Source organism: Chiloscyllium plagiosum, unplaced genomic scaffold (assembly GCF_037043375.1).
Source record: "Chiloscyllium plagiosum isolate Xiang-an unplaced genomic scaffold, Cpla_swu_hap1 HiC_scaffold_32, whole genome shotgun sequence".
NCBI classification, from domain to species: domain Eukaryota; kingdom Metazoa; phylum Chordata; class Chondrichthyes; order Orectolobiformes; family Hemiscylliidae; genus Chiloscyllium; species Chiloscyllium plagiosum.
In genome coordinates, this window is record NW_028270170.1 from 25,505,801 (window position 1) to 25,649,979 (window position 144,179).

General features: G+C 40.0%; 2 protein-coding genes and 1 long non-coding RNA gene across 6 annotated transcripts; 2 read left to right on the forward strand and 1 right to left on the reverse strand.

Moving 5' to 3' along the window:
• The first annotated feature begins 33,315 nt into the window (after positions 1–33,315).
• On the forward strand, positions 33,316–37,712 carry dlx3b (distal-less homeobox 3b). The gene is made up of 3 exons (XM_043675136.2): positions 33,316–33,856; positions 35,330–35,520; positions 36,490–37,712. The coding sequence occupies exons 1-3, from the start codon at positions 33,523–33,525 to the stop codon at positions 36,793–36,795; spliced, it is 831 nt and encodes a 276-aa protein (XP_043531071.1). The 5' UTR covers positions 33,316–33,522; the 3' UTR covers positions 36,796–37,712.
• Positions 37,713–42,305: 4,593 nt separating this feature from the next.
• On the forward strand, positions 42,306–111,135 carry LOC122539940 (uncharacterized). Of its 4 annotated transcripts, XR_015752503.1 has the most exons (7): positions 42,306–42,676; positions 44,428–44,520; positions 69,836–69,932; positions 74,023–74,109; positions 88,275–88,332; positions 91,028–91,162; positions 110,217–111,135. It is a non-coding gene; the product is annotated as an uncharacterized LOC122539940 (long non-coding RNA). The 4 variants fall into 4 exon arrangements; XR_015752501.1 differs by lacking the exon at positions 91,028–91,162 and having other exon boundaries at positions 42,323–42,676; positions 110,217–111,134; XR_015752502.1 differs by lacking the exons at positions 88,275–88,332; positions 91,028–91,162 and having other exon boundaries at positions 42,341–42,676; positions 110,217–111,133.
• Positions 44,987–52,338, reverse strand: LOC122539939 (homeobox protein DLX-6). Its single transcript, XM_043675138.2, has 3 exons — positions 51,719–52,338; positions 50,793–50,986; positions 44,987–47,548 (listed from the first exon to the last, which is right to left on the reverse strand). The coding sequence occupies exons 1-3, from the start codon at positions 52,017–52,019 to the stop codon at positions 47,297–47,299; spliced, it is 747 nt and encodes a 248-aa protein (XP_043531073.1). The 5' UTR covers positions 52,020–52,338; the 3' UTR covers positions 44,987–47,296.
• Positions 111,136–144,179: the final 33,044 nt, after the last annotated feature.

Below are 144,179 nucleotides of genomic sequence, written 5' to 3' on the forward strand. Positions count from 1 at the left end.
TGTTGACCATGAAACAGTAAATTGAGAAAAAAATGTAAATTTTTTAAAGGTATGTGAAACCCAGAGTTATTTTAAAATGCCTGAAAAGACATTTTGTTAAGAGTTCCCAACAATTGTAAAGAGATCTGTAGTGATTTTCTTGGATAAGAAGAAATACTATTCCATGTGACCTGGAAACAGTATCAACAAGAAGGAGATTAAGAAAACTACTATGCATCTAACAGGAACAAATGACTGTTGCAGACACAAAGGAAAGCCACAATCTAAAGAACTGGAGGGTGAAAACAATCAATGCACAGATGCAGATACAAAGAGAAAGCAGATATGGAAATGAGAACACAGAGAATTCTTGTAAGGAGAAGCAGCATATCATGCTCAGAATGGAATCAGGTTCTATTTGGCAAAAAAGAAAGGATTACAAATATTGTATAAGCTAGGTAAAGAGGTCTGAATCCTGGAAATCTGTATGAAATTTCAAATATTGAAGTGCTGGGTATTTTCTCAGAAGTAGCCAAACCAGTGTTGTTGACTCATCGGTTGAAAATGACGAACTTTGGAAAGTTACACCATCAAGGCTGCTGTGAAACTGTAGAAGCTGTTGTTGGACGACTCCTGACTAGCACTGCATGAATAAAGGACAACATGTTATGAAAATGTATGGCAAATTAGCACGGTATTTGAGCAGAAGCTTGTAGATCTGTAAGATATGCCTTTGTAGTATCGTCTATTTAAAGTTATCTCTTTCGTTTGTGTATCGTTCGCCTGTTAGTTTATAATTAATCTACCCTGGATCCAATTTATGTTAAAGAGAAAGTTATAGGAAATGAGATCTTGTTGTAATTTCTTCATTTGAGATTCATGCAATAAATTTGGTTATTTTGGTTAATGATTCCTCCAAAGGGATTGGAATAATAGACGTGCCTTGGAGTTGAAACCAGGTTAATAGTACTCCCATCTAATTTTAGTCAGAAAGACTTTCAGGTGAAATTTAAGCAGACACCCACCCTATTTGCTTGCTCAGGTGAATGTAAAAACTCACATGGCATAATTTCCAAGAAGAGCTGTGGAGTTACCTCCAGTCCCCTGGCTACTATTTACCATCAATGTTGCTAAAAATGTTCTTTGTGGGAGTTTTGTATTTGCAATTTTCTGCAACACTTCCTATCAACATGACTTTGCTTCAGGAGCATTTTGTTGCCTGTAAGATGCTTTGAAACATCTAGTGGTTGTGAAAAGTGCTTAAAATGCAAGACTTCCTGTATGAGAGTATACCTCTATTTATTCCACTAAACAGCCCATTGCAATGAGCTTTAACCTATACAAATATTCAATTTTCAACACCTTAACATATTTCATAAAGTACAAATATACATTAATTAAGTGGAAAATAATTTATTATGTCTTATCTAAGTTACCAGTCAACTTATACAAAGAAAACTTTGACTGCTGTGGAGCTTAGAGATAAGGAGCAAAATAATGTTAGCTATTTATTAAAAGTTGCATTGCATTCAGTCATTTCTCTACAGCAATGTATTGCTAAGCATTAGCTTAATCTGCCAGCTAGAGGACGATGCAAAAGTGGAATACTCTTTAAATTTTCAGAGAAGTGTTAGTTGGTGTTCAGAAGATTTCCCCAAGGGAATCTCAATTTCATTGGCAACAAGCCACCAACCAATTGAACAGACAGACAATCTGTTCAACACACTGACCCTTCTTAAGAATTCCACTTTAATTTCTGGAAAGAATTTGTAATGTTCAAAGGCTTTTTTTTTAGCACGAGCAACTATATAAAGATGATGGATGAGTTTCACAGTGTTTCTGGCACTGGGCCACATTAAGTACAGTTTTGTCCTTATTTTGACCTTTCCCACTACAAATTCAACTTGACTCATGCCAGACCCTTGAGCAGGTGAACAGACTGCAGGCTCCTGTAGTTTCTGGGCTTGTGCATTTTCGGTAATTAGAAATATGCAAATATCAGACTGCTAAAAGACTGAACACTCCACAGAATCTTTATTATGGAAAAGTCTTCCACTGGCATGGGCAAAAACATACAATTGTAAGCTGGCTTAAGTACAGGCTGTCACTGACTCCTCAACATTAGATATAATTTTATGGTAAGGGTTCATCTGTGGTGCCATCGTTTCTCATATTTCAACACCCTGGTTTATTAGAAATAACTACACCTTACAAAGGGAAAGAGGTAGTTGTCTGCGAAGTGTCTATGATATGCATGTTACATCAAGAAAATGGAGTGTTGAAGGATTACCAAAGAAAGAACAAATGAGAACAGTCACACAACCATTGATGAAAAGATGTAAATTCACCCTCCATGAGTTGCAATTGTTTGTATGATTTCTTCCTTTAGGTGAGAGCAAGGGGAGTAGTGAATGGGAATAGATGGGAAAGGGAGGAATGTACTGGCCTTTACAAGGGAAGGCTTTGGAAGGAAAGTAAACAATGGTACTGTTGTATGCAGGGATGGGGAAGAGTGTATTGAAGGGTGTTGTATCCCACATGAGGACAATGGTACCATCCTAAAATTGTGTAACGTATTACATTTCTTGGCTATCATTTGTCACTTTCACTTCACAAAGCAAATAAAGAATTGCTTAATTCTTCTGAAAAATGTATTTATTTCTTACCATAACTTTTAGTTCCTGCAGGACATGACAGGATTATTTGTGGTACAATGTCAACAAAATACTGAAAGCTCTATTTATGAAGGGCCAAAAACAAGTTTATCTGTTAAAATGAAGAGGCAAACAATTAAAAGGAAAATAACAAGTTAAATTTAACAGAATCAGTACTAGTTAAAAGTGCCCAAATAAGAATAATTCACATAAATGAAGAGAAAGAAACTAGAAAACAGATTGATTAATTTTAATACTGAGGTGGTAGTCTGTTTGGTACTGCTTATCAAAACCATTCCAAAATGTGCAAAGGGACAAATTAAATGAAATTGTTTTTGAGCTCCAAGACTGTCACTTTTGATATGAATTCTAGACATCTCACATGAATCAATTTGATTTGAGGGTGTGCTACAGCATTGAAGCATGCACATAGATTACAACAGCTTGTTTTATCTTGGCATCATGAGATCATTAAAAATGCTTCATCCAGTAGTGAATGTAGCTTTTTTTTACAAACCAGATACGACCAGCTGAAATTAATACCAAATGAAACTGGACTAAGGTTTAATGAGGTAAAAACAATGACTGCAGATGCTGGAAACCAGATTCTGGATCAGTGGTGCTGGAAGAGCACAGCAATTCAGGCAGCATCCGAGGACAGGCAAAATCGATGTTTCGGGCAAAAGCCCTTCATCAGGAATAAAGGCAGAGAGCCTGAAGTGTGGAGAGATAAGCTAGAGGAGGGTGGGGGTGGGGATAGAGTAGCATAGAGTACAATAGGTCAGTGGGGAAGGAGATGAAGGTGATAGGTCAGGGAGGAGAGGGTGGAGTGGATAGGTGGAAAAGGAGCTGGGCAGGTCGGACAAGTCCGGACAAGTCAGGGGATCGTGTTGCTGGAGGTTAGAAACTAGGATGAGGTGGGGGAAGGGGAAATGAGGAAACTGTTGAAATCCACATTGATGCCCTGGGGTTGAAGTGTTCCGAGGCGGAAGATGAGGCATTCTTCTTCCATGCGTCTGGTGGTGAGGGAGCGGCGGTGGAGGAGGCCCAGCACCTCCATATCCTCGGCAGAGTGGGAGGGGGAGTTGAAATGTTGAGCCACGGGGCGATTTGGTTGATTGGTGCGGGTGTCTCGGAGATGTTCCCTAAAGCGCTCTGCTAGGAGGCGCCCAGTCTCCCCAATGTAGAGGAGACCGCATCGGGAGCAACGGATACAATAAATGATATTAGTGGATGTGCAGGTAAAACTTTGATGGATGTGGAAGGCTCCTTTAGGGCCTTGGATGGAGGTGAGGGAGGTGGTGTGGGCACAGGTTTTACAGTTCCTGCGGTGGCAGGGGAAAGTGCCAGGATGGGTGGGTGGGTCGTAGGGGGGCGTGGACCTGACCAGGTAGTCACGGAGGGAACGGTCTTTGCGGAAGGCGGAGAGGGGTGGGGAGGGAAATATATCCCTGGTGGTGGGGTCTGTTTGGAGGTGGCGGAAATGTCGGCGGATGATTTGGTTTATGCAAAGGTTGGTAGGGTGGAAGGTGAGCACCAGGGGCGTTCGTCCTTGTTGCGGTTGGAGGGGTTGGGTCTGAGGGCGGAGGTGCGGGATGTGGACAAGATGCGTTGGAGGGCATCTTTAACCACGTGGGAAGGGAAATTGTGGTCTCTAAAGAAGGAGGCCATCTGGTGTGTTCTATGGTGGAACTGCTCCTCCTGGGAGCAGATACGGCGGAGGCGGAGGAATTGGGAATACGGGATGGCATTTTTGCAAGAGGTAGGGTGGGAAGAGGTGTAATCCAGGTAGCTGACAAGGGCCTCCAAGCCCTTCGTTTTTTCCTCTCCAGACGTTCCCAACAGTACCCCTCCACCGACACTCTCATTCGTTTGGCCGAACTGGTCCTCACCCTTAACAATTTCTCCTTTGAATCCTCCCACTTCCTCCAGACCAAAGGGGTAGCCATGGGCACACGTATGGGCCCCAGCTATGCATGTCTCTTTGTTGGCTACGTAGAGCAGTTGATCTTCCGTAATTACACCGGCACCACTCCCCACCTCTTCCTCCGCTACATTGATGACTGCATTGGCGCCATCTCATGCTCCCGCGAGGAGGTTGAGCAATTCATCAACTTCACCAACACATTCCACCCTGACCTTAAATTTACCTGGACCATCTCTGACACCTCCCTCCCCTTCCTGGACCTCTCCATCTCCATCAGTGACGACCGACTTGACACTGACATTTTCTACAAACCCACCGACTCCCACAGCTACCTGGATTACACCTCTTCCCACCCTACCTCTTGCAAAAATGCCATCCTGTATTCCCAATTCCTCCGCCTCCGCCGTATCTGCTCCCAGAAGGAGCAGTTCCACCACAGAACACACCAGATGGCCTCCTTCTTTAGAGACGGCAATTTCCCTTCCCACGTGGTTAAAGATGCCCTCCAACGCATCTCGTCCACATCCCGCACCTCCGCCCTCAGACCCAACCCCTCCAACCGCAACAAGGACAGAACGCCCCTGGTGCTCACCTTCCACCCTACCAACCTTTGCATAAACCAAATCATCCGCCGACATTTCCGCCACCTCCAAACAGACCCCACCACCAGGGATATATTTCCCTCCCCACCCCTCTCCGCCTTCCGCAAAGACCGTTCCCTCCGTGACTACCTGGTCAGGTCCACGCCCCCCTACGACCCACCCACCCATCCTGGCACTTTCCCCTGCCACCGCAGGAACTGTAAAACCTGTGCCCACACCACCTCCCTCACCTCCATCCAAGGCCCTAAAGGAGCCTTCCACATCCATCAAAGTTTTACCTGCACATCCACTAATATCATTTATTGTATCCGTTGCTCCCGATGCGGTCTCCTCTACATTGGGGAGACTGGGCGCCTCCTAGCAGAGCGCTTTAGGGAACATCTCCGAGACACCCGCACCAATCAACCAAATCGCCCCGTGGCTCAACATTTCAACTCCCCCTCCCACTCTGCCGAGGATATGGAGGTGCTGGGCCTCCTCCACCGCCGCTCCCTCACCACCAGACGCATGGAAGAAGAACGCCTCATCTTCCGCCTCGGAACACTTCAACCCCAGGGCATCAATGTGGATTTCAACAGTTTCCTCATTTCCCCTTCCCCCACCTCACCTAGTTTCTAACCTCCAGCAACACGATCCCCTGACTTGTCCGGACTTGTCCGACCTGCCCAGCTCCTTTTCCACCTATCCACTCCACCCTCTCCTCCCTGACCAATCACCTTCATCTCCTTCCCCACTGACCTATTGTACTCTATGCTACTCTATCCCCACCCCCACCCTCCTCTAGCTTATCTCTCCACGCTTCAGGCTCTCTGCCTTTATTCCTGATGAAGGGCTTTTGCCCGAAACGTCGATTTTGCCTGTCCTCGGATGCTGCCTGAATTGCTGTGCTCTTCCAGCACCACTGATCCAGAATAAGATTTAATGCTGACTGACAAGTGTGAGATATTGTATTATAGGCTATCTTTATTAACTAACACACCTGCTCGCTATATTCATTGATACGGGGTGCCCGTTCATTCATTTATAACCCTTTACTAACCCATTAATTACTATAACACAGTTTCATCCATTCATTCATAAAACTGCAGTTCTGTAGTATCCAAATTTAAACCATGATTTATGCATTCAGCATACAGAACAATACCATCCACATTTAGTCTCCACGAAACATTATAACATTAATCTGAAGTACCAGTTAAATACCTTTTAACTGGGCCATTATCCCTTTAAGAAACTAATTGACAAAACAGTGTTTGCATGAAGTCAACTGGGAAATAGCAAATAAATCTCACCATACAGCTGCAGTAATCAGTTTAATATCCTTTATCCTTTTATTACTATTTCTAACTTATTTAGAGCATGCAGGTCTAGTATTTTTACTAACATTTACTAATTTAAAAGACAAAAGAACTAACACCTCTAATTATGCAAGCAGATCAGACAGACATGCCATCAGAAGTAGCAGTTAGCTACTTGGTCTGATGACACTTGTAGGAATTCTGCTTCACCATTCAATGAAATCATGGCTGATCTAATAATTCTCAACACCTCTTTCCCATTTCCTCTACTCCCTTACTGATTAAAAATCTGACCACATCAGCCTTGAATATATTAAACATTCTCGCCTCTACAGCCTACTGTGGTAAATAATACCACGGATTGACTGCCTCCCAGTAAAAAGAAATTCTCCTCAGCTTTGTCTTAAGTAAGCAACTCCTTCCCTTCTTCTGAGATTACAGCTTCTGGTCCTAGAACCTCCTCACAAGCAGAAACAAACTCCCCCCATCTATACTGCCAAGCCCTTATTAATATTATATGTTTCAATAAGGGTTCCTCTCCTTATTCAAAACTCAACTAAGTGCAACTTACTGAACCTTTCTTTGTAACACAGTCCCTTCATACTTGGGTTAGGCAACTCTAACCCTATCACCGAGTGAACCTTTTCTTGATTTCTTCGGTAGTGATTGGAACCAGGTCTACCTCATTGAGTACAAGATCTTTGATTCGGGTTGTTAACCTGGGCCAATCAGGGAGCCCTGGCTGACGAATATAATCAGGGGATTTAGAATCTCCCCAGTTCAGGGGACTGACTCCGCTGGCTGACCACAGCTAGTGTACTGTACATTGGGAAATAAAAGATGATTTGGTGATGGGATACCAGTCTCTGTGCAGTTATTTCAGCCTATAGTGCCAGTATATCTTCCCTTGGATAAGGGATCCAAAACCGTTCACAATATTCCAGGTGCGGTGTGACTAGTGCCTTGTATAGTTTTAACATGGCCTCCCTACTCTCGTACTCCATTTTAAAAAAAATTAAATTAGGCCATCAGTCTGTTTGCTTTCCCTAATGCATGCTGAATTCGGAAGCTGGCTGTTAGTGATTCGTACGCAAAGACCCCTACATCATTCTGTGATACAGCTTTCTGTTTAAATAATATTCAGCTCTTCTTTATGTCAACTACTTGTTTAGTTCACAGATTCATGGAGCCCTGACTTACCAAATAACAGAGCAGAATGCTTTATTATTGGATAAGTGCTTGCTGAATGTTCCGACTGTTCTGGAGAATGCTGCTTTCAGAAAACTCTGAATGTCACAAATTGAAATTGGTGTGGATCACTTCAAACTGTTTGTATTGTCTGTGGTTTTTATTGTGGAATTTGGTATTGAATTCGAAGATTTCATCTACTTTCGCACAAAATTATGGCATGCAGAGAATTTTGCCAGGTACGGTGAGGCAGTCTTCCTTCAGGGATCTTAAATCAGATTGCAAGCTTCTGAAATTTGGGATTGTGGCAAAAGCAAAGCTCATTGGAACGTTGAATTGATTAATAGAATGTTATTAAGGTTTACAACTTTTAGGCCCATTATTAAACCTCCTTGGCCCTGCTTCCCCCTACCTCTCTCTCTCTCTCTTTCCCTAGTAGTCATTCAAAATAAAGATGACCCTTGCTCATGGCTTGAAGTAGAGGGAGGAGTCTTTTAACATGGAGAGACTGTTGTGATGCAGCTACCACATGGTTCAGGCTGACAAGAAATACTCCACCCTGCCTTAGGTGTATCTGGAGGGTTTAACATCAGGAGCTACTCTGATCCAGGCTCATGGAGAGTGTTCCATCATCTTCATGACTTCAACCAGCTTTTAAATCTTGTTCTTTATGGGCTGTGAGACTGAGATTGAGCATCAGGGGAAGTTAATACATAAAAGTGATGGGATTCATTCATAGTATCATTGAGAAAAACCTGAAAGAATTTGGGGTGGTATGGTGGCACAGTGGTTACCTCACAGCGCCAGAGACCTGGGTTCAATTCCCGCCTCGGGCAACTGTTTGTGTGGAGTTTGCACATTCTCCCCGTGTCTGCGTGGGTTTCCTCCAGGTGCTCCGGTTTCCTCCCACAGTCCAAAGACGTGCAGGTTAGGTGAATTGGCCACGCTAAATTGCCCGTAGTGTTAGGTGAAGGGGTAAATGTAGAGGAACGGGTCTGAGTGGGTTGCTCTTCGGAGGGTCAGTGTGGACTTGTTGGGCAGAAGGGCCTGTTTCCACACTGTAAGTAATCTAATCTAATCAGATGCTGTAAATCAGAAGCAAAAACAGAAATTGTTCGAAAAGGTCAGCAGGTCTGGCAGAGAAATCAGAGTTAACATTTCCTGTCCAGTGACTCTTCCTCAGAATTTTCTTTGGCAGACTCTTATGAATAAAGTGTGTGTTTTAAAATGTCCAAAGTCTCATGCTCACTCTTTCTGAGGTCTTGTTCTCTATTTTAGATCTAAACTTCCCTGCAGCTGACACTCTGTAGTTCTTCAGTTGTGCTTTTGCCTCTGTCCACTTCATTCCACAATGTCTGCAGAATCTTTACCTTAGGAACAATTTCCACATTGGATTGATCAAAATTTGGATTTTGCATTCGTAAGTCCATTCAAGTTTGAAATTCTTTTTGTTCTTCCTTCTAAGATTACAGAAGCTGAATGCTGTTACAAACATACTCCAACTTAGCAATGTTTCTTGCCTTTTACAACTGATGCAGTTGGGGACATCAAGGACATTCAACACATATCTATCCTCAGGTCCACCTTTTTAATAAACCTAATGAAGTCGCTTTTAAAATATCAACATTCTTTTATTTCAGATGCACATGCTTCCCCTGTGACTATGCTTAAAAGCTCAAGAGCAGTAACACAGTCATCCAAGTCTTTTTAAAGGAATGGAGTTAGGAAGAAAATTTACAGATGCATTGTATCTAATTGCAGCTGTCCTTCTAGGAGGAAAGATTTCTCTAATTCGGATGAAGCCTCTTGAGAGCACAAGTGATGTAACCACAGTTGTGATGTTTAACTGCCAGAAAATGACATTTTGTACATTCTGAAATATTTAGAATTATAGTTATTTAATGCCCACCTTATACAGTTGAAACATTTGTGAATTTAACAAATGCCATAAAACTATTACCATGGTTTAAAAATGTTACTACTGATTTAGATGAACAATTTCATAAGTTGTAAGGACAGTGTCTCTCATGTTTCTGTAATTTTAATTGTGGACTGAAATGGGAAAAGAACTGTTCTAAAGCCAACAGTTACTGAAGGATTACTGCACTTTTTTGAAAACGGGTGGCCTGATGATTCTAGTAGGCACTCCACATGGTTGTGGTCCAGGAATTGTTGCCAAAGGCCTTCTGCTTGCCAGCAACCATGTGATTGTTCCCATGGGCTTGTGAACAAGCTGGGGAAAAGCCATCAGATATCTATCCAAGATGAAGGACAGGAACAAATTGTAACTCTTAGAACTGTTTTTTAAGGTATTTTCAGTGTTGAAACTGATTTCCTTGAATTCTTGGAGCAGTAATTACAGCATTATAAGCTGTTACATTGTTTCGGCACTTTGGAAAATTTGGAACAATTGCAACATTTAAGAGGTATTTGGATGGGTATATGAATAGAAAGGGTTTGGAGGGATATGGGCCAGTGCTGGTGGGTGGGACGAGATTGGGTTGGGATACCTGGTCGGCATGGATGGGTTGGACGAAAGGTCTGTTTCCATGCTGTACATCTCTATAATTTATCATCATTATATCAATGTTCAGGCATTCTCTCCAACCCATTGTTGTGAGACAAACATTATCAAAAGGTATTCAGGCATTCAAGAAGATCTATCACCAGTTTTTCAAGGCAATGACGAATGGTAATACATGGAAGTCTTGGTAGTTTTGTCCTTATCCATTAAACATTTTTAGTTTAAAAATTGTAATGAATACTTGTGTGCAACCTAAAAAACTTGGCATAAACCAGTTCCCAATGGGAAATGGCTCTCACAGGAATTGTACCTCGGAAGTACACTGTCCATGTCATTATGGTCAAATTGAACAGGTTATGCAACTGAAATTTCCCACAATGATTCCATTCAAGTGCCTCTCCATCCTCAAAATCCCAGATCATTGCACTAGTTTCCAGTCATATTACTACTCAATATGGTGAATTTTCCAAAATGTTTTGAAAGTGATAGAATCATTTCTCACGATTTTCCAATATGCAGTAGTATTAGTTGGGGCATTACGGCATTGAAACTTAGTATTTTTAATCTCGTATTTTGCATTTACTTACTCTGTATGAAATATAACTAAATGGAAATTAGGAATATGCATACTGGTTACATTAACTAATTTGACCAAGAGTCTTTTGACTACTTCATAGCATTACCAATTTTGGAGTAAATTTATAATGACATAACTATTTTGTTGAAAAACGCATCCTTTGAGCAGTGTGTTGACTGTTGTATGGGCAATCCATAATGTTGCTCATTATGTCATATGAAGTCACTACTGTTACTCAGTATAAGGTGGATTAGCTACCATAATTATCTTTCAGGATATAAATTTTCAGGCCATGCTTGGTCCAGTGTGATTAAGGAAAATTAATTTGTAGCCTAATAAGAAGAGATTCTTGACTTAAACAAGATGTAGCTTATTTCATGATAACAATTATATATAAATTACACTAAAATGATAGATAAGGTTGCAGTGACTATGTGGAAGACGCAGATGGCATGTCTAACTGCTTTGAGATCCTGTGCTATTCTCCCACCAAATGGATATGACATAGAATTTGAATTCCTATTGTGTAGAAACAGGTCCTTCAGTCCAAAAGGTCCACACCAACCCTCCAAAGTATATCCTATCCAGACCTATTCCTCTACACTTGCCCCTGACTCATGTGCCTAACCTATACATCTCTGAACACTGCAGGCAATTTCGCACAGCAAATTCACCTATCCTGCACATTTTTGGATAGTGGAAGGAAATCGGAGCACCCAGACGAAACCCACACAGATACGGGAAGAGCGTGCAAACTTTGCGCAGTCACCCAAGACTGGGATTAAACCTAGGTCGCTGGTGCTGTGAGGCAGCAGTGCTAACCACTGAGCCACTGTGCTGCCCTGGCACATCTTTAGAGCGGCTGCTGCTTTCAGCGTTCCTCAGCATTAACCATTTCAAACTCTTGCTCCATTATGCAAAATCTGATCTGATATTTTTCACATAAAATTATTTCCCCAACTTCAGACAAGAGCCAGAATTGTGCAGTTTCCCTCATAGAGTAAGAAGAATCTGAGAGTTGGTGGATGAAAGTGTTTTAAGGGTTAATTTTGAACCAAATTCTAGCTTTTGCTTCAATTCATTAATTAACTAAAGATTATTCCTTAAATTACAAGAAATTCAGTGTTATTCCAGGCTTGCGACAAGAGTGTCCAAGCCCCCTGAGATTAGCTGTGGCTAGTTGAGTGGCTGGCTTAAACTGGTTTTAAGAAGCTTGTGTCAATTGTTTTTCACGGAGCATAAAAAGACATATTCCTCAGTGCAGCCTGAGTGCTGTTTTGGATGCACAGATATAAAGTGGGAGTTTAGCTAGTGAGAGAGTCAGACTAAGAGGGGAATGAAATTCTCCTTTTTTTTCTAACCATTGCAGCCTCCTCTAATTGGCTGTCACTTTGGTACAGGGTAAGAACCTGATTGGTGAATATCTGATAACTTATTCTAATTTATTTATTTTTATTTTGATTGTAATAAATCTCTTTTGAAGTTGCTGTATGGCAAGTCAGATTGGACAAGTGCAATGTACATCCTGCAGCATGTGGAAGTCGACATATCGACAAAAACACAACTGCAGGTAGTATACAAGGAGGAGCATCAAATTTATGAGGCATCTGGACCAGTTGTGGGACTTGTAGGACTTGTACAGGCTGGAAGCATTACACCTTTTTCGGACAAAGACCAATATCCTTTCAGGGAGATTTACTAGTGCTGTTTGGAGGGCTTGAGCTCACTTGTTAGGGTTTGGGAAGCTCAGGAGTAGCTCAGTTTGGAAGGAAGTAAAGTTGGCAAACAGGAAATAGAAAAGTGGTAAATGAATTCAGAAGGCAGGCAAAATGAATGAAAGCAAACATCAACTCAGCTTAGAATGTGGAATAATGTAAAAACAAGGTTAAAACAATTTATTTGAATGCACATAGCATTGTAACAAGGTAGATTATTTAAAAGTAAAGGAAAATTGGGACCATCTAATTGCCATTAAAGTAACATAGTGGCAAGATGACATAAAATATTCACTGAATATTCAAAAAAAGTCAATATTTAAAATGGTCAAAAAAACTATAGATGTTGGAATTCAAGGTAGACAAGCAGGAGACTAGGAGAACACAACAAGCCAGGAAACATCAGGAGGTGGAGTTTCAAGTGTAACCCTTCTTCAGTACTGGGAGTGGGTGTAAGGGGAGCTGCAGATAAAGGTGGTGATGGGGGCAGGGTGATGAAGTGGGGATAGGTAAAGACAGGTAGAGGGTATGACCTGATTGGACAATGGGAGCAATGAATCCAGTTGCTGGCTGAGAGGAGTGGAAGGGAGGGGAAGGGGCTGGGAAGGGTGTCGGGGGAAGGCAAAGGAGGTTATTTGAAATTGGAGAACTCAATGTTGAGTCCTCCGGGCTGTAGGCTGCCCAGGCAGAGGATGAGGTGTTGTCCTTTCAATTTGCAGTTTGGTATATTGTGGCAATGGAGGAGGCAAAGGATGGTCATGTTGGACAGGGAGTGGGAAGGGGAATTAAAATAGGTGGTGACTGGGAGGTCTGGTCGGCCCCTGCGGGCCTGGCTGAGATCCTCAGTGAACCATTCCTTCAGTTTATGTTTGGTCTCCCTAATGTGGAGTAGACCATATCGGAAGCACCTGATACAGTAAACTGGGTTGGAAAAGAGGCAGGGAAACCTCTCTCTGATCTTGAAGGACTGTTTAGGGCACTAGATGGAGGTAAGGGGAGTGGTGTACCGACAGGTTTTGCATCTTTTCCAGTTACAAGGGAAGGTATCTGGGGGTTTGGGGGGTTGGTGGGGAGAGTGGCACAAACAAAGGACTGTCGAAGGGAATGGTCTTTGTGGAAGGCAGAGCGGGGTGGGGAGGGGAAAATGTTCTTAGTGGTGGGGTCTGTTTAAGGATGATACATTGGATGTGGAGACTGGTGGGGTGGTAGGTGAAGTCAAGGTAGACTCTGTCTTTATTGCATTTGGAGGAGGGGTGGTTTAGAGCAGTGGAACGGGGAATGGAGATAGTGCGGTGGAGGGCTGTCTGAATGACATGGGGGAAAAAGCACCTTGTTCAAAATAGGTGGACATCTGGGATACTTGGGAGTGGAATGTCTCCTCGTCTGAGCATTTGCAGTGGAGGTGGAGGAATTAGGAAAACCAGATGGAGTTCTTGCAGAATATTGGATGGGAGCAGGTGAAGTCCAGGTAGTTGTGAGAGTATGTGGAGTTGTAGTAAACGTCTGTCTGGAGACTGTCGCCAGAGATGGAAATGAGGAAGTCAAGCATGGGGAGATAGGTGTCCCAGATGGACCAAGTGAATACGAGGGTGGGGTGCAGGTTGTGAGCAAAGTCGATGAAGAGTTGGGCACAGTGCCTATGTAGGTACTGAAGAGGGACTGTTCAACCTAGCTGACAAAGCCCCAGCTATGCTTTCCTCTTTCTGCCGTTACATCAATGACTGCATCAATGCAGCATCCTGCACCCAGACTGAATTGGAGCAGTTCATTGACTTCACTCACAACTTCCACCCGACCCTCATATTCACTTGGTCCATCTTGGACACCTCCCTCTCCTTTCTTGACCTCTCCATTTCTATCTCCAGTGACAGTCTCAAAGACTCTCACAACCATCTGGACTAACCTGTTGTTGTGTGATTTTTACCTATGGAAATTATGGATGCATTGGTGACCATCTTCCAAAGTTCAGAATATTTTTGAATGATTCCTGTAGATTGGAAGGTAACAAATGTCATCAATTATTTAAGAAGACAGGGAGAGAGAAAATGGGGAACTAAAGACCTGATAAGCTTGCATCAGTAATAAGAAAGATGCTAGCATATATCATATCATAGAGGAAGGAACAAATGAACACAAGAACATAATGTGCATAGTCAGCATGGATTTGTGAATGGGAAATCATGTTTGAGGGCATTTATAAGAGCAATAGTGGGGTGTCAGTTTGCAAAGTCCCCCACAAAGTTGGTTATCAATATTAAAACATATTGGATAGGAAATAATGTTCTATCATGCATTAAGGATTGCCAAAAAGCAGAAACAGTATGAATAAATGCATCATTACTACAATGGCAGGCTGTGACAAGTAAATATATAAAATTATAATACTTGATAGAAAACTTTCCATAAATCTAAAAGCAGCCAAAATGTCCAATTTTTGTTTGATCCATCTCTTCATAAAACATATCTCCTGTTCCTTAATCCCAATACCTTGATTGTCTTTCTGTTTCTCATTTTTTTTCTAAATTGCTTCCTATTTCTGTTTTAAAATTTCTAAAGCTCCTCAAAAGATTTTTCTTTAATGGAACTTTTCTTTAGCTTTCTTAATGGTGCCAAGATGGGCTTAACTTTTCCCTGAGCTTTTTAATCTTTCCTAAAATGGTCCTGATAATCTCCAGTATAACTTTCCCTTCTAATTTTGTTTTACACAATTCTTTTAACTCCTTTAACCTTTATTGTTTAATATTTCTCTCTAGGACTCTTTACATTATTTCCTTTAATTAATAATCTGTGTTTACTATTAGTTATTTCATCCTTTTTCTTCTTCTTCCCTCCTCACTACACCTCCACAGAGTCCTTTTCCATACATTCACAAAACTCTTACCCTTTCAAGAGGTAACTTTGCTGAATTTTCACAGGCATGCATTACCTTTTTAAGACAGTGAAGTGACAGCGTTGCCCTCTGATTTCAAAGTTTCTACCCACTGCGTCCAGGTGCTATTATTTCAATGTTTGAAAATTTGCTCATTGGGATATGGGCATCACTGGTTAAGCCAGCATTTATTTTCTGTTCTCAGTTGTCCAGAGGGCAGTTGAGACTCAGTCACACTGTTGTAGGCACATAGGCCATACCAAGCAAGTACAGCAGTTTGCCTTCCTTAAAGGAATTTACAACAATTGACAATAGTTACATTGTCACTACTTTAATTAAAAATTTCACAATCTGCCCATCTACCATGGTGGGATTCACCCATGTCCCCAGGACATGGACTGGCCTTCTTGATTAACAGTCCTGTGACATGGGTGGCTGTGGGGCACTAGTCTGTGAAGGTTCTCTACCACAATTCTGTAAGTGAAGGGTCATGGAGCCATTGAGATTTACAGCATAGAATTACGTCCTTCAACCTATTCCGTCCACGTTGGATATCAAGCACTTATCTACTTTACTCCCATCTTCCACCATTTGGCCTGTACCTTGTATACTAAGGCATTTTAAGTGTTCATCTAAAATCTTAAACATTGAGATGGTTCTCATCTTTATCAAACTTTCAGACAGTAGGCTTCAGATATCCACCACCCTCTGGATGAAAACAATTCTTCAATAAATCCCATCTAGCCTTCTTGACTCTTTTTAAAAATCTATGCCCCCAGCTACTGACCCCATTACTAACTGGAAAAGTTGCTTTCTATTTATGCGCCTCATTATTTTGTACACAAGCTTCAGGATTGATAGCTGCAGGGCTGAATCTGAGGTATACATTTTTCATTTCACTCATGTACTGATGGAAAGTGATCCCTGGCTCAAGTGTTCCTTATTTAGTATGATTGAATAGTGGGAGTCTCACCATTTGAGGTTCTTTGGCATCAAGTGGTGTCCTTTCCTTTTTTGGGATAGTAATCTAGAGTTTCAATATGTTGCCCCTAAAGTTCTTCTATCAAAATTGTAAGCTATTTCGATTAAGGATTTAAAAAGATCAAGCATGGGTCTTGCACTCTTGTGTATTATCGCACTGAAAAGGACTAGCATCTGTTTCATGTGGTTATAAACCATAAATTAAAAAGCAACACATTTTCTCAGGTGCTCTCATCTGTGGTATGAAGTTCAACTGTTATAGGATCTTGAAGGGAGTTTCTGTTTTCATTCCTTTCAAATTCACTGCAGACATTTTCATAATGCTGTGCATATTCAGACCACCCAGAACTAGAAATAAGACAGCAACTCTCTTGAAATGTTAACTTGTGCATGCAATGAGCTGCAGCCAAGTATTGTAGTAAGGAATTTGAAATTTTCATTCCTGTATCAATTGTCCAATTATGTAGGTTCCATTTAATTGGCACATTACTTTTTTCAAAGTTTTCTTTCCATGGCGAAGCATTCGCCAAGTGATCTACAAGATGAGGGCTGAATCGGCTGCAGTGGACTGGGAAAAGAGTTGAGCAGAAATAATGGTTGAGGAATAATGGCAGACATTTAAGAAAACAGCAAAGATATATTCCAGTGAGGAAGAAGGATTCCAGAAAGGGGATAAAGTGATTTTAGATAACTAAGGAAGTTAAGTATAATATCAAAGTGAAAGGAAAATCATACAATGTGGCAAAGATCAGTGACAAACCAAAGGATTGGCAAAGTATTAAAAGTTTTTAAAAATTGAGAGCGTAAATGGACTATGAGTAAGTAATTGCTAGCAAGTAATATAAAACAGACAGTAAGAGCTTCCTTAAATATATAAAAAGGAAAAGAGAGTCCAAAGGAAACATGGGTCCCTAAGGGAACAAGGCTGGGAAATTAATATTGAGAAACCAGGATTAAAGGTGAGTTGAATAAATGCATTAGTCTTCATGGTAGAGGACATGAATGGCGTTCCAAAAAATACCAAATAATCAAGAGGCACAGGGACTAATTGAAAACATGAGGTTAACCACTTTGGCATGAAGGATAGAGGAGCTGGATATTACTTAAATGGAGAAAGACTGCAAAAAGTCGCAGCACAGAGGGATTTGAGGGTTCTTGTGCATTAATCACAAAAAGCTAGCCTCCAAATTCGGAATGTAATAAGGAAGGAGAATGGACAATTGGCCTTTACTTCAAAGGGAGTATAAAAATATATCAGTTTTGCTAAAATTATACAAGGTTCTAGTCAGAGGATACCTGGGATACTGCAAACAGTTTTGGTTCCATTATCGAAGAAATGCTATGCTGGCATTGGAGCAAGCCTGAGAAGTTTGATTAGTGATTTTCTTGTGAGAAGAGGTTGAGTATGTTGGGCATGCATTTAGAAGAATGAACAAAGACCTTATTAAAACATAGAAGATTATCAGGGCGTATGACAGGGTAGATACGGAAAGATTGTTTCCCTTGTGGGAAAGTCTAGGATCAGAGTAAGCAGATGCCCACTTAAGACAGAGATAAAGAGGATTTTATTCTCAGAGGGTAGTCAATCCATGAAATTCTTTACCACAGAGGGCTGTAGAAGTTGGCTCATTAAGTATATTGATAGCTGAGATAGACAGGTTTTCAATCAGTAAGGGAATCAATGGTTATGGGAAAATGGCAGGAAAGTGGTGTTGAAGATTTTCAGGTCAGCCATGATCTCATTGAATGGCAGAGCAGGCTCAATGAGCTGAATAGTTTGATCCTGCTCTTACATCTTATGGTCTTAACCCACTCTTTCTTATTATCATTTAGCCCAGCGATAGTCAGGTTCAACATGGTTAACAGGAGATATTGAAATACTAGACCTAGTATTAGTCCAGAACTAGAGATACTGAGACACATTACGTACAGTAATACTAGGAATAGGATAAGAAATTGAAAAGAGAAGCACAAAATAGGTAATTCACTCCTTCAAATATGCAATGTCATTTATCATAATGATTGCTGATTTTCTTCCTCAACTCCCCTTTCTCTCATTAACCCCATCTCCTTCATCTTCAAAACTATATTGATTTCTGCATGTAACATACGTAACAATTAAATATTAATGGCCATTTGGACTAGGAAACTACAAAGGTGTATAACCATTTAGGAGAAGACATTTCTCTTCATAACAGTTCTACATTACCAACCCTTTATTATAAAACTGAGATCCCTTGATCGATACTGTTCAGTCAAGAGAAACTTTCAAGCATTTTAAGAATCATATATATTTCAATTATATCACCTCTCATTTTTATAATTTCTGAAATATATAGGTGCAATCTACTCAAAGGACAAACCTTCATTCCATGAACCAGACCAATGAAAGTGTACTACTTCTAAGACAAGTGTGTCCTTCCTCAAATAAGGAGACTAAAAATATGCACAGAACTGTAGCTATGGTCTCTATATAATTACAGGAAATGTAAAGTCACAGAGGAGCACTGGGCTGCTCTCACATTAGAGATTTCTGATGCTGGTTTTAACTTGAGGGTCACTTGGGGTGAGGGGAGAGGTTAAGAAAAAGGGTCCTTCATGGTAACCTAAGCCAATGCGGGAATTGAATCCACAATGTTGGCATCATTCTACATGACAAGAAGACCATCTTAGCATACCCCAACCTGCATAGGTATAATACAGTCTCTTCACTGTTTTCATTCAGTTCCAATAAGGTAAAAGCTCGGATGTCATTTGCGTTACTAATTGTTTGCTACACCTGCATTTTTACTTTCTACAATTGATGTTCAATGACACTGTGGGCCCTCTGAATTGATGAAACATGCTGTTGTCACAGTACACTGGTGTGGAGGGGGATTGAATGTCATAGTGAATGGGGGGGTGGGGGTGTTGCCAATCAAACAGGCTGCTCTGTCTTGTACATTGTCAGCTTCTCTAATGTTGGTGCGTCTGCACTCATTCAGCCAAATGTATGATATTCCTGAATTATGCCTTCTTGATAGTGGCAAGGCTTGGGAAAGTCAAAAGATCAGCTAGTGTGTTCCCAGCCTCTTACTGCCTTTGTAGCTGCAGTGATCTGGTAACATTTCTGTGAATGGATAGCATGCAAGATGTCAATGAAAGATGATTCAGTGAAGATAATATAGTTGATCATCAAGAAAGAGGGCTAAAGTCTCTTTTCTGAGAAATTTATTTACACTTGTATAGTGCTAACTTTACCTGCCACTACCAACATTTTGGTGTAATTAATTAATTGTTTAAATGTTTGTCATTGTTTGTTTACTTTTCTTACTTCTAATCTGGTTTCCCAATTTTTCTCAGCTAACTAGCCTCTTAGACCTAAATAATTTGATTTTCTCAGATTTAAGACTTTATTTTTAGTTTAAATAAATCACTCGAGCTTGAATAGCATCATATTATGATCACTTTTGTTGAGTGATGCCTTTCCTATAGAATTGTTAATTAACTTGTGTTTATTGGACAGGAGCACTGAGAAATGTTTCCCCTAACTAGAGAATGATGAACACTGGACCACAATCAGAGAATAAGAACCTCCATTTAATAGAAAATAATATTTTGTTTCTATCCTCTACAGACTAATAGCTTGTAAAAATATATCTGAATTTCAAGTAATTTATGTGAGGGATCACAAAATGAGATTTCATCGTTTAAGATTTTTATTGTAACAAACAAACTAAAACAGCATTGTCTAAATATTATTTTCAAGCATTTAAATCGTAAAATAAAGACAAGTTTCCCAATGTGACTAGCAATCCCACTCTAGAGTTATTTCAGTCTGTCCCTTCAGTGGAAAATCTGTTCCCCAGAGCCACTGTGAAAATATTCCCAGCTTCTGATGGCCTACTTTCCTTTTCCATTCCATGCTGGGTGACTTCTTGTCCCCAACTGACTTTTAATTCATTCACTGGATGAGGGCATTGCAGGCTAGGTCAGCATTTATTGCCAATCCCTAATTGCCAAGAGTCAACCACATTGCTTTGGGCTGGAGTCATGTGTAGGCCAGACAAGGATGGCAGTTTCCTTTCCTAAAGGATATTAGTGAACCAGATGGATTTTTAAACCAGCAATGCTTTGTCATCATTAGATGCTGATTCCAGATTATTTTTTTGAATTCAAATTCCACCATCTGCTGTGGTGGGGTTTGTATCTAAGTCCCCAGGGCCTCTGGATTAACAGTCCAGTGATAATACCACGAGGCCATTTCCTCCCCACGCTTCCACTGTGATGATTTACCTTGAGATTTGACTCTGCAGTGAAAGCTCGACGATTCTTCCCACCTCATTAATTCCTTATGGACTTGGTGTCTTCAATTTTCCTTTAACCTTCTGTCAATTCTTTTTATTTCTCCTTCAGACCACTGAAGACTGAGTCGTGTATGAGATTTAGGGATATCTTGAGAAACCTGCAACTTGATATTACATTTTTTTAATTGCCTTTCCTTCCTAAACTGAATCCCACAGCAGTGTGAATCATATGGGCCTGATAGCCAAGTACAAATGCTGATTAGCTATCTTCTGGACTCCCACCTGTACTGTATGAGACAACTGAGTAGATAGTTTAAAAGATAATGATTTATGAAACCTGACATTTATAATACCTCCATATGAGACCTGCAGATTAACAGCTTACCCATAGTCAACACAGGTTACATTTTCTTTTTACATTACATTACAGTGTGGAAACAGGCCCTTCGGCCCAACAAGTCCATACCGACCCGCCGAAGCGCAACCCACCCATACCCCCCTAAATTTACCCCTATACCTAACACTACGGGCAATTTAGCATGGCCAATTCACCTGACCTGCACATCTTTGGACTGTGGGAGGAAACTGGAGCACCCGGAGGAAACCCACGCAGACACGGGGAGAACGTGCAAACTCCACACAGTCAGTCGCCTGAGGCGGAAATTGAACCCGGGTCTCTGGCGCTGTGAGGCAACAGTGCTCACCACTGTGTTGTCACATTGTCTAGAAATGTGAATGTATTGCACCTTCTTCCCAGAAGATCAACCTAGTTCAAATTTTATGTTTAATAACACAAACTTGAACTTGGGCACAATACAAATTAGGTAACGTGATCTCTTCATTTATCCAATTTATCCAAAATGGAAATGAAAATCTGAAAGCATAGTCTTATTTCCTGTCTACGTATAACAGTTTGCAATAGCAAAACATACAGCCCAACTAATCTATGCTGGATATTATACTCAATAAGTGTGTCCTCTCTTTCATCTTCATTTCATCCTAGCTGTACCGATTTCATTTCCCCTTTCACCCCATGAGGACATCTAATATTCCTAAAATGTGGGAGGAAGTGAGGACTGCAGATACTGGAGAGTCAGAATTGAAAAGTGTGTCACTGGAAAAGCACAGCAGATCAGGCAGCATCTGAGGTGCAGAAGAGTTGAAATTTCAGGCATTAGTCCTGATGAAGAGCTCATGCCTGAAACGAAAACTCTCCTGCTCCTCAGATGCCGCCAGACCTGCTGTGCTTTTCCAGTGTCACACTCATTCTTAAAATGTGCCCAAGCTACTCACCCATTCTCCAAGGTAATGAGTTCTTAACTCCAAAAGGCTTTGTGGACATGAATTCCTTACTGGATCTATTAGCTATTATCTTAAAATATATATTGCCCTTAGTTTTCTTTTAACATCCTCATAATGGAAATATTTTCACCGCATTTGCTCTAATGAAACTTTTAATAATTTCAACGACCTCTATCAAGTCAGCCTTCAGCTTTTTTCTTCTAGTGAAGGAACCCCCTATTGATTCAGTCCAATGAGTACAGCACAAGGTTCAGGTGAAGCTTTCTGTGCTCTAAATTCTATGCGGCTCCATATATGCTAATTTACTTAATCTGTTCCCATATCCCTTCCTTATCTTCCATTTCATCAGTCAACTAATTTACTCTTATTTATTTATATAACTTCAACTTTGACCTCTAACCCTGGAAGTGAATTGCACAGCTTCATAACTTCCTGCCTATTGTTTGAAATATCCTCCATGTAATTTTATATTTGTGAGCCTTTTGTTCCTGCTCCCTCAAATACTGGAAACAATCAGTTTCCAATTACTAAGTCATTCTTTCAGGCGCTCATTTACACTCCCTTACTTGAAGGGTGTGCAACCATCTAAGAAGCAATAAAAGGAATTACTTGAAGCTTTTGCATATATTGTTTAGTGTCAGAAGTGTACCAGCAAAAAGTATTCACTCTCAAGCAAAAGATTGACCAGACGTCTCTGGTATTTGAACAGATTAAGCAGCATGGTTTTTGAACAATGGGTACAGGGAATGGAAATTGAGGCTGCTTATGAAAATCTTCATGTAGTAATTCTCCTTAGAGTTCAAATATTCCACAACTTTCTCAACCTATACTCAAGTACAGGAACATGAGAATGGCAGGGCTCAGACAGTGACCATTATGGCTGATGACCTTGCGTTAATACAAAGACTGAGAGGTGCAGTAGCCTGGGTCTAGAAATGTTCACAGATCAGTGAGAGATTAGGGAAAGATTAATACACTTCAGACAAGCTGGGTAGAAATGGAGAGTTGGACAGATAAAGTAGAATTGTCCCTAGTGTTTGGAATGCTTGTTCTGGACAGGGAACTACTATAAGAGCTTCCTGTGCTGGGCCATGAAAATATAAAATGGAGTATTTTTGAAAAAAATAAAAAGTTTATTGAAGCTTTTCATTTTGCATTCATCAGGACCATTTGCAAGAATGTCAATAAAGGGAAACCAACTTTATACAGTATAAGAAAAGAGTGTTGAATAGTTGGCAAGGGGACTCTGATTGGTAGAGGTGTGGCCATAGAAAATGTAGCAATTAATGCTGAATGACTGTTAATTACTAAAGTCCATTTAGATTTCAAAACAGGTAGGTTGATTCCGATATGTAAGGATATTGCTCTAAAAAATGAACCAAAGAGTGATGTTACCTATTTTATTGAGTTGAAACAGAAGCAGCGTGTGCATAATTCATTGCATTAGGAGTAATGTCCATCACTATTAGAATGAGGCCAAGTCAAAAAATAAATCTGCATTACTAATGTGGTATATGAATTTTCATGCCAGTGTGATGCCAGGTATGTAAGCTATACATTCCAAAGACTGGTGGATAGTATCAAATAACATGCCCCTTTAGTTGTCTGCTTTAAGCAAAATACTGACCTAACTAAACAGCAATTGCAAAACTCTCAACATTGTTTCCAACATTAGGTGCAATTATGCAATTGGACAATATTTTCGATATAATTCTGAGCCTGTGAAGAACTATACGAACAACCAATTTAGGATAGTCAGTCCAGCTTGCAATGTCGTGCACCTGTGTACTGGAAAACTCATACACTAACACACAAATAAAAAGAACATGTGTTGGATTCTTGTAAAAACCCAACTAGTTCACTAATATTCTTAAGAAAGAAGAACCTGCCACCCCATCCTGATATGGCCACTACATTAAACCCTTGCACCATGCAACATGGTTGACTTTTAATGACCCAGAGCAAATAGAAATGGCTAATAAATCTACCCTTGCATGCCATAGCCTATATTCTGAGAAAAGTACTGTTAAATGTAAGTTGTTTTAATCACTCGGTGTCCTTTACTTTGAGTGTTGTCATCTATTCTCCACCAACTTCTTTCTGGTCTAAACTTAGTGTGTGTTATTAATAAATGTAAAATGCTGATTGGAAAGCCAGGGATACATGTAATATCATCGGTTGGCATTGCACTTTGTCTGAATATTGATAAATAACGCAGTGAAATGTGCAAAATGCATGGTAGATCAATAGCTGAAAGAGTAAGATAACTTAAACTTTGGTTAGCACCATTTTCAGAAATACCCTAATACTCAAAGATATCAATATTTTGTTAAGAGAACAACAACTCTGCATAAGTTGTAAAATAATAATATGTCTTTCAAATATGGCAAACTCTACCTTTTGTCAGCACCAGGACATTTATTAAGGTGAAATTTAAACCAAGCTCCTTTGGTTCCACTTGCAATAGATTTTAATATCAAATATTTAATGTTCCTTTACCAGACCACTGTTAACAGCATAACATATTTAAATGAATAGTTATATGAGGATTCACAAAAGAAATTACATAGCCTCCTTATGTAAAGCATCCAGGCTATTCGCTTTCAAAGTGAACATTTTAATATGGTCTGTGCATTTTGGAAAAGGCATATTATTTTACTTTCATTGTTGAGAGCATTACATCCCAAGCTTCCAAAGAACCTAAAAGCAAACGTTTGCTGTTTCTTTGACCTATATATGGTGGATTTGAAAGCCTCTGAAAGCTGACTAAAAGGCTGAAGCACAGAAAGAGACTCATTGTTAAGGCTTAAAAAAAATCTACGCTCGCTTGTGCAAAGAAAATAATAAGATGTATTTTGCAGCAAGAAAATCTGCAATCTGCTGCACAAAATAAAGACCCGATCTGAAATGCTTTCTGCAGCAGACAATACTCTCCAGTCTCCTTATTCACACTGACTCAATATGGTGCCATTGGAGATCATAATTTAATGCTGGATTATACTACATCATCCTCCTATTGGATTCAAAATTGAATGATTTGTGTACACCATGTTAATGGGAATATAGCGTTCCTTTGGAACCTCCATTCTTGTTGATTTGCAACTTCTGGTTAGCTCTGTAGAAGCTCTCTCATCATAAGTCAGAATGAAATGGTTCTATCTCCACTCCAAGAGCAAATTTGAGGTTCACACTCCAAAAACAATGAGAAAGTGTTCGACCATCAGCGATAATGTCCATTCGGTAAAATGCCAAGCTGATGCCTATATGCCTGTTCAGGTGAACAAAACATGTTTCGGCGGTCTCAGCTGAACCAGACCAGAAGTGTAACTCTGCCGAGGTTTCTCTCTATAAACACCACCAAACAGAATAGCTAGTCATTCATGTCAGTGATTCTTGTGAAACTGTAATATGCATAAATTGGTGGCTATATTTATCTACAAAACAACAACAAGTCATTCATTTAAATTGAAAGCAACAAATGCTGGAGATCACATCGGATCAGACAGCATCCTACATTTATTTAAATTGAAGTTCTTAAGACATGCAAAGGATGTCAAAAATGTAACATGATTGGAAGTATTTTTCTTTGCAAATTCATAAAAAGTGAATAAAATATGTTCTAATCTGAAAAATAAGTTAAGAAATAAAATAATGTGTACATTTTAATTTAAGAAATCTCTCTCTAGAATGACCAAACAAATGTCCCACACTCATTGAGGAAGTGATTATTTTAACTTGCGTGAGTTTACCTGATTCATTGATTGCAGTTTAGTGCTGAAGAGCTGTTAGTTTTCACCGAATTGGAAAATGAAGCATAGAAAATTCCCAAGCCATCAGTTACACTGCAAGTCTATTTTGGAGCAAAGTTTAGGAGTCACCAACTCTTTGAAGAATACCATGAGCAACTTAAACACTGTTTAGTTCTTTTTAAATGACTAATGAAAAAAACATACAGTGAAGCTACTTTTTATTATGAATTCTTAGACAATGACAAGTTAATTATTTCAATATGGGCTTCATTTGGCTAAGAGTTGAGCAGGCTTATCTAAACCAGTCATATTATATGTTACTATGAGAGAGGGTTTGATCTTAACACATTTTGGATTAGTGTCATTTCAAAGGAATAGCTGATATGACTTGCAAGTTAACTTGACAAATCATTAAAGAATATATTTTTAAATGCTGAGAACCTTGGAGGAAATGCTTAACCACCAGTTGCTTATTTCTTGCCTAGAAAATTAGGGATCAGCAAATGAAAGTCAGTGGGGAGAGGGATAGCACTCTAACTACTCCATTAGAGTAGAGTAGAGAGCAGAGTATATTTTATTTGCCATTTCTACCATATACAACTGGTACAGTAAAAATGAGACCGTGTTTCTCCAGGACCAAGGATTCTACATGGGCAGCACAAACCACACAATCGTACACTACATAAAGTGCATAATAAGTGCAAATCACACAAGTTACGGTATATCGAAGAATGATAAATAATAAATATTTTTCTAGAGCAATTTGAAGTCATGCAAAGAATTTCAAATTGGCAAGATTCCATCATACTGTGTTAAGGAGCCTGATAGCTTAGGGGAAGAAACTGTTGCACAGTCTGGCTGTGACAGACTGAATGCTCTGGTATCTTCCACCAGATAGCAGGAGGGAGAAGAGTTTGAGTGAGGGGTGTGTGGGGTCTTCCACAATGCTCTTAGCCTTTCAGTTGCAGTGTGTGGTGTAAATGTCTGTAATGGAGGGAAGAGGATCCCGACGATCTTCTTGGCTGTCCTCACTATCCGTCGTAGTGTCTTACAATCCGAGACGGTGCAATTCCTGAACCAGGCAGTGATGCAGCAGCTCAGGGTACTCTCAATGAACCCTCCGTAGAATGTGGTGAGAATGGGGTGTGGGAGGTGGGCTTTCCTCAGCCTTAGGATCAGCTTTAGAATTTCCAGGAAGGTCTGTAAATAGGTGAGTAACACATCTGTTTAAAGAGGAAGGAGGGTGGGTGAATATGCAAAGCAGATGCTTTCAATATGAAGTGACTGCTTCCAATTTACATGTTCAAATATCCAGCATGTGTGAGGCTTTTAAGGTGCAGTGGCAGTATCCCTACTTCTGACTCAGGAGGCCTGGGTTCAAGTCCCACCTCCTCCAGAGGTGAGTACTAATATCTCTTAACAGCAGATTAGAAAATGTCTACACAGGTTGTGTGTCCCTCACTGCCTACCCATCTGTACCAGGCTTCAAGATGTGCAATCAAAAGCCTGAAAGAGAGGACAGGAAACTTTAATTCAGTTTTATCAAAGCCAGAAGAACCAAGTAGTATTCCATATGCTGCTGGTCTGTTTGGGACCCTTGCCAGAAACATCAGCCTGGTCTCATAGTCAAAGCTCCCACAGTTCTGCATGAGAGTCAGCCAATTTTCTCAGTTTTTTTCACAACTGACAAGCTATTAATAGACTTGGGGTTCAAACTAGATCAGGGCTAATGTGAAGTGGGTGCTCCAACAACTTTGAACCCATTTCAAGTGAAACCTAATGGACACCCCCTTTGCTTTTAAAGTTCCATGAGCAACTGACAACTGGGTACTTTACAGTGATTTATTTTATAAGATCTGAACACTGCTGTAATGGAAGCTGTGAATTCCATCAAACTCATAGGATTCCTGCTGCTGACAGAGTAGCCAGGAGCCACTTATCTAATTGCTCACCACCTCAGTCTCTACAGGTTAAATGGAGACAAGCGAGTGTGACAGGCAGATGGGGAAAAGTAATGGCTAATTCAAAACATATTTTCTAAGCATTCAACTTACATTTTAGAATACATTCAACGCTAAGTGAGTGAGATTCCTCCCATCAATACTTTATCAAAACTGTTGATGTTTTAAAAGGGATTACCCATTCCGTGTCTGTGGCAAAATGATTTTTAGCAAAATCACTGACAGGTGGAATTTTGCTTTTAAATTTATCTGAGGACGTTTCAGAATGATAGACTTTGATCTACTCATTTCAAAACAGTGAATGATTATGAAAACTGTCCTGTATAGAAATATATCCCTCACTGTTGATCTTAGATGGTCATTATTTGGATCAAAGAACAAATATGCCTCAGTCCTGGTAGAGTCATTAACAAGTTCTGAATCCAACTTGATCTTCGTTAAATCCAATGTGACTTAAATAATTCAGATAAAATCAAAAGTGGCTGAGATGATGCTAATATTGACTTGTTCTTATCAAATACTTTAATTCTCTGTTTTAATTAAGGGGTTAACTGAGTTAGAATGAGTGGGTTATAGACTGTGCAGGTTTCTTTGAACTAAATTAATTTTCCTTAAAGTACTGGACAAAATAATTTTATTGAAGCATGGAACACACTTGTTTAGTAGTGTGTTTTAAGAAGTTTGTAAAACTCTTGCACTATGGAAAACACAAAAGTCCTTGAATCCATTTAATTATCTTTTGTTAATAATAATTCATTATTTTATGCAAGTAAATTCTACAGTCAATTGTTCTCTAAACTGGATCCCATAAACAATGGCCTGCATTGTGTAGTGACTGGGGAGGAATGTTGATCAATTCTACTTCCTGTTCTTTTTATCAAACTTTAAGAGGCATTTATATTTGTAATAGGTGGGGGGAGATGCTGGTATTAGCACATGAACTGTAATTGGCATCTCCGACAGTACATTGTATATTTACTATTACATTATCAGCCTAGATTAAATGTTCAACTCTTAAAATGGTGCATAAACTCAGAATCTTCTGTCTTTATTGCAATAGTGGTTACTAGTTTAGCCAAATTGTAGTCACAGTGAAATTAAACTCATCTACACCAAGTTTCATTGACATTTCAGTGAGTGTTCTGGGATTACTCTGCATACTGTGTTGGTGTAAAAGCCCTAGGTTATACACCTCTGTGTATTGAAATGGCTTTGTAATATATGGAATTATGTGTACTATGAGTACCAGTCTCATTGGGGCAGTTAATTTTCTGGTAAGATCAAAAATATTAGAATTAAGCTTTTAAACTTGGCATTGAGTCAAACTTTGCTTATGATGTATTGCAGCAGGGGGAAAGCTCAATATGGTTCAACTCTTTCTTGGAGATGGTCTTAGACCCCTGCTAAGTGTATTTTGCATGACTACAAATCTAAATTCAGCCAAATTTCAAAGTGCTTCAAATCAGCGTTAAATGCTTATTCTGTGTGTCCATATAAATGCCTTTACTCCACTTCTAACTACATGAAAGTGAACAATTTCTCTGGAGAGATAAAACCTGAATATTAGAAACCTGCTATTAACAACAGAAAGGTCCAACATGAAAGAAAATTCTGCAGATGCTGGAAATGCAAGATAGCGTCAGAGAATATTGAAAATTCTCAACAGCTCTGGAAGCATCTTTCACAAAAGGTTATCAATCTGAAAAGTTAACATAAAGGATGTTGGATCTCATGGGAGAGTCTGGGAACAGTGGGTATCATCTTAGAATGAAGGGGTGCCAAGCTAAGACTGACAGGAGGAAGCATATCTTCTCTCAAAGGTTGAGACTGTTTGGAACTCTTTGCTATAGAGAGAGGGTAGAGTAGAGTCTTTGCATATATTTAAGGCTGAAATTGATTCTTGATCGAGGGTAACGGGGTAGGGCAGACAATTGCACATGGGGAATGTCAGAGCAGCATGATCCTATGAAAGGTGGAACAGGCTCAAGCGGATTAGCAGCCGTATCCTACTCCTGTTTCTAATGTAGTTTTTCTATAACTTTTTGCTCCTTTCGCCAGACCAACTAAGCTATAAGAAGTTGCATTCAGTCAGCTCCTGAATGATTCAGAAAGTGCGGATGATGGGTCAGTGCTTGAAATCTTGAGGTATCTGGATGTAGGTTTGCTCACTGAGCTGGAAGGTTCATTTTCAGAAGTTTCGTTACCTAGTATGTTGACAAAATGACAGCACAGCGAGCAAACCTACATCCAGAACCTCAACCTGAGCTACAAATCTTCTCAAAACTTGCTATCTTGAGGTGTCTTTAATTCTTCCAAATGGTGACCGGTCAAGTGGACTCTGTCAGCTGTTTCTGTTTTATCAATCACAGCATCTCAATCACTGTCCAATTGTTTGACTCTGTTGGTAACAATATTTCTGGGGTAAAAAAACAAGACTACTAGGCAGCACCTATGAATAGGAGAAAGTGAGGACTGCAGATGCTGGAGATCAGAGTCCACAGCGTGGTGCTGGAAAAGCACATCATGTCAGGCAGCACCCGAGGAGCAGGAGAATCGACGTTTCGGGCATAAGCCCTTCATCCGGAAGGGCTTATGCCCCGAAACGTCGATTCTCCTGCTCCTCGGATGCTGCCTGACCCGCTGTGCTTTTCCAGCAGCGCTTATAAATAAAAAAAAGTTACCGGTTCAGACTGATTTACCTCACTCGCTGCTAATTGGGCAGCTAAATATTCACAACTCCGTAAATAACTCAGCAGGTCTGGCAGCATCTGTGGAGAGAGAAACAGAGTTAATGTTCCCAATCCGGTATAATTTCTTCAGCACTGTTTTTCTCAACAGATTCTGTGTTTTCTTTCAACAACACTCGCAGCATTTTGTATGAAAACCGAAGTCAGTTTGCTTCGGTGAAGAATTATTGACGAAGACTTTGACAATTCTGCTCCTCACCAAAAAGAAAATGAAATAAAATTACATAGAATAAAAGAGGCAATGGCTGCTGAACTTCTACGTTGGCATCTAACAAAATATGTTAAATCCAAGCAGATCATTTCTGCACAGTTCTGACGAAGGGTCTGGAGGCGGAAATTCGATTTATCTCTCCACGAATGTTGCCAGACCTGCTGAATTTCTCCAGCAATTTCCGTTTTTGTTTCAGATAATTTCACAGACTTTGTTGACGTTAGAAATCACGAATGGTATCCTGAATAATGTTCCTTCCTTGGTCTGACTCACAGATTGTGTCACCTCTTCTTGTGTTCATGTATCACCATGTAGCAGATAGCGACGTTATTAAAGCTCATTGTACTGCAAGCGTGCATATGAGATTTGAAGGACCCATTGTTCTCAGGTTTGAATGAGCGTTACTCCCAGCTCACATCCTGGCACTGTCTAACAGTACCGTTCGCACTTTGAGGGTCACTTTTCAGGATATGCCAGGATTTAAAAAACCTCCTCATCCTATCTATCGAATCCTCACGGCAGGAAGACACAACCGTTGTCAACCTTTGAGTGTTCAATGGAGTGTGAAAGCTTCTGATGAAGGGTCACTGGGACTGGAACCATTAATTCTGTTTTCTCAGCAAAGATGCTGATAGAGCTGTTGAATTTCTTCAGCAGTGTCTACTTTTAGAATATAGAATGTGGTATAGTACAGGAACAGGCCCTTCGGTCAACCAGGTCTGTTTTGCTTCAGATCTCTCACAGCCTCAGGTTTTCTTTATGTTTTATTTTAAAGTTTAAAAGGTGATTTGTTAAGATATTTGATTAAGCCGCGTTCAGGTGCGTGAGGCTTTCTGTCTGATAGATGATAATGGTGGCAAGATTGCTTACCATGAACATTTGTTCCAGACAAATCAAAATTAACCGAAGCTAAACTTGGGAATAAGCGACTCACAGCTATGCTCCAAATACTGGACGGGGCCAAGTCTGTACGGAGGGAACACTAGGTGGCACCATTGTATATCAAATCTGCCAGTATTACTAATTATCAACTCAATCTCCCAGCGCCAGAAATATTCTTAGAACAGTCATTATTTGAAATATGAGGTGCATTTTAGCTTGTAGTGCAAACGTGTGATAGCGAAAGTGTGTAATTTCTCCGTTATTCAGTAGCATTTGCAAGGAACTGATCTCGGGAGTTGAAACAATGTAAACTAACTTTGCACGGTGTTTTCTATATGACTTTACCACTGCGTGATCTATAAGGAATAGGAACTCGGTTCAGTTTGTCTTGTATTTGATTATAATCCGCCTATAGCATGAAATATTGTTTTGAGATTCAGGGAGAATGCGAAATAGTTTGGGGGGGGGGGGGGTGCAGCTGAAAAGAGTAAAACCTGAGAAAGAAACCAAGTTCAATATCAGTTAGTGACGGAGTTCGCCCTCTTTCAGCTTCACGAACAGAGGCCGTGAAAATGTTTCCTGTTAGATATTCAGGAAGGGGGGTATACAAGCACCACCTTACATTAATGTAATGTTTGATGTGAAATATTACAAGATGTGGTCATTTGTAGGATCTGTCAGTCTGCATTAAGCACATCCCAAAATAACGAGCCGGTCCCTTCCCTCAAACTTTGTGCTAATCACTTGCAAAATTCCGCCGTTTGTTTTCTGCAAGTTTCTTTCCCTTCGTTCATTTTGGAGCCGAGTTATTTAAGTTCTCCTCAAAGCCCGCAAGCGAAGAGATCTTTCCGGGGAGCCTGGTCGATCCTGCGCATTGTTTATTTGCCTCGTTCTCCCGGTCGGTCAGGTAAACGTGGGCGGGGGAGGGAGGGGGTGGGGGGAGAGGGTCACCCTCTCGGTGTCTGGGTCCATGCGGCATAGCATGTTGGTGTCACTGCGTCCGCGGCATGTACAGTCCGGGACACCTCAGCTCGTTTACCTACCCCCCCACCGTGAGTCACTATGTCTGTCAGCGGTTTGCAGCTTGTTCGGACTCACTGTGGGAAGGGTGTTTCACAAAGTAAGAAAGGTGGAGACATTCTAGATGTGTGTGTTATATTTTACTCTCCGGCGTCTGAAACCATGGTAAAACCAGCAACACAGGTTAAACCACACCCAGTTCCCTGCAACTAAAACACTCAGTTGGGAGGCTGCAGGTAGCTTTGGAACTGTATATATTATTTTTAAAAAGTTGGTATACACGGTTTAAAAAGTTTATGGCTGTAGGTTAAAGGGTTTGGATATTTGTATGATCCAAGGCCGATATGTTGTATCAACCTTTCCTGTAAATTTTAGCTTATTTCAGCTTTCAGCACAAGTTTCAGTTACACGTAGCCATGACAATAAATGTGGCTCGAACAGGAACGAGCAGAACTCCTCTCGCCTCGCTGTCTGTTTTTTTTTCCTTGCAGGCTTTGATTTTTGTTAAAAAAAACTGTAGAATGTCAAGCCGGCGCTACCACACCATCTCGCCTCGCCCAAGTAGATCGGGTCTCACCCTATTTTGTCTCTCTCTCTCTCTGTGTGTGTGTGTAAGAAATCAAACCAGTTACAAACGGAGAAGTGCTAGTCGGGACTTGTTCCGAGTTCTGCTTAAATTCTTCAAGCCCCTCCAAATGAGTGCTTGGAGGGAGCATCTACACAAAAAAAAGGCAGACACTTTTAATAGTTGAGGAAGAGGGATAATAGACTTGGCTCCACAAATATGAGCGTGGGAAGTCTGAAAAACTTGGACTGCTTTTCTCGGCGACATCTGTGGAACCAATAAGCTTCCTGTATCCACCCTTCGGTTCCATATAATTAGAGGTTTAAGCACGCCGGGCTTGTGAGCTTCCATCAGTTTGGTTGGAGTTGCTGTAAGGATCTCATCTCCTTGGTGCACAGTGATGTGTGCATAGTTTGAGCTTTATTTTTTTTAAAAAAAGTATTTTTATTTTAAGAAAAAGAGAGAGAAACTGGTCGTTGGGAACAATGAGTGGAACCTATGAAAAAAAGCTGCCTGCCCTCCTCACAGACATGCAGAGTTCGATGGGATGTCACCCAGCGAAAGATTCTCCAACCCTCCCAGAATCAACGGCTACAGATGTTGGCTATTATAATACACAGTCCTGTCATCCTCAACACGACTACTACTCGACGTCAGCCTATTCTCAACCGGTGAACCACTATTCGTACCACCAATTTAATCTGAACAATATTCCGGGGCCTGGCTCTTATTCCCAAAAACCCGAGTATGTTTACAGCAATTCGTACCGTCAGTACAGCCATTTCAACAGGGATCCGCAACTATCGGCGGCCGAGAGAGGTAAGGTCTCTTGAAATTCCCAGTTGCGAAGACCATTCCAGTCGGACGCCAAGTGCAAACTAATTGCTGCATCGTCATATATAATGTCGCATTCCCTCATAGAAAGAGAGGTTTGCCTGTTTGCATGTTAGAGGGAGATTGTTAGTCTAGTCTTTGTGCGTGAATGTTTATGCCTGACGGAGTGTTACAGAAAGCGATAACATAATTTGTCAGACGCTATAAGGCTGGATGAGCTGACATGCCGTGCAGAGATACCTGCATCAGAATAGAGTATCTAACTTGACAGACAACACACACATTTTCACTTCACTATTCGAGGTCGGCTGACGCGGTTTAGATCGACAGTAAGGTGTTACCCAATGCTACAGTACACTTGGCTTTGTTAAGGCTTGTGTTGTAATCTTTGGAACCATCCGTGGTGACCAAAATGTTTTAAGGCGCGAAATAACTATAAGAATCTTAACCAGGCACACTTGACAATATCAACCAAGGAATGACAACCCAAACTATTTAAGGAAGTTAAGTTCTCGACTAAATTTAAAATATCACTTTAAATTGCTGCTCAGTGATACTAGGAGTTATTCAAAGTGCTCGCTTTGTAGACCTGATTAGCTCTTTACAGTAACATTTGAACCTAACAGGGTTGCGAGACCAGTAGGTGGACAGAAGTCCTGGGTTCGAGCTAGTGTTAAGACCAAGACTTGTTTTCAGCATTTGATGGGAACGAACTTGCTTTGTTCAGGCTCAGGCGCATTGCTGCTTTGCTAGTTTGTGAAACATCAATATAACAATCGTACATCGTGATTGGGAAAGTTGTGTTAATTTCTAGTCAGCTATAATGCATCTTGTCACAGTTCTAAAAGGGACAAATGCAGATTAGAAAATTAAAGCTGGCCACATCATTTCAAGTTGCACACAGTAAAGATTCTCCCCAGTCCACCTTTCTCATTTGGGCACTGGACATTGCTCTGTATGGGGATGTCTTCCTTAATCCTGCCATGATTTTATTTCTCTATTGGTACACTACAGATATAAAACATAAGTAAACAAAATTATGCTGTATATGAATGACGTGGAAAACATGAAAAGGGATTTCACTATTTAAATTAGATAATAATCCTTTGGGTTGTATCGTGTAATAATAATTAACAATAATAATAATTAGCAGTTTCTTCCCTCTTTCTCTAATTAGTATTATGCAAGGAATCATTGCCTGAACTAACAGAATGGCAAACTGAGCTTTAATAGTATCTTTCTGTTCAACAGTCAACTATTCAAGTTGCATTCTAATGTTCTAAAGAATTCTGCAACCCATTTGATATACTTTACATTTGCAATTTGGATGAGAAGGAAAAAGAACAATTTTGTTTTAGCCTTGTGTGAATTTTGAATTGCTGCATCTTTTTTTTTATGATGTGAAGTCTCAACTATTCTGTGAGACCATGTTTAACTTTTCTTTGGTGTGTGCTTAAGTTTCAGTGAAAGAAGAACCGGAGCCTGAAGTGCGAATTGTGAACGGGAAACCTAAAAAGATCCGCAAGCCCAGGACAATATACTCAAGTTTCCAGTTGGCAGCTCTGCAGAAACGCTTCCAAAAGGCACAGTATCTGGCGTTACCTGAGCGGGCAGAACTGGCAGCCTCTCTGGGACTTACGCAAACACAGGTAAACTCTATTCACAGTATCGGTGCACCCACTGCCTTTACATCAGTACCCTTGGGCTAAGGCTTAACCTGGGAGGGTGCAATAAGTATCTGGAGTGATTGCTCCACACCCGCTTTACTGCTGAGACAAGTCACCTTTCTTTCCACACTGGCTTATAAACAGGTATACTAGCAATATATACGATGTTACCTGAAATAGTGCATCACTTTCAAGTTTTCTCACTACACTGCTTTCTCCAAATATTTCTCACAGACAATCATTACCATGCTTTTGGTTTCATTGCCTTTTTGAGAATGCACCATGTAGCCAAATAAGTATTCACTTATTTATGAGATTTTACATTTTTCACTGTAGGTCTTGTTTCTTTTTCATTGATTGATCATTGCTGTCCTATTGCCACTGGAAAAGATAAAATGGTGTAATGGTGAAAGCTTTTACATAACAGTTTGCAAAGTAAATTTGTTATCAGACATTAATATAATATTATGTTTTTAAAATAGCAAATTTATTAAATTAGTGACAAAGAGGGAAAACATCTGGCATTGTGCCTACCTGCAATCATATATAGTTTTCTACATAATAAAAAATAAAAGGTATCAAGGCAACAGTATGAAAATATTTCAAACATATTTCAAAAACCTTAAAATGTGTTTTCCACATTTTCTCTCCATGTGTGTATACATACATGGAAGATTTGAATGAGGAGGGGTGTAGCATGAGATTGGATTAATACTGATTACAGAACAGAATCTATGTAGTAAAATGAACTTATTCTTTGAAAGATTGCAGGGATTAAATAAAAAGTACTAAAAACTGAAAACTGAAATAGAAGAAATGTCCTTTAGTCTAAGTGACCATAAAGAGGCAAATCTTTCCTGTTAAATATTTGCATGCTTTCTCTACTATGTTAAATAACAAAGACTTAACCACAAATTTCATTTTTTAAAATTTTCTTTCCCACCTACTCAGGTGAAAATCTGGTTTCAGAACAGAAGATCCAAGTTTAAGAAGTTATACAAAAATGGAGAGCTCACAATGGAGCACAGTCCTAACAACAGCGACTCGATGGCATGCAATTCACCACCTTCTCCAGCCGTTTGGGAGAGCCACAGTTCAACTAGGAACCCCATCCAACATCAAACCCCTCATAATTCATCTCAGAGCTACCTGGAAGACTTTAATCATTGGTACCCACCCCACCCCTCAGGCTCTCACTTATCAGCAACAAACTCACTGCACCAGCCACCACCTCAGAGTACTGGAGCAGTCTATTAAAACTTTTATTTTTACTTCAAAAACCTTGAAACATTTGAACTTTTGATCTCTTGCTGTTTTGGAAAATGACAACAACAACTTGCGTCTATATAGCTCCTTTTAGTGAGGGGGGGTGTGAGAAATATGCCAAAACTCTTCACAGATGTGTAAAAATAAATAAGTTATGTAGTGAATAAAACTCTACATCGATACTGCAGAAGAGCCAGGCTGTAAGTGAACTAAAAACATCAGGAAAATGGAATAAATTTCCAGCATGTACCCCCATTCATTTCTATAGTAAAACAAAGCAGTTTTGTACATAATACCAATAACTGTATATGAGGAACAAAATCGAGGTATTTTGTAACTCTGTCAGTTGTCAGATCTCCGCTGCACACTGAACTGTTATAATTTTCCCAATTTCAGTAACACACAATCTTTTGCATTCCTTTGCCTATGTTTTGTTATATTATTTAAGTTTTTTTTGGATCTATTGGAGTGGTTAAATTATTACTGCCTGTATAATATTAGAGAGTAGTGGCCAGTTTGTTTGATGTAGCAGATATATTGTATCCATTGAACGATGTCCAATGCAGTATGATTTAAAATATGGTATTCACTGTAAAATGGGAATTCAGTTTGCAATAGATCAAACGATGGAGTACAAACTGTGGACAAATAGCAGGAACTCTATTTATGATGCTCTATCAGGGTATCTTTTTCTAAAAGAAAGTGTACATAAAATTTTACACTCCAGCTATAAAGTAATAATTAAGAAAAACCTTGCGGGTAATTTTTAAGAATATATGTGACACTGGGAGGAACTCCTCAAAATCATGAAAATTTCATTGCAACTATTTGGCTTGTAAAGAATGTCCGAGAAGTACCAAGCTCTGTTTTAACTTACATTCTGTTTTGTAATAAATCTTTTAAATGCTTGTCTATGTCCTTGAGAATGTTAATAATAATAAAAAAAAGTCATCATTCCACAACTTGCTTTCATATTCTTTATTTAGGAAATAGAAATGATGACAACTTGAAATCTGTTGACAAGATGGCTTATTCTAAACTGCACTCCGTAATCACACTGTGGTCTCTTTTTTTCCCTGAGTCACCATTAAATAATTAAATATTCACGTTCCGCTAAAGTTGCTTTCTTAATCGGAGTACCATATCCGACGTTCCCCCCAGTTGTACAAATTCTAGAAGTTACAATATAACAGGATGGTGACCCTGGGTTACACCTGCATTCTACTAAGATTGAAAGGCTTGGAAATGTGACTAATAGATGGGTTATTTTACCGAAATGGCCCCTTTTCTCAAACAGGGCTGGATACAATGTCGGAATACAATGAAATATTAAAACATACATGAAAACCGACGAAAACTCCACGTAAGGGTAGCATATGGAAAGCAAATAGTTAAACGTACACCCATCTCCTGCTATTAAAGGCAGTTTGGTTTGAGGGCTGCGTGCAAAAGCTCTATAGGCGACAGCCAGGCAGACATTGTGGAGACACTGAGTTGCGTGGAGCAGGATTTTATTAGGCACGACTGCCAGAAAAAAAACTGCTCCATCGCCTGGGGTTAATATCGTGCTAGAGCTCACATACCAGCAAGTGCATCAAAGCTGTTGCAATTGCCAGGCTGACTACAACAGGAGCTGTCTGGTTTAACCCTATTCTTACCGAACTCAACAACCGAATGTAACAGAGGTCGGCATTTGCAATGAAAAGGATGCGTCTACCAGTGAAGGGGAACGGGAATAAAAGGGGATAGTTACTTGGAAGCGAACTTGGAGTGGAAAATATTTCCAGTGACAAAGTTCACCACTCATGCCTGTGCCTAGTGTATTGCAGCAGAACTAATATTTGGTTTGGATATATAGTGAGATAAATGTCACTATCCCCAGGTAGTTATCAATAATTCCCCATGCAAATTACGAATCCACATGTGACTTGAGGTCCAATGGTAGTAACTGCGCTGACATATTTTACTGCACAGCATCTTTAACAGGCTTACCGCTCAAGGTTCAGCCTCGCCGTAAAAAAAATAAAGCCAGGAGTATTTCTAATGTAGGACTAGGACATCAAATGCCATTGCTTTCAGTGCCAAAACGGTACATAGTTCAAAACTTGATAATGCATCTGCTTCTAACGCAGGCATTCTGTAGTGTGTATTTGTACTGTCCTTTCTGCACATAAGTAGATCCATAGGTGGTCCATTTCGTACAATTCCGTAGAATAGTTGCCCTGATTTCCCCATCTATGTGCCTGTGTATAAAGTGGACAGTTTATGGCTTATTCGAACTTAAAAGCGCACCGTACTATTTACAACAGCGAGCTTGTGAGTCAGGGTTATTTTTCTCTATTTGTGTACATAATACGAGTAATAACTAAGGCTGAGTAACAAGCACGCAGCGTTAGGAAATATCTTAGGTAGTAATTAAAACATGACGAAATCCTAAAAGCGGTCTCCTCGCCGTAATTGAAGGGAGTGTGTGTGTGTGTGTGTGTCATGTTGCAAAATATACAGCGTAGTGATAAATTGGGGGAAACTCAAAGTAAAGACAGATTCCAAACTTTGAGGAATACACTGGCTGCGTCGGGAGTACCAGAGACCGCAGATTTCACTGTGCTATCCATGACTCTGCCCTCTGTCACGTTAATATCTCCATCTATTCCGCCAAGTCGTACACAGAATCCCTCCAGGAAAGCCGATGTCACTGTTGAATGAATAGTTTCTGTTTCAGTCGGTAGCAACAGCTGTAAAAATCAAGTGGAAATCCATAGAGCAAAAGAATAAAATTGTTTCGCCAGACGCTATGCAAGGACTGCAGTTGTAGAGAATGTGACCAACATCAATTGCAGGCTGCAGTTAAAATACAATGATCAGTTATCAGTCATCATTATAAAGTACGCAGACAAATTGGTTGAAAATGATCGCTGATCACACTACATGTTGTTATGTAGCCCAGTAACTACATGCAGATATTGTGATGGACGTTGTGTACAGAATTCTAGCAAATGCACACATCTTGCCTAGTGAGGTACATGGAACACCTATGGGAACTGATCGAAGAAATTAACATCATTTTACGTTCATTTTATATCAATGCATCATCGCGCTATTTCTTTACTTTAAAGAAAATGTTCTTGCCCAGCTATGTGTAGAGACAGGGAGAACTCCAGCGAGACACTCTTGGTGACCAGTGACAGAATTTCGACAGATATCATCCCAGACGCTTGAGGTATACTCCCATTTTATTTCGGAAACTTCATAGTTCCCCCCACCCCGGCAATCTGCAAAAATGGCACAAACGCAAATGATGTTGTTCCCATAGCCATACAGGAAAGTATGTTGACATGCAGAACAATTTAACGGGTGGTGGTGAAGGGGGGGGGGGGGGGGGGGTTCCTTCGAGGAAACGGCAGAAAATTGTAACCCTCTGCACTTCCTAGGCCTTACAATTTGTGCAAAGTTAACCCAAAAGAAACTCCATCGACTCACATTGCGGCCAGGAAATTAAATGCTTTGTTTATTAGAAACAAAAACAGAGATTGCTGGAAAAGCTCTGCAGGCGTGGTAGCATCTGTGCAGAGAAATCAGAGTTACTGTTTCGGGTTCAGTGACCCTTTCTTAGAACTGCTTCCCTGATTCCTGCTTTTGGTTGTGATGTCCAGCAACCGCGGCTCTTTCGGCTGTGGTTTTGTTTACACCTTTCCTTAGGTCTCAGTTTCAGAAAGTAACACTTCCACCAAAGTTCGTATCCAAAGAACAGAAAATGCGTTCTTTAATTAATAAATGTTCCTCTAATTTCTATGAACTTTTTTCCTCGATTCGCGAAACACGAATTGTCAGTTGGTGTGGCGGTCACACCAATGCACCCCTGCCCGGATATTATAACTACTTAGCGCTCGAATTGCAAAATCAGCAAATGATTTTTTTGTTGCTTTTGAATATTATTCGATGGGTCAGGCAGTTGCAATCTGCTCACCTTACTTCATGGTGGAATTTTAGATGACTTTGCCTAAAAATTGGCATCTGAAGGGATAGACAATGTCCACAAAATAATACATATATGTTTTCTTCGAACAATATATAACAATCCATTTCTGCATTTAAATATGTCGAATATTAATTATGTTGCAAATACATTGGTTCAAATCACACTGACGGACCAGTGTGTAACTTCTTAGTGCTGCATTTCGTGCGAAAAATATTTGACAAACTGTTTTTACTGGCTCTAATTGATGATAACGAGTGTTGGAAGGAGGGAAAAATTGTTTAAAACTGACACACAAAAAAGGTGGAGGCTATCTAAATGCTGGCATTTTACGTGACACAGGTAGAGGGAGCAGTGGACTGCAGTCATCTCGGTGAGGATGACAAAGATAATGTTGTTTTCAGAAGAACGCTTTGCAGTACAAAGAGCAGCTCGTAAATACTTTGGTTAGAGCCATGATTTAAAAATAGCCCGCCCATTGACAGAGAGAAAGTGAAACTGGCGCGGGTGGGTTTCACTGGGGAGGGTGGTTGTCGGGGGTGAGATGGGGGAATGCATAATTGGAAAAAGGTTAAAGCTTCAATTTCATTGTCGCAAAATGTCCTTGATTTCAAATGTTGCACTTACAACATTTAGAATGTACGGTTAGAGTTGAAAGGAAGCAAGCAGTGTGTCCAATTTCGGCACGGGGTGTGCATGTTAAAAAAGAAATAGATGGCATATAACAGCATTCTGGAATCATTACATAACATGTAATGTAACATCGTCCCTAAGAGCAATAATTAAGTGTAACCCTTTCCGGCCTGAAAGGCACCATTTGCATTCAATAATATTCCTCAGCCTGGGAACTATGGAATCGTGATGAATCCCCTTGTATTGCTGTAGCGTTGATTCAATTAAAGCGAAGAATTGACAATCCCGAACCTGATGCCAGGATTCTGTGCAAGGCTGCCCACGGAAGGTTAAAACGAAACCCAGTCCCAACAGTTCTGTCAAGTGAACACGCTGTATGATCCGGGTCGAGAGCTCGAACTGCCGCCCCCTCCCGAGTCTGCAATCGGCGGAAAAGAAATACCGAGATCCGGCGAGGCGGATCACTAGTATACGCGATTTTAAACCCCCTGATCTTTAGACATCAAAGCGTGCAGCAGAATTTCATCTACATTGCCGGAGCCCGGTTTGACCTCACAACTCTTTGAACCGTTACAGCGGAAAGTATTTTAACAAAGCCCATTGAAAGATCCCTCACCTCACCTTAAAAAGACCACTTTCCAACCTCTCTCTTCACACAGAGAAAAGAGGGAATAAATGCCTAGTCTGATCTCGGCTCCTCACTGTGGACAAGCAGTATCCTTCCCAGATTTATTGGAGAATGTGTCCCAGCGCTCGTAATAATAAAAAAAATAATCCGAACTGTAATTATATCTGTACGATTTGTATTCATCAAACAGCCCCAAGTTCGTCAAAGAGAAGAGTAAATAATGAATTCAGTTCTCTGGAGTTCCTAAACCTTTCCAGTAATTATGCTGTTTGGAAGACTATACGTAGGCTGTCCAGATTGGACTGCTATTATTATAATCTCAAGCTTTGAAATTACCTATAATTTGCAAAGATGAGCAATTTCTCTATTCAACACATTTTATCCCATCTCTCGATGAGTAAACATGGCCAGTAATAAAGGCTAATTGAGCTGAGAATATAAAGAGGACGCTGATAGCAGAATTAATTCACACTTGGAGCTTTAACCAGAGCTAGCAGCACCGGCGTTGTTAGCTCCATTTCCTGCACTTTTTTTTACCGCATGCATTTCAGGGGAAGAAAATAAAAGAGGCTGACAAATTGCCATTCTGTTCAGGCTGCAAAATAATTTCCGAGTAAACACACCAGCCATAGCAGGTAAGCTCTCGCCTTCGTCTATGATTCTCGTATTCTCTTAAACAGGATATTTGCTTCAGTGGAGTTAAGAAATATACTGCCCTATGCATTGAAGGTGTTGCTACATAGAAGGGAGGAATGCTGAGATACCTAGCAATATCGCAAAGCAACATGTTAAGTTTCGATGTAGGAGACGGATGTGTGTTCTGCTCACCCCTGTGGTTGCATGTGGTATGTTTCTTTTGCCTCGAAGGCGTTCTTAACGTTTAGCAACCTGATTCGGTATGTTATTAGTCATGCATTTTTTTTTGTTTCGGTGGTCGACCCGTTAGGACAGAGAGTTTGCTGCAAACAACGGGCAGGATTATTTTTTCAAAGGACGTAACTGTTGTGTACGGGGGAGGCAATGGAGATTTGGGAAAAAAAATACTAAGAAGCTACCTCGATTACATCAGCCAAGATGCAAGTTTTGAAATAATTCCACACCCACTTATAATTCCCTTGTGTGCTCCATCACCCATTTACCCCAAAGGCATTGGGTGTAACGGGGCATAATCTGCCCCCTTCCCCTCCTTTTACCAAACTGGTTTGTTGATAGATTATTTGCTGAGTATTCCAGTACATGAAAATTACTTACAGGCCTGGTGGTGTCAATGGGTAGGCTAAGCTGAACTCACCAGGCAGGTCACTTAAAAATGTATGCTAATGTTTAAGAGGGATCACGGATAAGATTTAAAATATGTTAAGACCGAATATGTCAATAAAGTAAAAGGATGCGTTTTAGGTGATATTGTATCTGAAATAACAAAAGAGGGTGCACTTCAACATAGGAGAGAAAAAAACCAGAACCCCATGATCTTATCTTTCACTTGGCTTGTGACTTGATTATTCTGTATCTCAGCCATCAGTTTAGACCCAATGATACTGAATTCATTTTATCCTTGTATCTTTGTTCTCTGATTTTATTTTACTTTAATACCACCACTTGCAATTTCACAGGATATGAACTAACATGCCAGAACGGCTTCAGATTGCTTCCACTGGTCGGCACAACATCAAGGGCCGAAGGGCCTGTATTGCGCTGTAATGTTCTATATTCTGTTTAATGGAAGGGGGAGGGGGTTGTGGGGGAGTTACAATTTTTCCTACAAGGTAGTGAAAGTTAAGAGACAACAAAATTTCACTGGACTATTTAGCAGTTTACTATTAAATAATCTACAACGGCTGGGGCTGGTCCACATTGGTACGAACCAGCAATACAGAAGTGAACTATTGTCTCTTCGGTTCGCTAATTCTATAACGGATGTTGTCGCGCCATTTGTGATGCAGATTTCCTCGTTTGTTTTTTTTTGACTATCGATCCAATCCTACTTCTTTTGTGTATATATTCCTTTATCAGTATTTTGCTGATTACAATATACACCTGCAAGTAATTTAGGTAATAATAACTCAAATCTGGGCTGCCCAACTGCAACCGGTGCATCTGCCTGATTCGCGTTTTTTTCCCCCCACTCGGAATTGTTACATATTAAGCAGTGCATTTAGGCGACTGAAAATTGCTGGTAATTATCTTGATGGAAAGCGCTTTATTCAGGGAGCTACAGTCAAAATTGCTCTAATTACAGCCCTTTTCACACAAGCATAAAAAAAATCTTAAAATAGCAGAGAAGTGGGCTTTGCACACGGCTTCCAGTGCAGATGTTACGGGGGGAGGCTTGACATGCGAGCTATTATGCATTAAAATCTGTAAACACCACTATCTTGTCTTGTAGACTGACTTTGACAAAAAATTGGGAGAGCAAACCATGGATTTCAATACGTGTTGTAGTTTGTGAGACCTGACAAGTGGAGATCAGAGACACGTGGTAAGTAATGAGTTTCTTAATTGGGAATGTTAGATACAGGTGTATCTGTCAGACCGCCGAACGAGGAATATAGATTTATTCGCTTCCAGCATTTTCTTTCCCCCAGGAAAACGTCGAACACATTCTTCCAAGCCTGAGGGCTTAAAGGCCGCTAGCCCTGACTGGCAATCAGCACATATTATATCTTAATCGATCTCATTTGATAGGACGGATTTATCATTTACTTGGCTAATCAGGGATATACTGTAGCAGACTCTACCTCGTCACTCCGTTTAGAAATACATCCAAAAGGTATGATAGTGGATGTTTAGTAACATATCGGGGAGAGAGGCTAAAACACGGCCCTGGTACAAAAGGTGCTATTCCCCTGCAGTGAACATTGTTACTGAGAACAGAATTAGCACAGATTTTGGATCGGCCTCCGCTGACGTACTGCAGACATTGAAAGGCACACGCATTGCTGATTCGACGTTGGCACCATTTTATTACTTTAAGGAAGGAGGGGGTTAAAACAGCGGAAAACTAAATAACTGTCATCTAGGTGCATATATTGAAGGATTGATCAGGATGAATGGCAATGAAAATCAAGATAAAATATTAATGTCAAAAGTGCAACTGACGGTACATGTTGGGGCGTTGAGAATGTATACTGATCGTTGGTGATAACATCGACTGGCCACAGGGAGTACAAGATGATGTACAGCCGCCGGAATCATTTAACAGACAACACATATACTGCACATTGGAAAGACATGTTATTATCTACAATTATTCCTCATACGACAAGAACTAACTTTATTTTTCTCTCTCTGTTAGGACCTTTTTAATAGGACGTGCCCTTCTATAATAGAAAATAAATCTCCCCCATTACAACTATCTCATCCCAGGATGTATAATTAGTTTAAAGGGGAAAAGATGTCTCAGTTATTAACACATTAAGGTTTCAAAATCAAGAATCACAGACAAATTGCGATTTTTTTTTTGTTCAAACCAAATTTTCCACAATATCAAGGAATTCTTCTGTCAGTTGTGAGAAATACAGAGGCACGATCCTTGGTGACCACACTGAAAACCACAGGTTAATTTTAAAAGTCCAGGTTTTTTTTTTAATCATGAAGACAAGTAACAACATTTCCAGAAATGCACCAGTTCTTGGCGAATCCAAAATGTGGTCATGCAAAAAAAAAGTCACGTTTCCTCCACTTTTTAACATGGCCGCATACATTTTATATATTTATATATTTTAAATTGTATCGAGGTTCCTCTTTATGTTTGACCCCAAAGGAAATTGAAGCGAGAAACTGTGACGGGATGTGCAATGAATGGAATAGTTTGATCAATTACATGCAAACCTTGTGTCTTTCCTTTACACATAATTACAGTTAAATCCACAGTTAAGTCGGCATTGCTTTTTTTTTTAAAAAATGCTAACACGCTTCGGTTTCTATAATCCTGAGAAACGTACTATTAAATTGGGTAGCCATATTTATCCAAATTGGTTCGATTGATCGCGTTAACACGGGTTTCACTTAGAATAATGAGACATAATACATATGCACTATTTACAACTAATTAAACAATATATACACACGTAATGTTCCCTCGCTGTCTGCTCTCCAAGAAATCGTTTACCTTCATATTGCTTGCTTTTTAATGTCACAACATAGGCTGTATTTCAAATTTAAAAAAAAACACGTTCATTGTGAACAGCATTGTTTGCTGTTGAGAGACTAGAGGGATGGGCACAGAGTGCATGCACCCTGTTGAAAACCCTTTTGCAAACGGTGGGAACGAGTCAGCCCAGAGTTTTCCGCCTCCAGTTAGTTAACCCTTGAAAGATTTGAACATGGCTGAACTACTGCCCAAAGCAGTTCCACAAATTGGAGATCTCAATGGAAATAGGAGCTTAGAGTGGCCCAGTTCAATTATATACAGTGCATATCAAACGTTTACTGTCTTAAACAATACAGGAAACATTGGAAAGATAGAATATTTCCTCCAGGATCTTGAAAACGGTTATTGTTTGAGGTATTGATTTTTTTCCAGAAATTCAAGGGAATTTCTGATCAACAATCAAAGCCTGCACTGTTGAAATCCATCGCGAATTTCCAAACTTGCTGAACCATTCCGGTTTTGTGATTGTAAATGTGCATTTACCAAATTCACTTCACATTAAACAGATCTCCCAACCCTGAATATTCCTGCCGCATATTCTTCAATTAACCAGGTGTTCGCAGCTCGATCTGACTGAAGCCATATATGGCAAATGACACATTCATGCTTCAAGCTTGAATTACGGTAATTAAATAAAAATACACAAAAAAGAAAGCTGATATGGTACAAGCCCAAAGAAGGGATTGGATTAGTTTATCCGTAAACGCTTTGAAATACAGCCCATGCATTTGCCCAACTAAGAAGGATTTGCATCCTGGAGTAAAAAAAAAGTTTTATTTTGTCAAAACACTAAAATTGAGTTTAATAGAACAGATATAAAATCAGTTTTTTTTTGTAATTCACAACGTAGATTATAGATGCATCAAACTACTCCAATAGAATTACAAACATTCTACAGCTGTGTATTGCACTCATTAGAGGAGTTTGACTCTATATACTCATTGTATTTCTGGAACAAACCTGTTTAGATACGACTGAAAGCATATAGTCATTGTTATGTCGATTCAGTCGTCTTTTCTCGTCCATAAGACTACTTCAAATCATGTGACACTGTTTTGAGTGTTTTTAAGAAGTTTGTGGGAATGATGCTACTCTGGGTCAATCACATCATCTGGGGTCTTGGCATGGTGTCCTGGTGGGGCGGCGGGTACCATGACCCAAAACTGTTAATGTAGCTGTTCGGTGGCATAGTGGAGCCCTTATTTGGCATGGGAACGTCCCAGACTGGTGGGATATTGGGCGAACATGGAGACAAAGCAGCGGAGGTGGGCAGGTGGTCGCCTTCTTGCACATTGGAACTGTGTTTCATCAATTTCTTGTATTTGGAGCGCTTATTCTGAAACCAGATTTTCACCTGAAATTAAATGAAAAACAAACGCATCACATTTTACCGTACTGCGAAGCTAATGTGCTAACCCGGCGCTTTTGGGCTTTTGCCGAATGCAAGCCAGTCCAATGTTTTATTTAAAATCAATAAAAATCGATTGTCTACGTGTTTGTCCATTCACAAGTCATCTAGCCAAAACACCCCCAAAAGGACTCCCATTTAGCTTTTAATATGTTAAGGTTTTTTTTTGTAAAAACAAACTAGTTTCACGTTTGTTAATACTTATAAATGATTAATGTGTTATATACACAAGACTATAGCTACTGCAGCCGTTCCCAATGATCTTGTCAAACCATTGTTGCCCGAACATACAGACTGCTCTTAAAAAAAGGCCGTGAGTAAATAATTATCTACTCACATTTAGAAGCTCCAAAAGCAATTGAGCGCAATTGAGTACGGTATATGCATATTAAAGATTCAGATGACGTCGTTGTGAAAGGTTTCAATGGGAATGTACAAATAAAACACACGCTAACAGACTGCCCAGGCGGTTTTAAACGCAAATCAAGATGAGATGCCACTGTCCACTAAAGAGCAGTTTCTTTAAAAACCATTTAGGAATTTATATAACGTAGCTCAAGTAAAAGTAGGATCAAAAAGCTAGAGATTGACGGTAATAAGTCATAACGTCTGGTAATTTCAATTGCCCTACAGACCATAATAAAGACGAGCATTCACATTTTTTTTCGTAGAATTTGATTATAGATAATAATTTTTCATCTAAAAAAAGTGTTGCTTCCTTAGTAAAGATGTCACGGTTTAACTTGAAGTTAAAGGTATCTTTTTAGAGACAGAGCACCTGTGGCATTTTAGGAATTTGGCTCATGGCAATTTAATTTGCATTGAAAATCCCATGTCCTTGCTTATTACGAGGTTTTCAAGTCTTTTGCCAATGCAAAACGACTTGATGCAGACCCTAGTTCCTCAGGCAAGATTAAAGTGTAAAAAAAAAGCTATAGGAGACTACTGTCTGTTTTCCCCTTGCTCCAACACTTCAGGGAGAAGAAAGTGACACAAAAAAGTCAACAGATTAATGCAATATCTCTGAACATTTAATCAGCGTTACAAATCCACAAAAATTACAACTTTGGTTACAAATTATTTTATACTAATCTATCAAGCGTCCAATTATTAATTGTTTTAGCCCAAAAAATCGGTGCCTTCATGTAGGCCGTGGGATCTGTAGCTAATCTGCATTTTAAAAAGTATAGATTATTTGAACTTTCATTTTACGTAAACCGGATAAAGACGTTGTTTCTAAGATGTTCCAGTGTAGAACTACCTGGCGATTATATAGCGAGCATTTCTAGTTCAGACACAATCCAAATATCGAAGTGTCGCTCGCTAACACGTTACCTGCCTGCTTTAACTGCTCTACTGCTATTTGGGTAAATTGTCCACAGGACAACAACAACAACAAAAATCGAGCAGAGAACAAGCACCCAGAACAATTGCTCAGAATTTGGAGGGCGTCAGTTTTCTTATGTGTGTGCAAACTATCATTCCTTCAATTGTTCTAAATAAAGGGTTTTGAAAGTCCGCTAAATTTGTTGTAGCAATTTAAGAGCTAAAACAAAAGGCTGTCGCCAAATCCTTATGACATTTTAAAGAAATAATGCAGCAATAATTGAAACAAACACTTAGACAATTGAATCAAATAACATTCGTTTGGCAAGAAGGGACTGTAGCAATGCAGGTTAATTCTCCGCAAAATCTACATTTTCCGAGGTAAACTGCTTCCCCCCTCACTGAGACATGTATATTTTAACAATGTGGTGTTTGCGAGATTTTGTTCCATACATGTTTGAACTGTCTTTCCAATAATAGTTCTGGATAATTGTTTGTGGCCTGTCCAAACTGGAGAGGGTCGTCAAGCAAAGTACACTTTGACTGTGCGATTTACAGGAACAAACTGAAAACATCTGAAATACTGAAACTGCCGAATGCGGAAATAAATTAGTTTTGCTGCAGTAGGATGAATAACGTGAAGCAGAGGACTCTTTCAGTTTGTTTAGAAATTTCCTTTTACATATATACAGTTTGCTTTTTTTTAAAAAAAAATCCAATTAATAGCACCAGAAGAAAATTGGGAGGGGGTTGGTCTATGTGAAGCTGATCACTGTGGAAATTATCGTTGATACTTCAATTATGTATGGATAGCCTGTTGTATTTTTACAAGCCTGAAGGCAGCATGACACAATGGGCTGGTTTATTGAGGGTCTTTAAACAAGTGATGATTTTAGTTGTGTGGAGGAAGCAACGCGTCTTTTGTGAATCCCTGCAGTGTGGATTTATCTAATGCACTGGAATAAATTCGGAGAATTGGAAATGGTTATCTTTTCATCGCAGACGGCCATTTTGGATAGGTGAATGTAGCATTTTTAAAACCTGGGGAAGTGATAGTAAAAAGGAAGGCGCAGCAGTGATGTAGCCGCTGGAGAAGCACTATTCCGCCCTGAACTACCAATCACAAAACAAATGTTTCAAGTTCCTGGAGAATAGTTGTTAACATGCATCCCGTTTTATGAAAGAAAAACCTTTCGCGATAAAGTTGGCGCGTAAACGATGAGCGTTTTATTTTGCAACATCCCTCCCCACACAAAATAAAATCTGTGCCGTTGAAGCGACAGAGGCTTTTTACATAACACAGGATTTTCCAACGCCACACCCTCTAGAAATTAGACAAAAAACAGAATTTCTCTAAAACGGCATCGTGCACATACAGTGCTGTAATTAGATCCCGTGCCGTTTTGTTGAAAGTTGGGGGGGGGGGGGGGGGGGGGACACATGTTTCAGTCCACGCTACATCTTCTTGCATCTCTACCACACACATTGTCATTTAGTGAATCTGAGGTGGGAATTTCTGCACACATTCCAGCGCCCTTATAGCTTTAAATGTGTTCGGATCTCGGGTGAACCGTCCAAGGATTCCCAGCGAGCCTTGTTTATTGCTGTTTCTTTTTTAACATTTAGTTCATCACTCATAATTCTAATTGGACGAATTCCATCCCCTTTACCAACAGAGAGGGGTGAAAATGTTTCTTTACATTTGATCTGTGTTTGACAGACGGGGTTATGTTTGTACACGGATGGCCTGTTTGATTTTCCCCAATAACAAACAAGACAGTGCTTTAAAATAAATCAACAAAAAAAAAGAAAATGGACTTTTTACCCCTACAGAGGGGAGACTTGGTTCTGCCTAGTACCCTACCTGTGTCTGTGTGAGTCCCAGAGAAGCTGCTAATTCTGCTCTCTCTGGTAGTGCCAAATACTGTGTCTGTTGGAAGCGGTGATTCAGGGCTTGTAGTTGCAGACTCGAGTAAATGGTCCTTGGCTTTCTGATTTTTTTCCCTTTGCCGTTCAATCGTATTTCCCCGTTTTCGATTACAGTCGATTTCTCGTGCTCTTGGAGTGAAAGTGGAAAGAATGTAATTTTAGGGAATATCAGTTCTACAACACGATCTGCTCTCCACAACAACAACCACCCGCCTCTCAAAAAAAAGTATATCAAATTTACATGCCGTGAATGGATGATCCCATTAAAGACGGAAGTTTAACAATGCGAGTGATAACCGGAGAGAGAGAGAGAGAGAGAGAAAGAAAGTAATGCTTTGAACCGAAGTTAGGTGCTGGATGCGCTGCAGAAACTCAGTTCTGATGTCTGTGGCTTTCTCCCTCATTCGGAGCTGACTCTACCGCACACACAAAAGCAGCATTTGCGTGCGTTGTCTTCCAAGTCGGGAATATTTGCCCCGACCGCTCAATGTGATAATACACTTCTACAAAAAGCCTGGTCAAAGTGGATCTCTCGGCAAACAATAGATCATTTTAGCTGTAGCGCTGGTCCGTGAATGTGACTATTTGGACAGGGAACAGGAGAGTTGTACACAGCTTCTGATTTCCCAGCATTAGTTCTGTCCACTTGCGATTGTCTATTTAAAGACCGCAATTACTTTTCGTTTAATGAACATAATAAATAATTTCATCAGCGAGGCCTCTCAAATCTCGGCAGCGCACTCTCTCCAAAAAGGCTTTGAGTTGCAGCGTGGCGACAGAAACCACAGGGGAAAGCGATCGGACACACTGCTTTCTTTACTCAGTAAGTTTGAAGTCGGTGGCCGGAGCCCGCGTCCTTACCTGAGTCCTCTAACCTGGTGTGGCCCAAAGTGCTGCTGTTCTGGTAGGGCATGTACGGATTGGGTGCGTGGTTGCTAACTGAGCTCGGGTACGGGTAACCCAGCGATCTGCCGTAGGAAGAGGCGCCGGAATAGGAGCCATCGTGTTGGGAGTGTCCGCTGGAGTGCAGGCCGTGCACCGGGTAGTGTCCATGGGACATGCCAGGGGATGACTGCTGAGCGGGATGACCAAACTCCAGAAAGGCCGACTTGGATGAGTCTGGTGCTAGCAGACCGTCAGCCATCGCGGTCATAGTCATCATTAACGAGGAAGTGCACGGGACTGACTAGGAATTACCAGCGTGCAGGAAATTGACAAGGAATTGACGCGCCACATGAAACTGACCCAGGGGCCGCTCGCCAAAACCAAATCCAGGCGTCTTCCCCCTCGATTTTCCCGAGCAGAGGCGAATTTCCCGCTTGACGGCTGAGTCGAAAAAAAAAACAGGGGTTTAAGTTGAGAGAATTCCCCGTGAAATTCAGGAAAACTTCTGGATTTGCATGGCTGCTTCATGCATATGGATCTGATATGCCAACGTATCCAATTGGCTGTCTCCTGCCGTGTGATTGGACGACGGGCGTATTACATCACCTCGCCGGCGGCGATCCTAATTAACTTTAATTAGGACTCGGTTAATGAGAGCGCTCCAGCTTCAGCAACTAGCAGCCCCGTCCGTCCCAGATAACCGACAGTCTCTCTCTCTCTCTCTCACACACACACACAAACATGCGAGGAAATTGTCCTGTGCGCGGCAGCCACTATGTATCCTTTGGGTGGGGAGCTGAGTTTGGGGTGGTGGGTGGGGGAGGGAGGTGAACATAGAGGGGTGGTGTTGGTGGGTGTGGGTGGTGACAGAACCTGATAAACAAACAAACTCCCCAGCCGCCAACAGATGCGTAGCTCAGGAACCGCGACTCGAGGTTGAGTTTGAAACAAAGTGAGCAGGGCGCAGTAAAACAAGGAATGTTTTTTTGGGGGGGGGGAGGTGTGGGTGGTTGGGAAGCAGAGACTGGAGGTGGGAATACAACAGTAGATAGGAAAACCGTGTAGATGCCGCCACGTTCTGAAAGTTTATGTTTCAAATACAACATAACTGCAACCTAACTAGAGAGGCAGGATGCTTTCTTTTTAAAAAATGGATGAAAATGATCTCGAAACAAAGTGTACCGCCGTGATGGCAATGGCATTTATTTGTAGCTGTGGGTTCCTTCGGCCTCTAGTCTATCTGTTCCATCACGTTATAAAAAAACTTCAGGGTAGGAGGAAAAGGAGCAAAGAAGTTGCATTTTTAAAGTGCAATTTAGGACAAATACCTTACATATTGTCCCTTAATTATACCTGGTCTCTTCCGCTATCTGTTAATCAATGCACCGATGTAAATGACATTCTCATGTGATACCCACTTCAACTATAAATATCTTTAGTCCTGTCGCAAAGCGGCGAATTGTCTGGCGCTGTCACTGCCGTCCTTGCAGCCTCGTGTCTCGGCCACACCAGGTATTTGTCCCGTCAGAGTCAAAGCTCGCAATGATCATTTGATTCAATCTTGGTGAATGTAGGTGGGACAAGTTCCCGGAACTTCGTTTTAACAAGTGAAGATCGTTTACTAATTTCTGTACATTGTTCTTGTCCTCTCTCCTCTCTGTCACCGCTACGTTCAGTTCGCTTCTGGCGTATCATTAAATTAACGGGTGATTTGCGGATCACTGCTCGGATGTATTTTTTGGATCAATTTGATTATAACTAGCTGTCAAGGTGACGACGGGTTGGGGTAGGTTTGTATATGTATATATGTGTGTGTGTGTAGAGAGAGACAATTTTCAACGACTTTTGCACAGAGGGTGAACGAATTGTCAAAGAGTTATTGGGGAAAAAAACAAATAAAACTTTTTTTTAGACAGACGTGTCTGTGGGAGATGATGAGAAGGGATGTGACAGTTTCGGCTGACGGCTGAGAAATGCGTGAAAGCGCTACCTGAGCTTCCGCCTCACCTACCGGAGGTTTCAAAGATGCTGGAAAGCATGTGGAGGGCCTGAGCTTTTATTTGTTTGCTCCTTGGAACGGAACACGCGAGAAAGAAATCCGATCTTCCGACGGTCTGGGAACTGTACAAAAAGAAACGTTCAACCGATCTTTAAGAGATCCAAAAAAAAAGTCCGCTGCTGAATTCCATTTATTTGTCGGCTTTTTTTTTACAAAAAAAAGTCTGAAAAGAAAACAATGCGACATCGAATTACTGATTCCCAAACTGTTTGGTAAATACAATCGGAGAACCCCCATCCTCTTGAAAATCTAGTATCTACCGACACGTGGCCCATTTAAATAACTGTCATATCTCTTTCCCAACTCAGCATTAAACGTTGGAGATTGGGGTGGAGGTAACCATGATAAAGCTTGAAGCTAAACTTCAAGATTCTAAGTTATTCTTTCCTAATAATTTGAGATTTTTTTTTAAGTCTTAAGGGCAGATGCAGGCAATGCACCCACAGAGGGCTTCCCGTTACGATTAAAATCCTCGTTTTCCCCTGTTCAAATATCGGCTGGTTTTGCCGAAATCTCAAGCATGTAGCGGTCTGTGGAGGTGAATGTTGACAAGGGGTCTATGAACCGAAACCTTTCCCTGTCGCCTCCCCCACCTCCCCACCCACTCCTCGACCATCTTGTCTTGAAGCGTGTTGCCTTTATATGTATACTTTGTTCCAGTACTGTTTTTAAATGGCTTTTTTTTAAATAAAAGAACTCTGCGGGGTGTAGTCAGTATTTAACTTTTTTTTTGCCTTCTAACGGCCCGTAATTACTGCCGATCTGTGCAGCATGAATAAGCCCTCATTGTAAAACTCCCGGCCCGTTCGCTCCGTTTGCTTTCTCCCGCTGAGCAGATGATTTGCAGCTTTCCAAATGCACCAAGAACGGGCATTCAAAGCCAGGCAGAGAAAAGATTCTCACTCACAAAAGAGAGAAGCGGGCTATTAAATAGTTAATTATATAACAGGTGCAACCAGTCTGCGGAAATTGGGGGTAATTTTCGCGATTTTGCTTGCTTTTATTTTAAAAAAATTAAATATAAGGCTTTTAACTCATCAGTTCGAGGCGAATTGCGAAGACTGGAATATTATTCCAAATTGGAAGCTAATTGATTGGGAAACACGAATTATAAATATACCATCATTTCGGTGTTCTGAGCAAGAGTCATACTAGACTCGAAATGTACCTGCTGAATTTCTCCAGGATTTTCTGCATTTTGTTATAATATCAGTAGCGTGAAGACCAGCGACATTTTTAGCTTAAGTACAATAGGATGCGGGGAATTTGCAATGGTGTTGCTCTGTGAATTAAAATGCAGCAAAGACTGTGTGTTGAGAAGAAACTGTTAACTTGCCTAAACAGTACATCGATGTTCTTTGGGGCAAGGCTTGGACTTGTTCGTTTAGAGCCCGTTCATAAATGCATTTGGAGTTAGACACTTTGCTACTTTGTATGTACCACGCGTCACCTTCTAAACCAGTCTACGCAAAGGTTCAGGAGTCTTAGTTAAATGTTAGCACTTAACAAGTGCATTGCGGAGCCTCTGATATTCCTGTTTGAGTTCCCATCTGGAGGTGTGTGATCTGCGGTTGCACATGTTTAATCCGGGGGGGGGGGGGGGGGGAGGATGTGGAGGGGTGTATTTCCAATTAATGTTGCAATACTCAGCAGGTCTGGTCGCACTCCGTGGAGAGGGAAACCGGGTTCATGTTTAAAGTTTACGACTTGTCTTTGGTACGGTTCACCAGAGATGCCACAGCAAACCTACCCAGCCTTTTCATCATTTTCCCCTGATTTTATTTCAGATTTCCAGCAACCCCAGTATTTTGCCTTTGTGTATGTTGAATCCGGGGTTCAAGTAAGCACTGTTGTGTTGCATTTCAATGGATTGGAAGAATTAGTAATTTAGACTGAACAACCGCCAGCAAATTTTAAACTGATGGAAAAATCGGCGACAGTTATTCTGATAGGGGAATAGAGTTCACTTAGCAAAACAGGCACAGGCAGTTATCTGGAAGGTCTTAACCCAACCCTTACGTTTGTAATTTTCATGCATACAACTTGAGAAATGGTACTCCTCACCTTTTGCCATTCCACCGTGCACAAACCCATGTTATTCTGCCTTCAAAGAAGTTCGGTGTATTTCACACGTTGCAACATTCCCTAAAACCTGTTTGGTTTACACAAGTTGTGAAAATTCCTATACCTCCGTTGTACCCAGATGCTGTCTGTGATCCACTCGTGTCCTGACGATAAGGAACAAGTTTCCAAATAATGAATAGTGTTGTGTAAACACGTCGTCCAAAGACTGTGGAAGTAAAGGTGTGTATCCATCAGCTATTTTAGGAGCTTTGCGAAAAGTTCATTATTGGAATTTAAAGAAAAACAAATTGTTGAACTCTGTCCAGTTTTGGCAAAACAAAATCTGTTCACTTAAAGAGCTAAAAAAAAAACAGATAGCAAAACTCTACTGCTCTAACCCACCTCACAACTACAGTCTGGACGGAGTTCTTGATCATCATGGAGGGACCTTTTCAAATAGGAAGTAATTCCTACTGAACAGTTATGTTCTTTGCATTGAGAATTTATTTGTTTCAGCCAACACTCGAGTTACGGCATTGCAGCTTTTGCCTAAGATTATTAGACTGAATACCCCTCTGCACAGTCTAAAGCACCAAATGCAGAAATAAATATGATAATTAAGCCATTTCCTTACGCGTGCCCTTCAAAAAGCGACATAAGCAACAACTCTCCTGCTCGTTGTGCACGTGTGATGGAATAGAATGATGTTGGGAGTCTAATGTTGAATTGATTCTAAAATCCATTTCTGATACAAAATTAAACTAGCTGCAATTATTAGGCTTAATTTTGAACCATGTAGAATGGTTCCACTTTATTTTTGGCTTTCTTGTCGTTTTAAATACAAAACCCGTGTTCAGGTAAAAGCAAACGAATATTATGGAAACAATTGATTCTATCCAAATTAAACATACATTGGGGGTGTTTATATATAAAAACAGACATTTTCTTTGTTTAGTTGTTGGACAATATCTACATCTAGCAGAAGAAAGGCATAATTTTGGCGACTAACTACGAGCTTATTAAGATATAAATAAAACAGAATTCCAGGTCCCCTTAAAAAGAAGTCCAGTCCCTGAATACTGTAACTTGAAGAACGCAACAAAGTTTGAAACGAGAATTGAATGGCGAAAAGTGTTCACGGGGCCTGTAAACTCAGTGATAATAAAATAAGTATATTCCAGAAAGGTCAGCTTTTACTTTAAGAGCTGTTCTGGCAGAAGTCAGGGTGAGAGTTTTTTTTGAAAAGGCAAACCAATAGGAAAAGTTAATATCGCTGGACTTGGTAACAATTGCTGCAAGTGCCTCTCACGAATAAGACTCGCTAATGGCAAGTCAGTAGCACACCCTAACTTGGAGATACATGTACAATCGCTCGCAAACTTGGTTTGAAAGCAGCGTTGTGGGGACGATTAAGTCACACTTGCTGATCTACGCCGACTGCTTTTAACCAAGTTATCAAGTCGGCATTTCAATCTAACTTTAACACACATCTGCGTTATAGTGAAGAACATGTAATCAAGTCGGATAACACAGATGCTTTCAGCAAGGAATGAGACCAGAACAAATACATGGAATAACATTCAAGAATTCCCCACATACATGCTTTTCCAAAACAAATGCAAATTCACATTACAGCATGAAAGCAAAAGATAAAGGCAATGTTTTCTTACTAGAAGTTAAAACACATTCCACTTGTATTTACTTGTGTATTTGCCTTTTAAAAAAAAGAATAAATACTTAGGCTTGCAAAGCATAAGTTTTAAACGCAAATCGTGCAGGGCAAAACGTAAATCATTTGGTGACAATTCAAAGTGGTTGTCATAACACGGTGAAGCACCGAGAAAAGGAAAGGTACCCTCTTTTAAGAGCTATAATTATGGATAAAGCAAGAACAAAGGCGAGCCCTGGAGCCATGCATTGGAGGTTGAGGCTTCAATGTGCAGTAATAGAAGGAGAGAAGCTTTAATAACTAGACATGGGAACGTCAGAGCAGACATCCAGGCGTCTCAACACCCCCACTGCACGACTTCGAAACGAATTAATACGTTTTAAAAACAAGACCAACAAGCATGGTGTGAGATGGGCATAAATAATAAATGCCCCATTCAGATCCACTGAAGAAAACTGGATATTGTTATTGGACAAGAGCGGGTTCTCAAAATTCACAAAACCAGATACTGCTCTTTAATCAAGATAAATATGGTTTCTATTGCCAGAGTCAAGTTAAAGTGGGCAACCTTGGCTTAAGGAAAATTACTGAGTTTAACTATAATGACACAGGGGGAAAATGCAGAGCAGCCGCTTTCTTCTAACTGTAAACGTTTCTTCCGTGTTTGGCTTTGTAGCAGTGCACTCCTTAGGCAGTGTACGTTTGAGCTGTGTTGCCTACAAAGAACACAACACGAACTAACACGAAAACAGGACTTTACGGATGCCCATCTACCTCGACAAAGTTACGCGTTTGCCGCAAATAATTAAGTTGTCTCAAAACTAAATCTTGGTTAAAGATTGTCGCTTTTAGTTGCTTGCACTTTATCGATAATACTTTACAACTAAATGAGCTTACCATTTAAATCTATCAAATGGGAATGATAACGTGGGTCAATTGCACACATGGACAAAACTCACCAACTGCTCATTGTAAAATGCAGACTTTAATTTTTGTAAACCTAAAACCGCAAACATCCGTTAGAATGAGTTCCCACGGCGTTTTTAAAAGCTCTGGACGTATGCATTGCCAAATCTAATAACTGGACACTGGGCTTCTAAGACACGGTGGGCAGACTGTTTAAAATGAACGAATGCTGCGCACACAGATTTATCTAAAATGTCGATTTTCTACAGTTGAAGGAGGAATGGGAGACTGACTTGTGCAGGTGACCGGCCCAGTCACTTGACTGGCCAGCTAAAAGACAAAGTAGAAGCCAAAGGCTTAAACTGGTTTGGGTGGCAATGTTTGTTCATCACAGAATCACATCCGAAACCATTGGGGACTTTTCTCTCGAGTATAGCGGAAAACACAAATTGGAATTTGACAAATAGAATCCAATTATTCGAATCATTAGCCTAGTCTTCGCTTGTAAACGAAACAACAAATTTAATTAGAGTTCTTATTGGTGATTTGGGACGGTGAATTGCTGTCAGTTTTCAATTGGCATCACTTAGTTCAGCGGAGTTTTAACACCAGCAGAATAGAAACTGTCCCGGTCTGACGATTCCACACAACCACCGATTGGTGAACTTGCAAGTCGCTGGTTTTTGGGGGGAGTGCAGGGAGGAGGGGAATTGGCGGATTGGGAAGTGGGGAGGGGGGGGGGGGAGGGGGAGTGGGTGGTGGAGAAGTGGGATTGGGAGACATGTGGATCCGGGTGCACTTTTCAAATTAATTCCCTCCCAATTCTCCATCTCTGATGCTTCGAATTTCGCCAGTGTTTCTCAGCTACAATTAACATTTTCTGATGGGCACAAAAATGACTATAATCGCGACTGGATCGGTTTGAGCTCTTTCTCAGCAGTAAACAGAGAGCAGCTGCACTTCCAATGATTAAAACATTTACGAAGCTCTTCAAAATTCAATTGGCATAACGCTCCCCATCTTGTGAGACAGGTTTGGCCTGCGCTGGTTCGCAATTCATTAAAAAAATGCGCCGAGATGGATGCACAGATAATCGCTTTGTTACATCTCCGCACAGAACCTATGTACAGAGTCACAACTAAGCTGTTTAACATCAGATTGCGTTACTGTCTCATCACTTGAGTTTTCTGTTGGTAATTTCGTCACACCAAATTTTAAAACCTTAATTTGTGTTTTTAATTACACCGAACACGAGCCGTACACCAAAAGACCACAAACATTGCTGTTCAGCAAATCATATTATTATTTAATGTTTAATTTTCTACTTCAAATAACGGAGCGCTCACAATGGTTTTGTTAACCTTAACGTATTATTAACATTAATGTATTGTTCACCTCCTAATCAGCACTTTTGATCTGCAGTTTACAAATAACAGCCCATAAGCAAACATATAATCAAATTCGCGTTCCAATTCGTGCAAAAGGATCTAAACACAACAGAGCGTCCTCTGCTAAATGAGCGCGCTCTCGCGCCTCTTCGCAAATAAAAATGAACATGTTTGCGTTCCGCTGCTGACTTTGGAAAGTCAGTGCTCTGTCTATTCCACTTGTGGTACTGGAGAGTGGCCAACTATCACATAACCACGAGATGTGTTTAAGCTTGCAGGTTTGGAAAGAATTTGCAGCAAGCTAAGTGAGGACAGGAAGGGCAGTAATCCTGCGGTTGTTCATTCACCACCATTTCCACCCCCACTCCAATCCCTGGTTTCAGAACCACTCCGCTCCCGCCATTTATCGCTTGAGGAGGTGAAATGACCCAGTCGCCTTGACAGCTGCATAAGTGGCCGAGAAGATCGGCGATTCAAACCGAATTCGCGGGAGAAAGGCCCGGGTACACTCACTGCTGTGACCAATGTGAATTAATTCATATGCCATGACCAACAAGTAGTCGATCCTAATTAATGCTGGAGTCAGCTCTTGCGTGCTCTGCAATTAAATGTTAACTTTTCAACATATTGCTCTTGATACCTTTCATACACTCATCCTCTCCTCCAATATAATTCTGTTCATAAATTGGATGGGGTGTATCATTAAGTAAGTGGAAGTGCCATTAATATAAGGGGCAGATCAGAACACTGTATAGGTTGTGCTTTCTTACTACTGAATGGCGTTCAGCCTCTCTCTCATTGTTTAAGGTCCCAATCATTTTCCGTCTTTGTTGGTCTTCAATGATTTTAGAAACCTTTCTTTTTTTCAAAAAAGCATAATTAAATCTCACGTACACTTGTGACAATCGCTGACTGGTCGTTAGTGTACGGGATTGGTGCCACTTCCATCATCTGTAATCTCAACATGAGGTAAAAATGGCTTAAATGGGTTAGTTACAGTTGGTGATCACAGATAAGTCTTCGCTGGTTCAATTATTTATTGTAAAATGCTCCGTCAGTTCGATGGCCTAACTATGTCTATGTCGATCCCGCTGCAGACGGATTATAACCAGTGTAACTGGTGATTTATTTTTGGAAATGGGCACGTAATGTGATCAATAAACATTTAAAAAATGTGGTTCTTTGATGAATTACGTACAGTGCAAATGGGAACATGAATATAGGAAAGCAATCAAGTTCACCAAAATCTTGTGCATAACAGAATCGGCCAAAATAATAAAAAAACTTTGATCAGTATAATAAAGCACAAAAAAGCTATCTAGACTCGAACGCGCAATTAGAGGTCAAGTTGGGCCCTCCTTTCAATGTTTTTGCACCTCTCGGTGACTCTGGAAAGAAAGGGGGAGCAGATTAATTGTGCCAATTCGGAAAGAAATATTTTCGCACACGTCTGTTCTGGTCCGCAGTTCAGTCGATATAATAAGGGGGAGCCTATTTAAGTCAAGGTCCCTGCCACAGACAAACAAGCAAAACCAGCACGAAATGTACATTCACTGTGTTAACGTTGGATGATTGATGAGTATCCCTCCTCGGCCGGGCTGCTTATTTTTGTAGGATCAAGTGTAGCACTTGCACCTCCCAAAATAATGGAACACATCGGTCCATTTTCATTTTGTAACCTACACACAACTAAACACAATATTTCAACTTCAGATTCCCGCCTCCGAATAATTGCCTGGTGAGTTTACTCCACCTGCCTGGTTTCATGTTCTTTACTTGTTGGCATCTTGTTTTTACATAACTGACCACCCTGTCCCGTATTTATTTCGCATGTCATTTATTACTCTTAGGAGAGAAAACATGCGGCGCTACGATCCCGAAATTAGTAGCTGGTCAGTGGTAAATCAGAACCAGCAATTGGGTTTTTGTTCGTTCATTTTCTGCTCTCAGTGATTGGACAGAGATTTGACTGACCTTAGATTTGTGACCAATTCTTGATAGATTATTACCAACTATATTATTCTGCATGTGGGAAGAGAGTCTTCTACATTTAGGGAGATTATCGAATAATGCAAACTTGCCCACAGAACTGCGCATAACAGAAAATCAGCGGGGCATGATAAATGTTACAATTAGATACAATGAATAACACAGGTTCCACTAATCTATGAAGACTCTCCTGGAAGATCCCCCCAAAAAAATGGCCCATTTCATATATTTGGTTCCTCTTAGCAGTTTCTCTTCTAACATCACATGCAAATGTTCTCGAGCAGTAATGTTCAACAGTCAGCTATTCAGGCAATTATATAGTTGGAGGATGGTACTCTTGTAGTGAGATAGTAGTGTCCCTCTTTCAATGCTTGCGTCCCATTGTTGAACTAGCAGGTCGTGCTCAAGTCCGATCCTGCTTCAAAGGTGCGTATTAACATCTCTGAACAGGGTGACTAGGAAAATATCTATAGTTGCAGGATGCCGCCATTTAGTGAGAATTAGCCCCACACTGCTCCTCCTTTGAGTCCATCAGTTCTTATAACATACAATTCACATCCCTTCCAAGCCAAATGGAAATACACAAGATTCCTTTTGTCAACCATTAACCGATCTTTTACATTTCTAAACAAAAGCTATGCTGCAGACTGCCTGTTGTAGAAAGTCAGTAGCCACATAAAATCCATAAGGCAGGAAAATAATCCACTTTGTGATTAAACCTTTTTAAATCCAGGAAAATCTCAGTTCCAAGATATGAAATTGATGATATTTTAATCATTAACTGCTAACTGAACCCAATGTGCTGATTCTTTGAACTTGAAAAGGCATTCTTTTATTAATCCATCTGTACTATATAGCGCACCATGATTTATTTTAATCTGTTCCCTTAATTATTCCTCAGGGAATAAAAGCTTTTGAACAAAAATATTCACACAGAAGATTCCTGCTATTTTGACTTTGAGTAAATACTTTGGCTTTTTTTTAGCTTATTTAATTTTTTCCAAGCAAGTTTTATTTTCACACCAGTTGCACGTATTTTACATGAAACGCAATTAATAACCAGGTGTATTATTAATAAAGTCAGATTTGCTCATGTTCTCTGAAGATTGCTACAGATTATTTTAGTTGTGTAAAAAGATGTTAATTTATAAATTTATACAATGTCTTGTTTTTCTCCTGCAGTAAGGGATCAAATTAGTATTTGAGTTGATTCACGTGGATTATAAACTCAGCTGGGCATGTAATGACTGAGTAAGATTAAAACTTTGAATACTTTGCTACAAAGAGAATGATGACAATTACAAAAAGGTGAAATGACTTAGTAATTGATTAGATTCCCCACATAATAGAAACACGCTCTTCAGCCCAATAAGTCCACACTGCCCCTCTGAAGAGTAACCCACCCAGATCCATTCCCCAACCCTATACTTACCTTTGACTAATGCATCTAACACTATGGGCAATTTAGCATAGTCAATTCATCTGATCTGCACATCTTTGGATTGTGGAAGGAAAATGGAGCACACAGAGGAAACCCACACAGACATGGGAGAATGTACAAACTCCACACAGACTGTCACCCAAGCTGGGAAGCGAACACAGGTCCCTAGCACTGTGAGGCAGCAGTGCTAACAACTGAGCCACAGTGCTGCCCCTATTCAAGCAATATAAACCACAAATGTGAAACTTGAGAACTTTGATCACTCAACTTAGATGTAACATCATTTTAGTATTCTGTTAATATATTATGAAGTTTGAAAACTGTTTTGCTTGCTTTTGAGACCTCTTTTTGTGCAGTATTTTGTGATGATACCCCCTGTAGTAGCTTCATGCCTTTGGCCTAATCACTGCAAGCTCATAGGAGAACTTACAATTTATTACTAGGAGAAACAGACAGAGCTACATTGGTTCATATGAATAGTAGTTTTTATTAAAATGATATGTTGGACCTGTTAGCCAATTAAAAACAAAGAAAATTTTTGATAATCAAAAATCATAATGAACATCACTTTCAATGATACAGTTACTGCTCAGTTGCTCAGATGATCTTGCAAAGGGTCACAAAAGATTGCAACTTAATTGCAGAGGCAGGTCATGATCTGATGGGGTGTGCAGTGATGTGAAACCTCCTTTAGACTGGACATTAAATGAAGTCTAGCTTCAGTGTAGTGTCAAGCTGAGTATCAAAATTTTTTATTGGTGAACTGAGAATCTTCTCAAATGGTTTTGTTTTTACTTCGAATTGCTTTGAGAATCTGGAACCATCCTAACCTTGAGTTTATTCACTACCCACTTTCTGCAAGTTTTAAAATAGATCTCCCTAATTCATTTCAGATATACAGAATTGCCAAACAAAAATCTTCTTTGGGTCAGCATTTGTCTTTAACCGTTCTTCTGACACCAAGAACAGAAGTTGTATTCAATCAAACAAGCATTCTCATAGAGTCATTGAGGTCCACAACATTAAAAAAAAACATTGGCCCATAGAAGTCATGAAGTCAGCAGAGGTTTCAGAGACCATGGACAGTCAAGGGATTTGAATGATAGCAGTTTGATCATTGTGATTTAGTAAATATCTGTATTTAGCTTGAAATTCAGTAAAAAAAAGAAATTTTTAAACACAGGACTTTGCACTGGACACTGTACTTTGGAAAGGATGTGAAGGTATTAGAAATATGGCAGAGAAAATTTATGAGAATAACACCAGAGAATTTCATTCTGGTAGATGGATTGGAGAAGGTGGAACTGTTCTCACTGGAGAAAAAATTTGAGGGAATTTAAGTGACATATTTCAAATCCAAGGAGTCTATTCTATATAGATAGGGAGAAAAGTTCCCTTTGATGCAGATCTAGAAACAGAGGACATCAATTTAAAACATTTTTACAATTCATCAATCCTTGTCACTGGCTAGGCCAACAATTTTTGATCATCCCTAATTGGTCTGTAGAAAGTGGTAAGCTGCCTTCCTGAACCATTGCAGTCCAGAGGAAGGGCAGGAGAGCACAATGACAATGTTGTTAGGAAGGGTTTCCAGGATTTCTATTCAATGATAAAGACTGTTTAGCAACATAGTTTCAAGTCAGGTTGGTGCGTGGCTTGGAGGGCAAGTTGCAAAGGTGGTGTTTGCATGTACCTGATGCCCTTGACCCTTTGGTTGTAGGGTTCATCAGTTATGGAATTTGAGAAATCTTGGTGAATTGGTGTAATGTATCTTGTTGATGTTGCAGACTGCTACACTGAGTGTTAGTGATGACGGAGTGAATAATAAAATGTGTTGAACAGGATGCCAACCAAATGAACTGCTTTGTTCTATATAGTTTTGGGCTTCCTGAATGTTATTGGAGATGCACTCATCCAGACAAGTGGGGGATATTCCATAGCAATCCCGGCTTCTACCTTGTAGATATGGTGAGGATTGGCAAAAGACACAGTAACATGAGGAAAACATGTTTTAAGCAGCGCGTGATTAGAACCTGGAATGTACTTTTTGGAGTGTAGCTATGGCAAATTTATCAAGGCCACCAAAAAGAATTAATTAATAACCTTAGTAGAAAACAATTGCAGGGCTACAGGAAAAAGGTGGGAAAGTGAGACAAATTCATATGCACTTGAGGAGAGCCACACAGACAGGAGGTGCTGAATTTTCTCCTAATTATAAAGACCATTTTTATGGAATTTTTGATTAGAATGGGAAAATGAGCAGTTTTAAAGTCAAAGATCTTTGAAGGATTGCAGCGCATTTTTAAATTGACCCTCACTGTTAGTGATGTTTTCATAGCTGCTGGTTCAAACAGTAGGCAAATCCAAGCTACAGATCAACTGGCACCAGGGGCTGTGTATTTGTGAAGATTTGGATGGAAACAAATAGCTGGGTCACCTGCGAATAGGTGTCCAGTTGTCAATGAAAAAGACCTTGTATCGGCCATCACTGATGTGATGAGTTCCTAGCTACACAGACAGCTTGTGAATATGAATGTACAAGGCTGAAGCCATCAGATTTTTGGAAGGGAAGGAGCTTTTTCTGTTCTGCAGTAAAAAAAGTATCTTAAGCCTAATGATAACCAATTAATTTTCCTCTGGATGTGGGTTCGGTCCCTGAGCTGGAAGGTTCGTTTTCAGACATTTCATCACCATACTAGGTAACATCTTCAGTGAGCCTCCAGATGAAGCACTGGTGGTGTAGCCCACTTTTTATTTATGTGTTTGGGTTTCCTTGGGTTGGTGATGTCATTTCCTGTGCTGTTATTTCTTATGGTGATGTCATTTCCTGTTCTTTTTCTCAGGGGGTAGTAAATGGGATCCAAGTCAATGTGTTTGTTGATAGAATTCTATTTGGAATGCCATGTTTCTAGGAATTCTTGTGCATGTCTATGTTTGGCTTGTCTAAGGATGGATAAGTTGTGTCAGTTGAAGCGTTGTCCTTCCTCATCCGTATGTAAGGATACGAGTGAGAGTGGGTCATGTCTTTTTGTGGCTAGTTCATGTTCATGTACAGTATCCTGGTGGCTAGTTTTCCACTTGTTTGTCTAATGTAGTGTTTGTTACAGTTCTTGCAAGGTATTTTGTAAATGACATTAATTTTGCTTGTTGTCTGCTTAGGGTCATTCAAGTTTATTAGCTGCTGTTTTAGTGTGTTGATGGGTTTGTGGGCTACCATGATGCCAAGGATTCTGAGTAGTCTGGCAGTCATTTCTGAGATATCTTTGATGTAGGGGAGAATGGCTAAGGTTTCTGGATGTGTTTTGTTTGCTTGTTTGGGTTTGTTGCTGAGAAATCGGTGGACTGTATTCATTGGGTACCCGTTCTTTTTGAATACACTGTATAAGTGATTTTCCTCTGCTCTTCGTAGTTCGTTTGTGCTGCAATATGTGGTGGCTCACTGAAATAATGTTCTAATGCAGCTTTGTTTGTGGATGTTGGGATGATTGCATCTGTAGCTCAAATGTAGTCTATTTGTGCTATTTTCCTGGTTTGACGCTGGTTTGAAGTTCCCCATTGATTGTTCGCTCTACTGCAACATCTAGGAATGGCAGTTTGTTGTTGTTTTTCCTCCTTAGTTCAAACTGGAACTCTATCAACAAACACACTATACTTGGATCCCATTTACCACACCCCGAGAAAAAGAACAGAAAATGACGTCACCATAAGAAATAACATCACCACAGGAAATGACATCACCAACTCAAGGAAACCCAAACACATAAATAGAAAATGGGTTACACCACCAGTGCTTCATCTGGACGCTCACTGATGATGGTACCTAGTATGGTAATGAAATGTCTGAGAACGAACCTTCCAGCTCAGTGAGCAAACCTACATCCAGAACCTCAACCTGAGCTACAAAACTTCTCAAAACTTGCCAATTGTCCTCTCACCAATTGCAGTTGGGATTGATTTTTAATTAATTAGTTGGAGATCTTTATCAATGTGAACTGGTCATCTATTCTCACGAAACAAAGTGAACGTACCTGAAAAAGGAAGATTGGGAAGTAGCATTCTGCTCAGCAAAAGGATCATCTCAGTAAACCCTGTGGACAGAGACTACTAAACTATCTTTCCAATCTTTCTCTCCCCTCCATGACATCCATGTGTAAGTAGAGAGGGGATTTTATGAGGGAGTTAGAGTTTTATCCAGTGGACTCATATGTTGATGGTTCATAAGTTATTATCTGCAGTTTGAATCTACTTATTTGTAATAAAAGGTAATTCTCATTTAAGTACAGAAACCTGGTCCATGTTTTCTGTCAACCTAGATCTAAAAGACAGATAAATTGGGGAATTCTTTATAATTTAAATCTTTTGTGATGAGTCTGGAAATAGCAAGGTTTGATTTCCAGAACACTACTCCAATGAAGCATGACATAATCTGTAACCAATCTATGATTCTCTGACATTATCAGGTAAAACTAGAAATTGATGTAGAAGATGCATCTTCACTTTCTGAAGAAGTCAAGTTCAACTCAATCTCTCTACAGATGCTGCCTTACCTGCTAAGAGTTTTCAGTGAATTCCGTTTTGATTTTAGCTTTCCAGCAGTGTTTTACTTTCACAGTTTTGGAGTGAAGTATATATACATGTACAAATTAGCAAGTAGTAAATTAATTTTTAAAATTGAGATTCTTTTTAAGATCAATTTTTGACAAGTACATAAATATTATGAATTTAAGGTCAGCAGCAAATACTTAAGAAGTGGTTAGCATTTCATATAGTTTTGTAAGACACAACCTAGTACCTGTTAATAACCAATGAGATAAATGGCCTAGCAAGTATTTCCTTTGGAAATGTTTTAGCCTTCACATCAGTGGTTAAGGCTCCATTATAAACATTATAAAATCCTTTTTGTGCACGTAAGATGGCATCACTTAATGTTTCTTTCAGGATGCTTAGTTAAAATTATTTTAACATTAACCAAATATTTAGAGTCTGCATCGATTGTATTTATTGTAATACATACTATAAATAAATTGATGACTTCTAATTTTTATTCAGCTACATTACGTTACTAAGGCAAAAAGGAATTAATGTATCTATTATAATACATTAAAAATATGCTTTTAAACAAAATAACACAAATTAACTACATTGCAAATAAACACATTTATGACATTCCTAAGGAAGCACAATCAAATTTGTGATCGAGTTTCACATCTTAGTTATCGGCTAATATTCTGCTCTTGACAAATCTTGTCAATATCCTTCTGTTTACCACAATTATTGATTATTCAAAGTTTCTTTCCCCACAGTGTGAAATGGCCTTCCAGATCCTTTGGGAAGATATAGCAATTGAAAGGATACTCTTTCCTGTCCTAGATTACATTTGCATGACATACTACTAAACATTCCAAATTTCTGCAAAAATCCTCTCTAAAAATCATAAATCAGATAAATTACTTTTTCTCAGTTTTTGTTTTAACTTATGGCAACTAGTAATGGATGTATTGGCAACTATTTTAGGGTTCACTTGTTCACTTGTAAAATTATGTACAAAAGAATTTCTGTGATGGATCCTCAAGTTTTCGAATCTGTAAGAAAGCTTTCTTAGCAAATAAAGAATACAATTAAATCAAATTACTTAATTATTTCATAGCATATCCATCCAGAATTGAAATGGCATTGCAAGTGTATCTGTTCAGCTGTGGTATAGGTGAAGGCAAACGTTAGAATTCTTTCCTTGACACTATATCCTAGAAATGTATATTGTTCTGTTTATTTGATATTAATCCAACATAAGAGAAAATGACTAGTGATTATAGACACATTCACCATAGTTACCTCAATCACAGGACCCAAAAAAGTTGAACTGTGTTACTGAAATTTCTGAGTGTAACACTTTTATATTTTAAAAACACATTCTTATTGCTTTTCCTAAACACTGCCATTTTTGTACAAATATTTGTTCATTGAACAACTTCATATCTCATCAAAAATGATAGCATTAATATTATGAAAAATGGTACAGTTGACAACTTTCATGTAAGAATACAATCTACTTTGCATCACAAAGAACATTAAACAGTATAGCAAGAACTAAAGTCATTAAAGGAATGAACAGACATTAATTTTTCTCTTGTAATATTTTAACACCAGAAATAGCAATAAGTCTGTTAGGATAATAGCATACAGTTTTTTTCTCTCACTGAAATTAGTCAACTTAATCAAACCCTAGGCTATTAAAACATGAAATAACCACCAGAGATAAAACATTTTAATTGTCCAGTCATTATTTTATTGAAAATAATGTTGGTATTTATCAAAACAGAGATGGCAAATACATTTACATCATGTGAAAAGATGAATGCCGTTGGATTCATAATCACAAATCCTCTCAGGTGGGGGCGGGGAGGGGGGGGGGGTGCAATCAGCAATTTTGACATTTTTATCCATGTACGATTTCACAGATATTGTGCAATGATGAATTCCATCAGGAGTTATCTATTCTTTAGATTTCTATGGTGCTAACTGTTTTCTGAATGTTTTTACTTTGTATAACCAAAGACTGTTTTGTCTACATTCCCAGAACAGATCAACCCATTTAAATGAACACATGACCTTTAATGGAACTGAGCTTTCTAATCCTTCACTGACCTGCAGAGGACCGTTGTGGCACAAACCAGGTAATCTAACACGGTAAAGCAGGGAATTACACTCCCTTGAAGCCAAAGACGTCCCTGGGTCCTCCTGTCCACCAAACACCAATTTGAATCAGACAGTTTGTTTAGGGCATATAGAGCCAGATCAACCTGTGTGAAAAAATCTCTTTGCAGGTAGTCCACGACTGCACACTCAATTAAAAGGTTTGTTTTGTAATAATAATTAGGAAAGATATGTTTGCAAAGACAAATTCATGAAATCAGACAGGCAATAATCTCAAGTCAAGCTGACCATAGAATGGGGAATAGAGTCAGACAACACGGAAACAGATCCTTCAGTCCAACTCATGTACGGTGACCTGATATCCTAATCTGACCTAGTCCCCTTTGCCAGCATTTGCCCCATATCCCTCTAAACCCTTCCTATTCATGTACCCATCCAGATGCTTTTTTTATGCTGTAATTTTGCCCACCTCCACCACCTCATCCAGCAGCTCGCTCCATACTCGGACTACCCTCTGCATGAAATATTTACATCCCTCTCACCGTAAACCTAGTTTTGGACCCCCCATCCTAGGAAAAAGACTCATCCAAGTGGTACAATGCTGACTCTAGAAGTAATATCCTGAATTTAATATTTAGATCTCACATTGCATATATATTCAAGTAATGGTTGATCTTGCGTATAAGACAACCCTGACGTTTAGCCAAAAAAAAAACAAACTCTTTCTGTTTACCAATTGCTTGGTCCTGGAGTCAAACTCATCCTGCTGCAAATATACTCATTCATAGAATCATACAACAAGACATCATTGAATGCAACAGTTCAGCTCCTTGTATCTGTACATGTCAACATGTGCAGTCAAGGCTACCACCTCACCTACATGTGCTGCACTCTTACCAATTTTGCCCTCCAATTGACAAATTAGCAACAAGAAAGAATGGCAGATGTACAAAATAAGCAAAATAAAGTTGTTGAGATTGCAAGGCAGACAAATAATTGTGCAGCATCTAGAGAATTCTGATTGCAGGAAGCACATCTGAGGGGCCTAAGAATAAATCTGTGAAGAGAAGAAAACCTAGCAATATGGGCAGCAGTTGTCAAATGAAGTTGTAAGATAGATATCCAAGAAAATTGCCAGAATGGTCTGCCAGATCATTACTACCTAAAATATCCATATTTTTGCCCTGAAAGAAGCAAATAGATTAGGCACTGCAGATTTCAAGAAATAATTTTGCATGATCACATTTGACCAAAACTTTGCATAATTTGAAGTAAAAATTCAATAATAAAAATACTTGTTGGCTTATTTTACATTAATTTTGTGAATAGGTTTGGCAGGAGCAAACTCTGATCTGGCAACTTTGCAACAGTGATGGGAGAGGGTGAATTTCTACCCTTGAAAATATTACATGTAAAGTCAAGCCCTACATCTTGGTAAAATGTCAGTCATAGAAATTCGATCATGACATGAGTATATATTATCTAACAAGAGTTTGGTGTTCTGAAACATGCAGAATTATGCTGAACTTACGAAAGTAAACACTTTCATTCCATTGTCATTTGTGTGTTACAGGATAGTCCAGTTCTCGATTTCTCATTTTGAACATATTGCACCGCCTTTGTGTGTGAGAGTGGGCACTAACCAATTGAGAATCATTGACTCCTGATCTTCTTAGCTCATTGTTCCATAAAACTAAAGTTGTTTCATCCTGTCAGAAGAAATATTTGCATTTATTTAACACTTGAAATTGCAATTTTATATTGCTAACTTACATATTGGGCCCACTGCATCTAAAATACAACAGCACAATAATAATAAATTATTGATTAAACCAATGGTTAAAATCAAACACGAACAGAAATTGCTGGAATAACATGACAAGTCTGGCAGCATCTGCGGAGAGGAAGCTGATTTGCAGGATCTGTAGTTCTTTATTTTTCTTTACTCGAGCTGCACATGTAATTTGTTATTTCTTGGCTTTTACCTCGGATTTTAAATCCATTGAAGGCTGATGGTTAAAGAGAATGAATGTGAAATAAGTATGGGCAGCCTTAATGCATTTCTTGGTACAAAAGGGAATGCAATGTTTTAAAAAAATAATAATTCTCACCCAAAATTTGAACATTGTGGTTTCAACTTGCAAGTGAGATGGCACAAAATAGGTTGCTTGGGAACTGGAAGATGTCACATTGGTGCACTTAGCAACATTCTTCTAATGTTGAAACAAATGGATGTTATTAGAACATAGTACATGCTTTACCTTACATAACAGTAGGGCAGTACCTGGTACTAACCCCTCGAGCTTGAAACAGAAGAATTCCATTTCTCAACATGAACATTTCTCAGTTCAATCAGCATAAATGTTTTTAAAACAAGTTCTGATCAAAGTAAGTTAAGAAGTTAAATTTTCTGATGAAGCTTGCTGGAACTAAACAGGGAACCATTGGAAACTGAATACTATCTGTTTAGAAAATAAATAATTGAATTTATCTCTCAAAACTTCAGGATTCTCCAAACAGTTTTATGGCCCATCACATACTTTTCAAGTTTAGTGACTTTCTCCATTTCAGGTAAATGCAACAGCCAACAAGTACAATGCACATTTCCGCAAACACTGGTGAAATCAACACCACACCACTCGATTTTAGTGAAACTAGTTGAATGAAAAACATCAGCAAGGATACCAGGGAGAAACAACTGATTTTCTTCAGAAAGTCCCAAGGGGTTTTTGTTTCTCCATTGGCGGTAAAGCAGAGCCCCCAGTCTAATGGCACCTCCCTCAGTAATACACTGGCGGATCAGCCAAAATCTAAAGATTCCATTTGTGGAATAGAGCTTGAACCCTAAACCTCTGAACCTCAAAATCAATGAGGATGCTACTACTAAAACATAGGTGACACCCCCACCAACCACCTCACCGCCCTTTGGCTGAACACTTCAATTCCCATCCCACTCCACCAAGGACATGCAGGGTGTGGGTCTCCTCCACCCCAACCACCCAATGTTTGGAGGAAGAACACCTCACCTTCCGCCTTGGGACCCTGCAACCCATGGGGCATCAATGTGGACTTCACCAGTTTCCTCATTTCCCCTCTCCCCACCTTATCCCAGTCCCAAGCCTCCAACTCAGCACCGCGCTCTTGACCTGTCCACCGTCTTTCCCATCCATCTGCTCCACCCTCCTCTCCAACTTATCACCTTCTCCTCCACCTTCATCTACTTATTACATTCTCAACTACGTTTCCCCCAGCTCCCCCGCACCTGCCCCCAATCCCATTTATCTCTCAGCCCCCTGGCCCACAAGCCTCATTTGTGAAGGGCTTATACTGAAACGTCAATTCTCCTGCTCCTCAGGTGCTGCCTGACTTCCTGTGCTTTTCTAACACCGCACTCTTAAAAGCTTATGTTACAATGCAATATACATTATACATAAAAGAACAGTGGCAAATTTATATAAATAAATGTATCTAGATATTGTAACCAGTTTTGCAATAGGAAAGCACATACATTAAGAAACAGAACACAGGTATCCATTTAGCAGATCTCTGCACAAAGTCAAAATAAAAGCACTGTCTCTTTCACATTTTTTTAATATTGAAATAGCAACTTTTTTTAGGATAAGAACACTGAAGTGAAAAAAAGTTAACAAACCTTAAAAAAAATCATTATTTGTATTCTTGCAAATTAAATTATTATCAACTATGTCACTGATAATTTTCTTCGGGGAACAATCTAACAGTGTGTAAAGTCAAATTTTGGATGGATGCATTCCAAGAAATTTCATATCAGCAACCTTCAAAAGATCTGTTATTTTAGCCCAAAATTCCTGCAAAGATCTTAAAAGAGTCTGCAGAGGCGATTTTTTTATTTGGCATGGAAAATGGTGGAAGGGGCATCCCATTATCAGATAAATGTGTCAGCCTGCTTGATTAACTATGCTTAGCTACTCTGTACAACAATACAGGGACGCAGAGTCTATATTCTGATAGAAGTCAATATATTTTTAATCTCCTGGGTTATGATGTACTCTAACTCTTTTGATCTTGGTGGAAGGATGGGAGAGGCATTTCCTGAAGTATGTTATCCATTTTTCTGTCCTTTCTTTCCAGGTACAATAAACTCATCGTTTTGCTGTATGAAGGATACTAGTGACAGCTTTCAAAGATTAAAGTTCAAAATGCAGTAAAACACTCATGGCAAGTCCTAAATTATAAAGTTATATTTACACTTATATATATATATATTATGAACAAATAAGTAATTGCTCGCAATTTCCACTCATGTCAATCTAGCAAGTAATCTATTGCCACTTTCTCTTCCATCATGTTAAAATATATATCTTATTTTAATAGTAAATTACTCTGCATACCTTACATTTTCAAAATAAAACATTCTGATTGCAATATTTGTTTTGTTGTATTTAATAAATTATAGAATAAGAAACCCAACAAGCATATTGAAAATCTATATTAATCTGAAATGTATATATGGTCACAATCATTTTTATCACACACCAAAAGTTAACTTCTTAAGCACCTCTGCGCCTTTTGTATATTGAAATGCAAATTTGAGTATAAATTGAATTGTGACTGTGGATTAAAAAGGCAGTTGTTCTGTACTTGATATAATCACTTTTTAAGCATATCTTCATACATGGGTCTTTTCCTTTTGGGGAACAGTGGGGAGATGGCAGAAGGATTCCATGGCTGATTATCAGTCAATTAAACCACATCATGAATTCGACTTCCATGGCCAACAGGTCCTGGCAGGAACTTGAACCTGAAGCTTCCAGGCTAAAGATAGGGACACTGCAACTGCATCATTGGCTATAAACCATCAATTGCTAGTCGTGACCATGTTCATTGGACCAGCTGGATCTTGTAAACTGTGAGATCTCTGTTTGGGTAGTTAACCTGGGCCAATCAGGAACCCCTGACTGGCTAAGATAAACAGGAGATTATTTTCAACTCTATTTCGATTTAATCTCTACTCTCCCTTTCACTTTTTTGATCACACGGCATTGCCCTTTGATGAGAAGGGCATTACATGTCATTGGCCACTCGGGGGTTTCCTTTCTTCCTGGTGGTGGGAATTGAATAAAGATTTGTTCACCTGTTGCCCTTCACTGTGTCTCACACCTGCACACACACAACATAGGTGCTGGGGAGAAAAGAAAAAGAAAAAACACAAACAGGGGATACGTTCGTGGCCGGGTGTCCAAAACAAAATAAGAATAAAGAAAAAAGATATATAAACAGAAGATTTGGAACCTTCTCAGTTCAGGAAACTGACTCTGAGCTGGCTGTTCATAGCCAGTGCATTATGTGCAAGTAAATAAAAGGTGATTTGGTGACAGGATACTGGCCTCTGTGCAGTTATTTCAGGTATGTTCCTGGCCTTTCTGTTAGATCGGCAGCATTGTGCAAATGGTAAATATATTTCAGACAAAATAAAAATCTATTGACTAAGTTAGAAAAGTTGACAGTTTCAAATTAAAAGTACAGATGAAATATGAATCCTTAATTCTATTTTCTAATTTTAAAACTGCTTCAAAGACCAAAAGAAGAGAGTATTTGAATGAGCCTTGAAGTATATTTCCACATTCATAGAGTTCTATTTCATTCCAGTGACCTACATATGTGGTTGAACTCAATTAAACAAAGTCAAGCAGATATTGCCTCTATTATAGCTCAGCATTTCATGTTATAAGTGTGTATTTCTGTGTAAGTAATGAAGCATAAAATGTCTTGTGAGGAAAGTTCGGTTTGAGGGTACATGTCATGGTGGGCCTTTGGCTTAATTTCAATGAAAAAATTGAGTTTTCTAATAACAATATGTAGACTCGCTGTCAACATTTATTTGAAGCCTGGGTCAATGTGATACTATAATTGTCTATCAGGCAAGTGTGGGAGAGGGTTGACCATTTGTTGGATTTAGTAGCTTTGTGGGAGTGGGGAGGAAAAGATGGCTCAGTCAGGTGGTTGGCTGGAGTGAGAGTGGTAAGGGAATTAATAGTTGGAGTATTGGTTTGGCAGTAGCCTTTCATTGTGGGTTTGAGAAGAAAGCTTTGTTCCACATTCAGTTAGAAATATTGATATTTCTTTGAAAATCTTTGATTATAGCTTGAAAGCTTTTTGATGGTCAAGTTTTAGATAGGCCTGTTCTTCTACTTGGCAGGTCCTTCAGGGTGAACCAATTTTATAGTGAGGCTCACAAAAGTGTTAGGCCCTTAATTACAAAGGGTCGGATGCCTGTTTCAAGAAAAAGAGTTGGTGTTGATCTATTTCTAGCTTTTCACAACATGGCTAATGGAGAACTTCCTACTCATAATCAATCCACTTGAATTTCCTGCTGCTAGAGAGGCAGGAAGCCAGTTAGAGCTTGAATAAAAGGTGCTGCATGGTCAAATTTCTCGTCGTCCAAGGAATCTTTGTCTAATTTGATGTTGCAATTATAATTTAAAAAAAATATGTTGTTTGCCAGCAGGATACTCTTCTTCATTTAGCCAGCAAATGATTCTCTTGCTTGTTGCAATAGCAAATGTGCAAATATTGTCTGAGAATTTAATTAAAATGATTTTGGCCTGATATGGATTTGTTTTTTAACAATCAAAATAACGAGATGTTAGTTGTCCAATGAAGCTAGCGTTTATAATTCCAGACAGAGTTTGCATATTTGTCTATCCCACACACATAAATAAAGACAACATAAATTCTTTTCAGAAATAAGTCAATAGAAACCAGTTTTAATTTAGTAAGCAATGCTTCTTGCGTTTATCCACTTGCAAAGCATATGTACCCAAAGGACAGAACATGCTGTTTCTAGACACTGATTAACAGAAACTAGTTGAAATTTGTCAAATTTTGGCCCAGATAACTCTTTAATGGAAAGACATCAAATGTAAAAATATTATAATTTGCAGCATGGGTCCATTACACTTCTCTGTATTCTTTGTATAATTATCTACTTATTCAGTTAACAGCAGCAATTAGGAGAAGATTTTAAACTAGATTGATTTTCAGTCAATGGAAAATTTTGCATATCAGATATTCACTTAGCAAGAGTATTGCAGTCAACTGAACTTAAACCATACTGTTACATTAGAATTTCTTCCACATGTAATAATATATTCAGAGCTTCATGATTACTGTACTTTATTATTCATGGCATTTAAATCAAAACATTGCTTGGCCCATAACCAACTAAATCACTGAAACAAGCATTAAGCAAAATCTGACATAGTGTATTACATCTGAAAGTTTGGCTGAGTCTCGTTTCTCCTGGTTCAGGAGCTTGTTGATTATTGGCTACATACTTGAACCAATGCCAGAACCAATTCCTACAACAGTGCCTTCTGGTTGATATATACCTGACAATCTTTTCTATTTACTAAACCTGTAGCCCTGACACAATGCCAAGGACACCCGCATATAAGTGTTTAAATTCTTTACCTGAAATTCCTCCATCCTCTATTTTGTCCCAGGGTTCAGGCAATTTATTTTAAATAGGCTAACTCTCTACTATAACAGTAGAGAAAATTCTGTGACAAGAATCAAACCTCCATACTGCATGGGGTAGGTTCAAGCATCTAAAAAAAACAATCTATGAAAATGGCTCCCTCCACCTTTCAAATGTTTGCTAATTATGAGTAAATATTTACACTGAAGCAGATTGTTCAGTATTTGCGGTCATCGTTCAAGTTAGTGTCGAGTTCAAATTGAAGAAATTAAGAGTAAAAGGATCTCTTATTAAATCGAGAACAAGATAATCGCCTTTCATGGAAAATATGGACTTGAATTTCTTATCTGTTACTTCAAGTGAGGGACAAGTGAGGTGCTAAACTCAACAATTCCTGGTCATTTGAGAAAACCCCTTTTGTACCAAAATGTAAAGCATTAACATTGAGCAAATGCGCAGTATATTGAGGAAATATCTCTTTGAAGTATTTGAAGGAATAGAGCCCCTGAATTTCTAAAGTATGTCCCAGCAAGTTGCTCTGTTCTAAATAGTATATTAAAGAAAAAACCACCACATTAAGTAGATGTGTGCAGTTGGTGTGAGTCCAACAACATTACCTAAAAGTTGAGAACAAAAAAAAATGACAGATTTTACTGGTATTATTGCAGAAAAATTCTTGATCATGGGGTACAAGAACTATGCACATGATAGTGATTACAATTCAGAGGTATTTCATTGGCTGTAAAGTGTTTTGGAATATCTGGGTTGATCAATGATGCTATACAAATGCAAGGCCTTTCTTTCTGCGATTGACATTTAACTATAAAAGAATCCAGGCTACACCACAACTATGTTAAACTTCTCCTTTAGTTTTATTGGCACAAGAGTTACCCAGAAAAGCTGGGAAGCGATTCAAATCCAAATAACTAGAACTGTATCTGACCATTAATCCCACAGTGAAATAATGGTTTGGCTCTGTTTGGGAAGAAGCAATAAAAACCCAGCTCATATCATTTCTTACATCTTCATAAAAATGACATCACTTGCAAGATCTACAGCTGCAATCATTAAAGTTTCCATTGATTTCATCTTGCTTGCAGATGACAATTTTTATGATTCCATCTCAGACATGATAAAATATGACCAAATGTCACTGATGGCATCTTCAAGAATACAAAAAGGCGGAGGAATTGGTTCCTTTTGTATAAAGTGCTTCCTTTTCTTTTTTTTTAAAGACAAGACAGTCTTCATGTTGTTTTTTTAAATATGAACGTTTTCTTCGTGCTCTGATTGCACACCACATGAGAATTTATTTTCACTTACATTTTGGATGCATTCAGAGGAACATATACTTTCTGAGGATGCACACATTACAACTGGTCTACATCTGTGGGGTTAGAACACAACTGCAAAAGGTTGGTGGATTACTTGTTAATCAAATAATTGACATGTAAATTGTATCAATAAAATGTTTTGGCAGCGGGTCATCCAGTCATGTTAACATCCACAGAAATATTGTAAGCAGTTTGCATCATTGACAAGAACTTGCTGATTCTTACAGGTGGCAGGAGGAAAAGGCTACAACATTTTTTTAGGTACAAGTGAATTCCATAAATGGTACAGCATCTAGAAAATACGGGAAGTGTTAACAAGTAAAGTATCTCTGATACCTATGGGAAGGCAAGAAAACAGGTAGGGAGTGTTGCCGAGGAGGGTAAAGTTCAGAAATCCAGAGGAATTAAATGTCTTGTTTAGTGATAGAGTCTCACGGTCATTTTAAATGTAGTGCAATTGAATTTAGTTTCCAATTTAATTCAGTCAATCAAATTGACCAACTGGCCAACTTCCAAACAGGAAAGCCAGTGGTAGGAGGCCTCATTTCCTTTAGATAAATGCTGGCTGGAAAGATCCCTTCTGTTCAGGTGGTTTGCCAAATGCAAAATCTGACAGATTGAACGTTGCCAAGTTCATAATGAGAGAGTCTAAACGCTGACACTAATTGGGAATATAAATGGGAAAATGTGAATGAACTGGAATTCCTCCAACTGGGAAAGTGTGGCTGAAGGGTGGTGTGGTTGTGTCACAGCTCAGCAATTGTTCTCACCAAATTTGTTCTGCCTGTGAATCCTCAGCTAGTTGTATTTTATGGGTTTGAATAAATACATATATATATCTTGTTCTGTCGCCCCAGAATCAATGGTTATGTAACATCAGCCCTTTGTAAGGAAGTACCACATTTCAATACTAGCTCAGAGATTCAGGCCTTAGAAAGTATTAATAATAATAATGTGAGACGCAAATGGGGAAATCACAGACTCAAAGGCTCAATTAGGAAGGAATGTTGATAAACATAAATCCGAGATATTCATTTGCTAACGTGAGTATTCATCTAATTGTGATTTCATGATACGTTAAATTATTATTCTGAAAGGGTTAATATTGGAGAATGCCTGAAGCTCCACCCAACCTGATCTCTTCTTTGCATCTCTGCAAAGGTGCAGTATAGTTTGAGATCCTGATGGAGACAGGTGTCATCATTGGCTAGTTAGGCATAACTAAGATGATCAAGAGACAATGTAACTTGCATCAATTGCTGTCATGCAATAAACCATAATGATAAGACAAATATCTCTTCTCATTAAGACTCAATTGCGTTTTATCCTCTATCACTGTGAATCAGAGCCAGTATAGAAAGAAGATTGGTGCCAACACTCTACCACAACTATTAGGTGGTGGTTAGTTCCACAGTGCATAAAGTATGATCATCAATACTCAACTTCATTGCTGAAATACTAGACAATAAAAATGGTCAGTCTTTTGGACCTAGGAGGAAAAAAAGGTCAGAAGAAAAGTGAATTTATAACTTGAAATACCTTACGGCTGTCAGAATACTCAAACAGTCAGCACTGCAAGAGTTTGAACAGACAAGCAGTCAGCAGAACTCATGGGAGAGATAACACTCCAGACTAAAACATTCACTTCAGACCTGGTAAAAAGTACAGGACAAGCAGTGTGAGCTAATGAGAACTTAAAAAATTGGTCACACATGGTAGTCAGAGTTCTTAGAGTAAAGGAATCTGTAGGGACATTCCTGATTTGGGGTTTAGCTGGGAAGTAATGTTTTTGGAGCTTTGTGCATAAAGTTAAACTCCCTCTTAAGCACAGGAATGAAACAGTAATGGTGCAAAGGACCTAGCCAGAAAAATGTGAAGTCAAAGAAGCAGAACTTGCTGTTTACAATGAGTGTTGCTGGTATAGCAAGTGTGTAGAATGAGGTGTGGCTAGAGTAGCAATGTTAAGGACCATGGTGTTAACTTGTACTGAGGCAATAACACTGAAAATGTCAGGAGAAAGATTTAAAGTGACAAAAGGACAACTTAAAAGATACAGAAGGCAATAATTAGAAAACTCCAATGACATATCAAGAATGGAACATTAATAATTCAAAACAATATTTTAATGTAAGAGTAATATAATCTGCAATCATAAAACTTTATTGAAATGTTACAGAAGCATGGTGTTTTAGGCTGTAAAGAAAGCCCAGGAGAATGTCCATTTTGCTTACAAAGAATCTGAAACCTTTATAATGGCGACAAAAGGGAGGAAAACCACCATTTGTGTCACACAAGACAGGAAGCCATCATTTTGACTGCAAAAGGTAGGCAGTCACACAATAAACAGTACAGAGCTACCTCATTGTTATTTCACAGCATTTGAAGCTTTAATAGAAGAAAATGATCCAATATTGTCTATGCACAATTTTGATTAATTTAATGGAATATTGATAAAACATATAATCCAAACAAGAAAAAGTGATGCAGTATTGCTATCTTGCAGTTTCAAAGCTTGTAAAATGAAAGGAAATATGTAAAAGCATTGGTAGTAAAGCAACAAAGAGATGACAAAACATTGACTTCCTGCAGGATTTATTGCTGTGAGGCCAGAATACACCAGCTGGAGGCTGGAAGACAGCAGGCCAGGCAGCATCAGGAGGTGGAGAATTCGACATTTTGGGTGTAACTCTTCTTCAGGACTGGGAGTGGGTGTAGGGGGAGCTGCAGATAAAGGGTGTCGGGGTGGGGGGCAGGATGATGAGGTGGGGATAAGTGAAGACAGGTAGAGGGTACGACCTGGTTAGTCAATGGGAAGGATGAGTCCGGTTGGTAGCTGGGAGCAGTGGAAGGGAGGGAGTGGGGCTGGGAAGGGAGTCAAGTGATGGGAAGGGAGGTTATTTGAAATTGAAGAATTCAATGTTGAGTCCTCCAGCCTGTAGCCTGCCCAGGCAGAAGATCCTCCAATTTGCAGTGGGTTCATTGTGGCAATGGAGGAGGCCCAAAAATACCAAATGCATTCCTAAGAAAAATTATTGATTCAATTGACTTAAGTTTGACAGAACTTGTTTATTTCAATTGATAACTTAGTAAGCATTATACGGAGCAAGTAACTGTCTAATAAGCTTGAATACTGTAACTAAAAATACAAAAGTTACAAGCTACAGAAATGAAACTATATGTTTCAGATACCTTTAGTCTTGATTGTTATGCTATGGAACAGAACCCTGTGACTGGCAGTCAGTTTCACTGAAAGAATTGGATGAAGTGAGGATCATTGCAGAGAAGCAGAAGGACCAATGGCAGACCTGAATGAGATACAGAATTGCAAAAACTATGTTCCTTCCCAATATCGAGTGCCAATATCCAGGACAGCACTTGGGGGCTGGGAGAGGAACTTGTAGGGGAAGGATCAATTGTCATGGTTCTTGCAGGTACCAACGAGATAGTGCTACTCATAGATAGCACTAGGAAACAGGTTCTGCTGAGCAGCTCAGAGCTAAATTGAAAAGCAGATCCAAAAAGGGAACTAAGTCTGGATTACTATCCAGGCTATGTCAAGTTGGCATAGGGTAAATAAGGTTAGAGAGGTAAATGTGTGGCTCAAAGATTGATGCGGGTGAAATGTGTTCCATTTCCTTTGCATTGACTTCATTTGAACCATGTTGGAACCAGTGACCTGTTGATTTATAACTATGATATGGATTTGAACCACCTGGGTGAGGTTGGGGTCAACTGAGTTGAAGTTTAAAGAATCAAAAAGAAATGAGTGTAGAAGTGCCACTACCTCCCTTTTTTAATTGTCTGTAGGCCATGACTGTGAAAGACATACACAGACAGGCCCCCATGAATTTTTGAAAAGAGAACTGTATTTATAGTACTTAACCCAATCTGACTGAAGTTCACACTTCCACAAATAGATTACAGCATGAAAGATAGATTAAGGAATTTCAAGTCCAATAAAGTCATAGCCATTTATGGATCTTGAGGGTTGGTGACTTAAGACCATAATACCATAAGAAATAGGTGTGGAAGTAAGGCCATTCAGCCCATTGAGTTCACTCCACCATTCAATCATGGCTGATGGGCATTTCAACGCCACTTACCTGCACACTCCCCGCATCCCTTAATTCTTTGCAAGATTAAGAATTTATCAATCTCTGCCTTGAAGACATTTAATGTCCCGGCCTCCACTGCAGTCCGTGACAGTGAATTGCACAGGCCCACCACTCTCTGGCTGAAGAAATTCCATTCTAAATTGACCCACTCTAATTCTAAGGCTGTGCCCATGAGTCCTAGTATTGCCGCCTGATGGAAACAATTTCCCAGCATCCATCCTTTCTAAGCCATGCATTATCTTGTAGGTTTCTATTAGATTTCCCCTCAACCTTTAGAACTCGAAAGAATACAATCCCAGGATCCTCAGCCATTCATTAAATGTTAGACCTACCATTCCAGGGATCATCCGTGTGAATCTTCACTGGACATGCTCCAGTGCCAGTATGTCCTTCCTGAGGTGTGGGGCTCAAAACTGGACACAGTATTCTAAATGGGACCTAACCAGAGCTTTATAAAGTCTTAGTAGCACCTCACTGCTTTTACATTCCAACCCTATTGAAATAAATGACAACATTACATTTGCTTTCTTAACCACGGACTCAACCTGCAAGTCAAACTTTAGAGAATCCTGTACTAACACTCCCAGATTCTTTTGTACTTTGGCTTCATGAATTTTCTCACTGTTCATAAAATAGTCCATGCCTGTGTTCTTTTTTCCAAAGTGCAAGACCTCACATTTGCTCACATTGAATTTCATCAGCCATTCTTGGACTATTCTCCTAAACTGTCTAAATCAGTGAGTGTATGTGTGTGGCATCAGACTGAACTCAGTGGTCTTTCTGGGTTTGACGCGACATAGTGAAAATATTAATGTGTTATTTCTCTCTCCTTCCAGTGACAGCAACTGCTAAGTTGATTAATTACATTCTTTGCTTACAGCTCATAGGTAATCAAATCAGCAGATAGACAAGTGCCAAATGTGTAGAACTGGGTGAAGAGTGAGAGACAGAGAGTGAGATGTACAAGGAGATCTTGCTTGTTTTGTATTGAATTCTTCCTGCTTTGGTCTACAGGCAATTCAGCTGTTTGAACACCCAAATGGATTGTCACATGACCCTCACTCACTAACTGCCCAAGGACATAAACATAGTCATCACTAGTGGATTCCACTTACTTGATTTACATGACTGGATTTCTTATTGGCTCATTCCTTTACTTGCTAAGATCCCATGGCAATTAATCCTTCCCATTAGGTCCCATTGTCCACATTATATCACTGATGCCAAAGGGTCTGAATAGTCTGACATCATGGTAGCCCACAAATCTACCAACACATTGAAACAGCTACTGATGAATCTAAAAGACCCTATACCAACAATCAGCAAAACAAACGTAATTTACAAAACATTTTGCAAGAACTGTAACAAACACCACATCGGACAATAGGCAGAAAGCTAGCCACCTGGAGACACAAACACCAACTAGTCACCCACTACCACTAGCATGCATACAGACAGACGAAGAAAGGCACCACTTTGACTGGGACAACACATCCATCCTAGGACTAACTAAATAGAGACACGTACGAGAATTCCTGGAGCCTGGCAGTCAAACTGGAACTCCATCAATCAACACATCGATTTGGACCCCATTTACCAACCTCTGAGAAAAACAACAGGAAATGATATCACACTTTCAGAGACCAAGACACAAAAATAGAAAGCAGGACAGAACAGCAGCACTTCACCGGAGGCTCACTGATTTTCATAGCATGGTGACAAAACAACTGAAAACAAACCTGCCAGCTCAGCAAGCAAACTTACAACTTGAACCTCAAACTGACCTACAAATCTTAAATCACAGTTGTAGTGCCTGTTTGAGTCCAATTGGGCTTCAGCTGTTAGGTGTTTTTACATGGTTACATCATTAATTTCACATATCCAACGGTCTGTCAGCATCTCATTAAGGGTTAAAACAATGTCTCACCCCTCTGCTAATCATCCTAACCTAGTCAAAAATCCTGATATAGATTCCTTGGTTCTCAATTTGCTGAGTTAAACTAATAGCATTTCAGAATTAGAGGAGGTTTGGGGTCATAATCTTCCTTAACTAAATCCATTCACTCTTGGAAGACTTTTGTATCTGATCCCTCAGGGAAACTTAGGTTCTAATAACTGAAAACGGTCCAGATCCACAAGCTGTCAGGAGAATTACTCATTGCTTTGCTTCTGTCCCAATGTCATTTGCCTGGAAAAAGTAAAGCATGCTTACTGGCAGGACAGTAGGATTGAAGGAGCCAAGCTTCCGAAATAATGGCATGATGCCAGAAATGATTACCCTAACTCAAAGATAACTTTGACGAGCGAATTTCTTCAGGATTGTGCTTATCTCCCATTGCTACTGAAGTAACTCCAGAGGCTGGTATCCTGTCACCAGGTCTTCCTTTATTTGCACATTAAGAGCTGGTTCTGAAAAGCTGGATCAGTGTCAAGACTTTCCAAGTGAAGATGATGTCTGACACTCTTGCTTTTTTTCCTCAGGAAGAGGCTCCTGTTTATTTTTTTTTCCTGGTTATATATATATTTTCTTATTTTTATTTTTATTTTTCTCTCCCCCCCCCCCCCCCCCCACACTACTGCCTAACTGCGGTAGTGCTTATTTTTTCCCCAGCACCCATGGTGTGTGTGTGCAGCTGTGAGACACAGTGAGAGACACAAAGTGCACAAATCTTTATTCAATTTTCACCACCACGTAGATAGGAAAACACCCGGGTGGCCAGTGAGAAGCACTGCCCTTCACATCAAAGGGCAGTGCTGTGTGATCAAAGACACTCTTGCTTTTATTTGTCAGTTTGGGCTTCCTGATTGGACCAGATTAACAGCCCCAATCAAAGTACTCTTATTCTATGATGTCTGCCTGGCTGACCTTGTTACAATCACTACAGTCTGCAGATCTTCCAGTGTGATCCTGTCCATAGGACAGGTGACTAACAGTTTTTGTTTGCCAGTTCATCAACTATGGAACCTTTGCCAGCCATGTTGCAAGTTCTCAGCTCTATATGTCTGGAAGTCTTCTCACCAATACAGGGTGGCATCAACTGCATACTCGTCATAATTTGAACAGTCTCAGAGGAACCAGGAATATTTGTTAACTGTTATTCAATGTAGAACTAGCCATGAAACAAGTTTGAGCTGGCACGCATGAGTTCTTAGTTAGCTACCATGATGGTTTGTTTTGCAGTAGTTCATGTTCTTCGATCTCTTTAGATCTGGAAGGAAACATAAGTACTGTGAACAAAGTGACAAAGGATCTCCACTATAAGCTTATCTCATGGCACCCATTAGAAATTTAGTAACTGAAGCCTTGCAGTACATGCCATAATGAATGCCTAAAGACTGTGACTGGATATTTAGCCATTAATTATGGTGTGATTGACTGGGCCCTTGTCATGCTGAAAACATTTCAGGAAACGGGACAGATTCAGAGTTGTCCTTAAGCCTGTGACCAGTAGCGTGCCACAAGGATTGGTGCTGGGTCCACTACTTTTCATCATTTATATAAATGATTTGGATGTGAGTATAAGAATTATAGTTAGTAAATTTGCAGATGACACCAAAATTGGATGTGCACTGGACAGCGAAGAAAGTTACTTCTGATTACAATGGGATCTTGATCAGATGGGCAAATGGGCTGAGGAGTGGCAGATGGAGTTTAATTTTGATAAATGCGAGGTGCTTTTTTTGGGAAAGCAAATCTTAGCATGACTCATACACTTAATGGTAAGGTGCGAGGGAGTGTTGCTGAACAAAGAGACCTTGGAATGTAGGCTCATAGCTCCTTGAAAGTAGAGTCACAGATAGATAGGGTAGTGAAGAAGGCGTTTGGTATGTTTTCCTTTATTGGTCAGAGTATTGAGCACAGGGGTTGGGAGGTCATGTTGTGGCTGTACAGGACATTGGTCAGGCCACTTTTGGAATATTGTGTGCAATTCTGGTCTCCTTCTTATTGGAAGGAAGTCGTGAAACTTGAAAGGGTTCAGAGAAGATTTACAAGGATGTCACCAGGGTTGGAGGATTTGAGTTATAAGGAGAGGTTGAATAGGCTGGGATGATTTTTCCTGGAGTGTTGGAGGTTGAGGGGTGACCTTAGGGAGGTTTTAAAGTCATGAGGGGCATGGATAGGGTGAATAGTCAAAGTCTTTTCCTTAGGATAAGGGAAACCAACACTAGAGGGCATAGGTTTAGGGTAAGAAGGGAAAGATATAAAAGAGACCTGAGGGGCAATATTTTCATGCAGAGGGTGGTCTGTGTATGGAATGGACTGCCAGAGGAAGTGGCAGAGGCTGGTACAATTACAACATTTAAAAGGCATCTGGATGGGTACATGAATGTGAAGGGTTTAGAGGGATATGGGCCAAATGGTGGTAAATCGGACTGGATTAGATTGGGATATCTGGTTGGCATGGACACATTGGACAAAAGGGTCTGTTTCCATGCTGTACATCTCAATGACTCTATGACAGTAAATATTCACCAGCCAGACACTTCAGATTGATTGTGGGTTGTATTGTGCAGTAGTGAGACATTGACCTAGATGCAAAGAGATGAGATCTTTTCAATTGATCAAAGGGAGTTAGTTACGAATGGTGGGTAGGCTGACAACTGCAGTGTCTACCCACCCAATGTATTACTGTGCTATTGGAGTGAGCTTAGCAGTGAGTGGAAATACAGTGGACTGGACAACTGTCCTATTTTATGGCTGCCTTTCCACCAAACACCTACTTGATAGAGGCACATAAAACCACTCATGATTTCAGAAGAGGTAGAGGCAGCCTTCTCCAATAATAGCTCAGAATATTCTTTGGCTTTCGAATCCATGGGAATTCTGCCAATGATATGCTATCCACAGTTTGGCATGGGTAGGGTTAGACATAGCAACACAAAGGCAACTAACTGACAGGCAGGCTGTGGGTGAGAAGATTTTTTTTGATATGGCCCAGCTTCACACTTCAGTGCCACCATTGTGTTGAAAATTATTTTGATGCAGGTCTGTGTGATGCCATCAGACAAAGGCTAATGCATGTGCCAATATATTTCAGGTGGCAGACATGTTGCACTATAGTCACAGAGTCATAGACATGCACAGTACAGAAACAGGCCCTGTGATCCAACATGCCGACCAGATGTCCTAACCTAACCTAGTCCTATTTACAGCACTTGGCCCATATCCCTCTCAACCCTTCCTATTCATATGCCCAACCAGTTGCCTTTCACATGTTGTAACTGTACCAGCCTGCATCACTTCCTCCGACATTTCACATAATTGAAATGCATGACTGCCTATGACACTGACCATTCTGTCAATGAGAGAAGGTAACATCCCAGTGGCCTACAATATCTCCCACCTCATGCTTGGTGTGCTCTCTTCCAATCGCTCCATAGCAAAAGCCTGTCAGTGTACTGTAGTTTGTCTGGGGCTGCTCAACGATTCTGATTATTATCCCAACTTTTCAGGTACAAGATCTATGTCCAGCTGAGCAGAGATTGGAGAGGATTCTACCCAGTGATGCAGGTACTACTGGTGTCAGCATTCACTCTTGTTGACTTTGTCATAATGGTGATGAAGTGTGAATAATTGATTTTTGAATCCCATTATCTGATTGAGAGACCTGGGACTTTCATGGACCAAAATGCTTTTGGAAAGGAACACACACTAATGTAAGATGATCACAGCAGTCAGAGTTAGCTAAATTTTGTGAAGTTAACATGGAATAAACGAAATCATCCGACGTCAAATTAACATTTTTATTAAAAGACACAAACTAGATCAGACATGATGAAACCCTCATCTCCAGTTTTGATGTACACTTGCATGTTAAGTTTCACATGTTGGAGATGAACGACATCACCTACAATATCAAGTTTAGAAACAATAACTCAGATATTCTCATGGTCAGATTGTCATTGTAATAGTGAAGGATGGAGTTGTACAGAATCACAACGTTATAGTGCCATACAGTCCATCACATCTGCACCAGCTCTTCAAGTAAGAATCATCACTGACTACCAGTCTTGTGCTCTCCCTCCATGGTCCTGCAATGTTATTTTTATCCAAATTTTTATCCAGTATGCTCTTGAATACTTCAATTGAACCTGTCTTCATGACACTTACCTATATACTCTCACCTACCATTTGCATTTCTTGCAGAAATCATTTAAATCTGTGCCCTCTGGTTTTTGATGCCTTTAGAAATCCAGACCATTTATTTTCTTGAAAACCTGTATCAGATTTCCTCTTAGCATTTTTCTCTCCAAGGAGAACAGTCCCAACTTCTTCAATCTCATAACTGAATTTCTTATCTCTGGAATCATTTTTGCAAATTGCTTCTGTATTGTTATGAATGCATTTATATTCTTTGTATCACTTAGCACCCAAAACTGTACACAATACTTCAGCTGAGGTTTAAAAAGTAACTTACACAAGTTCAATATCACTTTGTTGCTCTTGTATACCATGCCCCTTTATTAAAGTCATAAGTATTGTATGCTTCATTAATTGCTCTCTTCACCTACTCTGCTACCTTTAGTGATCTATGCCAATATACATCCAAATCCATCTGTCTCTGCACTTCTTTTAAAATTGTACCTGCTATTTTGCAATATCTTTCAATGCTCTTGCTACCAAACTTCAGTACCTTACACTTCTAAACACTGAACTCCATCTGTCCACTCCACCAACTTGTCTATGTCCTTTAGAAGGTCTACAGTTTCTCTTCACAGTTTGCAATTCTCCCAAGTCACTGGACCCAAAACATTAACTTTGATTTCTCCACAGGTGTTACCAGATTTTCCAGCAATTTCAGTTTTAGCTTCTGATTGAAAAAAAACCTCAGTGCACCAAGAATGGTGGCACAGCGGTTAGCACTGCTGCCTCACAGCACCAGGGTCCCAGGTTTGATCCCAGCCTCGGGCGACTGTCTGTGTGGAATTTGCACATTCTCCCCGTGTGAGTTTCCTCCTACAGTCCAAAGATGTGCAGGTCAGGTGAATTGTCCATAGTGCTAGGTGCATTAGTCAGAGGGAAATGGTTCTGGGTGGGTTGCTCTTCGGAGGGTTGGTTGGGCCAAAGGTCCTGTTTTCGCACTGTAGGTAATCTAATCTAAAAAGACAATTAAATATTTCCTACTGATGTGGATTTCAGTCATCAATTAAACAATCATGGTCTTGGGTTAAAACTGTTTACCTTAATAAAACTCTAAAGATGGAAAACTGTACCTTCCTTTTCATTTCCTTTTGTACTTGACACCATCCCTTTGTATCTACATGTAGGCTTGATGTTGTATCTTTATTCTTTTTCTTGGAGTTAGTAGATAATAGAATTACTCTTCCTTTCACTGTGATGGCTCCTTACTAATAAAAATGACATTAGCTAACTACATTTTAATTAGCAGGAGGGTTAATCTTGTGCTAAAAAGAATATAAATCTTCTTCCAGCTAACTGGCGAACTTGAAAGGAGGGAGCCAATTCACCCCTCATGAATCAGTAGTAAGTTGTGAAAGTATGAGTCACCAGGTGGAAAATCAAATACCCCTGAGGAAGGTTTTATCTCAGTGTGAATATCTGAGTATTTCTGAAACATTGAGACATTGCTGCTTCAAAAGGACTATGCTTCTTTGAGGACTTGTCTCTGCCACAACTTATTACTCTACACTATGCATGAAAGCCATCTGGGAGATAACAGACATGACTCATCATTGGCACAGTGAGAATGTTGCAAGTTATGATATAGATGAATGTGTTTTCTTTGATGATGTGGCATTTATTAAAGTTTGTGGCTACTGCCTCCATCTTCCACAGCCAAGACATCTGATCTTCTGTGCTTCCTCCTCTGCAATTGTTAATCTGTGATCTGTGGGAGATTTCTTCATTCTTTCCCCCTCTCTGATATTCTGTGCATTTTATGCCATTTGCTTATCTGACAGATTAAGTGTCATTGGTGAGGATACTATAATGGAGAGGAATGGCATAACAAATGGAAGACAGTAAGTAAACATGGAGCTGATTAGATGGGGATGTGAGAAAAAAGGTAGATGGATGCACCTGTAAGTAAAAGGATGAGAGAAGCAATGGAGTGGTGTAGTTGTTAGAAGATAGGGTGAGAGGATGGGAGATGTGTACAGCAGGATGTAAGTATATGTATTATGGTATTGACATTTCTTTCCCATTTTGGGTAAATAAAATGTAATATTTCTCCATTTGAATCCAGGAATGTGAGTCCATACTTCTGCTGTGAACCTCCTCTGCAATCTTCAACCAGGCTTTTCTGGTCTCAGTTGTAGAAGTTGTCTCCCTGCTTCTCAGGAAAAGCACGTTCCTCGGCCTCCTCAGCAACATATCCAAGGTGGCATTTGTGAAGTACAGTGCATCCTAGGCTCATCTTAACCACACAGAACCACTTCCAGTTGGCTGATAGTCAAATCCAGCTGTTTCATTTTGCATGTTAAGGTTGTTTCTATAAATACCAGAATAGGGCCTGCATCAAGTGAGCCCACATTGTGTATGCTTCAATTGGTTTTATGCAAAACTCAGAAGCAAAATGATAGCTGAGTCAAAAACCACTGACAGACGCACTTAATATATTTCTGGGATTTCCATACATTGTCAAATCCTGTCCCTGAGTGCCTTGCCATACTGTGCCCGTTTTATTTGCACATTAACTCCCATCTTATTGTTTCAAGTCACTTAAAGCATGCTTTATTTCTGCCTCAGTTATGTACATTATTTGGCATTCTTTCTTAAAGTTTAGAGGGGCTCCATATATGCACTAAAAGTTCTATTCAGTCGTTCATACCTGCAAATAATCAACATTTGCAATTGTTAAGATGTACACTTGAGGAGGTATACGCAAAAATCAAAGAGTGACTGGGCATAAATATTGCAATGAAAAGCTTTGTGAACAAAAAAAAAGACATTGCTACATTTACAGAACAACATTGAGTGTAACCTGCAATGCCTCATATTCTGGCATTGCTACACATCTCAAACACTTATTATTCCAGTTGTTATTGCATGTAGGTCCTCTACAGCATACTGGAATGAAACAATGAAAGAAAAATCATGGGCACAAAGTTGAACTAGAATGGCAGAAACTGCTCTGATTATATCAAAGGACTTATTTTGATATCGTGAAGAAATTAATATTTCCATTTTACTGCAGATTATCAGCTACCAGAAATATCTTACTGTTTGAACTGCATCATGGTCTGTGACAAAAGTCAGCTGCTGGCTAATGAGGGATAGCTGGAGCCTGTCACTTACTGTCAACAGTCTGATTCAGCAACTATAATGTACATCGGATGCTGGCTAATTACATGACCAGTCTCTCCTGGTGCACAGATGGACAGTCGTGGCTTAAATACCAGTTCTACAGAAGAGATCTAATATTTGATCATTGTACTATAGAAAACAAAGAGCATAGCTGACAGTCTACACCCAAAATACCAACATAATTCTAAATGTTGATGTGCTTAATTCCTATTTTCAGTACTTACTTTATCCCCTTCTTATCAGTGTGGAGGATGCTTTAATGCAACCACCACTGTGGTTATTTTCCAGTATATGCCATATGGAACACATGCAGCAGTGTTCAAAACTCCAGATCACCACTGAATGAATTGAGTGAAATCATTCCAATTTATCTTCTGTAACGATCCATTACATTAATTTCTCTGACAGGTGCATATTCTAATAATTTAACATATCATCGACTTGCAGAAGTGTAGACAGGTTGTAATATTGTCAAAATTTGTAACAGTTTTGCCGATTCAGTACATGTCTTAACAAAGTTTTGAGCTTGTTGGTGGAAAGGCATTCAATGAATTGCATCCCAGACAGAATAAGCTGTTAAAGATATGCTAGTTGTAGTGTTAAGTTAAATAACTGAAGTCATTGACTAATTAAGTACATAGAACATTTATAAAGAGACATTCTCACCACCATTTCCCTAGCCAAATTTTAATTTAAATTTTGTAAGCTTAATCTGTGAGTTAAACTTATTTAAATCATTGTTTAAGAGGTTGACACTTTTAAATATGGTTTGATTTGGTTTTAACTGAGTTTATTCAAAATAGTATAAGATGTGGTTTGGTAGCTAAAATACAAGCATATATAATCCTGCATTCTGTGAATAAACCTCTTCTCAACAAAAATATTACCGTCTAATTCCCTACTTCAGTAACTGGCCTGAGACTAGATTATGTGTTGCTGGAAAAGCGCAGCAGGTCAGGCAGCATCTGAAGAAGGGCTTATGCCCAAAACGTCGATTCTCCTGCTCCTTGGATGCTGCCTGACCTGCTGCACTTTTCCAGCAACACATTTTTCAGCTCTGATCTCCAGCATCTGCAGTCCTCACTTTCTCCTGAGACTAGATTATCATGGGTTTCTCTGATCTCACCTGCTGCAGGATTTCTGGCAGTCAGAAGGATGACTGAAATGGTCCCATGGCCATTACAGGTGGTGTGACAGAGATACTGTCCCCACTGTACTGGTAGGCAACTTAAAGAATCATATAAACTCCAAACAAATCAAACAAGTCATTCATCAAAACCTCAGCTAAGACTAAGTCCTCCAGTAGATAAGGAAAACTAAAGGAGGTGATATCAATTAGATCAGCAACTGTACAGGACATTGGTTAGGCCACCTTTGGAACATTGTGTGCAATTCTGGCCTCCCTGCTATTGGAAAAATGCTATTAAATTTGGAAGAGTTCAGAAAAGACTTACAAGGATGTTTCCAGGGTTGGAGAGTTTGAACAATAGGGAGAGGTTGAACAAGCTGGGACTGTTTTTTTCCCTGATTGTCGGAGGCTGAGGGTTGACCTAATAGAGGTTTATAAAATCACGAGGGGCATGGATCGAGAAAATGGACAAAATTTTTCCCTTGGGGTAGGAAAAGTCCAGAACTGGAGGGCATAGGTTTAGGGTGAGGGGGGAAAGATTTAAAAGGGACCTAAAGGGTACCTTTTTCACAGAAAGGATGGTGCATGTATGGAATGAGCTGCCAGAGGAAGTGATGGAGACTGGTAGAATTACAATATCTAAAAGACATCTGGATGGGTACATGAACAGAAAGGGTTTAGAGGGATACGGGCCAATTGCTGGCAAATACAATGAAATTAATTTAGGATATCTGGTTGGCATGGATGAGTTGGACTGAAGGGTCTGTTTCCATGCTGTATATCTCTACGACACTATCATTTGTTGTTTCTGGGGTCATTCCCACCATTATATCAGACCAAACCTAATCTACACCTTATGGACCTGTGAAATGGTAGGATCAGGTGCAAATGGAAGGGAAATGGATGAAGGATGGAAATTGGAGAAATAGCTTGATGAAGCAGCAGTAAGCCTCCCTTGCCTAAATTTGCCTCTTTGTCTGGCGCTAACCAATATCTTACTGGTTGGGAAAGTGAAGAAAAGTCTTCACCTAAGGGTTGAGTTACACATTAATTAAGTTATGGAATGGTGTTCCTTTCTCCTTCAACATTAAAATTTGTGTGTAACCAGGGGTTTAGCAAAGGAAAATTATTAGAGATCACAAAAAAGTAGTGGGAAGTGAAACTCCAGTTGACAGCAGAAACAAAAACCTGGATGTTCGTAGATAAAAGCATTTCATCCAGAGTAACATGTAAATGATTTATTCAGCTGCTTATCATCAATTTTCTGTAGAAATTTTCCTGAAAGACACGGTAAGCTTTTGGAAATGTTTGCCTTTGGTTCTTTGCAGTTTAGATTAAAATGCAGACTGGAAGGAAGGAGCCTACATATCTCATTGAATGTGACATTAAAGTTTTACTACTGAATTATTAAACCGATTGATAATGTGAAACAATTCAACATTTTCCTAATTTGTAACAACAGTTACAAAAAGCATGGTTATAAGAATTCAAAAGGATTTAACTGATTTCAGCATTGGATCTGGTTTTGAAAAGCAGTATAAATCAAGTGTTAAAACTCTTCTCAGACTCAATTGACTTGACATTCCTGTTGCAAAGTGGAAATGGACCTTTAATAATTCACCCAATAAACACAGACTTTTCAGTATCTTTCTAAAATTCATTAAAACAAGATACAAGTACTGCTGACGTTAACTGCAGTCGTTCCACATTTGACTTAAGCACTATCATCTTCACTCAATAATATTGTTTCTTATAAGGGTATGAAGTACTTGATCACAGATTTCACTCCAAACAAGTATACTTGTATTTCCAGAGCACGTGTGCTGTATGATTTGGATTGCAGCAGGTCAGGATGGAATAGTGGAGATGTGGATGGATGAATATTTCTAAATTCTTTGATTAATTTTGGGATCAGAGTCATTTTGCAGTACTATTCCCCTGGAGTTCAAAGGCCAATTAAAATTCACATCAAGTACCTTATAAACGTCGATGGGCATAGAGAATCCGATGGATAATTAATCCTTTTCTTCCTGTGAGTTTAGTTCTCTTTTCTAAACATGGTAGACAAATAATGCAATATACGGTACAAGTATCATTTCGGAACATAAAAGATTTTCAACTGCTATTCTTTTTTGAGTGAAATTCTACTTTTTCAGTGATGCTGTCACATAATATCTTTCCTCAACAACTTATTTTGCCAGATCATGTACCATTCAATAGCCTTTTACTACTGAGAAGAATGAGTATAGACGTTTGGAGGTCATGTTGCAGCTGTACAGGACATTAGTTAGGCCACTGTTGGAATATTCTGTGCAGTTCTGGTCTTCCAGCTTTAGAAAGGATATTTTTAGATTACTTATAGTGTGGAAACAGGCCCTTCGATCCAACAAGTCCACACTGACTCTCCGAAGAGCAACCTACCCAGACCCATTCCCCTCCACCTAATACTACGGGCAATTTAGCATGGCCAATTCACCTAACCTGCACATTTTTGGACTATGGGAGAAAACTGGAGCACCCGGAGGAAACCCACGCAGACACGGGGAGAATGTGCAAACTCCACACAGACATTTGCCTGAGGTGGGAATTGAACCCAGGTCTCTGGTGCTGTGAGGCAGCAGTGCTAACCACTGTGCCACTATGAAACTTGAAAAGATGCAGAAAAGATCTACAAGGATGTTGCCAGTGTTAGAGGGTTTACATTATAAGGAGAGGCTGAATAGACTGTTTTCCCTGGCGTGTCGGAGGCTGAGGGGTGACCTTATAGAAGTTTACAAAATCATGAGGGGCATGGATAGGATAAATAGACAAAGTCTTTTCTCTGGAGCGGGGGAGTCCAAAATTAGAGGGTATAGGTTTAAGGCGAAAGGGGAAAGATTTAAAAGGAATCAAAGGGGCAACGTTTTCATGCCAAGGGTGGTACGTGTATGGAATGAACTGCCATAGGAAGTGGTGGGGGCTGGTACAATTGCAGCATTTAAAAGGCATCTGGATGGGAATATGAATGGGAAGGGTTTAGAGGAATAAGGAATATGGGCCAAAAGCTGGCAATGGGAACCTAATTTATTTAGGATACCTTCTCAGAATGGATAAGTTAGAACAACACATCTGTTTCCATACTGCATATCTGTAAGACACAAAGAGCTGACTGTTTTGAAAGGTTAAGTCCCTTAGTAAAAGAGGTGATCTGAAGCATACAGAAAGAATGAATACATGACATTGCTATAACAAACTTACTAAATCAACTGTATATTTAGGTATTACCACAATGTGTAATGCAAACTCAAGGTTTGAATGTAAAACTTATTCATGAAAATGAATTGTGACCAACAGAAGGTCTGAAAAAAGTAGTAAAATCTGTGAGAGTTTTATGTAGAATACCAAGAGGGTTTTGATTCATCGAGAGCAAAGGACATTCATTAACATTTGGTTGATTGCCACATTCTACGTAACAAATTGCTCAAGGGCCACACTCACAGATTCAGAATTAGACAACACCATGTGTTTATTTTTAACAGCAACATGTGGAACACATACTTGAGCACAAAATACTGACAAAAATCCAAAAGTACCAAATTGTGTTGACCGTTTTTAATTAACATTGGATACCATTTGTTTAACTGATTTTCTACTGTAGATTGCTGACATTTATTTCTAAAAGCTGGCTGTCTCATGGTTGGCTGCAGATCAGTGATTCAATTCTCATCCAATCTGTTTCAATGAATTTTCTTCAGCCATATGTTCAGAAAGTCAACTGGAGATTTGACAAACATAAACTCTAAGCAGCAACAGCCTAAGAAGACTTCTGGATCACTGATTATTCTTTTCAATGTCGGCCACAATCAGATGTGCCTGAGTGTATCATCACTTTCAAGTACTGTAGGTTCAAGTTCGTGGCACTTCTTGGTAGAATCAAAATGTTATATTGAATATTAATATATTCAATACTAATTGAGCCATGGTTTAGTAGAGTCATAGAGCCATAGAGATGTATGGCATGGAAACAGACCCTTCGGTCCAACCCGTCCATGCCGACCAGATATCCCAACCCAATCTAGTCCCACCTGCCAGCACCAGGCCATATCCCTCCAAACCCTTCCTATTCATATACCCATCCAAATGCCTCTTAAATGTTGCAATTGTACCAGCCTCCACCACATCCTCTGGCAGCTCATCCCATACATGTACCACCCTCTGTGTGAAAACGTTGCCCCTTAGGTCTCTTTTATATCTTTCCCCTCTCAACCTAAACCTATGCCCTCTTGTTCTGGACTCCCCGACCCCAGGGAAAAGACTTTGTCTATTTAACCTATCCATGCCCCTCATAATTTTGTAAACCTCTATAAGGTTACCCCTCAGCCTCTGACGCTCCAGAGAAAACAGCCCCAGCCTGTTCTGCCTCTCCCTGTAGCTCAGATCCTCCAACCCTGGCAACATCCTTGTAAATCTTTTCTGAACCCTTTCAAGTTTCATAACATCTTTCTGATAGGAAGGAGACCAGAATTGCACGCAATATTCCAACTGTGGCCTAACCAATGTCCTGTACAGCCGTAACATGACCTCTCAACTCCTGTACTCAATACTCTGACCAATAAAGGAAAGCATACCAAACACCTTCTTCACTATCCTATCTATCTGCGACTTCACTTTCAAGGGCTATGAACCTGCACTCCAAGGTCTCTTTGTTCAGCAACACTCCCTAGGACCTTACCATTAAGTGTATAAGTCCTGCTAAGATTTGCTTTTCCAAAATGCAGCACCTCGCATTTATCTGAATTAAACTCTATCTGCCCATTGGCCCATCTGGTCAAGATCCTGTTGTAATCTGAGGTAACCCTCTTCACTGTCCACGACACCTCCAATTTTGGTGTCATCTGCAAACTTACTAACTGCACCTCTTATGCTCGATTCCAAATCATTTATGTAAATGACAAAGCGTAGAGGGCCAAGCATCAATTCTTGTGGCACTCCACTGGTCACGGGCCTCCAGTCTGAAAAACAACCCTCCACCACCACCCTCTGTCCTCTACCTTTGAGCCAGTTCTGTATCCAAATGGCTAGTTCTCCCTGTATTCCGTGAGATCTAACCTTGCTAATCAGTCTCCCATGGGGAACCTTGTCGAACGCCTTACTGAAGTCCATATAGATCACATCTACCGCTCTGCCCTCATCAATCCTCTTTGTTACTTCTTCAAAAAATTCAATCAAGTTTGTGAGACATGATTTCCCACGCACAAAGCCATGTTGACTATCCCTAATCAGTCCTTGCCTTTCCAAATGCATGTACATCCTGTCCCTCAGGATTCCCTCCAACAACTTGCCCATCACCGAGGTCAGGCCCACTGGTCTATAGTTCCCTGGCTTATCTTTACTGCCCTTCTTAAACATTGGCACCACGTTAGCCAACCTCCAGTCTTCCGGCACCTCACCTGTGACTATCAATGATACAAATATCTCAGCAAGAGGCCCAGCAATCACTTCTCTAGCTTCCCACAGATTTCGCGTCAGGTCCTGGGGATTTATCCACTTTTAAACGTTTCAAGACATCCAGCACTTCCTCCTCTGTAATCTGGACATTTACTTTACTTTGATATTGTTTTTTCTTTAGTCATACTTGTTCATTCTTTCTTATTCCTTTAGGCTACATTAGTATATGTGACAAAATCCGCCCTGGTGTCAGATCTTGTGGTCATGTTCAATAGAAATATCTAAGAAATCTTGAGTAGATTCATTGTCACCAATCCCTCTTATTGTTATGACTATAAATTGCTCATATCCAATGGGAAAGAATGCCCCACTGGATGCCCCCACTGGAGGGGCTCAATCTTGATAAACAGACTAATTTTCTTAAATAATACATAATAACTAGTTACATCATGTTTGAGTTACATGATACCAACTTCTGACATGTCAGACTAGACTTCAGAGTACCTACACTACTGTTAGTTACATGAATCATTAGAATAGGATAACTGGAACCAAAAACTCCTCTCAGGAACAATTCATTATATCCAAGTGGACGGGGTTTATCTAATGAGTTACTTAACCCATTTAAGTGCCAACTTCTTTGTACAATACATTTAAGCAATCTGGCTATTGCCCCATGCTTTTCTCATACTGTTACTTGCTAATATTGTGTTCAACAAATTTGCACAAAACTATATAAGCTTGCTTCTCCAATTGTCTGCGAGGCAATGAGAATGGCAGGAACTTTTTGTCAATCATGTTTTGTGAATGATATGCAGATTTACCTCACCTTCAAAAAAGAATGATAACTGCATAGCTGGGCTAAATCTGATGGATTTTCCAACCAAAATATATGCCACTCCTATGTTATTTCAACACAGTCCGATTTGTGCAAGCGCTTGTCTTTAGTAGACACGTTTTACATTTATTTTGTTCGCATTTGTATTTTCCACAGATTCAATGGAATGATTATTGAGCTGCGTTTTCCCATTTTTGGGCTGAGTTGTTTTTGGAGTTTCAGCAGTGTCCTTTTAGTGCTCACAGTGATGTTTCTTACACTATCTTTTGCTCCTCATCTCATTAATTATACAATTGATCTGTATGGCATCCTTCTCTGCAATCATATGGCAGAAGAGGGGAAATTCCCATTCCTGCTGGGACCTTCTGGCATACAAGCCACTGGAATAGTATTTACTTCAGGTGCTGCAAGCCAGAAACTACCTCTCACATTGTCATCTTAGGAAACCGAAACATTTCAAAGAGAAGCTGCCATCCCACTTTTTAGGTAGGGACTGGGGTGTCCCACTGGATGGGATGATCAAGAAGAAGGCTATCCTCCACCTGGCAGGTGATGAGAGCAAACATAGCATGTAGTAGCCCAGGCCTGTACTGTCTCCACGGTCAGATGGAATGTGCAGCTCTACAAGGTGAGGTGCCAGAAGACTGGAGGTTGGCTAACGTGGTGCCACTGTTTAAGAAAGGTGGTAAGGACAGGCCAGGGAACTATAGACCAATGAGCCTGATCTCGGTAGTGGGCAAGTTGTTGGACGGAATCCTGAGGGACAGGATGTACATGTATTTGGAAAGGCAAAGACTGATTAGGGATAGTCAACCTGGCTTTGTGCGTGGGAAATCATGTCTCACAAACTTGATTGAGTTTTTTGAAGAAGTAACAAGGAGGACTGATGTTATCTATATGGACTTCAGTAAGGCGTTTGACAAGGTTCCCGATGAGACACTGATTAGCAAGGTTAGATCTCATGGAATACAGGGAGAACTAGCCATTTGGATACAGAACTGGCTCAAAGATAGAAGACAGAAAGTGGTGGTGAAGGGTTGTTTTCAGACTGGAGACCTGTGACCAGTGGAGTGCCACAAGGCTCGGTGCTGGGTCCTCTACCTTTTGTCATTTACATAAATGATTTGGATTCGAGCATAAGAATTACAGTTAGTAAGTTTGCAGATGACACCAAAATTGGAAGTGTAGTGGACAGCAAAAAGGGTTACCTCAGATTACAACAGGATCTTGACCAATCAGCCAATGGGCTGAGAAGTGGAGCAGATGGAGTTTAATTCAGATAAATGCGAGGTGCTGCATTTTGGGAAAGCAAATCTCAGCAGGACTTATACACTTAATGGTAAGGTCCTAGGGAGTGTTGCTGAACAAAGAGACCTTGGAGGGCAAGTTCATAGTTCCTTGAAAGTGGAGTCACAGGTAGATAGGACAGTGAAGAAGGCGCTTGGTATGCTTTCCATTATTGGTCAGAGTATTGAGTACAGGAGTCGAGAGATCATGTTGTGCCTGTACAGGACATTGGTCAGGCCACTTTTGGAATATTGCGTGCAATTCTGGTCTCCTTCCTATCAGAAAGATATTGTGAAACTTGAAAGGGTTCATAAAAGGTTGACAAGGATGTTGCCAGGGCTGGAGGATTTGAGCTATGGGGAGAGGCAGAACAGGCTAGGGCTGTTTTTCCTGGAGCGCCGAAGGCTGTGAGGTGACCTTATAGAGGTTTACAAAATTATGAGGGGCATGGATACGGTAAATAGGCAAAGTCTTTTCCCTGGGTTCGGGGAGTCCAGAACTAGAGGGCATAGATTTAGGGTAAGTGGGGAAAGATCTAAAAGAGACGTGGCAACATTTTCACACAGAGGGTGGTATGTGTATGGAATGAGCTACCAGAGGAAGTGGTGGAAGCTGGTACAATTGCAACATTTAAGAGGCATCTGGATGGGTATATGAATAGGAAGGGTTTGGAGGGATATGGGCTGGGTGCTGGCAGGTGGGACTAGATTGGGCTGGGATATCTGGTTGGCATGGATGGGTTGGACTGAAGGATCTGTTTCCATGCTTTACATCTCTATGACTATATGTACCACCACCTTCTCTTTTTTTACCTCACACACTGTCTACCTCTGTCAATTCACAGAAACATCACAAATGCTTCTGGATTACCAGCATGCAGCATTTCCATTCCATGACTCTCACTCACCTCCACAACCATTGACCCTTCCTGCCCTCTTTTTAAAAATCTATTTGCAAAGTGAGTGAGTGCTCAGAAATGAAGCTAATAACTTTAAGTTGCATCCTGGCTCAATGTATGAGATGGCTGTGAATCAAGTACTAAAAGGTGAAGATGCATTTGGAGTTTGTCTGAGATCAGCCATGAGAATGTGAGACTAATGGCTTGCTGATGCTAACATCAGCGGATGAAGAATGAGAAAGGAACATTGTCCATGGACCATTCAAGGACATATATTGGTGAAGGGACATTAAAATGCAGACCTGTAGAAACAAGTAGCACCCACCAGGTAACCAAGTCAGCCCTTGTCACCATCTAGTTTCTTGGGAGAGGAGGTGAGAATTGCAAGCTGCTGAGAAATAAGGTAAGTTTAGCCAATAATGACAAAGATTACCATTATTAGTGGAGATAACTCCACAGAGGCCGGTATCCCATCACCAAGTCACCCTTTACTTACACATGAATGGTCCTTGACTACAATATTGTCTCATACAAAGCCAGGTTCCAGAGTATCAGTATTAATATTTCTATGTCAGCCAGGGCTCCCTGATTGGACCAGATTAACACTCCAAATCAGGGAGATCATATTCTACGTGGTCTAGCTGGCTGGCGTAGTTACAATCATGATATTAGTGAAATTCAGAAATTGCTGTTTAAACTTTAAGAGAAAAATTGGAACTCTTTTTCTCAATGTCATGATTCAGAGTTTTCCAATCTTGCCATGTTTTGCCACATTTCTTGCCACTCTGCATTCCCCATCCAAGTATTGGGAACATTTCACCCATTCATTCTTCATTCAAAAATCTTGAGGAACTGGAGGAAGGTACAACCAAGTCTGTGAAATCAGAACTTTTAAAAATAAAATTGGGATGATGGAAAGTAAAAAGTTTAATAAATGAAATGTGTGAAACTAGGCCTGCTAGAGTCAAATACTAGCAAAAGTCAGACTGCTGAATTATAACAGTACAGTAACACATTGCAGTGAGATAACTATCAAACCTAGAGTGCCTATTCAATTAATGACCTTTTTACTAGTGAGATATAGCTACATATTATTTACAAAAAAAGAAAAAAACAACAACTTCTTGAATAACTAGAATTTCCATTCCATTTTTTGAATCCATCAATTTTCTCTATAGCTTGTACTGCCTGTTAGTCTCATACAATGATGACCTTGCTAATGAGATTGTCTGAATTCTCAGTTTACATTTATTTTCTTTATGTTGATTGAAGCCACATTATTCAATTGTCTGAAACAAAAATATTGTGGATCCCATTTAATGAAAAAAATTGGCCAAGTTTCAATTTCGGGGAGTTTCTTGGAGAGTTTCACTCCCTGACTTGGAACGAGTTATTTCTCACGACTGTCCGCTGCTCACCTCATTATGCGTGTACGACATCTCTGACACCACGCTTTCTTGAAATTATTAATGACGGAAACAGTTACCAGTGCTGGGACCTACTGGGATTCCCATTGTGATGCCATATTTAAATCTCAACTCTAAACCAGCTCAATCACTGTCAGCCAGAATTAGTCCTTCACAGTACAAACACTGGTAAGGGAAATTAAAATGAAGAGCTTTGGAGAGTCCACGAATTGTACAGATGACACTTCATTGGAAATAGAAGCCCACCTTTGTAAATATATTGTTACTTTACATCATCACTTGTCTAACTAACTGTCGTAGTAACTGCAACAACAAGAATCAAACAACATACTTAGTGGCATACCACATAACAACCCTGTCCAAAGCCTTTGCCCCCAGTGTAGCATCACATGTTCGAAAATTTTCAAACAGTTAGAACAGAACATAACAGCACAGTACAGGCCTTTCGGCCCTCGATGTTTTGCCGACCTGTGAAATTTATCTGATGCCCATCTAACCTACGCCATTCCATTATTATCCATATGTCCAATGCCCATTTAAATGGTCTTAATGTCGGTGAGTCTACTACTGTTGCAGGCAGGCAGTTCTACGCCCCTACTATTCTGAGAAAATAAACTACCCTGATATCTGCCCTAAATCTATCACCCCTCAATTTAAAGCTATGTCCCCTCATGTTAGCCTTCACCATCTGAGGAAAAAGGCTCTCACTGTCCACCCTATCTAACCCTCTGATCATCTTATAAGTCTCGATTAAGTCAACCTTCTTCTCTCCAGTGAAAACAGCCTTAGACTTTCCTCATAAGGCCTTCCTTCCATATCAGACAATATCCTAGTAAATCTCCTCTGAACCCTTTCCAAAGCTTCCACATCCTTCCTATAATGCGGTGACCAGAACTGCACGCAATACTCCAGGTGGGGCTTTACCAGTGTCTTGTACAGCTGAAGCATGATGTTGTGCCTCTGAAACTCAATCCCCCCATCAATAAACACCAACACATCATATGCCTTCTTAACAACCCTATCAACTTGAGTTAAACATATTACTTTTTTAATGAATAGAAGAGAAAGAGAAGGGAAAAAAATAAAGCGATAAAACCCACAATTGGTTCTGGAAATAAGCAGTGTCTGTTTTCCTTTTGAGCAGCAGTAGATTTACAGTCAATGAGTGATCACTTCATCCACTTCAGATCTATTGGAATTGGATATCAATTAAGTCCTGACTGCTTTGTTGTGCCACATACTGTAATACTCTATCATGGTGGAAGTGATATATGTCCTTTTTAATGCCCTGATTTTCCTTGTCAGAACACTGCTGCCTCTCTGTCAGTTCATCAGCATCCATCATATCTGTCCTTTGCTCCATTTGTGCAGAACACAGTATGTAAAGATTATATGGTACACTGATCCTAGACTTCCAAATGTTCCTGTATACATCTTTCAATTCATTATCCCTGAGCCCTTGGCCACTAGTGCTGCACCAGCCCCCCCCCCCCACCCCTGGTTGATGTTGACTGATGGCCACCTCAGCCCCGCCATGGCCCCGTCTGTCACAGTAACTCTCCAATGTCCTCTGATGCATTATTGTCTCCACGTGTATTTTTGTCCCCCTGCAACTCAGCATGCTGCCTTCAGTCCCCACAACTAACTTCCCTACCGCAATAATGGCCCCTGAACAACTTGGAAAGGTCGGCCTGACTGATAGACAATAGACAATAGGTGCAGGAGTAGGCCATTCAGCCCTTCTAGCCTGCACTGCCATTCAATATGATCATGGCTGATCATTCCTAATCAGTATCCTCTTCCTGCCTTATCTCCATAACCCTTGATTCCACTATCTTTGAGAGCTCTATCCAACTCTTTCTTAAATGAATTCAGAGACTGGGCCTCCACTGCCCTCTGGGGCAGAGCATTCCACACAGCCACCACTCTCTGGGTGAAGAAGTTTCTCCTCATCTCTGTCCTAAATGGTCTACCCCATATTTTTAAGCTGTGTCCTCTGGTTCAGCACTCACCCATCAGCGGATACATGTTTCCTGCTGCCAGAGTGTCCAATCATTTCATAATCTTATATGTCTCAATCAGATCCTCTCTCAGTCTTCTAAACTCAAGGGTATACAAGGGTATATATTGATGTGTAACTGTACCCCTGATTTATCTCTATACAGCTAATAAAAGCAAATTACTGCGGATGATGGAATCTGAAACCAAAAGAGAAAATGCTGGAAAATCTCAGCAGGTCTGGCAGCATCTGTAAGGAGAGAAAAGAGCTGATGTTTCGAGTCAAAGCTTTGACAAAGGGTCAGTTAGACTCAAAACGTCAGCTCTTTTCTCTCTTACAGATGCTGCCAGACCTGCTGAGATTTTCCAGCATTTTCTCTTTTGTTATCTCTATACAGCTCCCTGACTGACGACTACTAATCCTGGGACTTGCTGCACCAGACCTGCAGGACTGACCATGATGTAACCCCTGGAAGGTATTGATATGAGATTCCTGGCCCTGACTGCCAGTGTCCAAGCCCTGAGATCAGACACTGTCATTAGCTAACTGTTGTGGGAACATCCTGACTGACAACACCCCTTTATTTAACTGAAAATTACTTCAGTAATTTTCGGGTTTGAGACACGGTCATTTGTTGAGGAACATGTAGTGTGTTTACCATGTCAACTGCCAGCACATGCTGAAGGTGTGAGATTGATGTAGCAAGGTGCCATACAGCACCTTTGCCAGCATCTTTATTGGTCACTGCTGACAAAAAAGTCTTTTGTCTGCACTAACTGGCAAGTTATAAGTACTGTGAGACTTCAAATTCTGAATGAGGTAGCTACATGCAAAATGCAAGGTAAGGCGAGGCAGAGATGCTGTAAGCATGCAAGGAGATACTCAGATTCAGAGATGTGTAATGCTGATGTGGGGAGACAGTGCATGTCTGATGACACAGGATGCAAGCATGTCCTGAAATGTTGTGGGCTATTGGCTAAGCTGGAGGCTTGAAGAATGAAGTAGTGAGCTGGAGGACCAACAGGTATCTGCTCTGACTTTCACATCAGGAATTGTCAACATCTGGCTTCTCTCCACTGTATTAGAGAGTAGGAAACTGCACATACCTGAGGCAAGAATAGGTAATGAAGAAATGTCAATACATGCAAATGTATTGTCAAGATTCCCGTCTCCTTGTTCAAACCTTGGGTGCAAAACCAAATTTTATTTCTCGATGTCAATAATCTCATTTTTATGACCTCACCATACTTTTTCAAATGACTTGTTCCTGCTTATCTCATTCAGATGCTAAGAATATTCCACCCATGCTTCTTGATTTGGCTTCTGGGCCATTACTCATGCACCTCCTGGTTAGAGGTTTTGCACTTAATACTAAAGATTAATTGCATCTGATCAGGGATATATTTCGATTCACAAACATAACTGCTGCATAATAATGAACACTCCTCCCTAAAGAACGATCCTGTTAATTGAATTCTGTTATTTGAGAAGGAACACAACAATTCTTAATAAAATTACTGATTTTTCTTTTGTTTAAAAATCTTCAGATCATTAAATATACTTTCTTAAATTTGATTAAAAAACTAATGGGAATTCAGTCTACTGCATGTTGCTAAAAAAACCTTTGAATTTCTTTTTTTTGCCTTTTTGTCCTGAATGATTTACCTAGTAATTAAAAAAAAAAGAGACTCATGGTAGGGCTATGCACATTCCAATAAATCACATTTTAGATGAATCAAGAAAATTGAATATGCACTTAAAATATTAAGATGTAAACATTTCAGGTAAAGATAAACAAAGACACATTTTAATTTTACTAGTGAAATGTTTGTGATTTTCACCAAATATACAAACCTGTTTGAACAACTAAATGTATCAACATACTAACCAAAATTTATGTCCAGGTAGAGTCATAGCGATGTACAGCACGGAAATAGACCCTTGGGTCCAACTTGCCCACGTCGAGCAGATATTCCAAATTTAGTCCCACCTGTCAACACCCGGCCTGCATCACTTCAAACTCTTCCTATTCATATACCTATCCAGATGCCTTTTAAATGTTGCAATTGTCCCAGTCTTCACCACTTCATCTAGCAGCTCATTCCATACACGCACCACCCTCTGCATGAAAATGTTGCCCCTTAGGTCTCTTTTATATCTTGCCCCTCTCACTCTAAACCTCTAGTTCTGGACTTCTCCATCCCAGGGAAAATACTTTGTCTATTTATCCTATCCATGCCCCTCATGATTTTATAAACCTCTGTAATGTCACCCTTCAGCCTCTGATGCTCCAGGGAAATCAGCCCCTGCCTATTCAGCCTCTCCCTATAGCTAAAATCCTTGTAAATCTTTTCTGAACCCTTTCAAGTTTCACAACATCCTTCCAATAGGAAGAAGACCCGAATTGTACACAATATTCCAAAAGTGGTCTAACCAATGTCATGCACAGCTGCAACATGACCTCCCAACTCCTATAAAGGAAAGCATACTAATCGCCTTCTCCACTATCCTATCGACCTGCAACTCTACTTTCAAGTGCTATGAACCTGCACTCTAAGGTCTCTTTGTTCAGCCACAGTCCCTCGGACCTTACCATTGTGTTAGGCTTTTGGTTATAACCTGTTTGGTCATTCTATAGTTTCAAAGAATCTGGATCAATCCACATCATAGAATGTGTTTGAGAATCAAAGATACATTTGCAATCTAGCACTTGATCGCATGAGAGTTGTGGTTGGTTCCTGTGAGCTTAGTCAGAGATTTAAAAAATATAATTCCTTTGCAATGCCATTTGTAATAATGAATCAAAATTATGCTAATAAAAATTTGCTTCATCTCAGTTTTTTATATATGTTTTATTTCTGACATCCATTGTTGGCTTTCTTCAAGGGAAGATAGTTTACTGACTAACAATTAGAGTTTCCTTTCTAATGATTGCTTTAGAATGTTCTGTGGCATGATTGATTGATTTATCAATGTGCTATTTTGTAGAGGAGAAGAAAGCTGGATTTCTTGAATCTATAGTGCTATGAGTATCTGATCTCTGCAGTGTAATGGAGGACAGGCAGTGGGAGGGAACATGAGAGTGAGTCAACCTGGCAACACAGAATATTCTTGAAATGAGTACAGAGCAGCAGAAGCAGAAAGTAGGACACTATAGCATGCTTTGTCTTGTTTCATGGAAGGAGGAAGTGTCAATAAGATTGGAAGAAGTAAAGACCATTTCAAAACTGACAAACAGAAAATAAGTCTGACTTTTGCCAAGTGCGTTGGAATCAGATTCTTACACTTCTTCATCACTCTATTGCTGATCTCAACTTGCCCTCTCCAGATTCCAATTTATTTGGATTGAATAACACTACTTCTTGGGGCGGCATGGTGGCACAGTGGTTAGCACTGCTGCCTTACAGTGCCAGAGACCCGGGTTCAATTCCTGCCTCAGGCGACTGACTGTGTGGAGTTTGCACATTCTCCCCGTGTCTGCGTGGGTTTCCTCCGGGTGCTCCGGCTTCCTCCCACAGTCACAAAGATGTGCAGGTCAGGTGAATTGGCCATGCTAAATTGCCCGTAGTGTTAGGTAAGGGGTAAATGTAGGGGTATGGGTGGGTTGCGCTTCAGCGGGTCGGTATGGACTTGTTGGGCCGAAGGGCCTGTTTCCACACTGTAAGTAATCTAATTTAATCTACTTGTTCCAATTACCTATTTTAGATGTAAGCAAATCAACTCAATCTTACTGTTGTTTATGGATTTTACATACACTAGTATTTACTCTAATAGTTATTTTACTAGATTAGAATATGGAAAATAAAACAAAACAAATACTGAGAACCAAAGTAAAATGATATATTCTTATGTACAAAATAAATTTCTGGTGTGAAGTAGCAGCTAAAGAGTAATCCCAAATTCACTTTACTAATTGAATTATTAACATTGAAAGATTTCAAAAGGAAATCCAAATGTTAATTCACTCTAATGCCTAATCTTCACCTTCATGTGAATCTAGTTTTAGTTCACTTGCATTTCACCCCAAAGCTTTTTACCTTCCTTGTACCTGGCATGAATTGCATGATTGGAGTCATAAAGAAAAAGAAAACAATATATACTTAATTTAAAAAAATGTATCACATGCTATATATCAAAATATTCTGGAATTTTTCACTATGCTCCTCTTGTTAACCTTATGTAACAAGTTATATCAAAATAGCATATCTTAGTATATATTGCATATTTACATGCTAACGTGCATATCTAATATACTTTGACAGCTCTCATGTGTTCCCTTTCCCCTTTTGTACTGTCAAAACCAGATCAGGTTTCCTCCCATTCAGTGATTCAGCACCACCCTCCTCCTACCCTATCGACCAAAGAACAAATGGGATTTTTAACTTTTGTAAAACATTTTTTCAGCTTCCTCAAGTTGCAATGCTTGGTTTCTGTCCAAACAATCAACTCTTCATACAACTATGTTTGTACTTATGCATCAATACAAGATGCTTAACAAACTGTTGGGAAGTGAGAGGGATTAATTTACAGATATGATGGTTTATTTTACCACCACTCTCATTATATTTGAAAAAGACTATGCCATAAATCAGGTAACTTACCATCACCTCCTATTCCCCTGAATTTATTTTACAGTTCATGTTGACTCCAGTTTAATTTGTGGAATGACTAGATTTTATAATAATTGAGATAGCACATTAGCCATATACAAAATACAAGAGTTTATGAATGGATATCTTTTTGATGGATATCTCAAATTTTACTTTGACCTTTCCTACTGGTAAGAATCAATAGCTAATATTGAACAAACCTTGACATATATTATGAACTTCAATTTAACAATAGCATATATGGAATACAGTACATTGACAAATATAAACAATAGAGAAAAGTAAAATACAAACACAACAACATGGGATAACTTAACGTTCCTGGTTCAATTGTACAGCTAGAACCTCAATAAGAGTAGTGATTAAAAACAGGTTTAATGTTCAAATACTTGCTTAAGTTGCAAAATATTGAGATTATTTCAAAAGCAAAATGTCATGCCTTTTCTTTTTATTTCAAAGTCAAAATGATTTGGAGTCTTCCAGAGATTAATACTGCTCTCTATTTACAATTAGTTTCCCAGCGGACACTTGGACCCAGAAGAAAGCCAACAGCCTGAGGCAAGATTGTTACCTGAGACACTCAAACTTATTCAAAAGACTATACCTGATGGTTACTCAACAACAGGAGGTCGGTGATGGATCAATAATGATTTCTGTTCGAGCAATCAATTCTTCAGATTCAAGAGAAGATTATTCCAGTCAGTAAATAGTGAAGTGCATAAGTTTGAAATGCAGCCAATTAAGCTCTCCTTCATTATACAAAAAGTGCACTGAAGCTGACATAAGACTACAGTTAAATGAACTCTCATTGTATTTTACACATGCAAAGTAGAATGAAGAATGTGCCTATTCAAACTGTACGGGATGTTAATTCAGATTTCCTGATTTGCAACCACACTTAGTTTGGTAGAATGAACATAAAAAAATGATCCCACAGATATGTTTGCAACCACAAGCATTGCACATTGTTAGAAAGCCTACATTTAAAAATCACAATTATATTGCTTTGTGGGAACCGAGAACTGTAGTTTTAATTCAATCCATGGAATAAACTTTTTAGAGTTTCAATATGCATGTGCTTCTAATTTTATCAACATTCTACAAACATCTGAGCTCACAATGGTGCTTTGTAACTCTAGAGTAAATCCAGACTGGAGTAAATGCTACTGGAGTCTACAGGCTCAGCCCCAGAAAAAACATACTGTTCCTATAATTGTGGCCGGCTTTAGAGTGAATTTGGAATTGTATAAATGGGGGAGCTGGAGTGATTCTGAAACAAACTTGAATAGTAGACGCCTCATGCAGGCATAAAGGATGCCAATGTAGTAACACTACCGCACGATTGTCTCTAGTGCTTATGTGGAATTCACCTTTGAGCTTATTATCACTACAGTTATCTGCAGCATAAAACTGTTTGGCCCTAGAACATGGGGTAAATGGGAGAGTTGATCTAAACTTTAAACCAAAAATAAAAATTACGGAACAATTACCACAATTACTGCGTTCAAAGCTTTTATTTGCACAAATTCTAGGATATTACTTGAAGTTAAATACAGGATGGCAACTGATTGGTTACCAAACATTACTGCCCATGATGTGAATGAGCACACATTGCACGAGGATGATCTTGACTTTATATGTGGTGCCTTCACAATCACATAGCCTCAGTGTTCTCAGCAAATCATGAAGAAGAATATTCACTATGATGGGGTATAGAAAGTTACTGGCACATTGGGAACTATTCAAGAATGAGACAGATATTTCAAGAGAGAAAACTATGTCACTTTGAGTAGTGGGGTGTTTAAATGACTGCATTATGCCATTTCAGGGGATATGAGTTCAGATCTAACCACAGATATCTGTCAAATTAAGTTCAATAATTTTGTGAAATGGAATCAAGAAAAAGTGGCTGTGAATGTGCTGAACTGTTATCAGTGCTCAATTGATACATTCATCAGCTTCAATGCCACTTCCACCATTATCCTAACTCTTATCTTGTCTGATTTACAAATGACTCCAAATTTACACTATATAACTTTACTCTATTATAATTGAATAACCTGCTAAACCATAAAAAACAAAGACCAAGCAAGTCTGCAACCATTTTTGAAGACAATGACAGTTTGATGATTATTGTAGCCTTAATGCTCATGTTCCAAGGAAACAAATTTGAGGGTCAATAAACAAAATTTAATCTACAAACAAAAAAACCCCTCCTAAATAAATTAAGTAGATTTTGTAAATGCAGCATTGTGATATTTTTGTAGTACTTGGAAAAAATTTTTCCACATAATTGATTTCCACAGGGTTGGTAGGTTTTGCTAACATTATTTTTATACTGCTCAAATTCCTAACATGACAAGCGCAAACAGGTGTGAAGTTCAATGAGGCCTACCTCGATGTCAGGAACATCTCACTTCATCTTCTCTGTGTCTGTTTCTTGCAAGGCAGCTGTGACTTGCCAGTTAAGGGGGGTACTTCATGTTAATCGCTTTATGAAGAGCTCAACCTGCAACATTAATATTCAGCTTCCTATGTGCGCAAATGTACCGAACAAGCTAAATGTAGAGAATGCATGACATGGAAGTCAGAACAGGTACTTGTTGACCTCAGCTCACTGCTACTTCCAAAGGACCTCAATGTTGGACTGTGGGCATGAAAATCACAGGGTTCATTCTATGGGCACCAGCCACACATATCCTATGTCTGCAAACATTGGCATCCAGCATGTGCCAGCTTCTAAGGACTTTCATAGCACATTTCAAGTCCACTTATAGTACATTTTTGCACTTCAGTGGTGCACCTGGGCTGCAAAGCAACTATCATTGCAATGTAACAGCAAGGACACTGTGCACTCAAGACATGCACTCAGACCAGGCTGCTCCTCTGGCCTTAGCATCTCTTAGTCTAAGACTACATGGAAGCTAAAAGCATCCCTGCCTTGACTTGTGTTTAAGCATGTTTGCCCCTCAGCCAGAGATACCATCCTCATATTTCTTCTGTCTTGCTTTGTCATCTGAGGAGACACAAAAGCAGAAAGCTTGTCGACAGGCCTCAGTCAATTCAAAGGAGCTAGCCTTTGTTCATGGGGTCCCAATACAGTATGTCAAGGGCAGCTTTCAATATCAGTCCAGGTCTTGGGTTTGATCAGTCTGCCACTAGGGACTGTCAGTGCCAAAATGTTCTCCACATAAGAATGGAGCCCACCTCTCTATCTCAACTCACTCTGTCCTACTGTGGGCTGCTTTCCTCCTGCAATGGAGAGGCAAATATTAAAGGCAATGAAAGTGGGGTGTATAGCTGTTACTTCTAGTGTAGGTATAGAGGTATCCCAAATGGAAAAATAGGCAATACAGAGGACCTGCAGGCTTAGTGCTGTCAGGGTTGATAAGGGCAAAGGGGTGAGGGAGTGCAGATAATAGTGACAGTTGTAAAGCTTGAGCCTTGGTTGGAGATGGGTGCAGTAATAGAGATAGAGTGAGCATGACATTTTGACGAGAATATGGTGACACGCTGGTGGGGTGAAGAGGTTCATTGACTTTCTTTCTACATTGTGCATTGCTTTAGAGAGCTGGCACTGTGTTGAATCAAATGGCAACCTCGAACAGGTTGGCTTTGGTTGCTGTCATGGCCTTCAATGTTGGTCCGAGAGGAAGAGGAGGTCTATATCTCCACTGCCCATCCATTCAGCAGGACATCCAGGTCCCTGCCCCAAAGCAAGGTGCCAATTTTTCCCTGTGTACCATGTCCAGGGCAAACGTCAGGAACTGTGCAGAGTAGCTCTGGACTGAAAGTGTTGACTGGGTACACAATGCGCTTTAAAAAATGCCAAGGGCACAAGGGATGCTAGTCAGTTAGAGGATATCCAGTGAGTTGTTCCCATGAACAGCATATGGATAAGACTGCTGGAACTGGACATGAGGGACACAATTGAGGCAGGGCAGGTAGTTTGAGGCAAGTTTGGCAAGGTGGGATGAGAATTCCCACTAAGTCACGCAGCGAGAAACCTGTCAAAAAACGTAACACATTTTGCACTTAGTCAAAAAAATTTAAGGTTCAGTCTAGGGTTGTATCCAAAGTGGGTAAACCATAGTAACTTCTTTTTAAAAAATTCTGGATGCAAGAGTAACTCAATACTTGTCGACATTAAATATTAAATAAACAATTTAATGTATATTTTCATCAATTCATACTCATACCTCATGAAAAGCAATCATATATCATTGTAATAAATACACTGTAATGGCAATACTCAGATTTTGAATACTTTCCCTCTTTTCAGCACTGCTTAAGTAGCCTCAAGTTTTCTTGCTGTACAGATCAATACATTTCAAAAAAAAAACATAGCCTGTCAGGTTTTACTTGCCTGCAGATAAAATTACAGAAGCTATATAACACGTTCCTTGTTTCTCCGTTGCTAGACACAGCATGTAAATACTGTAGAGGAAGGTGTAATGTTTTTTCTGGCAAACCACTTTGGCCCCTGTGACAACATTGGTTATTCCTCGCTTCCATCCACTTTATTTTAAATGTCATTCTGAAGAAAACTGCAAAGCTTTGATTTAGATTAATATTTGTGGTTCATGCAGTTTGCCAAAATAATTCCCCTCACTTACATATGCTTACCATTGAGAACACATTTTTGTTTTACTGTAGAGTTTGGCCTCAGTTTGAATGCTCACTTATCAAGACAATGAAAATAAAAATGTGTTATATTTCGTGAAAGTTGAGATGGGGAGCTTTGTTATGCTTTTGAAAGGAGGAGCTAGAAGTTATGCTGAAAATGCATAAACAATGCTTGATTCACTGTTTCAGTGCTGTTTTCCCCAGGACACATACATCCAAACAGACAAATATACAATAGAAACATGCCTATACAAATATATATGTTTCAGAGTTTCTTCCAGAATTTTCGTGAGAGTTGAGGTTTGGTACCAACTTGAAAAATTTTTGGTCATTGATTAATTCTTCTTTGATTTTCCAGCTAATTTTATTGACAACGAGAGGCCAGAAGCTAAAAGGTTTAAAATTGATAAATTTAGAATTAGTGGGTACATGATAACAGGCTTTAGAGTTAAAAGCCTGTAGATTATAGGAATCAAGAATACTGAGGCATTCTACAGTTTAAAATCGTTTCACCCAACTACTTAAAGTCATTTAATATTTAGCACAGAAACCCAGCATAAGTGCAGCAAAACATACTCAGTGTAACATGTTTCCCTCTATTACCCCAAAAACTATACCTCAGAATTACTTGATTTGTTCTGTCATCCCAAGATGGTGAGAAGTGCTGTTTAAGTGTAAGTTCTTGCTTTCTTTCTATGTATAATATGCAGTAAAAGAACATCAGACCACTCATTCGTGTCAGCTTGGGTATAGGTTTGGTTTGGAGTAACTAACATCAGCATTCCATTATTTATTTCCAAACCTTTCTAAGGGAAACTGATTCTATGATGCATTACTATGCCAATATTTGGAGCATCAACTGTGAAGGCCATTATATGAACATTATGATGAGAAACCCCCAGTGTCATAGATCATTGTTCTTTATTAGCAACAGTCTGTGCATTCAATGTTAAAAACCAAATATAACAATAATCAAAGGAAATAGATACATAATGCATGTTATATTTTCCAATGTAACAGTGAAATAACTGCACAGAGGCTGGGTTCCACTACCAAGTCACCTTTATTTACTAGTGTACTGGTACGCATGATTTGAACCAGCCAGTTATCAAAACTGAGGAGGTTCTAATCTCCTGTTTATATCTTTTCTTGTAACTGAGGTTGATTCAAATTTCCTGATTGGTTCAGGTTAACAGCCCCAATCAATAACCTCATAGTCAATGAGGTCTAGCTGGTCTCAGTCACTACAAACAGCTAACTAGAGAATAGATTAGTTAATTTCTAGGTGCATTCACATTGCAAATGTCGCAATCAAAATTTTTAAAAATTCATTCACGGGATGAGGATGTCACTGGCTGGACCAACATTTATTACCAATTTCTAATTGTTCAGAGGGCAATTAAAAGTCAATCACCTTGCTGTGGATCTGGAGTCACATGTCAGCCAAAACAGGTAAGGGTAGCAGTTTCTTTTCCTAAAGGACATTAGTGAAGAAGGTGGATTTTTCTGACAATTGATTCATGGTCTTATTAGACTCTTAATTCCAGATATTTTTAAAACTAGTCAAATTCCAACATCTGCCAATGGCATGATTTGAATCCAGTTCCCCAGAACATTACTAGATGCTCTGGATTAATAGTCTAGTAATTATACCACTAGGCTATCACTTCCTCATTCCTTATGGGGGCTCCTATATTCATATATATGCTTAGATTTTACCACTGACCTTACATTCATGTGTGAACATGATTTAGTCTCCTGTTTCTTATATTATCTGAGAAATTCTCTCATAGTCAAAAGTTCACACATCTTAATATTGTTTATAGTTTTCAGTTCTGATATTCTCAATTTATTGATTTAACATGTTTGTAATCATAGGAAAAATTGACTGCCTTGGCTTTATATTCTTGATGGGATGTTCAACCAATCTTACAGACAATTTTCTTTCAGGGTGAATACATTGAAATTAAATAATATTATTGTAATAAAATTATTAAGACACAAAGAAAAATACATAGTTCATTATTTATTTATAAATGCATTTCAGAACCATACACCCTGAAGATTTCAGATTAGCTAAAGGTAATTTTTCAATGATGTTGATTGACACAGTAGTGTATACTTTATGTCTTTTTTCTGTTTGAAAGCTTGCGCTGACACATATAACGGCCAATTATTGATTTTTGACAACTTCTGCAACAGTACTGTGATTCATTTTGGCAGCAAAGCAAAAGTAAATAAGAAGATGAATATGCACAAATGTAATATCAAGATTGAGAGGCATTAGGTATATGACAAAAAATGCCGAGTTGGTCTTGATCATACACTTGCACTCATTGTTGAACAGCTAATATAAATATCTACCCCAAATGAATCCATGTTTATCTTCTCAAATCAGGAATTATGGTTTAGCAACATTCTTTGAGCTGTCCTAATAACAGATGCAAGGTTCATGATTTTAAGGAAATGGCTTCACCAATGGATTTTGTTTTATTCATGTCTTTGTTGAAGTTTTCATTTCCAAATATATTTCTGCAGCAAGGAAAGAAGCTAACTTGAAACACTGGGCTAGATCTTGGCTTTATGAGACAGTGTAATGTGAAAGATAGAGATTGGACCAAAATGGAAATAGAAACTGGTGGAGATCTAAAGTGGGCGGCCAACTCATGATTGCACAGAGATGGATTTAGCCTGCGCACCTGTCATAGCTGGATTGGCACCATAATCACCACCAGCACCACTCACTCCCTTCATACTGATGCAAAGTGGCAGTACATAGCATCAACAAGGTGCACTGTTTTGACTCATCCAGGCTCCTCCCACGGAAACTTCCAAATCCATGACTTCCATCACTAGGGCAACAAATGCATGGAAACACCAACACTTGCAAATTCCTATCAAGCCACACACCATGCTGACCTGGAACTATATTACTATCATTCCTTCACTGCTGTAGGGTCAAAATCTTGGAATTTCCCTCAACAGCATTTTGGGTGAACCTACACTCCAAGTCTGCAGTGCTTCATGAAGCCAGCACCTTTGCATGGGCAATTATTATGAACAATAAATGTTGGCTTAGCCAAAGGTGCCTGCATTACATGAATAAACTTTTACAAATGTTATAGAGCTCTGATGCGGGGAGGCTGAGTTTGCCAGCATTCCTTCAGTATATCCTTTGGACAATTCTTGATAAGGTCAGTACAGCCAGTCTTTAAGTACTTGAACTTTTGAATACATAATATCAGATGATAGAGGACAGTAGAAAAATTACAGAGGTTATTCAATTAGTCTATGGCATTCTTGTGGACTCATTGATTTTATAAACAAAACATTCATCATAAAGAATACAAGAGAAAACCAACCAATATACAAATCTGAAAAAGGTTTGTTAAATTGAGTTTGAGATTACCTCTCTCATCTGGACATGTGTGCTGGTGAAAAAGCAGTTTGACATACTGTAGATACCAGTATGTCAATTGATTTTTAGGTCCTTATTAATATCAGCAAGAACATCAGAGTTTACACATAGTGGATGGACTGAACTATGCTAATACATGCCACTCAGATTGGTCAGTATAATTAGAAGATTACTTGGAAATTAAGGAAATGAAACGTTGTTTTCTTATACTTTATATTTAGTTCTGAATTACAATTTTCAGCCTCCAGCCTTTAGTTTTGCCCTAATTCATTTAGTCATCTTGTAAGTTGAGGGTAGGAATTTGATATTGATTTTTGATGAAACGTCATAGATTTGAAATGTCAACAGTCTCACTGCACAGTTGCTCGCAGGCCTGTTGAGTATTTTCAGCACTGTTCTGTTTGTAATTTAGTATCTATTATATGTGTGAAAGTGTCTCTGTAAAATTGGGAAGTATAACTCCGACAAAAAAAGGGGTAGAGAGGTTAGAAAAAAATGGCATGTATAGTCCGAAATAAATACCTAGAGATACAAGTTTCCTTGCAACAAAATAGATAAAATTAAAGATAGCAAGTTCAGATATATGTCAAATTGGTTCAATAGCTCCAAAAAAAAATGGGTAGTGGCTTTTCAGATGGAGGGTTGTCGTTGTTATAGTCTCAGTAGAGATCAGTCACACATTTACTTACTTTTCTTTTTAGGTTCAACATTCTAGCTATTTACTAAGGAAATGGAGTACAAGGCTTAAAATAATTTTATTGCACTAAATTTAAAGAAGTTGAAAACTGATTGAATTTTTAAAATATAGCAATCATGTTAAAGATACTGCCCTGGCTCATCTCCTTGACTGTTTTCACATTGTTTATTTTCCAGGAAACATGGTCATATGATCAGTTTCTGGAAACCATCACCATGAGAAAACAAAGGGACCACTGCCTCAACATAGGAACAGGAGGGCATTCAGCCCATCAAGCCTGCCTTGCCATTCAATACGATCATAACTGATCAACACCTCATTTCCTTTTACTCACCTCGTCCCAATAACCATGTATGCAGCTGGTAATCAGAAATCCATCAATCTCCACCTTAAATGTATGCAAAGCCTCCACAATACTCCAAGTAAAATAAATTCTCCTTATCTCCAACCTGAGTGGCATCCCTTTTATGTTTAAACTGTACCTCCTGCATCCCCCCACCCCCTGATTTGTGCCATCCCAAACAGATGAAACATTTTACCTGCTTCTACTCTGTCTATTCCTTTTAAACGTTTCATAGGTTTCAATAAGCTCATGTCTCATTCTTTGAAACTCTAAATAATACAGATTTCCCTATCTCTTTAAAGGCCAGTCCTACTATGGCAAGATCACCATGAAATATGTATTTCCTCCCCCAAAAGTGCATAGGTTAGCACCTCAAGCAAATATCTCAAACAAGGCTAACACCATCATTTCAGACATCAAAGTTAAGGTAACTAGTCCTCTCCTTGGAATAAGATTACATAAAAATTTTAAAAACCATTGTTAACTACATCTATAGAATGGACTGGCTATGTAATGGAATTAACTTGTTAGTTCCTTAAGGAGGTAAATCTTAGATTAATAGCATTAATCTCAACTGTAACTGTAAACTGATGTCAACTGTAAATCTAAACTCAGCAGTCAGTAATGAATTACTGTGATATAACTTTCTAATCTCTTATTTCATTGATTGACTCATTGATTAATTGTTTTGCATTTCAATGTTTAGGTTTAAGTGCCACTAATCATGATTCATTATTAGTTATGACTTTGTATTCTCATTGCCTTATTAATGGGCAGAAAGGTGTTAATTCATTTACTCAGTAGTTTCTGAGGATCCTAATGGAGATTGGCTGTATAATGCCAATATAATTTGAAGTGGTTTGTGCAAGACAGCCTTTTGAGCCAAATTTAAACTCATTAATTTTAAGGAATAAACTGGTGGTCAACTGCAGTTACTTAATGAGGAATTAAAGTAAAAACTTAAGGATTTAGCTGATGCCCTTCATGTATATTCTTGTCAGGGTACTACTCAAAGTCTTTTTGCAATTATTTGATTGGTTACAATAACAATGAATTCAGGAAGAAAAGCATAAATATCATCCAGTGTTCTGCTTCCAAACACTATCTTGTAAGCACCGCTGGTAACTGTGCACACATGATCAATAGGTTGTAGACAGACTGCAACGTAATTTGCAGTTGCAAAGCTCATTACGTAAGACTCACATGGGACAAATGGACAGGTACATGAGAAATTTTTCTAACGATTATGGAAATATATTCAGCAAGGGTCTTCACAACAAAAATTGGCGAATATTGAAAGATTAGGTAAAGCACAATTCCTGTCAGCCACAATGTGTGATTTTGCATGTAAAGCAACTAACTTATTTTAAATCAATTTGATTCAGATCAGATACAAATTCACAAATTAAAAATAAAAAGAAAGCTAGATTTAAAAACAAAACATCAAAAATTTGTAAAATTGGTTGTCATGCAAAATATTCTATGATTGGATTGCTTTTTTTCCCTTTGCAATTCTCTTCCATGAGTGATACCATCTTTAGTCAAAATGACAGGGAGGTGATTTGCTCAAAGATCTTCCTGATTGATGAAGTCAAGCCGAAATCTTGATTAGGATGATTCTCCCTTGCTCATTGTAAAATAGCACCCAGTTATCAATCAGTACCTTAACTGAGGTTAGGAAGAAGACTTTTTGCCACCAATAATAGCATGTAGGCATTTTACGTTGCTACATCCATTAATGATGCAATTTATATATTGACCGTACAATATCGGAGTGTATGGCTTCCATCCTTGTTGAAAAGCTGTCCAGAAATGTATGCCACAGTTGTGTTATTAAAAAATCCAGAGCAAGATAATATCAGTTCAATGCAAGTGCACACTCTTAGAATTAAACTAGTGCAGGATTTTGGCAGATCAGACTGATATACACTGATACAAATATATAGAAAAATTTAAGGAGCTATCTAGCTTTGGAGCTGAAATTTGGCAAAAAGTATGAACCACATAAACTGTTTCACATTTTTTCTCTCCCTGATGTTTACTTTATAGGTGGTTTGTTTCCATTTCATACTGTTATACTGTACTTACAAACACACATTCACACCTCAACAGGAGGAATAGCTGGACTATTTATTAGAACATCGAACATAGAACAGTACAGCGCAGAACAGGCCCTTCAGCCCTCGATGTTGTGCCGACCTGTGAACTATTCTCAGCTCGTCCTCTTACATTATCCCAAAATCATCCATGTGCTTATCTAAGGATTGTTTAAATCTCCCTAATGTGGCTGAGTTGACTACATTAGCAGGTAGGGCATTCCACGCCCTTACCACTCTCTGCGTAAAGAACCTGTCTCTGATATCTGTCTTAAATCTATCCCCCTCCAATTTGTAGTTATGCCCCCTCGTACATGCTGACATCATCATCCTAGGAGAAAGACTTTCATTGTCGACCCTCACTAATCCTCTGATCTTCTTGTATGTCTCTATCAAATCCCCTGTTAGCCTTCTTCTTGCCAATGAGAACAGGTTCAAGTCTATCAGCCTTTCCTCATAAGACCTTCCCTCCAGATCAGGCATCATCCTGGTAAATCTCCTCTGCACCTTTTCCAATGCTTCCACATTGTTCCCGAAATATGGGGACCAGAACTGTACACAATATTCCAAGTGTGGCCGCAACAGCATTTTGTATAGTTGCAGCATGGTATTGCGGCTCTGGAACTCAATCCCTCTACGAATGAAACCTAACACACCGTATGCCTTCTTAACAGCACTATCCACCTGGGTGGCAACTTTCAGGGATCTATGTACATGGACTCCAAGATCCCTCTGCACATCCACACTACCAAGAATATTTCAATTTACCCAGTACTCTGCCTTCCTGTTATTCTTCCCAAAGTGCATCAGCTCACATTTAGTGCATTGAACTCCATTTGTCACCTCTCAGCCCAATTCTGCAGTTTATCCAAGTCCCCCTGCAATCTGGAACATTCTTCCACACTGTCCACTATTCCACTGACTTTAGTGTCGTCTGCAAATTTACTAATCCATCCATCTATGCCTGCATCTAAGTCATTTATGAAGATGACAAACAGCAGTGGTCCCAAAACAGATCCTTGTGGCATACCACTAGTAACTGGACTCCAGCCTGAATACTTTCCATCAACCACCACTTGCTGCTTTCTTTCAGAAAGCCAGTTTCTAATCCAAACAGCTAAATCACCCTCAATTCCATGCCTCTGCATTTTCTCCAACAGCCTGCCATCTGGAACCTTATCAAAGGCTTTACTGAAGTCCATGTATACCACGTCAACTGCCCTACCCTCATCTACTTGCTTGGTCACCTTCTCAAAAAACTCAATGAGGTTTGTGAGACATAACCTGCCCTTGATGAAACCATGTTGACTATCTGAAATCAAATTGTTGCTTGCTAGATGATTTTAAATCTTATCTCTTATATTCCTTTCCAAAACCTTTCCTGCAACAGAAGTAAGGCTCACTGGTCTATAATTACCTGGGTCATCTTTTTGAATAAGGGCACAACATTTGCAATCCTCCAGTCCTCTGGTACCAAACCTGTAGACAATGATGACTCAGATATCAAAGCCAAAGGCTCTGCTTTCTCCTCCCTAGCTTCCCAGAGAATCCTCGGATAAATCCCACATGGCCCAGGGGACTTGTCTACTTTCACTCCTTCTAGAATTGATAACACCTGTTCGTAACTAATCTCGATCCTTTCTAGTCTAATAGCTCATTCCTCATTCTTCTCCTCAATATTCTCCTTTTCCCGAATGAAAACCGATGAGAAATGTTCATTTAGCACTTCTCCGATCTCTACAGAGTCCACACTCAACTTCCCACTTCTGTTTTTGACTGGCCGTATTCCTACCCTAATCATCCTTTTCTTCCTCACATACCTATCGAAATCTTTAGGTTCTCTTTTATTCTATTTGCTGAAGACTGCTCGTGTCCTCTCTTTACTGTTCTTAACTCTCTCTTTAAATCCTTCCTAGCTGATCTGTAACTCTCCATCGCCTCATCTGAACCATCTTGCCTCATCAACACATAAGCCTCCTTCTTCTTCGTACCAAGTGATGCAATTTCTGTTGTAAACCACAGTTCCCTTACCTTATCACTTCCTCTCTGCCTGACAGGGGCATACCTATCAAGGACACGCAAAATCTGTTCCTTAAACCAGCTCCACGTTTCCATTGTCTGCATCCCCTGCATTTTGCTACCCCATTCTATGCATCCTAATTCTTGCCTAATTGCATTATAATTGCCCTTGCCCCATCGATAATTCTTGACCTGTGGCATGTACCTATCCCTTTCCATCGCTAAACTAAATGATAACTGAATTATGGTCACTCTCTCCAAAGTGCTCACCTACAACTAAATCTAACACCTGGCCTGGTTCATTACCAAGCACCAGATCCAGTGTGGTCTCCCCTCTTGTTGGCCCTTCGACATACTGTGTCAGGAAACCCTCCTGTACACATTGGACAAAAACTGATTCATCCGACATACTAGAGTGATCGCATTTTCAGGCAATGTTGGGGAAGTTAAAGTCCCCCATAATTACCACCCTGTTCCTTTCACTCCTATCCAGAATAATTTTGCTAATCCTCTCTTCCACCTCCCTGGAACTCTGCGGAGGCCTATAAAAAACTCCAAGCAGTGTGATCTCTCCTCTCCTGTTTCTCACCTCAGCCCACACTACCTCAGTAGACGAGTCCTCATCAAAGTTCTCTCAGCCACCGTTATACTATCCTTGACTAACAAGGCCACACCTCCCCCTCTTTTATGGTCTTGTCTGTTCTTAATGAAAGATCTAAACCCTGGAACCTGCAACATCCATTCCTCACCCTGCTCTATCCATGATGGTGACTCCTGGTTCTCAGCCTTCCCACAAGAGGAAACATTCTTTTCATATCCACCGTTCTAAACCCCTTCATGATCTTTTCAGTTTCAATCAAGCCACGTCTTACTCTAAACTCCAGTGGGTACAAGCCTAGCCTGTTCAATCTTTCCTTATAAGACAAACTGTGCACTCCAGATAATAGTTTAGTTAATCTTCTTTGAACTGCCCCCAACACATTTCCAATTTTCCTTAAATAAGCAGACCAGTACTGTGTATAGTACTCTGGACGTAGTCTTGCCAGTGCCCTGTATAACTGAAGCATTACCTCCTTGCCTTTGCATTCAATTTCCCTCACCAAAATTGAAAACATGCTGTTAGCCTTCGGTACCTGCATACTATCCTTTTGAAATTCATGCACTAGGATAGCCAGTTTTATTTACACATTGAAGCTCTGCAATCATTTCCCATTTAAATAATATTTTCTTTTACATTCTTCCTGTCAAAACATCTTTCCATATTATTGTCCATTTGCCAGATCTTTGCCCAATCACTTGGAATCATAGAATCCCTACATTGTGGAAAGAGGCCATTCAACCCATCAAGTCTGCACTGACCCTCTGAAGAGCATCCCACCCTATCCCCACAGTCCTGCATTTAACATGGCTAATCCGCCTGACATACACAGCTCTGGATATTAGGGGCAAATTAGCATGGTCAATCCACCTAACCTGCACATCTTTGGACTGTTAGAGGAAACTGGAGCATCCGATGGAAACCCGCGCAGACATGGGGAGAACATGCAAACTCCACACGGACTATATTCCTTTAGCCTATTTTTTTTGTAACACCCTTGTGCCCTTTGCACAACTTATTTTACATATTTGTCATCAGTAAACTTTGCACATATACCTTAGTCATTGAAATAAATTGTACAGATTTGGGGCTCCATGAAAATCCCTGTGGCATACCATACTTTACCAAGTGGAAAAAAGACTCACTCTTATTCTGTCTCCTGTTAGCTAGCCAAACCTTTATCAATATCAACATGTTAACTGCTAGATAATGTGTCTTTATTTTCTACAATAACCTTTTTCTTTTGTGGGATTTTATCAAATATCTTATGAAAATCTAAGTATTGGACATCCTTTGGTTCCCTGTTATGCACAGAAAATGTTACTTTTTCAAAGACCTCCAATAAATTGGTTAAACATGATTTTTTCCCTTTCACAAAATCAAGGTGATTCTGCATGAATACCACAAGCACTTCTAAATGCCCTGATAAAACATCTTTAATAATTGCTTCTACCATTTTCTACATGACAATGCTAAGCTAGCTGGTTTGTAGTTTTCTATTTTCTGTCTCCATTCATTTTTGAATAAAAGAGCTTTATCAGCTATTGTCTAATCTAATAGAGCCTTCTCTGAATTTAGGGAATTTTCTAAAATTAAAACTTATCAACTGTCTCACTAGCCATTTCTTTTAACATCCTACAGTGAAAGCCATCAGGACCCAAGTACATTTTAATTGGCAGTTCCAACAATTTGCTCATGTGAAGTGAGGTATGTGATATCAATATCACTTATTTAAGGATTTTGAATTGTAAAGTAGTGGCATATGCATTTTCTGTGTTTGGAGGGGTTTACTAATCAACATGGTATTTCTGTAACCATCGAGGAGAAAGTGAGGGCTGCAGATGCTGGAGATCAGACCTGAAAATGTGTTGCTGGAAAAGCGCAGCAGGTCAGGCTGCATCCAAGGAATAGGAGAATCGACGTTTCAGGCATAAGCCCTTCTTCAGGAATGAGGAAAGTGTGTCCAGCAGGCTAAGATAAAAGGTAGGGAGGAGGGACTTGGGGGAGGGGCTTTGGAAATGTGATAGGTGGAGGCGAGGTCAAGGTGAGGGTGATAGGCCGGAGTGGGGGTGGGGGCGGAGAGGTCAGGAAGAAGATCACAGGTTAGGAAAGCGGTGCTGAGTTTGAGGGATTTGACTGAGACAAGGTGGGGGGAGGGGAAATGAGGAAACTGGAGAAATCTGAGTTCATCCCTTGTCGTTGGAGGGTTCCCAGGCAGAAGATGAGGCGCTCTTCCTCCAACCGTCGTGTTGCCTTGGTCTGGCGATGGAGGAGTTCAAGGATCTGCATGTCCTTGGTGGAGTGGGAGGGGGAGTTAAAGTGTTGGGCTATGGGGTGATTGGGTTGGTTGGTCCGGGTGTCCCAGAGGTGTTCTCTGAAACATTCCGCAAGTAGGCGGCTTGTCTCCCCAATATAGAGGAGGCCACATCGGGTGCAGCGGATGCAATAGATGATGTGTGTGGAGGTGCAGGTGAATTTGTGGTGGATATGGAAGGATCCCTTGGGGCCTTGGAGGGAAGTAAGGGGGGAGGTGTGGGCGCAAGTTTTGCATTTCTTGCAGTTGCAGGGGAAGGTGCCGGGAGTGCAGGTTGGGTTGGTGGGGGGTGTGGACCTGACCAAGGAGTCACGGAGGGAGTGGTCTTTTCGGAATGCTGATAGGGGAGGGGAGGGAAATATATCCCTGGTGGTGGGGTCCGTTTGGAGGTGGCGGAAATAACGGAGGATGATACGTTGTACATGGAGGTTGGTGGGGTGGTAGGTGAGGACCAGTGGGGTTCTGTCCTGGTGGTGGTTGGTGGGGCGGGGCTCGAGGGCGGAGGAGCGGGAAGTGGAAGAGATGCGGTGGAGGGCATCGATTAAGTCTGGTGGGAAATTGGGGTCCTTGAAGAAGGAGGCCATCTGGCTTGTACGGTTTTGGAACTGGTCCTCCTGGGAGCAGGTGCGGCGGAGGTGAAGGAATTGGGAATATGGGATGGCGTTTTTACAGGGGGCAGGGTGGGAGGAGGTGTAGTCTAGGTAGCTGTGGGAGTCAGTTGGTTTATAGTAGTCGGAAGTCGGGGAAAGATATAAAAGAGACCTATGGGGCAACTTTTTCATACAGAGGGTGCTATATGTATGGAATGAGCTGCCAGAGGAAGTGGTGGAGTCTGGTACAATTGCAACATTTAAGAGGCATTTGGATGGGTATACGAATAGGAAGGGTTTGGAGGGATATGGGCCGAGTGCTAGTTAACAGATAATGGTTTCTGTAGGTGCTTCTAAAAGCAGTGCAATCTTCAAGATAAGTCAAATCTTTGCTAACATTGCAGATAGAAATAGTGTTATATACTGTTCTTGCTTCAATTTTTAGAGGAGGTGCAATAATTCCTGCACATCACAGCTTAAATAGACAGCCTGATCATGAATATGGTACGGCAACGCTTTCATTACTGGTTGGGTAATCCAGAAAATGAGTGCTAATCACAACTATGTTGAGAAATAGACTTCATAATTTTTTTTAAAAAGGAAACAAAAGCCTAATTTCAGTGAAATGATCATGAAGCTTCTGAATTACCATATAAACGAATAGCGAGTTTTGAGAAAATTTGTAGCTCAGGTTAAAGTTATGGATGTAGGTTTGCTCACTGAGCTTGAAAGTTAGTTTCAGATGTTTTGTTGCCATACTAGGTAATATCTCCAGTGAGCCTCTGGGTAAAGCACTGGTGGTGTAGCCCACTTTCTATTTATATGTTTGGATTTCCTTGGGTTGGTGATGTCATTTCCTGTGGTGATGTCATTTCTTATGCTGATGTAATTTCCTGTTTGTTTTCTCAGGAGGTGGTAAATGGGATCCAAGTCAATGTGTTTGTTAATAGAGTTCCAGTTGGATTTTTTGGAAGTGGTCTTATTTATTTCTCCAGATTTCTGAAGTTTTTGATTAGGGCTGTGGTTCAGTTCTCTAGTTGTGGGGTCGGGTCTATCGCCACTTGTTGATAAGTGTTAGTATCTGCAAGTAGTGCATTCACTTTCTCAATGTAGTCTCTTTGATTTAAAATGACTGTCAAGCATCCTTTGTCTGCAGGTAGGATAACAATATTTTTATCTTGTTTTAGTCTTTCTAGTGCTTTGCTTTCTTGTGTATTGAATGTATTTCCTTCCTTTTTCCTGCTTAATATTGGTGCGACCACCTGTCTGATGGTTTTCTGGGTTTCTTCTGTGAGTTGGTTGTCTTTCAGTGTTGTTTCTAATACTGCTAAGAAATCTTTCTTGTCCACATCCAGGAAGTTGTAATTTAATCCTCTTACTAAGACAGCTTTTTCAATGTCTAATAAGAGTCAGTCAGATAAGTTTTTTATCCATGCTTCTGTGTTGTCAGTGATGTTATTTTGTGTACGTTTGTCTATTTTTTTTCCTGCAGTTATAGTTTTTTCATTTTCTGTGTTTGTCGCTGTCTAATATCTGGCTTCTTGTACTGTGTCTGTCCATTCATGGTCTGTTGCATGAGTGAGTAAAGAGTTTTGCCTCAAAATTTCCCGGTTGTATTTACGGAGTCTGTTGTGGGCATCATTACTCATTCCTGCAGCCGTTTTGCTCTGCTATTCTTTTGGCTAGTGGAGTGGTAAGGGAAGGTTTGTGTGTAAGACATTTAGGTAGTATCTAATCCTTTAGGCATTCGTGCAGGAAGTACAGTTGTTCACGGGTAGTGTTCTGTCGGAAATCTATCAACAAACACAACGACTTGGATTACATTTACCACCCCCTGCAATAAAGAACAGAAAATGACATTACCATAGGAAATGATGTCACCACAGAAAATGACATCACCAACCCAAGGAAACCCAAACATATAAGTAGAAAGCGGGCTAACCACCAGTGCTTCATCTGGAGGTTCACTGAAGATGTTACCTAGCATGGTAACAAAACGTCTGAAAATGAACCTTCCAGCTCAGCAACCAAATCTACATCCATAAACCAATAGGTTCACTCCATTACTCTGTGCATGAATGCACAAAATAATACAGGATTTGCTTTGAATGTAGAGCTCATTGACTGTCAGCTGTTCCACACAATGCAAATTCATGTTCACAAAGATTAAACACTGTATTAATGTGCAATTTGTGTTTGATGAACTGTAGTACATCATACAGATTTATATTTACTTTCCCAGCAACTTCTATTACATTTTATTGCTTCTGTGATTCATCCTTCCAAGTATTTGCAGCTGAACTGCTTGTTAAAAGCTGTTTGAAGATGAAAACTCTCTTGAGCATCTTAGGGTGGTTTATAAAAAGCTTCTTAAAAGGTCAGCACACTATTTGACACTTGAGTATAGAACTACCATCGGGATTCAACCAGTTCTACTCCTTTCACATAACCGTTCCTGTTGCCAGGCTGTAGTTTAGCACCACTGTTGCTCTGTGGGACCACAGGCTCTAAGGTACAGTGAACTGATTGGATACTGCATCAACTCAGTGTTCCAACCTATCAAAGCTGAAGGAGGCACATTATCCCATAACCTGCAGACCTTTACATAAGCATCCTGGTTTCTGCAAATAACCATTTGTCCTCTTCTGAACTTGTTCCACCATCTGCATCTGATAACCTCTTGGCATGTCTGGAACTCTTCCTATTCCCAACTTACCTACAGCTGCCTTCTTTGGCCTCAGAATAAAATGCGAAAGGGAGACCAATAAATTCCGACAGCGAGACAGAAATCAGTGTGACACTCTCAGTACAGTCATACTAGCTGGAGAAATGGTTTGAGCCTTGGAAATGCTGTACAGACATTTGTTGTTCCCTGGGAATAGTTAAACGTCAGGTACATATGGATGCAATAGTATTGCAAGTCTGCTCACTGCAGCACTTTTCACATTTACATTGGGTGGAAGAATCACATTTCAATTCCTCAGGTAAGCAAAGCTCCCCCTTCAGAACTACTATCCTGCTCCTGTCCAATATATATTTCCAACATAATACAGATACAGATTTATAAACAGAAAATAATGTAAAATCATTTGGATTTAGATATCTTGTAATACTTTTTATAAGATAATGATTGAATATTGACATAGCTGCATACTTTTTAGTCACCAAATCTTCATGATTAGCTGAGAATGCATGCCAAAAATACATAAATGTGGCTTTTAATAAACTAACTGTAACACGAGGTTGTAGTCCAAAAAAAACCTGGTGTTGTGTGATTTTTAACTTTGTACACCCCACTCCAACACCAACATCTCCAAATCATAATTGTAACACAATCAACATTGATGCTTTTATTGCAAAAACTGTCAATTTGAACTCAGATTATAACATCAGCTATTGTTTATTGTAAACATTGATGCTCAATTTGGGACTGAATTATAAAACCCAAAATAGCTCTGGGTTCAATTCCCATTCTGAGCTGAGTCCAATTGTATCTGAGGTGACTGTATATATTATACAATTGAATTTAGGTTTTGAGCAGGCTTGAGTAGTGGTGGAAATGCTGAAGTCAGTTTGACTTTTCTTCATTGTTTGTTGTGAGTGGGATTTTGCTGGACAAATTGACTGTTATTTTTCCATAATCCCAAAGTGACCTTGGATTTGGAATGTCTGGAGGCCATAAAGGCACGATATAATACAAGCCTTTGTTTCTTTCTAATTGGTTGTCACTGATTTTCACTGAAAAGTATTTGTTTGATGTTGAGAAATTACATTGTGGGTTTGGCTGTAAAGCATTCCGTGGTCAACCCATCTGTCAGGCCTCATTGTCTGGGTCAGCATCAAGAGTAACATCTGGATGAGATATTAGAAGGTGTCACAGCATCATACCCAAACATGGGAGAGTGGCTTTAGAAGATAAAGGGCAACAGAAAAAAAATTGTGGACATAACATTCATTAGTAAAATCCATTTGTTTCTACACGTTGCCAGTTTTGTTCAATAAATTTACAGAACCAAGTACTTTTTAAATATATTATTATTTGTCTTTTTGGAAATTGTTGAAATAACTCCAGAGACTGCTATCCTGTCACCAATTCACCATTCATTTACACATGAACAGTCCTTGACTATGGTCCTGCCTCATTCAGAGTCAGGCATCAGAGTGTCAGGATCCGTGACATCCAATCTTTTTATAGAACCAAAAAAACTACAGATGCTGGAATCCAAGTTAGACAGGCAAGAGCCTGGAAGAACACAGCAGGCCAGGCAGCATCAGGAGTTGGAGAAGAAGGTAGAGCAGTCCTGAAGAAGGGTTACACCTGAAACGTTGATTTCACCTCCTGATGCTGCCTGGCTTGCTGTGTTCTTCCAGCCTCCTGCCTGTCTACTCAACTTTTTTTTTATGTCAGCCAGGGCTCCCTGATTGAAATAGATTAATGGCCCCGATCATGGATCTCATAATCTATGAAGTTCAGCTGGCTGACTTCATTACAATTACAACTGCAAAATATACAACAGAGATACATTGATCCAATGGCCTACCTGGTAATGAATACTACTGATACAAAAGCTATTAACCTTTGCTAGCTTGACTTCAATATCTAATAAAATGTGAACAATAAATACTGAAAATTCTCAACCAGTCACACAACATCTATAAAATCATTCAAGTTAATGATCTTTAATTAGAATTGGGAAAAGTTCAATTGGAAAGCTTAGCAGTAGGCTTTATTAAGCACAGAGTTAGGGAACTGTATATTAAGCAGGATACATAACTGGCAGACAATTATCCATCTTCTTTGATTGTCAGAGATGCACGACTTATGTACCAGACTCTATATCCATAACTTACAAATGTTGTGTATACATTGGATTTGCATTTTAAAGGGTTAACTTTTAAGATGAAAATCTGAAAGGTGTTATTTAGCCTTATCATATTTAGTTATGAAGGTCTGAAATGCTTCTGTACCTGTTTGCCTCAGAACTTTTAAGACACTTAAAACAGAAGGTTGTCTGCCTATGTCTGGAAGAGCTTGAACATCAAAGGACTCATCGTTAAAGGCTAATCTTTAAAGTCGAGTGAATCCTGTTTCATCCTTTCACAACAGAGTGAGCTGAAAGCAGGAGGATGACATCATCAAAACAAGTCTGCACTCGGAATGAAGATCCACAAATCCTGTGAATTGTCAACAGGGAGAGCACTGTGTTCTGCACTTTGTGAAAACAGGAGCAATCACTGTCACTCGGAATGTTATTCACCAAGAATCAAGGTGATGCTCATTGCAATCATATCTGTTATATCCTTGCTATTTGAGAGAATGAGGATGTTGACAATGCCAAATTTGAACAATATGCACTTAATTTTTCATATTAACTGTTTAAGCTCTATTGTTTATCTACTGAGTCTCTACTGGTTTTTGTTAACAAACAATCCAGGTCTTTTTCAATATATTATTTCAGTTACATCACACTGTAAACTTCTGCTATAAATTCTGTGTCTTACAATCTCATTCTCCACAATCACTTGATGAAGGAGCAGCGCTCCGAAAGCTAGTGCTTCCAAATAAACCTGTTGGACTATAACCTGGTGTTATGTGATTTTTTAACTCCTTTTCTGAGATACGAGTAAAGACACCTGATTCAAAATTCAAATATTTGTATAAAGATGTCAGTCATCGATCCCCAGATTTGCATTTATATAGAACAATAGATAGTATGAAAAGGATGAGAATCAAAAGGTGAGTTTGTATAAACAATGAGAAGACATACCTAGGAACTATCAAGATTTAAGGAGATACATGTTCGTAGTAGATCACAATGCAAGAATCCATTCTCTACAAGCAAAGGGATTATGTCCAAACCTTGGACGTCAATGAGTTACTGGGAAGCACAGGGAGCCTTGTTCCTTGTTATTTTACACCAAGGCAATGCATCACCCAATCAGCGTAATCTTGCAAGGCAATCAACACCCTTTTTGCCTGTACCATAAATTGCTGAGACTGGTTGAAATTTGGTGCTCTTGCATTTGTCCTATTAAGTGTAAGAAAACAAAGTTTCAGCAATATATCCCTATTTTCAGCACAGATAGTAGATTGCATTAACAATGGGATCTACCAAAATAATATTTATGTTGCACTTTATCATCTTAAAGTCCTTTAAAAATGTACTTATTGACTGTTTTGCAAATCTTTAACACATGGCAAGATCCCACAAACATGTGAGGTGAACAATCAGTTGTTCTGTTTTTTGTACTTATGACTGAGTAAGGGATACGAATCAGGTTTCCAAAACAATTCCTTGGCCATTTTTGAATAATAATCTTTGCGATCCAACTGAAGCAAATAAGCAAGGTTCCAGATTAGCACTCCATCCAAAAGATGGGCAATCCAGCACCCTGTTGTTCCTCACTGGAGTGCTAACCCAGATAGATTTAGGACTGACTTCAGTCCATAATTGCCTAACTCAGATATGAATTGCTACTGTTGGAGCAAAATGCACAGTAAAACACCCCATATGCACAATTTAATAAAACAGGCAATGCAAAAGGAGATTATAAATTGGTTCTTTTAATGTTATGAATCTTGCACTGTTTTTGCTTTTGAAGACTGAATGTAGACTATATGCACCCAGCAGTAGAGTCACAAACAAGGGCACTTTGCCATTCTACATTCCTTCCGAAGTGAATGCAGCTTGGTCTCTATAATGTGGACGTGTTTATGCTTGTTACAGGGAAATACTAGCATTCTGTTCCACCCAGGAAGTGATGGCCATTGTGGGGCAGAGAACATTCTGCAGTGGGGGAAGAGAAGGTTGAAAGCAGAAGTATCCTTGGATACAACAAACATGCATTCTCATGTACATTTACACATTCTTACACCTTAGTGTTGAACTGCAGAGGTATGGGAACAATTCTGCATTTTTAGATATGATAGAATTTTACATGAACAGATGCAAGAATGAGAAAAGGAATACAATAGCTATATCAAGCATAATTATTACAAAGGCAATCAGATTAGATTAGATTAAATTACTTACAGTGTGGAAACGGGCCCTTCGGCCCAACAAGTCCACACTGACCCTCCGAAGAGCAACCCACCTAGACCCATTCCCTTGCATTTACCCCTTCAGCTAACACTATGGGCAATTTAGCATGGCCAATTCACCTAACCTGCACATTTTTGGACTGTGGGAGGAAACCGGAGGACCCAGAGGAAACCCACACAGACACGGGGAGAATCTGCAAACACCTCCCAGGTCTCAGGTGCTGTGAGGCAGCAGTGCTAACCACTGTGTTGTAGACTAAGAAAATGTAAGAAATGTAGACTTTTTGTTCAGGCTATTCTACACATTCATAAATCAAACCATTTCTTGAAATGTTTGTGCTTCTGTAATGAATAATTATTTGCACAAAAATAGTGGAATCATGCTACAAGACAGAAATCAGTTGGTGGGATCTTAAAGGAGCTTGAAGGGCATGGGCTATGGCAAGAAATGTGGAAGAATGCACAAAATCTCCAGTGAGGTCTTTTTTGATGTCAAGAGCAGCTTGTTGCATTATTTCAGTAACTTCTAGGCATTGAGGTGAGATTCTCATTAGATATTGCTTGTTAATTACCTTATTAACTACATGTATTGCCTTAATTATTAAATAATTTTCTACCCGGGCCATGTGTATATTGGTTGTGGGCGTTTGCACTCTCTTTTCAATTACTTGAAAAACTTCCTTCTCTGCTTTTGGTTGCACTTCAGCCCCATGCTCCTCATTATTGGGCACCTGGTGCAGAGGGCCATCGGCAGGTCGGATGATCTCCTCATCAGTTTGTTCCTGGGCCTGGCCAAGCTGGCCATTAACAAGCAGGCCATGGAGGAGGTCATAATGGCCGACTCCCTGCCCCTCTTCTGTGGCTATGCTCCAGCTGGAGATGGAGCACATGGTCACCACCAACACTTTCAATGCCTTCAGGAAGAAGTGGCTACCATGGGAGATAGAATGTTCCATTTCCCCTTCCAACTCTACTTTGATTTGATCCCTTACCTCCCCTTCACTTTTTCTTTCACATAGGCATTGTGCTCACAGGGCTCTCCTTGTCACTGGTTCCTTGGCCACATGTATATTTTTCCTGGTGGTGGGAGGTTCATCAAGTTCCTTGCACTGCTAGTATTTTCACTGTGTCTTGCACCTAACCACACATAACATGAGTGCTGGGCAAAATAAACACTACTGCTGTATGGCAATAGTGTAGGGGTGCATATAAGGAAAATAATATATAACCAGGAGATTAAGATCTCTTCTAAAAAGAAACATAGAACTTTATACCCTGTCACGTACAGCGAGCAAATTACGTTCTGAGATTCTTGACATGGGAGTCAGAGCGAGTACCCTGCAACTTTAGCTCACTGTTGGCTGTACACAGCCCCCATGTTGCTCACCTCTAAACTGTATCTCAGGGCATGATCCTTTAGACATTAGATGCCCACACCCCTTGTCCATGGACATTGCCATCTGATAATTGCCAGCATCTGCAGTCATTGTTTTTACCTAGAGCAAGTAAGCAGCCATGTCTCAAAGTCTTTTGGAAGTTGTCCTCCCCAAATGCCATGGAAGTACCAGTCAGGCAGGGTGTCTCACCACTGTTGGTCAGGGGCTTCCTCCAATATCAGTTCAGGGATTTGGCCACCATCAGATGATTGGTCAGGGTGTTTTCTGTTAGGGCATCTGTACCTCTGGAGTCTGGTGAATGGGTTACAGGAGGCTTAGCAGTAGCCAGTCTGGGGGTTGGGCTAATACAGTCAAAGCGATGTAGTGCCATCAGAGATCTGAGCACCTCTCATCCAAGTTGCCTGGTTAGGTTGCTCAAGATGGTGGGACACAGTCTGATATGTCAGTCTAATGAAACTAGAGAAAGAGAGTGGGGGAATCAAGGGTGAACCACTGCCATGTGGGAAGACGTGGGAACAAATTGCTGGAGTTTGGGACCTGTAGGCAGAGGGAGAAAAGGTGACAACAGTATTTGTAAGGTGAAAGGGTATACAGTAAAGCATGGATGGAAATGGGAGAGAGGAGTCCATCCACTGTTAGGAGCATCCTAGTTTCAAACGGGTTCAGTGTATGAACCACACCTAACATGGTCACCTCATGTGCCAGAGATTGGGAGAGTGAATGGTGGGCAAATGCAGGATCATCACAATGATTTGGGTGGGGATTTGGGGAGGTGCAAAACCTATGGAGTTTCGGGCAACTGCTATCAGGAAGGTGATTTGGTTGTTCGGGGCCTCACCAACACAGAGTCAGAGGCTAGAAATCACTGCCTGAAGAGTTCTCGCTGTCACCTCGCTGTAAATCAAGATGATGACATGGGAAATAAAATGTCTGCAACCACACCCAGAGTGGATGCTGTGTCTCGACCTGTGACAAAGGGAGCTACAAAGCTCACAGATGGGAGGCCCTTAAGTGGGTATGTACAACACAGACTCAGGCAGTGTGTAGGACACAGGCCTGCAGGGCCCCAGCTGCTGATGATTCGAATGCATTGGCCAATGTGTGGTGTATAACTCCCCATTCCATACATTGCTGACCACTGCACTCATACGATCACCAGGCAAAAAATAACCATGTTTGACCAAGCAGGCAATAGTATCAGCAGATCCATTTGCTTCCACATGCTGCAGCAGATTCTCAGCACAGACACTGATCAATGGCACATAGTGTGCTACATGACGTTTAGCAGCATGCTGGCACAGTTACTTTCGGTGATGCACAGCGATGCAAGCAAACAGGTGTATTACAAAACAATTAACATTTCTGTAAACGTGAGACAATACGATGTCACCCAAGTGATTAAAGTGCCCTCAAAAAAGGTATTTATCTTTCTTTCCTTCCCATTACATCTCAGTGTGTGCCAAGTTGGTGTGGAGGGAGTCTACATGGCAGTAGAATTGATTTGATTTGATTTACTGTCATGTGTACCTAAAGTCAATGAAAAGCTTTGTTTATGAACAGATCATAGAAAGCAGGGACGTGCAGATCAGGGTGAAAAAAATCTTGGACAGAGATACATCGCACAGGGCATGCGCTAGGCAAGATCAACATTAGCAAGATCAGTGTTATTTGAAGATAGGAAGTTCATTCATCACTCTAATAACAGCAGAAAAGAAGCTATTCTTGAACCATCTGGTCTGTATTTTTTGCTTGACAGAAGAGATTGGAGGAGTGCATTCCTGGGGTGGGTTGGGTCTTTGATGTTGGCAGCTTTTCTGTGGCAATGTACTGTGTAAATGGAGCTCGTGGATAGGAGGTTGGCTTCCATGATGGTTTGAGCTATGCTCACCACCTTCTGTAGTTTCTTATGGTCCTGGGCACAGCAATTGCCATGCTAGGCCACTATGCAACTGGAGAGTATGTGTTCAGTGGTACATGTAGATCCTTGTGCACATGCCAAATTTTCTGAGTCGCGTGAGGAAGAAGAGGCATTGTTGTGCCTCCTTGACCATTGCATCTACGTGGGAAGTTCAAGACAGTTTGTTAGTTATCATCACTCCTAGGAACTTGACGCTGTCAATACTCTCAACCTCTGTTCCGTTGATGTAGATGGGGGCATGTTCTTCTCCTTTCTTTCTGAAGTCAATGATCAGTTCTTTAGTTTTGCCAACATTGAGAGAGGTTGTTATCATTGCATCCCATCACCAAGCCCTCGATTGCCTTTCTATCTTCTGCCTTGTCATTGTTTGATATCTATCCCACCACGGTGGTGTTGGCAAACTTGTAGATGGTGTTTGTTTGGAATTTGGCAACATACCCAGAGAGTATAGCGGGGGCTGAGAATGCATCGTTGGGGAGCTCTATTGTTGAGTGTTATTGTGGAGGATGTGCAGTTGTCTATCTTCACTGATTGCAGTCTGTGGGTCAGAAAGCTGAGAATCCAGTTGCAGAGGGCGGAGCCGAGACCTGGGTCTCAGAGGTTTGAAATCATTCTCCTTGGTGGTTTGGTCTAGATTCCCCAGACATGTTGAGGGTCTTCTTGCCAGAGGAAAGTGGAGCCTCCCAGCTCAAATTTTCAGGAATTGGAGAGGGCACGCAGGCTGGAGGTAGAGGGGTCTGTCATCTCTGAAATGCTGTGAGTGTATAGTCCTGAGAGGCCTGTATCTTGCCTTCTCCTGCAGCCACATGTTTCTTGACACCACCCTGTCTTCTTCTCGGAGGTGGCACCTGGAATGAGTGTCAGGATCTCCATTCCTCCTCTTGCTATTAGTCCTGAAGACCCATGGCTGGGGAAATAGGGCAAAGAGGCTGAAGGTGTTGGCTCACATGGCAGCTGCCTATGGAGGCAGCCAGTTGATTGAATACTTGGAGCCACTAGGTCCTCAGAATGTCTGCATCCCTGCAGCCTCTGGGCTATTGGGGCCATTGCCTCCCTCTGTGCTGCCCCTGTTCCTCCCTGTGCTTTGGACAAAGTCCTTGACTGCTGACATCACCAGATCCTCTCCTGCCTGGGACTAAGGAGGTCCTGAGTCTCTGACAGTTCTCTGCGTGCCAGTGTCCTGGAGTGCTTTATCCACCTTGGCTGGCTACAGAGTTGTTACTGTGAGGGGTACACTAGATCGTGGTTCCATATTGTCTAAAAACCTGGCATTCCCATTGAGGCGTTGATATCTGAGCTGGTGAGGGGGTGTGGTAGGTGGCTTCACTTATGATCCACCAAGGATATGGCTTCTGGTGAATCAACCCATTTCTCCACAGGGACTGGTACCTGTCAAGGCACATTGGGAGAGAAGGAGTCCTGGAGAATGATTAGAAGTGGCATCCAATGAGAGTTGCAGTGAAGTAAAGAACATAGTTGCCAGGACAGATATTTCAGCAACCCCACAGGAGCAGTCCCAGTCTTCTACGAGGAACAGGACTCTCTCCTTAGAGATGATAGGAAGCTTAATGTCAGGCTCCTTCCGCCCTGTTGGCTATTTTCTGCTGGAGCGAGAGAAAGGGAAGGATTGAGTGAGGTGAAAGTGGTGCAGCTGTTCTTGCTGGTGCAGATAGTCGAATGGTGGTGAAGTATTGTGGGTGAACAGGTAGGCAGCACAGAGGACATATAAGGCTGGTAGGATGGGAGATTGGGGCAGGAATGCGAGCGAATGAGAGAAACTGTTGAAGACTGATGAAACAATGGTCTTGGTGGGAGCTGGGTACAATAGCAGAGAGAGAGTGAGTGTGAAGTAGCAGAGGGAAGAGTGTGGCACCTACGCTGGTGGAGGTTGACTTTGGTCATTGATCTTGTTGCAGCATTGTTGGCTGTTCTTTTGCCCTGAAGAGAACTGTAGCAACCAAGGTAGCTATGTCTGGACAGGCAACCAGGTCCTCCTTTGCCAGTCCTCCATGATGAAGACAGCCTTTCTCTGTGTCATTTTGTTTACCAGAACCTCCAGTTCTCTGACAGAAAATTGCACCACCATTTTCCCCCTTTAAGATACTTTTGGAAAGGCTGTCCTTTGATGAGCTGGGCAGCTTAGGAATGCCAGTACTTGTCCAGGTACACAACAGCTTTTTAAAGATGGCAAATGTGCCAGCAAATCTGGTCCTTTGGTAGGCAACCAGTGAGTGGGGAATTGTTCCGGTTGGTAGAATGGGGTAGAATGGCTGGTTAGTGAGGCACATTTGCTAAGATACAGTGAAACATCTAAGCCCTGCAGAGAGAAATCACCAATGAAATCTAATACCAAAAAGCAAAAGATTTTCCCAATGTCCTTTAGGAAGGATATTTTTCATCTATTTTTCCAAGTTATTAAGCCCCTTCCCACTGCTATATCATTCTGTACTGGAGTGTGGGTAAGCTATTTTTTCAGATGCCCAACAATACATCTTTGACCTGGATGGTGGAGGTATTAGAGCTAGCCAATGGTGACTACTTCTCTGATCATCTTTCTTCCTTTGACCCTCCCTCAGAGATATTGTTTGGTATCTTACCCATTGTTCCCTACCACAGGAATACAACAAAATTACAGACAAAATTGCACATCCCATCAAACTGAGTGCTGTTTTCATCCAAAAAACAGGTTCAACTACAATAGTTCCTCATGACAGCATTCTGTGACATGCCTCAAAACTGCTTGGGGATTCCTTATTAACAGAGAAAAGGTTCCTTATTAAATTCCCTTCTTTTCTGTCTCAGTGTACAAGTCATTATAAAAATGTTGTTGCAAAGGCACTGGAAGAAGATAGGAGATTGATGAGCATTGTGGTAGTGTTCTTATAACCGTCTCCAAACAATTCAGATCAAATAATTTTTTAACATTACTCCCTGGTGGGGAGACAGAGAGCATCAATAAATAAATATATTGTTTCAATCAGACGTGTGCATGTATAGAGTTTGCTACACTTTAAGTAATCCATAATTGCTCATAAAACTCAAGATCATACACATTTTCTGTAATTACAAGATAGAAGGTAGGTTATTGCGGTGCTGTATACAACAAAGGACAGGTAAGAGCAAACAGGTTCGAGTGGGTGGTAACAGTTACCATGCCATGCTTCAATAATCAAACAAGATGGCCCCAAGAGGCTTGATCTGAGTCTTAAAGTATTTGCAATTCTGACCAAGGAGATAGAAAGGAAACAGTTACCTGTGATAAAGATCAAAGGAAGACTAGAGTGTTTTCTAAATAGCTACTGAGATTAACTGCTTGAATGCTGGTCAGAAAATACTCAAGCTTGGATTAGACAACATATTTTTGCAGATTTTCCCTATTCCATTGATCTAAAAGCAAGATACTACGGATGTTTTTGGTCTGAAGTAAAGACAGGAACTGTTTCATCTCTGCAAACTTCAGAAACAAAATACTGTAATAAAAAGTTTCTGTTTTTATCAGGTTATTTGCATGTTTTCAGGGATGAATTTACAATTAAAAATTGCAGTCAGCACATCACAATTTCTTAATCTTCATTGCACCTTCAATAACATTTTAATACTGGTCTATCCATTCAAGGCAAAATAAAGAAAATTTATGAACAGACATGGTAAATTACCTGGCTCATTAAGCACATTTAAGACTGAGATAGATAGGTTTTTGACTGTCAAGAGGATCAAGGTTTATGGGAAGAAATTGGGAGAATGGGGGTTGAGAAACTTACCAGCCATGACTGAATGGCGGAGCAGACTTGACGGGTTGAATGGCCTAATTTTTGCTCCTCGGTCTTATCATCTTATGGAATTAGTTGACCTTTGGCAGGGGTAGCTGATGATTTATTGTGACCTCCTTAAATGTTCCTGACTTAAGAAAAAATAAATAACTAGTCACCATGGGCTAAATCATACCAAAGTTGGCTATGTATCAATTTCATTGGGTTTCACAGAACGTTTACTTCTGTGATGTCTCATTCTAATTTCCTAAATCTGTCAATTGCTAATTACCTACCATGGCCCACTGGAGCTCCTTTCTGATGTGAGCCAATTCTACCATCTTACTTTACACGGATAAACTCACCACTGTTGCTATATGACAGAATAGAGCAGCATCCCTGGCACCACAGTTATCTTTTAAAAGCTGTCATGTTCAACATTGTTAGTCTGGAGCTGCCTTGCACAGTTTTGCCCTGGCAAATAAGAGGAAATTGGTGCCTTGCTTTGCAGACTATGGAGGGCCTGATAGAAAAGGTGGTGCAGATCATGGGCATCCTTTTCCCCCAGGACTAGCAAAGGATGCCATACCATCAGACACTGCCAGCCCTGGTCTGAGGTTGCCACCAGGGTCAATACAGTCTTAGTTGTTTGGACCAATGCCCAGCTTTGAAGGTAAATGATCAATGCTTAACCAGAGTATTCTCTCTGTTACCTCACACTCACTCCATCTCTATTTCTGCACCTGTCTTCCAGCAAGGCTCACTCTTTATCCCTTTCACTATTTCTTACAACATCTTCCCAGTTCCATTCCCACCCACTCCATTATCCCTCGCTCTTAATCCAGTATCCCATCTGTGCTGCCTACTCACTTATACAAGGGCAACTAACTCCTTTTCCTCATCACCATCAGCACTAACATCTGTGCAGGTTAGGCGGGCAGCATCTGAGGAGTAGGAGAATCGACGTTGCAGGCATAAGCCCTTCATCAGGAATCTGATGAAGGGCTTATGCTCGAAAGGTCAACTCTCTTGCTCTTTGGATGCTGCCTGACCTGCTGTGCTTTTCCAGCACCACACTCTCGACTCTGATCTCCAGCATCTACAGTCCTCATTTTCTACTAACATTTGTGCACCCAGTTTAATCTCATTCAATGCCTCCCATTTTCTCATTCCAGGAGGCAACAACCCACAATCAGATGAGAAAAGATAAGATGGGTTTTGGGCTGCTGCTGTCGCTCAGCTCCACATCCTCTATGAGGAGATGATATTGATGTTGACAGCCCAGGGAGGCTGAAAGACTGTGACGAAACCTTTGGACAGATGTCAAGGGTTACCCTTGACTTTCTGTTATCCTTTGATAGGGACCCCATGCCTGAAGACTGTCTCTGTTGATTTGACTGAGGACAGCTAGAAACCAAAGCAAACATCCTAATCTTGAGTCTGTGCTAAACAGAAAGGCAAGACAGAAGCAATGTGAAGCTGGTTGCTCTATCTGGGAGGGCAAAGTGTAAAACAAACAACAATGAGGCATGGCGGTCTGGTTGTGAGCACCCAGGTAGGCTCAAACTGAGTAAGAATGCAAGCAAACAGCTCTGAGATGCAGCCTGGTCCCAATCCATTAGTGAGGTGCCTGGTCCCATGTGCAAAGTGGAGCAAAAGCACCAGCAGCCTTTCAAGGTTTGTTGCTGGTGCATCCTAAAGTGCAGCTTTAAAGTGCAAAAGCGCCCTGTAAGTGGATTGGGAAAATGCTGTATGGGTCCTGAGAGGCTGGAAGACGTCAGATGTGAGTATCCATGGATATATGGTATTTGTGGCCGGTGTTCTGGAGCATGCTGTATAACTTTGTTGCCAATTGTCCAAAGTCATGGTCTGAAGGAGCAAGCAGTGAGTTGAAGTCAGGTACCACTTTGACTTTTATGTTGAAGTCTTGGGACAGATGGTTGGGCAGGAGACTGCATATTAGTAAGGTGTTTGCTTGTGGGAATCTCTTCCCGACACACAGAATTCTATTGCAACATGCAAGATGTTGCACTAATATCAAGAAAGCCCTCATCCAATTTCTCATACCATTCTCCCATACTTCTTGCCATTGCCTACATCATTCAGGTTCCTATAAAATTTGCCTTTTTAAACCTGTTGCTATCCAGAAATTTGAGATAAAGTGAATGAATGTTACCCACAGAACAGGATTTCCGCAGATGAGATGGTTCTTTAGTTGTATAGCCTATCAGTATTCAACACCAACAACCATTTGGATTTATTCAATAATATAAAATGTCTGACAGTGCTTCACAGGAGCTAGATAGAAACTTATAATGAGCTATTGAAGGAAACATTAAAAAAAATGGACAGCTTGCAACATTTAAGGAAAGAGTTCTGGGATATAGGGATAACCTAAAGGCATCAATGTTCTCAAAGATGTGGATTAGCAAACTGAAAAATTGGACTGTGGTCAGGTTGGGATGTTGAATGTTACTGTTTGGGATTTGAACACCAAAGAGGTAGTTTCATTTTGGGATCTTTTGCAGGTTCTGATGCTGGGTAACATTGACTCCTGACAGCTGATAGCTATTTTGTTAAGTGGGCCAATTTGGGCCAGGGTACGAGCTCACGGTCTGACTGAGGAACCAATCAGAGAAACACCAGCAATGACACAAGTGGGATCTGCCAGGGTAGATAGAGATTGTGAGGGACTCCTCTAGACAAAAGCATCCTCTGAAGGCTTCAATATAAAAAGAGGCACAAAATACACAACTGACATCATAGCAATGGAGAGAAGGATTTAAAAATGATGGATGAGTGTTGCCAACACAACCTAATCTGGAACTGAAAGGTGTTCTCCATTCATGGGCTGGAACTCAGCTTCAGTCAAGGTCCAGTTACTAGCTAGAAAGTTCGATCTAATGGGCCCAATAAGGGATTTAACAGATACCCATTACTTTGGGACAAATAGCTGTCAATATCCCTGAACTGACATGCTTGAAATTGGTGAAGATAAGAACATAAAAACTGACACATCAGCTGCTGATGCGAAGTTTTGACTGATCTGCCTCTGACTCGATATCCACATCTATTTAAAAATTCAATCTGGGACAAAGTTTTCAATTTAACGTCATGTTGCAGATGTCAATGTACGTCAATAAGTGCAAAGAGGATCAGTAATGGCCAGTAACATTCCTGATGTTGACAGTAAGTTTTTGTTTACATGAATAATGCAAACTGGTGCACAATACTGGACGGCTGTCAGCTGCAGTGGAACATTTCTTGAGTTCTTTGCCCAAAAGCAGGCCTGACATAAAGCATCATGACATCCAACACAGATAGGGCAAAGGGCCAGGTCTCAAATCCATCCAAACTGGAGTATGAATCAAATCCTGTGTTGGTGTCACCAACTTGATCAACATTGATCATTCAACCAACTAACTATCCTTTCCGCCCCTGAACAGTCTGAGTTGCTGGGGTAACATGCACATTTAGGTGTTTCTTGCAGCCTGTCTCTACAGATAGTGATGCTAGAGGCTCTAATGTCTTTCCATTTCAATGATGATCAGGAATCTTTCCATTCTTACCACTTGCCCTTGGCATGCGCACAGAAGATTTACAAGCTGATACTGAGCTGTTCAGCTAGGTTCTGCTCTTGATTATTAAGTCCTGGAGTGGGACTTAAAA

What these genes read in the sequence shown, in the direction of transcription:
- LOC122539939 (XM_043675138.2), bottom strand. Translation starts at nt 52,019, where the DNA reads ATGATGACTATGACCGCGATGGCTGACGGTCTGCTAGCACCAGACTCA. An exon ending in CACCAGGTTAGAGGACTCAG is followed by an intron (nt 50,987 to 51,718) that starts GTAAGGACGCGG and finishes TTTCACTCCAAG; the next exon opens with AGCACGAGAAATCGACTGTA. An exon ending in TGGGACTCACACAGACACAG is followed by an intron (nt 47,549 to 50,792) that starts GTAGGGTACTAG and finishes ATTTAATTTCAG; the next exon opens with GTGAAAATCTGGTTTCAGAA.
- dlx3b (XM_043675136.2), top strand. Translation starts at nt 33,523, where the DNA reads ATGAGTGGAACCTATGAAAAAAAGCTGCCTGCCCTCCTCACAGACATG. An exon ending in ACTATCGGCGGCCGAGAGAG is followed by an intron (nt 33,857 to 35,329) that starts GTAAGGTCTCTT and finishes TGTGTGCTTAAG; the next exon opens with TTTCAGTGAAAGAAGAACCG. An exon ending in TGGGACTTACGCAAACACAG is followed by an intron (nt 35,521 to 36,489) that starts GTAAACTCTATT and finishes CCACCTACTCAG; the next exon opens with GTGAAAATCTGGTTTCAGAA.